At 40.9% G+C, this 144,179-nt stretch overlaps 3 protein-coding genes across 5 annotated transcripts; 1 reads left to right on the top strand and 2 right to left on the bottom strand.

Moving 5' to 3' along the window:
• Positions 1–2,770: 2,770 nt before the first annotated feature.
• LOC143290396 (peptide methionine sulfoxide reductase MsrB-like) lies at positions 2,771–19,338 on the bottom strand. Its single transcript, XM_076599794.1, has 5 exons — positions 19,081–19,338; positions 14,883–15,031; positions 14,498–14,574; positions 12,286–12,424; positions 2,771–6,595 (listed from the first exon to the last, which is right to left on the bottom strand). The coding sequence occupies exons 1-5, from the start codon at positions 19,199–19,201 to the stop codon at positions 6,482–6,484; spliced, it is 600 nt and encodes a 199-aa protein (XP_076455909.1). The 5' UTR covers positions 19,202–19,338; the 3' UTR covers positions 2,771–6,481.
• Positions 19,339–37,825: 18,487 nt separating this feature from the next.
• On the bottom strand, positions 37,826–69,227 carry LOC143290394 (fas apoptotic inhibitory molecule 1-like). 2 transcript variants are annotated; one of them, XM_076599792.1, is made up of 5 exons: positions 69,121–69,227; positions 55,885–56,035; positions 54,147–54,369; positions 44,396–44,445; positions 37,826–41,109 (listed from the first exon to the last, which is right to left on the bottom strand). In XM_076599792.1, exons 2-5 carry the CDS (start codon positions 55,993–55,995, stop codon positions 40,957–40,959), a joined length of 537 nt encoding a protein of 178 aa, XP_076455907.1. In that variant the 5' UTR covers positions 55,996–56,035; positions 69,121–69,227; the 3' UTR covers positions 37,826–40,956. The 2 variants fall into 2 exon arrangements, with proteins under 2 accessions (XP_076455907.1, XP_076455908.1); XM_076599793.1 differs by having other exon boundaries at positions 69,090–69,164.
• A 136-nt stretch (positions 69,228–69,363) lies between these two features.
• Positions 69,364–125,395, top strand: LOC143290152 (centrosomal protein of 70 kDa-like). 2 transcript variants are annotated; one of them, XM_076599454.1, is made up of 19 exons: positions 69,364–69,397; positions 77,631–77,687; positions 79,380–79,479; positions 80,118–80,244; positions 80,733–80,829; positions 82,188–82,361; positions 84,132–84,217; positions 87,218–87,286; positions 92,463–92,553; positions 93,088–93,176; positions 95,298–95,375; positions 106,181–106,292; positions 108,184–108,282; positions 109,496–109,669; positions 112,666–112,806; positions 113,931–114,102; positions 114,514–114,628; positions 116,057–116,136; positions 125,116–125,395. In XM_076599454.1, exons 1-19 carry the CDS (start codon positions 69,368–69,370, stop codon positions 125,175–125,177), a joined length of 1,953 nt encoding a protein of 650 aa, XP_076455569.1. In that variant the 5' UTR covers positions 69,364–69,367; the 3' UTR covers positions 125,178–125,395. The 2 variants fall into 2 exon arrangements, with proteins under 2 accessions (XP_076455569.1, XP_076455571.1); XM_076599456.1 differs by lacking the exon at positions 95,298–95,375.
• Positions 125,396–144,179: the final 18,784 nt, after the last annotated feature.

The raw sequence follows: 144,179 nt of genomic DNA, 5'->3' as shown, positions 1-144,179 counted from the left end.
TTTCTTTTTCACTGTGAATATGCGTATAAGCATGGATGGTTTGTATCACTATGAAGGTTTATAGTAGATATAGTTAGGTGGATTAAAAAAATATTATAGTGGGTCGTCAGTGTCACCTACACCATTCCTGCCCTGTCCCTTTCCCTCCCCATCCCTCCCCCCCCCCCCCCTTTCTTATCTCCCTCCTTGCTCCATCCAATATCCCCTTCTCTAACCCCTCTCTTTTCTTTCGAACCCTTTTTACAACTTGTGTCGCTGACAGGATAGGCAGGTAGAGTGTTCTACTGATACAATAGGCAGGTTTTTAGATTTTAAGCAGCACACCGCCAGGTAACACAGTCCTGATAATACAGCCCAGAGATGACAACCCCGACTACCAGTACAATGGCAGAGGAGTTTCCCATGGGGTGGTATGTAGCACCCACACTGCCAGTGTTCACAGGTAAGCCAGGCATAATGTCAGCTGAGAACTTCATCACTGAGGTGAGAAGGGTCCTGACTGCATACCCCATGGGAGACAAGATGGCTGCATACTTCATCTACAGCCATCCGCAGGGAACCGCACGCAGGGAGCTGATGCTGCGGGACCTGGAGGAAACCAACACCCCAGACAAGGTGATCAACATTCCGCTGGGGGTGTTCGGTGACCGACGGCGTGTCACCACACTGCTGTACACATTTTTCAGCAGGAAGCAGCAGTCGGAGGAATCCATCATGGACTTCTCCCATGCTCTGTGCAGCATGGAGAGGATCATTCAGATGAAAGCACTAGGGCCCTCACGGCTGAGATGCTGAGGGACCACTTCATCAGTGGCATCCAGAACCCCCTTGCTGAAAAGGGAGCTGCGCTGGGTAGTGAGGTGGGAGCCTCAGACCACCTTCATCCAGGCGAGGGATGAAGCCCTGATGCTGCAGCGAGAGCTGGAGGAGGACCAATTACAGCAACAGACCAGGGAAGAGACAGCACAGTTGGGAGACAAATTGTTGTTGTTGGAAGAAAATGTTAGGTCCTTGCAGGGGGTAATTCAGGGGTTAGTCAGTCAGAGAGATGAGATTGTAGATTGTAGAACAGGGCTTTAGGAAGGAAAAAGAAAGGGAGAAAAGTCAAGAAAGGAAAAGGTTAGCCAGTAGTGGGGAATGAGATCTCCCCATACAGGGTTGAGAAGGATTCCCACAAAAGGCACCAGGTATCCCGTAATGAGAAGAAAAGAGACGTCCACAATAGTCTCAGGAAGCAGGATTAGGGTCCGAATGAAAAGACTCCAGTCTGGACGATAGGTGATTGTGAGGTTGATCCTTGCCAGGGTGAATGGGTGCTGCTGCCCTTGCCACCTGATCCAGGTATTCTTGGTACTTGTGCCACAAGGAAGGGCACAGATGATGGAAACTGCCAGGATGCAGTCAAGTTTCCCAGATGGTCACACAAACCAGTGTTCACTGGTTTGTTTGAGACTGGCACCAGGTCTCATCCGAAGCCTGGGGTGCATGATTCATGTGCAGGCGCTAGGATGCTAGCTCAGACTGACATGAGTAGATGTGGGAAACTGTCAGAGTCAACCTATAGGGCTAAGATTAGCAGCAGGGTTGATGCAAACCATCCAGCATGGGCTAAGATTGTAGCTGTAGCCTGCTAGGGGATTATCTGGATGAGGAGAATTGTGTATGTCATGCCATGTTGTTTTTTCCCCCCTCCATTCCAAAGCTTGTGGTTGCTGATCCATGTCAACTGTAACTATTATATTGATTTTTGGGTTGTGTATCTGTTCCAGTTTTAATCTTTCATGCTTTGGGGGTTATGGTTATTCATGTATTGCATTTTGTTGATTGTATATCATTTATTTGAGTATTTCTTTTCCTGACATGTTGCAATTTTTGTAGTTGATTGTATTGTTAATGGTGACATATACTGGAGAATGTATGGTGACAGAATTTATATTCTGCTAATTTTGGGGTAAGTGAATCAATCTCCCCATTAGTGTTAACTGATGACGGGACTGGTCAGTATGTGGCCAGCAGCTATGAGGACATTGCGTTCAAAAGCCGCCGGGGGATGGGTGTTTTAGTGTGCCATCAGTGTCACCTACATCATCCCAACCCTGTCCCCTTCCCTGGCTGACTGACTGATGTGAGGTGCAGGGAAATCCTTGACGGGCTGTGTGCTGCTTTAGGTTTGGGTGAACTGCTTAGTGTGTGCTGCTTAAAGTAGGCAATGTGTGCTGCTTTGTGTAGGGTGTGCTTTGTGTAGGGTTGTGTGTTGCTTAAATCTGCTTAAGTGTACTTATACATGTTTATTTGGGGTAATAGTAAACACTATAAAAACCACACCATGTGACCCTGCTACTGGTATGAGGAGAGAGAGAGAGAGGATGTAAGTGAGTGCAAAATCAATTGGTCCAATATCCCATTCTCTAACCCCTCTCTCATTCCTTTCCAACCCTTTTTACAACAACAAAAAAAGTTTCCTCCAGCATTCTTTTGTGTTCATGGTAGTGCCTGATTTTCACTGCCAAAGAGGGTGTACATGCAATCTTATTCAAATTATATTATATATCATGCATGAGTCACACAAGAACAGAGCTGGAGCAAACAAACAATCCTAGCAGTGCTAAATTTGCTTTGCATTAAGAATTGTCCTAAGTCTATGGAATAATTATTGAAACTAAGAAAACTTTGCACTGCTGAGATCATTTCTGCAACCCAGCCCTGGTCTTCACATCAGCTTGCATTAAATGGTAATGTAATCTCATCTCATTTCAAAGTCTTCAATGAATTGTTTTTAAATGTTTTAATCAATCAATCATCATCAAGATTCATAATGAATATCATCACAACAGTTAGATATAGGAAAAGGAGAAAACAAATATGTCCCAAATTGTGTTACCAGCCAACAAATCACAAGGAAACTAATAAGGTGCACAGAATGAAAATGTTGTCCTTTTTTCCTGCTACATCTGCTTGCTCTGCCTTCAGTTTAGTGATCATTGACTGATTTTTGATTGATATGGATACTTATATAGCGCCTATCCTTGGTCAGAGACCAAGCAAGCTCTAAGCGCTTTTCAAACACAGAGTCATTTGCACAATAGGCTGTCTACCTGGGTAGAGCCGACTGACGGCTGCCACTGGGTGCTCATCATTCGTTTCCTGTGTCATTTAGTCAGATTTCAGGCATGCACACATACACATTCAGACAGACATGTAACATTTTATGACTGGGGTTTTTTTTTGGGGGGGCTAGGTTTTTTTTGTTTGTTTTTTACCCTGCCATGTAGGCAGCCATACTCCATTTTCGGGGGTGTGCATGTTGGGTATGTTCTTGTTTCCATAATCCACCAAACGCTGACATGGATTATGGGATCTTTGATGTGCATATTTGATCTTCTGCGTGCGTATACACACGATGGGGGTTCAGGCACTAGCAGGTCTACACATATGTTGACCTGGGAGATCATAAAAATCTCCACCCTTTACCCACTAGGCACCGTCACTGAGATTTGAATCCGGGACCCTCAGATTGAAAGTCCAACACTTTAACCATTCGGTTACTGCGCCCATCATGACAAACAGCGGGGAAGGCAAAAGCGCCACCAGTAATCACTTCCTCAAGTTTTTAAAGAAGTAAAAGCCTTAGAAATGCTCTGATATCAAACCAACTTTCTGCCAAACATAAACAACAGATGACTGCCTGTATTCTGTCGAATAAATCAAGACAAATACATGTATGAAAAAAACAAAAACACACACACACACAGAGCAGAAAAGGTCAACCAGAAAGTTGGGGTGTTTTTTTGGTATTTTTTGTTTTTTTGGTGTGTTTTTTTTTACTTGATCCTGATCAACAATTGTCCTCATACTTGCCATCGGCAAAACCCTTAATCCTAACTTAGATAATTCTTCCTTATTTCATTTGATCATAAACAATTGTCAAAAAAAACTTGTCTTCAGCGAAATCCATTATCTTTACATGGATGATTATAGTTATTTCACTTGATCCTGCACAACTGTCCCAAAACTTACCTTCAGCAAAATCCATCATTTTCATGGATGATTCTGTCCCAAAACTTACCTTCAGCAAAATCCATCATTTTCATGGATGATTCTGTCCCAAAACTTACCTTCAGCAAAATCCATCATTTTCATGGATGATTCTGGCATATTTTACTTGATTCTGAACGAGTGTCCAAAAACTTAACAAGTAAAATCATTTGTCTTTATATGGATAATTCTAGAATATTTCATTTGATCCTGAACATCTGTCCAAAACTTAACCAGCAAAATTTTTAATCTTTAATGGATAGCTGTAGCTTATTTCACTTGATCCTAAAAAAAAACTTTCCCAAAACTAACTTCAGTAGAGCACTTGATTTTCAAATTTGATCTGACAACATTGTGATATACTCACAGCTGAACCAAAATTCAAGCAGAGAGAAGCAGCAATTAAACTGTATGTATATTTTTTAAGAAAATGATGGTGATAAGAAAGGAGGACCTGAATCAGTTGGGGAAAAAAAAACCATGATCAGATGCAATACTTCTGAAAATAATACATAAAATAATACCCCATACCAATTTTTTCTTTCCTTAAACAGAACTGTCCTCATCCACTATAAAGTCAATGGCAAAAATCACAAATGTTGACAATGTTTGTTTTTTTCTACCACATTGCATCATTGCTATACCTGATGACAAGACAATCCCTGCAGGCTGAAGCACTGTCACAAGGGACAGTCTAGAGCTGAAGTTTGGTTTCAAGAAGATGTCACAGAGTGCAGACTGATCAAAACATGCTACACCACACCTGCTTTAAAATAAAAAAAGGAAGCAGATGCCTGACAGCATAAACCCAATATGCAGGCCAGGCCTTGAGAAAGTCCTGGAGATCATCAAAACCATCTACTTTTCTCTCAGCCCTACACTGGCAAAAATAAACACATGTTGAATAGATACTGGTAAGTTCAACTTCTTGGCCACAACAATTAACAAGGAAGAAACATTTCCTCTTTACAAAGCAGATGCTGTCTTGAGGCCTGTCCCTGCTGTCCTGCTGCCCCATGTCTGTGGGGGGTCAGTCCAGTCCTGTTTCTTCACAGTGTTCACAAGTGTGTAAGCTCATGTACAATCTCATCTCTTTTTTTCCCCCTTCCATTTCTCCTCCAAAGACTTTGTGAAGAAAGAAGCTGTAGAGTTCAACATCTCAGGTAAATTTTGAAGTATCTCAGGATTAATTTCAGTTATAAGAAGAGTGTCATAATTCTTCCAACAAAAATATTAATCTTTGATTTTTTTTTAAATTTCATGATAATCACTAATCTGCCTTTGGTGCAAACACATTAAGTGTGTGTATCTAAATGTGACATACACACCAAAATTTACACTTTTTTTGTCCGAGTATTCATGGCTTTCTGCAGGTGCAACTAAGCACCTCTTTTTATTGACTCACTTGTGTAAACAAAATGAGTCTAAGTTATAAGCTGGTGTTTGGTTGTGTGTGTGTGTGTGTGTGTGTGTGTGTGTGTGTGTGTGTGTGTCCATGGTAAACTTACTGCCATTTTCTCTGGAAATACTTTGTCTGCCAATACTAAATTTGGCATAAACATAGTGTGAAAAAAATCTTCAGTGTCATACCGATAACAGGTTGTAAATCTCCCGAATTTAGCTGTATTTCCGGATCATTAACGGTTTATTTCATAGAGATCATAGAGATTTGTTCCAAAATCTGAAAATTCTAAAAACCGCTTCCCACTGACTTGCTAGAAGGTGGGTTGTGTTTGGTTAAGAAGAAGACAAGACCTTGTTTTTCTTGTTCATAACTAAAAGGAAAGAAATACAAATTTTGGACAGAACATATATAGTGATACTAACTACACCATTGATGTGTTTACTGCATATAAATATTCTAAAGAGGACACTGATTTAACTGGAATGAACATAAAAGATAAACTGAATCGATCCTTTCTTTCAGCCTGTTGTGGACTGGTTCGTGCAGATCTAGAGATCTACCAAGTGTTGCGATGTGCTTGAAGCGATGGTAACATCTCCTTTACTGCCAAAATAAAAGTGTAATCAAGATATAATAAAACACACAAAAAACATGATTTAAACAGCATTATTACGTCCAATCCAATAACATCTATTCATCACACCAAGAAGAAAACAACGAGATTGATTTAAATATCAAATTTAGTCAAATGACGTCAGATGCGCTGCAGCATTGGGGATTAGTCTGCTTGCTTTGAAACTGAACATGCATAGTTCGATCCCACTTTTTTTTTCCTCCTTTTTTTCCTCCTTTTTTTCTGCCAAGCTTATTTCGTATATCATATTTCATACAGAACATATTTCAACAATTTTTTTCACCTTTACTGGATAAAGGGCAAAACACAAGTGAGTCTTGAAGGCTTTGCCTCTTGTTTATTTTTCTTCTGAGTTTACCTGGCTTTCTGCAATGGCCAAAATGCCTCCCTACCAAAGTACATGTGCATTACATCTTTCCTTCCTGTCCAGGTGTGAACGTGAGGGCCACGCTGTTGACACAGTACCTCATGCCTGTAGGGGCTGGTCCATCAGGAAACACATGGCCCAGGTGGGAATCACACTGAAACATATCAATGGAAGAACAATGCGAAGAGATTGAAACTTCACTTGCCAGTAACAATGCCAAAAAGGCATTCCAACTTGGCAAAGACCTCACCAAACAGAAACAGAGCTAAGTAAGTACAATCCAAGACAAAGACAGCAACTGTCTCACTGAAGAAGAGGAAATCAAAAACAGATGGACTGAGTACTACTCCGAACAATACAACTTCCTGAACCAAGGTGATCCAAGCATTGTAATTTGCCAGGAACCAACAAACATGGATGACTTTCAAATTCTCCGTGAGGAAGTAGAGTCTGTGATAAGATCACTGAAATGCGGAAAGGCTGCAGGAGTAACCAACATCCCAGCTGAGCTTTTGAAGAATGGAGGAGACTCAGTGATTGATGTGCTTACTGTCATCTGCAACCAAATCTGGAGGACTGGTGAATGGCCATCTTCATGGTCACAATTGCTGATTATAACTCTACCCGAAAAATGCAACCTCCAACAATGTTAAAATTACTGCACAAACAGTCTTATCAGACACTCCAGCAAAGTCATGCTTGAAGTAATACTGAACAGACTAAAGCTTCAAGCAGACAAGATCATTGCAGAGGAACAGGCATGATTTCACCAGGGCCAGCACCACAGAACAGATTTTCAACCTACAGTTTCTATGTGAAAAACATCTCCAACACCAGAGGAAATTCTATCACATGTGTGTCAACTTCAAAAAAGCATTTGACAGAGTCTGGCATAAGGCACTTTGGGCCACAATTAAAAAGTTCAATACTGACCAGAAGTTGATCAACATCATCCAATAGCTATATGCCAGGTCAACCAGCGCTGTACTAGTCCAGGGAACTATAGGGAAATGGTTTCACATTTTAGTCGGGGTCTGCCAGGGATGCTTACTCTCTCCAACCCTATTTTACACCTTCCATGGAGATCATACTCACACTATAAGTATTAGTGGAAGAATCATTGAGGAAGGATCATTACAAGCCTCAAGTTTGCAGACGATATTAATGGCTTGGCAGGTGGAGAATAAGAACTTGCCACCTTGGTAAAAAAAGCTTGATAAGGCCTCAGCAAAATATGAGATTGAGATAAGTGCTGAGAAAACCAATCTAATGTCCAATAACAGCAACACCATTACAATGGACATAAAGTTTCACAGACAGAAACTTGAGACTGTCCAGCATTTCAAATATCTGGGTGCCATAATTAATGATGAGGGCTCCAAACCAGAGATTCTTTCAAGAGCTGCTCAATAAGAGTTGCTCACACACCTGTAGCAATGGCAAACCTGAAGCCCATATGGAAAGACAGGAGAATCACTGAAGCCCATACGGAAAGACAGGAGAATCACTATCAGTCACAAAGTCAGACTCATGCATGCATTGGTACTTTCCACATTTTTGTATGCTTGCAAGACATGGACTTTCACATCAAAACTGAAACTGCAAAAGAAAATCCAAGCTGTGGAAATGAGATGCTATCAAAAGATCTTGGGCATCTCAAATCTCAAACACATCACCAACAAGCAAGTTTGCCCAGACCATCACCTAACATTTAGGACCACACAACGACGTACTGGCCATAGTGAAGAAATGGAAACTGAAATGGTATGGTCATACCACAAGATCAAACAGCCTTGCCAAAGCCATCCTCCAAGGAACAGTACACAGGAAGGGAAGAACAGGCAGCTGAAGGAAAAATGGTCTGACAATATTGGAGTGGACAGGGCTGACATTTGCTGAGACATAATCACTCACACGCAATTGTCCAGAATGGTGAAGGCTAGTGCACGAGTCAGCATTGTTGTGCCCCGATGGTTCCCCATGGAGCTAAGGGACCAAGGCAAGGCAAAGCCAAGGCAATTGCCTTTGACCTATTTTAAATGAAATTGAAAAACAGCACACTGTAAAACAGCACAAAATGAACGGGAGTGGGCATAACAAAATAAAGCAATAAAAAACAACAACAACAATGGAAGACAGAAGTCATCAAAGTGAAAATTGGAGCAGGTGTGACAGTGAATGTGGAGTCACAGTGAATGTGGTATCACAATCAATAATGTTTGATAATCAATGTAGTGTGACAGTGAATGTGGAATCACAGTGAATGTGGAATCACAGTGAATGTGGTGTGACAGTGAATGTGGTGTGACAGTGAGTCTGGAGTCACAGTGAATGTGGTGTGACAGTGAGTCTGGAGTCACAGTGAATATGGTGTGACAGTGAGTCTGGAGTCACAGTGAATGTGGTGTGACAGTGAGTCTGGAGTCACAGTGAATATGGTGAGACAGTGAGTCTGGAGTCACAGTGAATATGGTGTGACAGTGAGTCTGGAGTCACAGTGAATGTGGTGTGACAGTGAGTCTGGAGTCACAGTGAATGTGGTGTGACAGTGAGTCTGGAGTCACAGTGAATGTGGTGTGACAGTGAGTCTGGAGTCACAGTGAATATGGTGTGACAGTGAATGTAGTGTGACAGAGGGGGGTGATAGTGACAGTGAATGTGGTGTGACAGTGACTGAGATTGACTGTGGTGTGACAGTGAATGTGGTGTTACTGTGAATGTGGTGTGGCAGTAACATGATGTGGCAGTGAATCTGGAGTCATAGTGAATGTGGTGTCAGTGAATATGAATGTGGTGTCAGTGAATATGAATGTGGTGTCAGTGAATATGAATGTGGTGTCAGTGAATATGAATGTGGTGTCAGTGAATATGGAGTCACAGTGAGAGTGAATGTGGGCATTAAAATACCCTCATGTTCTGGTAACGCTAATCCAACTCACTTGAAAATCAAACAAATGGCTGATGATACTACTTTGTTCCTTAGAAACAGAGAAGACATGATGAAAGCTTTAGAAATATTTACGGCATTCGAAAGATTCTCTGGCTTGAAATTGAACATAGAAAAAACGAAGGCAATGAGGATTGGTCAGCATAACGGAAATGAAGTTCTTCCATTTACTTTAGTCAGTAAAATTAAAATCTTAGGTATTTATTTTCAAGCAGATAAGATGGCGCAGGAAATTGCAGATAATTGGACACAAAGAATAGACCATATTAATACATCGATAAAGGAATGGAGTAAACGTGATCTCAGTATTCAAGGTAAAGTAGTAGTTATAAAGACTTTTTTAATTAGTCAGTTAATTTACGTAATGAAGTCCATTGGTCTTCCACACTGTATTCTATGCAAAATGAACACCACTTTTTACAGGTTTCTATGGCAGAAAAAACAAAGCAATAGAAAGGCATTTGAAAAGGTAAAACGGAAAGTCATGGAAGCTGAATACAATGCTGGGGGCCTTAAAATGATAAATATGATTACTTTACAAAAATGCTTTAATTTACAGTGGGCAGGAAAACTTCATGAAGTAAATGAAGAGCAAAACTGGTGCTTAATACCAAAATGGCATGTTGCAAAACTTGCAAAATATAACAGGGTTTTCCATATCAACTGTAAAATAAGAGACGTCAAGGGTTTAGATAGAACTGATAATGTGTTCTGGCGGAGTATAGTAACTACCTTTTTAGAAAACAAATCTTTAGCAACACACAATATAATAAACAGCAGCAACTTCCAGAATCAGATGCTATTCAACAACTCTTTGATCACATACAAAAACAAAACGTTATCTTTTCAAATATGGCAAGCAAATGGGATAGAACTGATTAAAGATGTAATTCATGCAAGTGAAAACAGAATACTTACTTTAGAAGAAATACAAACACAAATTGGACAGAACAAAGCAAACCTGATGCTTGAATATAATCTTCTTATCCATTCTCTCCCCAAAACATGGATTCAGTGGATACAGAAAGGGGAAAAAATACAGAATCCAATGTATGTGAGGTTAGCAAGTATAACACAAAACCTAGAATTATTAAGAATATATTACTTGAAAATAAAGAAATAGTAACTCCAATTGCGGAAAAACTTTGGTTAAGAAAATTTGGCATACATTTTGATAAGTCAGTATGGTCAAGAGCCAATGATGTAACAAAAGAAGTACGATTAAAAGTTCTTCAATGGAAAATTCTACACAACATTTATCCAACAAATATTTTTCTTTGTAAAATGAAAGTAAAAGAAAATAATAAATGTTCTTATTGTCCAGACACAGTCGATTACATTGAACACTTTTTCTTTGAATGTCCACTTGTAAGCAGCTTTTGGTGTTATACAGAAAAATTGATCAATTTAAAAACAGATCTTAGATTGAAACTTTCAATAACTGATATACTTTTTGGTATTAACAAATCAGAACGCCTGCTTGGAAATTACAAATACATCAATTACATAATCATTGTAAGCAAAATGTGTATAAGCATTTTCAAAAAAAGAGTCCTCCCTCTCTATACAATGCATTTTTGAAAGAGAGCTAGGCCTCAGAAGTCAACTGAATCCATGTTATTAAATGTAAAAAAAAAAAAAAAAAAGATCACACACACACACACACACACACTGTACGCAAACACCTTTCACATATTCACTTTCGTATCTTTCATTTGTATCATTATTGCTAAATACTTGTATTTATTTCACGGACTGGCCGAATGAGTATATGTAAAATGTCGACAATGCGCATTGTATAATGTCAAGTATGTCATTTACTTTCATGTGTTATACGACGAGTTGTCCTGAGGATGATGTGGTGAGCGTCCTTGATGAATGCGTCCGGCAGAAGAACAATCACTGTGCGTCGTTTCGGTGGAGGGAGGAACCTGCCTCCTGTCCAAGCGTCAACTTTCCTTTTTGTTTCTTCTTCTTCTCCTTTTTTTTTTTCTTCCTCCAATAATTAATGTTGATCTAATTGCATGTTTTTCGACGTATATGTATTATACTAAGATGATTTCGATGATTATCTCACATACAGAATCCACACACTCACATCAGAGCAAACTAAATCACAGACAACTGAAAACACATGTATACTGTTAAAATATTCACTGAAATTGTCCATGAAAACTGAATATTCAGACAAAGAACTTAGTGTATTCTGAAAAATACTACTTTGAATACATTTAGATGTATTTACATGTATTAATCGAAAACTGACATGTTATATAGAAAGAAGAAAAAAAAAACGAAAGAAAACAGAAGGAAAAAAAAAAGGTTTATGGGTTTTTTTGGCCAATGAAGAAGGCGTGTGAAAGCACCAAAAGAAAAAGAAAAGAAAAAAAAAAACGAAAAAAAACCACCACGTTCTGGTGCTCCATGACCTGCATGCAACCGAGGCCACAAAAAAGAAAAAAGAAAAAAAAAGAAAAAAAAAAGAAAGTGAATGTGGTCTGGCAGTAATGTCATGTAATGTGAATGTGGTGTGACAGTGAATGTGGTGTGACAGTAAGCATGGAGTCAAAGTGAATGTGGAGGAGTCACAATAAATATGGAGTCACAATGAATATGGACTCAGTGCATTTTGAGTCACTTTGTATGTGTTGTGACAGTGAATGTCGAGTCATAGTGAATGTGCAGTCACATGGAACATGGAGTCACAGTGAATGTGCAGTCACATGGAACATGGAGTCACAGTGAATGTGCAGTCACATGGAACATGGAGTCACAGTGAATGTGCAGTCACAGTCATGGACAACTGGAGTGGGAGAATCAAAGCAAATATCAATACCACATCCAATGAAACCTACTGATGCCAGTCACTGAGCTGCAATGTCTGAGGTGTTTTTTACCTGTGCACACAGAACTTCTGTCCTGGACATGCCCAGGGTGTGGTCAGCCTTCGTGGTCACTGCCTGCCTGCTATCTTCTCGCTTGTACTGCTCATAAAATGAGGGCCACCCTGAGCCGGAGTCATACTTGGTTTTTGACCTGAAAAGAAGAAAAAGGTGAAAGCACAGGATAATGCTTGAACTTTCCAGGTAAACTGTCTCAGTTTTCGGAAGTAAAGCAATGTGAGCAAGAATGCGAGAATGCGTGTGCATGTGTGTGTGTGTGTGTGTGAGAGGGTGAATGAATGCGTGTGTGTGTGTGTGTGTGTGTGTGTATGTGCATGTATAAGTGTGCAAGTATGTGTGTGTATGTGTGTGAATAGAATAGAATGCAAAATAAATTTTAATGTAATGAAACCTTAAGATTTATAGGACACAAGTACATAGATAAATAAATAATGTGTGTGCGCACGCGCGTGCGTGTGTGTGTATGCGTGTGTGTGTGTGTCTGTGTATGCATGTGTGTGTGCATGGTGAGTATAGATGCATGCATGAGTGTGTGTGCATGCAAGTGTATGTGCTTGTGTATGAGTGTGCGTATGTAAGTGTGTGTTTGTGTGCACATGCGTGTGCGCACACACATGATTATGTTAGTGCGTGTGTGTTTGTGTGTGTGTGTACGTGTTTTTGTGTGTGTGTGTGTGAGGGGGGGAGGGTTATGTGTATGTACATGTATGTGCATGAACATGTATAAGTGTGTGTGAGTGTGTATGCATGTGTAAGCATGGTGTGTATGCATGCATATATGTGTACACCCATGAGTGTGTGTGTGTGTGTGTGTGTGTGTGTGTGCAAGTGTAAGAGTTCGTATGTGTGTGTGAGTGTCTGTCAGTTCAGTTATGCCCATCACTCCCCCTGGAGCATAGGCCGCTCACAACAGTCCGCCAGAGTCCTCTGTCCTGGGCTGCCCTTTCTGATTGTCTCCAGGTGTGCCCCATCTTCTTGGTGTCTGCCTCGAGGTCACGTCACCAGGTGTTTCTTGGCCTTCTGTTTGCCCTGGGGATTCCATTTCAGTGCCTGCCTGGTGATGTTACTGTCTGGCTTCCTCAGGGTGTGCCCGATCCATCTCCATCTTCTGTGCCGAATCTCATCTTCAGCTGGCAGCTGGTTGGTACGCTGCCACAGGTCTGCGTTGCTGACATTGTCGGGCCAGCGTATCTGGAGGATCATTCTCAGGCAGCTGTTGATGAAGGTCTGCACTTTCCTGGTGGTGGTCTTTGTTGTCCTCCATGTCTCTGCTCCATACAAAAGGACTGACTTGACGTTGGAGTTGAACAGCCTGATCTTCGTGCTAATCAACAACACCTTGGAGCTCCAGATGTTCTTCAGTTGCAAGTATGCTGCCCTCGCTTTGCCGATTCTTGCTCTGACATCTGCGTCTGTGCCACCCTGCTTGTCGATGATGCTGCCCAAGTACGTGAAGGTCTCTACCTCTTCCAGCTTGCTCCCGTGCACTGTGACTGGGTCCTCTCTTGCTGTGTTGATCTTAAGGATCTTGGTCTTGCCCTTGTGGATGTTGAGGCCGACTTGTGATGAGGTGGCTGCCAACTCTGTTGTCTTGTCCTGCATTTGCTGGTGACTGTGGGAAAGCAGGGCCAGGTCATCTACGAAGTCCAGGTCATCTAGTTGGTCAAGTAGTGTCCACTGGATTCCGTTTCTTCTGTCCGCTGTTGATGTTTTCATGGTCCAGTCGATTGCCAGGAGGAAGAGGAAAGGTGACAGGAGACAGCCTTGCCTGACTCCAGTCTTCACCTCAAAGCTGTCTGTGAGCTGTCCTCCATGGACCACCCGGCACCTCATTCCCTCATAAGAATTCTTGATCAAGTTGACCAGCTTGACTGGCACTCCATAGTGACGTAGCAGCTTCCAGAGGGTTTCGCGGTCTATGCTGTCGAAGGCCTTCTCGTAATCTGAGTGTCTGTAGATGCATACAAAATTAAATGCTTATGTGCATATGCATTCATATACCGGAATGTGTGTCTATGTCAGTTTTCAAAATATCACTTCCAAAAACTGTAGACTTTCTGGTGTACAACTGACTTAAAAGATCCAAAATCTCATTTAAAAGAAAGAAGAAGAAAGAAAAAAAAATAGTAATGGAAAATGTTAATCAACTAGCCAAACAAACAAAAAAACAAAACAGTAGGTGAACAGATTTACTTAAGAGACTCACTGAAATAGAGGCGCTCCACAAGCAACACAATTATACATCCCTTCTTGCTTGTTGTATACATACTCCCCTGTGAAGGCCTGGAAAAAAATGATTAGATTGTAGTGAGGGGATTTGTCTGCCACTGAAAAAGTCATTCAGCACACACACACACACACACACACACACACACACACACACACACACACTTCAGTGAAGAAGAAAAAGAGGGAGAGAGAGAGAGCCTCTGATTCATCAATAACAACAAAAACAATAGCAATTGATAGAGAGACAGAGACAGCTAGTGTCATATGCACCAATTTCATCAAACAGGTCAGAACTTTATGTGATATTATAGCATGATAAATCCCCAAGTCTGATTTACATATCTTATTCATGTTTTACCAACCGGTTCAGTTCCTTTCTGTCTGCAGACTGCGAACTGTTCTTTGGTAAGTTTTAGTCTCCACTCAGCATCCGACATTTTACGAAAATCATTATCTGGAGGTGGCTGATCAGCTGGTGTGTCACTTGTACTGGCACCACTGCCATAGTTTTCTGGAAAAATGGGATTGCAGATACAATGGTTGATCATACAACAGAGTCATTGAGGTCAGACTACACAGAAATCCAAGTAATTAAATAATGCGAGCAAAATTGAAATATTCATTTTTCATTCATGTTACAAATCTTAAGTTCATAACATGACTGTAGAGTAAATGTTCTTAATTGTTGTGAATTAACTAAATGCTGTTCAACACCAGGATAATGCTGATATAATGTGTGCCTAAACCCCCTATTTGTATTTGTATTTGTACTTCTTTTTATCACAACAGATTTCTCTGTGTGAAATTCGGGCTGCTCTCCCCAGTGAGAGCGTGTCGCTACACTACAGCGCCACCCATTTTTAAAAAATTTTTTCCTGTGTGCAGTTTTATTTGTTATTCCTATCGATGTGGATTTTTCTACAGAATTTTGCCAGGAACAACCCTTCTGTTGCCATGGGTTCTTTTACATGCACTAAGTTCATACTGCACACGGGACCTCAGTTTATTGTCTCATCCAAATGACTAGCGTCCAGACCACCACTCAAAGTCTAGTGGAGGAGGAGAAAATATCGGCGGCTGAGCCGTGATTCGAACCAGCGAGCTCAGATTCTCTCGCTTCCCAGGCGGACGCGTTACCTCCAGGCCATCACTCCACATCTGTGTAACATATGCATGCACAAGATCATGTATGAATATTATAGAGCCTGTAATCCTTGTCAGATGCCAGAATAAGTTGATATTGATTATGTAATGGAAAGAAAGAAATGAAAATGTGTGCATATTTCTACTGTGAGTTTTGTAAATCCTATTTTCTGATTATTATTTCTAAGTGAATTCTGCCTGTCCCAAAGAACTTGTAATCCTACATCAGCTAACTGATAAATCAACTTCACCAGAGCTGTCAACATCACCACTGATCTTTAAGACATGTATCTACATAAAGCCTTTAAAAAGAGTGCTAACACAGTTAAAGAACAATATAAATGTTTCTGAATGTTTTAATTGTGATCTGAAGAAGTTGCTAACTCATTATTGCTTACACTTCATTTTTTTGCTTGTTGTAAATGTTGGATAAAAGTTGTATTTCAATCCCCTTCAGAAGGGCTGTGGCTCATAGCAGCTATACTGAATGAAATTTTCCTTTAATTTCATTTATCTATCTCTCTATCTCTCTCTCCCACTCTCCTCTGGAATGCACTATTATCAGAAATGGTAAACATGGTTCTGTTTTTTCTGAATGCCGTGTGGAATTATTCATTCTGATTTTTGCAGACAATACTGTGTTGTTATCTAATACTGCCAATGGACTACAGACTCAGTTTGACAGTCAATAATGCGCAGCTCAGAAACTTCAACTGAAAGTAAATATGGGGAAAAGTAATATAATGTTTATTTTGTAAGTTTGTTTGTTTGTTTGTTTGTTTTTTTGTTTTGTTTTTTGTTGTTTTTTGAAGCTCATGAAAGATAGTACAATGGTGACTGAAAACTGTTGATTGTAAATGCATATAAATACCCCAGATTCTACAAAACAACAAAACTAAGCTTTAAATTTACATGTCACAATTTAGTTTCAAGGGCAAAGAAATCAACTTAGGGTATGTATGATTGTCAAGTCTTGTAAGACTATGACCATCAGAACAACAGAGGAAGTAACTTCTGTCCCAACTATCTGGGTTAGAATTTGATAACAGTGGAGAGTGTCTTGCCCAAGTAACATCCCCACTCTCTCAGCCATGAGGGTTTCAGGATAGTCTGAAGTGGGATGGTTCCCAAAGGCCAACTAGCCCCCAAGGCTGCAGCACCATGAGCCAGTGCAATCTTGCCTCCAAGTTTGAGTCATATTTCTTCACAAAAGATTAACTCATTAAGCTGTATACTGTGTATAAATAAATGACTTCCCATTGCAATGGAGAAACCATTGATCATACAAGTTGCAACTCTCACTCAGCTGTTGGCCCAACTGTAAGCTTATGTCAATCTGTGATAAAAACTGAGTGTTGGGCCCAAAGCATTTTGTAAAAATTTGAAAACAACTCTGTATAACTGTTCACAAAACTGATTCACGGGTGCTACCAGTTGTTGAATATGGTGCTGAAATATGGGGACTTAACATAGATTTACCAATAGTAAAAATACCTTTGTTCGCATTCATAAGATTTCTTGGTCAAGTTGGTGTAAACTATCTTACTCCAAATAATATGGTTTATGATGAGCTTGGGAGATCTACTTTGTTTGTGAATTCTTTTGTAAAATGTATATATTGTAAAACTGACTCAAATGAGAGATGACAGACTACCTTTTAAATTGTATTAAACATAGCATAGTCTTGATTGTAATGGTAAACATACATTACATGGACATGAAATGTTTCACTTGTCAGTATGGGTTTGCTTCTTCTGGGACAATCAAGGAGCTGAAAATACTGGTAGCTTTTTGAAAAGTTTTAAGTGGAGAGTTATTAATTGCAATGGCAAGAGTGGAATGTGGAATGAAAGGAAGAAAGATAAAAAATGAGTGGATCCTGTGAGAGGGGACTTCACTGAGTTATGACCAAATGGTGTGTCTTGGTGGCAGCAAGACTGACAATGTATGTGGAGGGATCTTGTGAGAGGAGACCCCAAAAGACTATGTGGGGTGTCTTGGTGGCAACAAGACTGGCAATGCAATTTTTTTTAAGCGCTGACTGGTAGGCCCCCCTTTCATAACAGCGACATAAGAATCAGAGTGTTGATTGTGGTCGCTCTACGGAAGAAGAAGAAGAAGAAGATGACCACATTCAAAACAGTGATAATTTTTTCTTCTATAATATATTCAAAACTTCAAAATAGTATTGAGACATATATTTCAATGGATATAGAAGGAATTTTTCCCCCTAAAATTACGTTTATCTAACATATTTACCGTGACCTGCTAGTGCTGATTCCAGCAGGGAGTCCGATTCCTATCCAGTGCAAACTAATACCCGCCAGTGCAGAGAAAACGAAAGTAGCAACGGCCGATAACCTCCTGGAAGTAGGTTACCTCCCCTCTATTATTTAGAGGATCTGTGAAGATTTTGATGTGGTATGTCCGACACTGCAGTACATTTAAGATGATATATCTATAGAACTGATGTAACTCAAAATTACTAATGTCATTTGTGTAACTCTGTGACCCAAGATGAAGCATACAGGGTTTTGGGATGCCCACCTCTTCATGACTTAAGAAAAAAACTGATTTCTTGATCAGCTGTGTTCTTGAACTTCCCCACAATAATGAATCTGACTTTGTTACTTTCATCCACGAATGACCTAACTGTTAAACGTTCAGCAAACTCTTTGAAAATATATCTTTCAACAGAACATGGGAAGGAACATAAATTTTGATTTGACAATATGTACTGCTGATTTTTGTAGACATATAGACAATTGTGAGGTCACATTGTTTTTGTTTCTTTGTTTGTTTGATAGTGTGTTTTTTTCCTTGTTCACTGAAGGGGGCAATGGCCTATCTGAATAAATCATCTAAGTCTGGAAGTCCATCTGTGTGTGTGTGTGTGTGTGTGTGTGTGTGTGTGTGTGTGTGTGTGTGTGTGTGTGTGTGTGTGTGTGTGTGTGTGTGTGTGTGTGTGTGTCAACAACCATTTTTCATTAAGATCAATCTGAAGTGCATTAACTTTTTCACAAAACAACAGAATGGGCTATTTCTTCTTTTATGGCTTAAATTCTTCTACTCTATCTATTTAAAAAAAATTAAATGAAATAACTTAATAAGAAATAAGATCGAATTACAAAACCGACACAAAAAGACAACAACCTTGAATTCTATCTCAGATATTTCTAGCCAAGTCATATCAAGGATTGAAGGAGAGGGAGTAAAATAAACAACTGGGTATGTATGAGAGACAGAGACTGAAGTGAGGATAGAATTTACTTTGTTAAATAGAAAAAAAAAACACAAAAAAAACGAATAACATGAACAGCAACAACGAAATAGGTCACAGGTTTTAAGAGTTGGGATGGAGTAAGCGTGAGTCAACAGATAACAAATATATTTTAAGACTCGTTTTGGTAAACTAACCTCTTCGTGCTGTGAAAAAGTTTCCCATTCTGGGCAGTGATTCAGCAGACGACAAAACTTGAACGCGATGATGTGCCAAATGGAGAAATACGTTAGACAGACGAACCAGAGACCGAGACATTTTTTTCGAAGTGCAGATAGTTGTTTTCAGGTAAAGTCTCACTTCATGTCTGTCTGTTAGCCTACATCTTTGTCGATTTGTGGTTTTGTTAGGAATGCAAGAAAGAGTTACGCAAACAAGTCCTCTGCACAGTTTGAAACAATTTCTGGATTTGACCAAACACGAACGTAAAGGGGGGTTACTCCCTACTCCTACAGGGGTCAGCCCGATACTACTCCCTGTCGATACTCACCCGGCTCGCTAATCCCTCTCAAAAATATCCAAAAACAAGCAAATACACATGTATGTATACAATTGTGACTGATAATGCTTTCTGTTTGATCAAAGATGTGTTGTGAAATGATCAATGTGTTATGTGTTCTCTTCTTACAACCGTCCGCCTTCAGAGTTGAGCAGCATGCGCCGGCGACGTCACAGTGTGTTGGGGCCCGCTATACTGTGTGGGCTCGCTACTGCCTTGTATTTTAATTGTAGTTACACGGACCGTATTACACGGACTTAGACGCTCGCATCACGACTCTCTCACACACACACACACACACACACACACACACACTGGCACACACACATACACACACACACACACACACAGGCCGCTGCCACTGATTGGCCGCAAGAGGGGTGGGAAAAGATCTCTGATGCCATGAACGTGGCGTCTAGCGTGCTGCTCAGTCTCAGTTGTATTTGGAAAAGTCCACAGAGACTCTGTTCCGATCTGCGCAATGTTGGTTTTGAAATGATGCCAATATTCCCCCGGGTTCGATTCAAGTGCCGCAAAGCATCAGTCGTGCTCACGGTCGGCTAGACTGACTTACGGCCACTCCCTCTCTCTACCTCTATTTCTTTGAGGCGATCGATGGTGTGATGGCCTTGTACCTGTTCTTTTTGGTATTCTTTGACTTTTCTGAGGATTTCCAACTTTCCTAGATGTAGAAAGCTCAGTCGTTGTTGTTGCATAAGTTACCACTGAGCAAGTCTGTCAGCTCGCCCCTTTCCGTCCCTTAATACCTGCATGTCCCTGGCAGTATGACCATGTAAGTTTTTTAATCTGAAAGTTGCGCATTGCCTCGAGTCATGCCACTCTGGGCTTCCCCGATTCCACTTTCAATTTTCTGTAAGAGGTTCATTGAGTCCGTTAGAATCATGGCATGTTGCGGGTTTCCAGGCAGATGGATAGATGATAGCCACCGGAGAGCATGTTTCACAGCTTCAATATCCATCGTTAGGCTGGAGGTTGTGACTTTGTAGGCAGCATTCTTTTCCATTTTGTTTCGCAGTGAATCCCCAACCGGATTGGTCTTTGGTGACTGAGCCATCTGTGTATTATGATGATGGTGTGTGTGTGTGTGTGTGTGTGTGTGTGTGTGTGTGTGTGTGTGTGTGTGTGTGTGTGTGTGCTGACGTGCGCGAGTGTGTAAGTGTACACATGTGGCAGGAGAGCTCTGTGCACGTGCGTGTATGTGTGTGTGGGGGGGTGGGTGGGGGGGTGGGGGGTGGGGGTGGAGGGAGGGAAGAGGATGAGGTATGTGTGTGTATGCATGTCTGTACTGTGGTAGGAACGGAATATTGGAACGTGCGGGTGTCCATATATATTTTGGTATATGTGTGTGTGTGTGTGAGGGGGGATATGGGTGTATGTGTGTGTGGTAATATAGATAAGTGTGTGTGTGTGGGCGCGCGCGTGTGTGTAGTGTGTGTCGTGGAAGCTGCGATACGTAGCATAGGAATGAGTGTGTGCAGAAGGTGGGTGGGGGCGAGGGGCTGAGGTGGGGGGCGGGGGAGAGGTGCAGAGTAATTCGGGAGATGGTGTGTGTGTGTGTGTGTGTGTGTGTGTGTGTGTGTGTGTGTGTTTTCTTCAGTTTAACGTCTATTCACTATAAGTGTTTTTAGACGGAAAGGTGTAAAGTAGTGTATAAAGGAAAGGGAATGCATGTGAATATTAGTGTAAAAAAAAAAGAAAGAAAGAAAAAAGAAAAAAAATCATGTTATGTATCAGAGGAAAAGTATATTATAAGAAAAAGTCTAAAGAGGTTGTGGTGTGCATTGAATGAGTTGTCATGGGAAGGAGAATATATGCATATCAACAAGTATTAACCTACAACAATGTAAATATAAATAACAGTATTAAATATGATACATCAAAGGAGGATACCAACTGGACTGGAGTTTAAAATTTCTGAAAACATTCTAAGCAATGAATAATCATTCAAAATCTTTTCAGTGGCTAATGAAATATTGGAAGAAAAGTCATCTTTTGGAAGTAACTGATTTATGCTCGGACAATGAATGAGTAGACATCTTACAGTTATTTGCTTACCGCATATACATTTTATATTTTTAGAAAATTTTGTACGAAAGGCATTCAAACGAAGTCTACATTAGACTTGTAATTTGTCTTGAATGTGCTGCTGGTGTCGAATTTAGAAAATGTTTGGGATTAGCTGCATTCTTTGTGTTTACACAACATTGGTAATATTGATTATTTGAATCTATAAGTAATTTCTTAAATCGATTTCTAGATACATTTTCTATACAGCTAATGCATTCATGTAGATCTAACTGGATGTCAAGTTGTATTGCGCCTTCGAAACTACGTGCTACTCTTCTAGCTGCTTGGTCTACCCACTCATTTGAAGATATTCCACAGTGCGAAGGTATCCAACAGAAAGTTATTTTAATGCCCTGTTTTGTCAGTTGGCGAATAATATGTTTTATTTCCATTGTCATCTCAATTCGCTTCTTTGACTTTGAAAATTCTATAACTTGTAATACTGACTTTGAGTCTACACATAATAAGATTTCACTTGCAGTTTTCGGAATGTCTGAAATATAATTTAAGGCAATAAGTATGGCTATAAGTTCAGCTGTGAAAATGGAATATTGTCTACCAATATAGTATAATTTTTCTATTCTAAATGAAGGAATTACAAAAGCCGCTCCTGAATTACCATCTTCTAGAACAGATCCGTCTGTGTATATTTTTAGATAATTTGAATATTGATTTTCTATGTGGGAGAGCACTTCAGGTTTTAACAAAAATTGTGACTGGTTCTTGGATAAATCTGTATAATCCATGTCAAAGGTAGTTTTACACTGCTCCCATTCAGGGACTGGTGAAAAAGTAGGTACTTTTGCAATTTGCTTGTCTTTTGATTCCGTAGCACTAATAATATCTGATGCAAATGTATTAATGGATGTCATAGACTGTATCGTCTTAGCTCTTTTAGCAAAATCGTTTTGTGAACTCAAATTAGCTTCTTCGTTTGAAAATGTTTCATATGCGAAAGATTTGATAACGAATTTCGCGGCTGAAGCTTTCCTTTGTTCATCAAGAGATAAAACACCTGTTTCTCTGTAAGTCCCTAAATTTGATGTAAGAATGGGCACACCTAGAGCGAGTTTATAAGCCTTACAATTGAAATGCTTTGCAGCTTCTTTAGCAAATGCAGTGGAGCACTTAAAAATACCTCTTGATCGTATGTCAAGCGTGAACGTTCGAGGGAGGTAGCGAGAGATATCAACGCTTTGGTATCTTGCCCCCAGTGCTGTTTACATTTTATTTTAAGGAAATTTAGACCTTTTCTTGCTTTGTTTAGTATATAGTCAATATGATAATTCCACGAAAGCTTTGAAGAAAGATAGACTCCCAAAAAATTAACGGACTGTGTATATCTGATGATAGTTCCATTTATTTTAAACACGGGGAGCTTTTCTGGGTCTGATCCTGTATTAAATAGCATCATATTTGTTTTTTTCGAAGGACAATGATAAGCCATTTTCTGTCATAAAGTTGCTGATTTTATCAAGTTCCCGCTGGTATATTTTCTTTATGTAATTCAATGTCCTAGTAGGCGTTTTATTTTTCATTGTCACCTTCATCCATAAACAAATGTCATCAGCAAATTGAACCAAGGCTTATCTTTAGCTAGCTTGTTAGGTAGTTAGGTAGATCTGCTAATAATATATTGAATAAAATCGGCGAAATTACTGATCCTTGTGGTAACCCCATGTGTAATTGTCTGGGGTTTGAGTAGGTATTTCCTATTCTTACTTGTATAGTTTCAGTTTCAGTTTCAGTAGCTCAAGGAGGCGTCACTGCGTTCGGACAAATCCATATACGCTACACCACATCTGCCAAGCAGATGCCTGACCAGCAGCGTAACCCAACGCGCTTAGTCAGGCCTTGAGGAAAAAAAAAGAAAAAAAGAAAAGATCTATCTGATAAAAAAAAAACACACACAAAAACTTCTAATATAATCATACATGTTGCCTGTGATACCGATATTTTTCAGTTTATATAAAAGTCGAGCATGCCACACTCGGTCGTATGCTTTTTTCACATAAAAAAGTCGCTAGTACGTTTTTTCGCCTTGCAAACTTGCTTTACCTGTGTAGTCAGTTTGACTGGATGTTCTGTGGAGGATCTACCTTTTCTAAAGCCAGCTTGGTTTATAGGAATTACACTATACTTCTCACAATAATGAACAAGTCTTTTTAGAACAATTTTTTCCATTAGTTTGTATACATGCGATGTTAAGGCAATTGGTCGATAGCTGGGTTTTTTTTTATCTGTTCTGTGTTTGCCCTGTTTGAGTATTGGGACAACGATTGATTGTTTCCATACAAGAGGAATGTCACCATCAGACCAACATTTCTTTAAAATTAAGTGTAAGAAATCAGTCAAATTTCCAGGCAAATGTCTCAACATTTCGTTTGAAATTCCGTCTAAACCAACTGATGTTTTTTTGCTGCCGAGATTTGAGAGACATTCCTTTATTTCATCTGGTGTTATTTCACTATTTATATCTAGGTGATTTACGCTCTCTGAATCTTGGTATGCTTCATTTTTCTCTTGGCTTTCTCTGCACTTTCTATTTTCTTTTGACAAACCAGTGTTTCTACTATGATTACCAAACATGTCAGCAAAAACCTCTGCCTTTTCAATATTTGAAGGTAGATCTGTATGGTCCAGTTTAATAGGGCATTGTGGTAAATATATTCCATTTTTCATTGTTTTTAGTTTTTCCCATACCTTTCGCATATCTTTGTGATTGAAAACTTCATTTGTGCAGAAAGACGACCAGTACTGCCTTTTGCTTGTGCGTTAACAATAAATTATTTGCTTTATTTTGAGCTTTTTTCATCTCTAAATGATTTGGAGGGGGTGTGGGGGGTGGGGGGTACTTTTAAGTATACTTTAAATTTTGACTTCTTTTCTTTCTTTTCTGCTTCACAAGCTTCATTCCACCAGATATTACCAGAGTGCTTATGATCTTTAACCGATTTGAACTTTGGAATAGATTCATTTGCAGCGGTGATGACTGCATTTGTAAATATCGAATATAAACTGTTGACATCTGTATCGTTTATGTTGTTAATTTGAAACGATGAAAGTAAACTTCTAAATTTATCCCAGTTCGCAAGTCTGTAATCAAATTTTGGAATTTTATCCTCGGTTGGATCTATCGACTGAGATATTTTTTGATTCAAGTCTTGTGATAATAGGCAAATGATCACTATTAAGAGTGTCATTCAGTGTATGCCAGTCACATATTGGTGCCAGATCTGATGAGATTAAAGTAAGATCTATGGCAGTTGCTCTATGACTTGGATTGTCTGGGACACGTGTTATTCTGCCATCGTTAAGTAGGTATAGAGAAGCATCTACAATGTTTTCAATAAAACGATTGCTGGTGATCGACTGGCAGCCTTTCTCCCAAAATGGCGAGTGTGCATTAAAGTCTCCCGCGATGAGAACTTTTTTGTCCTGATCTGTCCGTAAGGTTCGTCGAATCCACTCTGTATTAAAGTCATATGGACCCTGAGGTAGGTATACAGATATGACAGTTAAGAGTGAAGTATTAAACTGGACTTTTACAGCACGAGAATGAATATTTGGTGTATCTGGTGGAACGGGGCTGGGGCATGGAGTGTACTTGACCCCTTCTCGAATGTATATCGCTGTGCTGATTTTCTCATTGGTATCCACCTTTTGATGTAATGGTGGAAAGTAATAGTGACTAAATTTAGGAAGTTTGTCTCTCTTAACATTTAGAGATTGAAGTGCTAGCAAATGATAGTTATGATTCGCCAGATGCTGCACTAAGTGATCACAGTTTGTACCAATAGATCGACAGTTCCATTGAAACACATTTGGGTTGTTGTCTACCGTCATTGCTCGAGAAAGTTCAGTGATTGTCTCTAGTTGATCACAGTTCCAGAAAGTTAACTAATGTAACGGAACACAAAAAATATATTAAACTAAATAATAACACTAATAATAGATAATTAAAAAGAATTGGTAGGTTATTGATCAATAAACTAAACGAGTATGTATGAATGATTATTGTGTTGAAAACAGAGATTAAATAGTAGAACAGTTCACAGCAGAGCGTCCTGGTGTTCACGTGGGAATAAATCAAATCTAAACACAAGTAAACGTTTTGCCAGTGATCAATACGAAGACCAGTCTATCAGGTTGCTGAATGGGTTGTACCATGTGGGCTGGGGGAAGGCGGGGTAGGCATGGTGTTGGTAGCGATGCACTGATCGGGCAGGTCTCTTGGGAGTCTCCCACAGCAGGTCCCTGACAGCACGCCCCACGTTCCCTGCCAGTAGACTGGTCCCCTTCCTCGTGAGGTGCAAATTGTCCCGCAGGTGATGAAGTTTTATGTTGGTGTTATCTACAAAAGAAATGTTTTTCTCGTCATAAAGCTCGGAAGTTAGCATGGCGTTGAACAGCTGACGTTTCATTTCTGTGCGTTCATCTTTCACGACCGTAATTTTACTTACGACGATTTTCGTTGTTGGGTGTTTTTCGCCGTGTCTTTCAAGACGTGCACTGGAGATTTACATGATTTTTCAGGGTCAGCTGTTTTCAGGTCGTTAATGCCACAATGAATGACCACTGCTTCGGGTTGTTTTTCACCAGAGCCAAGTTCTTGTAGGCATTGTTGCGCAGCGCTCACTGTGGGGGTTCGTTTCTTTCAGGTTCAGGTTCAGGTTAGGGGCTGATGTTGATCATCGTAGCCTCACGGCTTTTTACGCCCCGTCTCATTTATGATTAGCACAAGGCCTCACGGCCTTCTTTGTGCTGTGTCGTTATCGGTCTTGTCTCAGTCTAAGTAGACCCAGTTACAATTATCTTGGACCATCAAAGTCAAACCAGATGTCTTTTAAAATTTTGCCAAGTCATGTTGAGTTCTTCTATAGCGTATCTACCGCTGTTGCAAGGATAGTTTAGCTCGGCCTTGTCATGCTTGTCAAGTTTGTTTACGCATCTCACCCGTTCCCTTCCCTCCCGCTGCGGCCGAGCGTGAGCCGCAGCTCACGGTGATTATCGATAAGGTTCTTGAAGTTGTTGGTATTGGAAGCATACTTGATGTTAGTGGTTAGTTTGTTCCAGTCGTTAGTAACCCTATAACTGAAAGCAAATTTCCTTGTGTTATTGTTATGTCTCTGTTTATAAATTTTATCAACACTGTTTCTTGTTTCCATATTAGTATCTGGCGGTGAATCAAAGAAGTGATCTTTTTTAATATCGTCTATACCATTACAGATCTTATAGGCTTGAATCAAATTTCCTCTTTTTCGTCTTGCTTTCATTGAGGGTAATTTTAGGAATTTCAGTCTTTCTTCGTAAGACAAATCCTTAATTTCACGCACGTCTTTGCACTCTTTCAATAGTAATTGATTGACGTATTAGTCATGATGCATGGAACCAATATGAGTGCCCTAGCCGATTTCTTTCTACACCATTCATGACTGAATCGTGAAGAATCAGGGTTGTCGGAAGTTCTTGTTTGTTTTCATTTTCTTTTTTGAGTTTAGAAGTTTATTTTGTTTGGGTTTACGTCATTTCTCGCGTATTGCGTGGTTGATAAAATGACGTCATTCTAGGGCTTGGCAACTTTTTTCTCTGTGTGTGTGTGTGTGTGTGTGTGTGTCCAGGGGTGGGGTGGGGGTGGAGGGGGGGGGGTGTGCAGTGTAATTTGGGAGATGGGGTGTGTGTGTGTGTCAAGGGGTGGTGGGGTGCAGTGTAATTTTGGAGATGGGGTGTGTGTGTGTGTGCATGCGTGTGTGTGTGTGCGTGTGTGTGTGTGTGTGTGTGTGTGTGTGTGTGTGTGTGTGTGTGTCCGAGAGGGGGGGAGGCGTGGGGGGGGGGGGGGGTGCAGTGTAATTTGGGAGATGGTGTGTGTGTGTGTGTCCGGGGGGGGGGGGGTGGGGGGTGCAGTGTAATTTGGGAGATGGTGTGTGTGTGTGTGTGTGTGTGTGTGCGTAGGCTCGTGTACATTTATGTGTGTTTGTGCTTCAATATTTGTGAAACTGCATGTTTGTTGCATATGTTGTGTGTGTGTGTGTGTGTGTGTGTGCATGTTTTACATTTATTTGCTTATTTTTCATTATTATTGTCTTTTTATTTTGCTTTTATTTATTGCTATTATTATTATTATTATTTGGAGTGGTGGCCTAGAGGTAACGCGTTCGCATAGAAAGCGAGAGAATCTGAGCGCGCTGGTTCGAATCACGGCACTACCTCCGATATTTTCTCCCCCTCCACTAGACCTTGAGTGGTGGTGGTCTGGACACTAGTCATTCGGATGAGACGATAAACAGACTGAGGTCCCGTGTGCAGCATGCACTTCTCTCATTTCTCTCTCTCTCTCGCCTCCCCCCACCCCCATCCCCCCGCCCCCTGTCAGTTTCTCTCTGTTTCTCTGCCTGTCTATTTCTCTCATTTTCTTTCTCTGTCTCTCTACCTCTCTGTCAGACTCTCTCTCTCTCTCTATCTATCTATCTATCTATCTACCTATCTATCTATCTATCTATCTCTCATTTTCTGTCTCTCTGTCTCTCTCCCCTCATCATCCGTATCCGTATCCCCTCCTCTGTCAGATTCTCTCTCTCAGTCTCTCTCGTTTTTTTGTTTGTTTGTTGTTGTTGTTGTTGTTGTTTTTGTTTGTTTGTTTGTTTTGTTTTGTTTTTTCCTCTATCCAATTTTGTTTCATTGTTTTCACCATTATTGTTCTGATTTGTACCCCCATGTCATCTAGTACAGCCAATGACATTAAATATTTCAGTATTCAGTGCTCTTCTCTCTCTCTCTCTCTCCCTCTCTCTCTCCCATGCATGTGCACAAGCACACAGACAGACAGATATGCACCCACTCACTCATTCACTAACTCTCTCTCTTTTTCTCTACATATCTGTTTATCTATCTATCTATCTATCTATCTATCTATCTCACACACGCACACACAAGCGTTCACCCACATACTCTCAACCACACACGAACATGAGTTCGGCCACACCCGCACACACACACACACACACACACACACACACACACACACACACACACCTGGTTTTAGCGACTCCAAACATTAGCAACATCTGTGATCGATCGTATCGCAGCACTACACAGGTGCCAGACTGTTGGGCGTAAGACCTGATGCACCAAATGGCCAGCTGTTTGGGATGGGAAGCACGTGCTGCCTGTCGTCAGTGCATCTCTCCAGTTCTGCTTTCTCTATGTCTCTCTCTCTCTCTCTCTCTATCTGTGTGTGTGTGTGTGTGTGTGTGTGTGAGCAGGAGAGCAGGAAAGGGGGGCGATGGGGAAAGGGAGACTAGGACAGGGAGAGATGGGGACTGGAGAGCAGGACAGGGGCAGGGGGGGAAGATGGGGGAGGGAGAGTAGGACAGGGGGAGATAGGGCGGGGGTGGGGGGGGGGGGCGGAGAGTAGGAAAGGGGTGGATACGAGGTGGGGGAGAGGGAGTGTGTGTGTGTGCGTGTGTGTGTGTGTGTGTACGGAGAGAGAGAGAGTGTGGGTGAGGGAAGAATGGAGAGAGATATCTATGTACGCATTCGGTTTTTTCTCTCTCTCTGTAGATATATATATATATATATATATGTGTGTGTGTGTGTGTGTGTGTGTGTGTGTGTGTGTGTGTGTGTGTGTTTAAGTCACTGATATATTCAATCCAGCTTCACTCCTGTTGTGCCAATATTGCCACTGAGTTATTCCCGTCCCTTCCCTGTCTCTCTGTCTAATTCTTTATCAAGATCAAAATATCTGTTCAGTCTTTAGGATATCGTCTTATCATACACGGAATATGATATATCTAATAAACAGTGGCTTAAAAAGACACGCACACTTGAGCTAATAAACATAAATCTATCTACATCACTCCCTCACCACTCTCTAGGTGTGTGTGTGTGTGTGTATGTGTGTGTGTGCATGCGTGCGTGCGTGCGCGTGTGTGTGTATCTGTGTCTGTGTGTGTGTCTGTGTGTGTGTTACTGTGTGTGTGTGTGTGTGTGTGTGTGTGTGTAAGTGCATGCGTGCGTGCGTGCGTGTGTGTTTGTGTGTGTGGGTCTGTGTGTGTGTCACTGTGTCTGTGTGTTCGTGTGTTCGTGTGTGTGTGTGTGTGTGTGTGTGTGTGTGTGTGTGTGTGCCGAGAGAGAGAGGGAGTGAGGAAGGAATGGAGAAACATACATAATTATGTATTTATTTGTTGTTGTTGTTTTTACTCTGTGTGTGTGTGTGTGTCCTACTTCCGCTTCCCTCATCTCCCCCCTGTCCTACTTTCTCTCTGGTACTACTGTCCCTCCTCCATCTCCCCCCTGTCCTACTTTCTCTCTGGTACTACTGTCCCTCCTCCATCTCCCCCCTGTCCTACTTTCTCTCTGGTACTACTGTCCCTCCTCCATCTCCCCCCTGTCCTACTTTCTCTCTGGTACTACTGTCCCTCCTCCATCTCCCCCCTGTCCTACTTTCTCTCTGGTACTACTGTCCCTCCTCCATCTCCCCCTTGTCCTACTTTCTCTCTGGTACTACTGTCCCTCCTCCATCTCCCCCCTGTCCTACTTTCTCTCTGGTACTACTGTCCCTCCTCCATCTTCGCCCTGTCCTACTTTCTCTCTGGTACTACTGTCCCTCCTCCATCTCCCCCTTGTCCTACTTTCTCTCTGGTACTACTGTCCCTCCTCCATCTTCGCCCCTGTCCTACTTTCTCCTCTCCCATCATTCCCCCATCCCTCTTCCACTCTCCCTTTCCCCATCTCCATCACTGTTTTACTCTCCTTTTCCCCCGGCCCCCATTTCCCCACTATTCCTACTCTCCCACCCCCCTTCTCCTACCCTCCAATCCCCACATCCCCCATGTCCTACTTGTCCCCCGACCCTTCGTCCTTCTTTCTCGTTCGCCTCCCATTAGATGAGCAGCCCGGTGCCCTCGATGAAGGCTACCGTCCGTCGCAGCTCCTCCAGGGTGCTGTACAGCTTGGCTTCCACTGTTGTCGGTGTTGGCCAGTACTTCCTCCTGGATGCTGCATGCGTCGTACAGTCTTGAAGGATGTGGTCGGTTGTCATTGGTCCCTCACCACAAGGGCATTCTCCACTCTGTCCAATGCCAAATTTTGTGTGCATGTGGTGGAGCAGGCGGTTGTTTCCAGTCCTCAGGCGGAAGATCTTGACCTGTTCCCGTCGTTCCAGCAAATGGTATCTGTCTTCTGGGTTATATTTGGGGTGCTGGAGGCGCCACTTTATTCCTTGCTGTGCCTTGATGATTGTCTTGATTTCATCGTATGACACCAGTTTGTTGGCCTGCTCCTTCTGTGCACTGTCTTTTCCCAGAATGCCCGCTTTTTCGTTGCCTCTGATGCCACAGTGTGCTGGTACCCCCCCCCCCCCCCCATCTCCTGCCTGTCCTACTCTCCCTGTCCTACTTCAGCTTCCCTCATCTCCCCCTGTCCTACTCACACTCCCACCATCTCCCCCATGTCCTACTCTCCCTCCCCCCATCTCCCGCCTGTCCTACTCTCCCTCCCACCATCTCCCCACTATCCTACTCTCCCATCCATCCATCTGTCCTCCTGTCCTATTCTCCATTTTCCCCATCTCCCACCTGCCCTACCTCCCCAGTCCTACTCTCCTTTTCCCTATCTTACCACCTGTCCTAGTCTCCCTTACCCCATATCCTCCCTGTCCTACTCTCCCTCTCACCATCTCCCCCTGTCCTAATCTCTCATCCTCCCCACCTACCCCCTGTCCTAAACTCCCACCTCCCCGATCCTACTCTCACTTCCACCCGCATCCACTCCTGTCCAACTCTCCCATCCCCCCATTTCCCAGCAGCTCAGTCCTAATCTCTTATCCCCCTACTCCCCCCTCCCGCTTCCTACTATCCGCCTCTTCCATGCCCCTACTCCCGTTACCCTCAGTCTGGCTACCACCTCCATTGCTCGACCTCCTACCCCCTGCAGTAACCCTGTATTTGATATAATCACCTGCAGACGCTTCGCAACAGAAAGAAAGATAAAAGAGCACATATTTCCTCTAAAGAACGGAGGAGTAGAGTTACTGGGTGTGATCCCCGCAGAGATCACCCTAACTCAGAGCTTAATTTTGCCAACATTTTTCTGATGCCGCTACCATTCTTAAAATAAATAAGTAAATAAATAAATAAAAATCTTGCATAATTACCTTACTAACATAAGACGTTACATGACAAAAAGATAAGGTGTGATACATCATTAAAGTTATTCAGCTGCTCTCAGCATGTATACTCATTAGCAAACACTGCTTTACCATCGTGTCAAACTGCATGTGAAGTGGAGAAATCAAATGATTATGTCGTTTTGGGTAAAAAAAAACAAACAAACAAAGGGTTTAGTTGGAAATTACTGCCCTTTGATTAATAGATGGAATACCCACCTTCACTACCCTTTGTGCCAATATTCAACAATCGACTGAGTCATATCCGTCCCTCACCACCCCACCTTCCTGTCTTTCTCTGTCTTATTCATCATCAAGATCAAAATGCAATCTGCTCAGTGTTTAGAATATTGTCTTACAATCCACGGAATTGAACATGTCTAATAATCAGTGGCTTAAAAAGACACACACACAAACAAGTAAATATAAATCTATCTCCATGTCTCCATCACCCCTCGCTCTCTCTCTCTCTCTGCGTGTATGTGTGTGTGTGTGTGTGTACCGAATATTAATGTATTTATTTGGTGTGTGTGTGTGTGTGTGTGTGTGTGTACTGAGAGACCTGTCCACCTGTCCTACTTTCCCATCCCCCTATCCCCGCTCGCTGTCCTACTCTCCCTTCCCCCTACCAACCTACCTGTCCTAGCCTCCCATTCCCCCACCCCATCTCTCACCTGTCCTTCTACACCTATTTCCCCTTCTCCTACTCTCCCTTCCCCCTACCATCCTATCTCTCCTACTCTCCCATCCCCCCATCTCTTCCCCCTGTACTATTCGCCATTTCCCCCTATCTCCCACCTGTTCTACATCCCCTGTCCTACTCTACCTTTTCCTATCTCACCACCTGTCCTACTCTCCCTTACCCATCTCCTCCCTTCCTACTATCCCCCTCTTATATGCTCCTACTCCCGTTACCCTCAGTCTGGCTACCCCCTCTACTCATGGGCCTCCTACCCCCTGCAGTAACTCTGTATTTGATATAATCACCTGCAGATGCTTCTTAACAGAAAGAAAGTAAAAAGAGCACATATTTTCTTCAAAGGATGTAGTAGAATTATTGGTTGTGATCCCCTCCTACCCATCAACCCCCCCCCCCCCCCCTGTCCTATCCTCCCTTTTCCCATCCGTCTCCATTCCACGCCAACCCAGTCGTACTCTCCCTCCTTCTGTCCCCCGCCTACTCTCCCTTCCCCCCAATTTACCTTCTGTTCTACCTCCCCCCCTACTCTCCCTTCTCCATCTACCAACCCCTGGTCTACTTTCCCTTCCCCTTCCCCTGTCTCCACCCTACCCTCACCCCCTATATTCCCCCCCGTCCTATTCTCCCCCCCCTCCCTCCCCCCCCATCCTACTCTCTCATCCTCATTCCCCCCCCCCCCCACCTCCACCTCATTCTACTACTCTCCCTCCACTGCCTAACCTCTTCCATCTGACCCAGCAGACACTTCACACCAAACTAAAATGCTCATAATACCCTGGTGTATACACTTTTAGCAAATTTTAACGTATTTCCTTATTTCAATTCTTTTCATTTCCCGAGCTTTTACTGCTTTATCAATGTTACTAAAGCCCTATGTTCATTTAATACAATGTTCTTGCATAATTTGATACGGCATGATTACGTCCCCGTATTACACCCCCCCCCCAAGATCACTATATTTTCCCCAGCAAATGCCCAAATTTTACTACCCTCTCCCCTCCTCCCGCACACACACACTTATACACAAACACATACGTTGTGTGCGTCCTGCACACACACACACACATGCACCTCCCCCCACTAGCCCCTCTCATCAATTGCAAGTACCTGGGCAGCATACTGGATAAAGAGATCACACCCAGAATCCTGAAGGCCAGCCAAGCACTCGGAAGACTGAGAGTTAAGTACATTCAGCAGAAAGACATCATATTGTCCACAAGATCTGTCTACAAAACTGTTGTCATTTCTTCACTGCTGTATGGATGTGAAATTTGGGACCCATATCACCTGCACATCAATCATCTGGAACAGTTCCATATGAGACTGCTGTGCATGATCATGAGCATCTGCTGGTAGGACAAAGGAATAAACCAATAAGCGCTGGACAGAGCTGGCTTAACGAGCTCAGCTTTGCTAGAACAGCCCTGTCATCAGAATGGATGACAGTCACATACTGAGACAACTGATGTATGGTCAGCTCATGGAAGGCTCAAGCAGACAAGTAAAGTCCAAACTGAGTATACGGACATTCTGAAGAGGTACTTCAAGTGGAACAGCATACAGCGTCACAAACTTGAAGTATCTGCAGCTAACAGAGCAGAATGGAGGTCACTCATTTCAGTTATAAATGCTGACTTTGAAGAGGACCAACAACATCTCACTGCTGCAAGAAACAGAAGTTGCATTGCAGCATCTGCCCCAGACTTCCTTTGTAACTCTTGCAGGTGCCTGTGTACCTCAACTGCGGAGCCACTTGTTGAGAACACAGACTGCATCATCTTTGGTCTATGATGGACTATCAAGAAGAATATCTATCTACCTATCTATATTATATATTATATATATACACCTCACCCATGCATGCCAAAACACACACACACTCACACACACAGACATGTGAAGAAAATGACACAAACTGAAAACTTGGTCAAAAGTTTGTCCAACTATTTATTGTTATGTTATTCTTTCTTGTCAAACACCTCTGGAGCAAACACAAGGAGCAAACACAATGATTGCCATAACATTTACAATAAAATGGTGTAGAATTCATTTTACAGCGAAGACCAGAAGAAATTCACACAAAAAGGGGTTGAAAACTGAAAACTGTTCAAATAAAATATCTTTAGAAAATGTCAAAAGAATATATATCCTGAAAACTCTCGTCTAACTTGTACCTTTTTTGTGCGTTCAGATCATTGGAATTTGAATGAAAGACAAGAATATCAAAAAAGAACAAAGAGCTCTATACCCCATGAGAAAACAAAACAAAAAGCAAGAAAAGATGTTTTAGATGCAGACATATAATGGCCTTCTGATTGCATGATTGTAATATATATGTGTGTGTTTATGACTGTGAGTGTGTGTCTATGTCTGTGCACATGAATGGATACACGCAAATTATGTCAGTTTTCCAATCTTTACAGGCCAAAGCCAGAACAGGAAGCAAGACTTGACAGAATATAACTGCATTTGAATCAAACATAAAAAAGAGCAACAACAAAAAAAGCAGAGACACAACGCACACAAAAACATCAGGTTTATTGTCAAATTTCTCACACTGCAGTCTAAATAAGTTTGGAATGTACTGATAACGAGCACACCAACTCTTAACTGCCTCCACCCTCTTCTCCCCTACCCATCCCATTCTCCACATCACAGCACCTCACCCACTTTACCTGTGCTCCTCTCCATCCTTTCTCACAAACCAATAAATCAGAAACACAGATTTGGATTCAAAGACCACATACTGATATGAAAGAAAACGGGTATACACAGCAAGCACAGCAAACACAGAGTTAATTATCTCTCTTCTCAGCATCTTGTGTAACAGGTACAGACGAAGAAAACAACCAGAACATCATTGTGGTCTACATGTCTTCTAAATCCATCTTATGACACAGTCATCATTTTGCAATGGAAGTCCAAGAGAGAGAGTATTTTTACCATTATCCATCACAACAGAAACTGCAGTTTGTGTGCAAAAATCATTCAGAGAAATAAATAATCCAGACATTGTCCAACCCAGAGCTGATTAAACAGTATAAGTGACTGTAAAAGTAATATTTGTCTTTGCATCAAAGATAAATAAAACACAAACAAAAGAATATATATTCAAATACATTAACAGTAATTTCTTTCTCTCTATATCACAGACACACACGCTCACACATACAATTACACACATGAATACAGTTACATTCAGACACAAATTGTGCACATACACACAATACGCATTCACATGTTCCTGTACTTGTTCATTTATTCAGTGTGCATACATAAAAAAAATTATGATTTCTCAAATTAAATCTTAACTTATTTTGTTAACTAAATGTTTTTACTTATGCATGTTACCTATTCAGACAAGGGTGCAGTACAACAGAACAAATCTTTAACTTCAAGATATGATGCGAGGGGTACCTACAACACCAGCAAGACCTTTACCATGTCTGTGGTTTTTAAGAAGGCCTTAAGGCTTTGACAGGGTATCACATGCAGCCTTGTGGGCAACTACGAAGCTGTACAACATCAAGACCAACCTGATGAAGGTGATACAACATCTGTATGAAAAGGCCAGCAGCACAGTCTACTTCAACGGCAGCACTGGAGACTGGGTCAGAATACTGTTAGAGTTAGACAAGGCTCTTTACTATCTTCCACTCTCTTCAACATCTTTCTGAAGAGGAACATGACTAACAAGCTTGAACACCATGAAGAAACAGGCAGCATAAGTTGCAGGACAATCACCAACCTGCATTTTGCAGATGACATTGAAGTGTGTGGAAGAGTTAAGCAAGCTATTGGGCCACATGATGATCTACTGACCACTGTAAAGAAAAGGAAATTGAAGTAATATGGCCACGTCTTGCATTCATCGTGACTGGCCAAGACCTTCCTGCAGGGAATAGCACAGGGAGCAAGAAGAGGCAGACAGAAGAAGAGATGGGAAGACAAAGACAGCTTAGAATGGACAGGTCTGACCCTGAGTGAGACAGTTAGAAGGACAGACAAGTGCGAGGAATGGAGGAGGCTGGTTGCCAAATGTGTGGTGCCCCCACAGTCTACGAGACTACCGGATAGAAAGATAGATAGCCTGTTATCTATTATCACGTTTTCATTAAACTGATAATGCACTTTCTAAAAATACATAGACTTTTACCAAAGTTCATAAACACAATCTTCAGTTCTTAAGACATGCATATTGCCAACATGTTGCCAAGACTTCAAGATTCCATGTCCTTCAAAGAAATGTACAATGTGAACCCCAGAAGAAGAGAGACAACATGGACATAATAAATTCAAATCCTCTGTACAGGAAAACATTAGAAAAGAAAGAATTTGACAATTTAATAAATAAAGACAACACATTACAATACGAAGGAAAAAGAAGAAAAGGGACAGAAGATGAGTCAGAACAGGCAAACACTGATTAATTCCATACTGTTTACTTCAGAAAGAAAAACAAAGTAAATAAGGACTCTGTATATATCCACAAATATCATGGATAGATTATAAACAAAAAATATTAGAAAATTTAGCTTGTGTATAGTGATGTGTGTATAAGATACACATCCTAATTTAACACACCCTGATTTAGTTACTTTGTGTGTGTGTGTGTGTGTGTGTGTGTGTGTGCATCTCTGAGTGTGTGTATAATCTAGAAGTGTGAGTGTGTGGAGGAGGGGGAAGAAAAAATCAAGTGGGATGAAACATACTGACATGATGTTTACAACCATCATCTGATTAACACAAGCACAAAAGTTAAAGGTTTACTTAGTATATGGATAAACATGGATAATGTGGTTCGTCTGTCGGGATCGACGAAGACCATCTAGTCATCCGGGGGGTGGGTGGGTTGGGCTCTGTGGGTGTGCAGATGACTGGTCAGGCCAATCCGCGCCCGGAAGGTTCTGACGCAGTGTGGACGGGATGGTGGCAGCTGTCGGGAACTTGCTGGCACTGCTTTTCCTGGCCTGTCTGCGTTGCTCTGCTGCAGCGATTCTGTTGGCCTCACAGGATTTGGCGCCTTTGTGGACAGCTGAATGCCACTTTGGTCTGTCCACTGCATTCAGCTCCCATGTGTCGTGGCTGATGCTGAAGGCCTTCAGAGAAGCTTTCAGAGTGTCTTTGAAGCACTTCTTTTGGCCTCCATGGGAGCGCTTGCCATGTTGGAGTTCGCCGTACTCCAAACATGGATAAACTCAGTGCATGGATAAACACATGATGCCGTTCAAAAATAAACACACAACAAACATTACAGTAATTATCACATATTTAATCAAGATCAGACCATACTGAACTTACACATGCAATTTCTGCCATTACACCAATACAGTAGATATATACTGACAAGTAAAATATGAAAATAAGTCTTCATGGGAATTAACTTAAGCCAGTAAATAAGTGAAAGCTAGCAATTAAGTATTACACACACACGCACACACACACACACACACACACACACACACACACACACACACACATATATATATATATATATATATATATATATACTTATCCATTTACATTACCATGTTCATCCTTTAAAAAAGGCATATAGACTGAATATTTCTTTTATTAAGTTATTGGAGCTTTTTTTTTTTTTTTTAATCTATGAATGGCAGGAGTGCCACTCACTGTAAATCATCACAGAAATAAGAAATTCATCTGAAAACATCAATAGTAAACAAGTTATACAGGTGTTTGATGGTACACTCTGTGCAGAAATGAATAATTTCTGGAAATGACTTTGGAGATTCAAAACACCATGACACTGCAGAGTTGAAAAAACTGTATGACTGGCTGAGATGGCACACAAACTCTTATTGGACTGACTGAAATAAGAACCAATAAAAATGTCTTTAAAAATAGACCAAGGAGGACATGAAGTGCTTTGCAAGAGGTTTCAAATGTTACCACTGTTCTCTTTTCACCACAACAGTCTGAAAGTTGTTCTGTATCCTTCAGTAAATAGGCAAACAAAATCGTGGCAGTATGCCACAGATTGACAAGATCCACCTGATTCTGAAAAAAACTTCAAATAATAAAACTAAAATGCAGTTGCAGAACCAAAACCACATAGGAAGGGATATTTGCATCGCCATCAATTCACAGAGGAGCTAACTGAACGACATGCTTTGGAATAAAACAAAGTCCAAGTGAAAAAAAAAATCACATTTCATCATAAATTCATTCTATCACTCCAAACACTCAATTGTTCTTAGGATGTGACATAAATTTTGGAATGATTGATGTACAAAACAAACACGTACCATTGTAAACATTACCCTGGAAAAAGTTAACACCTCATTCTCCCTCTCCCCTTCTCTCTCTCATACACAAGTACACACACCACACTCATCAAACATAATATATGCAAATGAACACCAGCTCTATTGCCAATGCCTATAGTCAGACATAATATGAACGCTTCCTTGAAAATTCTGAAAGTTGGAACTGACCATGCCCAACAGTGGCTCAAACATCATTTTGTTACAAAACTTTTGCAGAGTGTGTGCCAGTACTTTCAACAACTTTTGATTCCATAGCAGAGTGAAAGAGAAGTCTGGAGGGAAATTTCTGTCTGTAAATTTACGCATTCCAATGTCTCTAAAACAGGGTTAAAGTCTTTTTCGCAAGGTAACATAGTCACTGCAGGATATGATTTCCTTTTAACCACATTTTTCATTTCATTATTCCCATCAACAACAGATAGTCTTAAGCAGGAATGAGGTGGAGTGAGGGTTCAAAATGGTTAATGCAAGCTGAGATGAATAATATTTGCTTTTCTTTCAATACCTTTGTAAATTTGAGATTCTTTGGAAGAGGTAATCTTGAATTTCATTTTTCTTTTTCCTGCTATATGTTTTGATTTGTAGTAATAATGCAAATCATTAATGGGATAAGACAAATGTTAATACAACTTCTGTCTGCTTCTATTTTATTGACTTAACAAATTTATCACTCTGTAAATTTCAAAACATCTCTAATGCATGCTTTAGCATTTTTGAAAACTTGGTCAACACTCACTCCCCAGAGAAAATTACTCTTTTCATTAACAGTTTTATTTGACAAAATGAACTATTTGCTTGTCTGAATCAACTTTGAACTGGTCAAACACTTCAGCCATCTCAGGGCAATACAACTAATTAAAACCAACTTGAAACAAGGGAGGCAAGGCTTTCAAGACTCACTTGTGATATACTTTTAAAAAATCAAATGAATTTAATTGTTAAAATGTGTTCTGTGTTTAAAGCTTCAGTTTAAAAAAGAAAAAAAGCCCCAAGTGCAGATTCGAACACAGCATGTTCGGGCGCGAAAAAATATCTTTGTCACTGCACTATTGCGGATCTATCAATGACGCTCAAAAATTAACATTTAAGCATGCTTTTTTAAGCGTGATAAATTGATTGCAGTATTCGAAGTGATAAAGCTGTTAAATCATGTTATTTGGGTGTATCTCAGGCATTTCAGAATTCTTTCAAGTCTGCCATCAAGGAGACGTTGCCACCACCTAAATCACACTGGAAGATTTAGCCATTTTCTCTGGATCTAGAGAGACGTACGACAAATTTAGTTACACTCGCTGGAAAGTATGACACGGTCGATTCAATTTCTCTTTTATTTTCATTTCAGTTAATTGAGTATCCACTTTAAAATATTCATAATAATATAGTAAACACGTCGATGATATAGTCTGTGTCACTGTATGTTTTCTGTCCAGAATTTGTATTTATTTCCTTTTAATTGCGAACAAGAAAAACAAGGTCACATTGTTTTCTAAACAAGCATCGCCTACGCTACTGCAACTGAGATGTGGTAATATGGTGTGATGTTTCAGCCTTAAATGAACACACAACAATCACAGTCCATAATTATGATTTATGCCCACCAAGCGACTCTCACAACCTCTCGTAAGTCCTCAAGGGAAATAACCCAACATATGGTGTTTTCGGAATTCCAGAAATAGCCTCAATGAAATATACTGTTAATGATACAGGAAATACAGCTCAATTCAGGAGACTTAAAACCTATTATTGGTATGACAATGAAGATTTTGTTCCTACTATTCTTAAGCCAAAATTTGGTATTTTCAGAGAAAATGGCAATGTTAAAGTTTACTATGGACACACAGACATACAGACACACACAGACAACTGAACACCGGGTCAAAACACAGACTCACTTTGTTTAAACAAGTGAGTCAATAAAACCTTACCAGCCTTATTATGTGCGACTACATTCTTGAAAAAAAAGTGGGGTTTTTTACCTTCCATATGACATGAAGGTTTTCTGGAAATGAAAAATAATCCTACATTTCTGAGTATATCAGAACTGTGCATTTGGACAGTGTCTGTAGTATTCATTTGTGCAGAGTTACAAGATAACATAGACAGTGTCTGTAGTGGTATTCATTTGTGCAGAGTAATAAGGCAACACAACCAAATGCTCCAGTCTATCATTCTCCCACCTGAAAATTTTGTGTGTGTGTGTCTCCATACCATTTTATTTCTAAACAACAGGCACAACACAGTAAACAGTATCTCTGTCAGACTTAGTCATTACTCTGTTGCCACAGGAATTTCTGCATCATTGATATACAAAGTATGCACAATTCCGTCTTTCCGCTTTCCTGTAGATGTGGCTTTGATGTATGCAGAATGGCTGTTGTCCAGTTCAAAATGGGTCTCTGTTCCATCGTCCACAAATTCTCCCTGTGGGACAGACCATAACAAATCCTTTTAAAAGATGTTTTCCAACAACAGACCTTCAACAAATTCTCTTCAAGGTCTGACCAGCACTTTGGATTTATGTGTAGGTCAGGCATCTGCTCCCTGTTAAAAGGAACTATGTTGAAACAGATGTGGTGTAGCATATACGCACCACTCCGCAAGCTTCACGACCTCCTTGAAACTTGAATCTGAATCTATTTTCGATAACAGATGGTATCATTGCTTGAACTTGTAGATGCCACCTATGTATTCAGCTGGTATAATTGGTATAGTATTTTCTGAACAAATGGATAAAAAGTATACACACAAAACATTCTAAAGCAGCTACAATTTTTTTTTTAAAAGAGACACACACACACACATATATATATATATACATGATCCAGTGTAACTACTCCAAGTGATAACAGCATAGATATGTTTGTCCAATCCCTTCATTCAAATCAGTTTTCTTGAAAAAATTCATCATGCCCATCAGTGAAGTCAGACTCAAGAACTGTTTCATTTCAACCACATTTGTATCTGTCCATACTGATAGTCTGGAATATCTTTTTCTGCCAACCTGGATTTATCTGTACATGTTGGAGTATCTACTGACGGGCGCAATAGCCGAGTGGTTAAAGCGTTGGACTGTCAATCTGAGGGTCCCGGGTTCGAATCACGGTGACGGCGCCTGGTGAGTAAAAGGGTGGAGATTTTTACGATCTCCCAGGTCAACATATGTGCAGACCTGCTAGTGCCTGAACCCCCTTCGTGTGTATATGCAAACAGAAGATCAAATACGCACGTTAAAGATCCTGTAATCCATGTCAGCGATCGGTGGGTTATGGAAACAAGAACATACCCAGCATGCACACCCCCGAAAACGGAGTATGGCTGCCTACATGGCGGGGTAAAAAACGGTCATACACGTAAAAGCCCACTCGTGTGCATACGAGTGAACGCAGAAGAAGAAGAAGAAGAAGGAGTATCTACTGTGCATACAAATTGGTTTCCTCAACAAATTTCATATATTATCATATTTAACAAACTTAGTGGTAAGGGGGTTTAATTATGAATTAATTTTGATAATGGGATTAAAGAATTAAAACAATAAAGAGAACTGATTATAAATATTCTTGGATGAATACTGTTGTTGGATCAAGTTGTGGGATCAATATCTTGTCGGCTACGCCACTTTTGTAGACTGATCGCAAAACACAGAGCTCAACACCACCTTTCTACAGAGTATAAAGTGAAGTGTTGATTATTTAAGATGAATTTATAATCTTAATTGAAGTCACCTGGACTGATCAGGTTTTAACGAGTTTGTCACTGAAAGTTAGAAGCTGCATTAAATCAGTTTAATGTAGGCAAACACAACCGGATAGATTTAAAGATGGAATTGCGACAATTCTGCCAGTATATAATACTTGTAGTTTACTGATCTAACAAAAGAGATAACTGATTAAATATGGTGTGTTGGAAACAGTTTTCAACTCAGCCCAAGCCGTCAAGTGACACTGGTTGTGGAGTGATTGTTGTTAAGTGTCAACAATGAAAATCAGCTTTGTAATTTCTAAATGCCTGATCTTTTCTCATCTAAACTCTATAATAGTGTGGTTTTAGTTTCCAACAGCAGTCACAAATAGAACTGTAAACTGTATGTGTGATGAAAAGACAAAATGACGTAATCTTAGCGTCAGTTGAAATCCTGCACTGACGAATGATTAAACTGAAATCAACAATGTTTCTAACTGATTTAACTGCGTGTGTGTAAGCACAACAGGTATGATCTGGCAGTGACTGATACACGGATTTGATTTAATAAATGGTCTGAGCATTTGTTTAGACTGGGCTTTGCATTCAAATTTGGAATGGTGTCACACATTATGCACGAGTCACTGAAGATCGGCAGGTCAGTTGCAAAAAAGGCTTCTGCTATACAGCTCGTGTGTGAAGCAGTATTTGAAGCCAGCTGAGCACTTGGCTACACATATACAAAGAGAAAAAGCCCATGCAGTCTTTTGCTGTGTGGGTTTTTTTCTCAGTCCACTGTCGCCAGTAAAGTTGTGAATAACATGCTGCATGTTGTTTGTTGGCCCTACCTTGATCCACTCAAACACAGTAAAGCCATGACTCCTCCTCTGCCCCCTCTCTGACCCACTACACTTTGTCCAGTTCCCCTCACCCTATTTCTACCATGACACCTCCCCTGCATTAGCTCAGTGCCAAGAATGTTGCTCCTACTGCTCCTATTTCAGTCAGCAACACTGTCAGTCATGTGGGCCAAGTCTGCTATGCAAAGTGTCACTCACCAATCGTCAATCTTGTCAGTCACTCCCTTGATTTTCTATCGAATTGTCCAATAAAAGTTCATCACTGTCTTCCTCTTCTGCTTCATGCTGCAATTATTTCTGAGCATCAGCTGAAAAAAGCAATTCTGGTAGTTTTGTTTGAAACTGATCACAGAGCTTTAGCTGAATGTCGCCATTTTGCTGAGCATGTGACGAGCCAAGCAAAACACAGCCAGTAACCCTACCAAATCATTCAAATAAAGGACTCCCTCTTCGCATAGATGGGGTTTCTAGCTATCAATAGAATCTAGAAAGATTCCCAAAACTAAGCTACCTGTGTTTTTTCTCAACGAACTTAATACAGACCAGGGAAATGTCCAATATTTCAATTACCAGTTATCTTGTCACTATGGCAGCAAAACATATATGGCTGCGCTGATGAGTTATCCCGTCATGCAGGCATCCTTGGGTTAAACAGATATTCTTTAAATACAGCAACAAGATACCACCAATATTTGAAATTGATATTCATTCCTTAGAAAATGCTAGTGAACAATCTGGCAATATCAAAACATTTTTCAGTGGCACAAATGTCTTTAAAAATAGAATCTGTTCTGGGTTAAAGTCAGCCTGTTTCAAACATGAAACCCTGCATTGTTTGTCCTCAAGCAATATGAAATTGAAGTAATGTGCCCATAAATATAAGGAAATTAATTGAAAATCAAGTTTTAAAAAAAGAAGAAAAAGTAAATACTGTAAATATTACACTAATACTGCAGCCTATAAATACTACACGTTGTCTATGTCACTGAACAGATCTATATGTAAATACCAGGATAAGTTCTGCCAAAGTCTGTAATTACCATTCTGTAGCTTTGTATTTTTTCTTTTCTATTTCTGTAATAACAAATACAGAAACAAAACAAATGATAAACTTACAGTCAGCGATTCTAACACATGCCATACGTGCATGTGAAACGTAAAATACATACCGTTGTTTCCATCTTTTGTCCATTCACCCATACATCCAGTGTGTCTTTTTCTGCAAAAACAAGTGTCTTTTTCAATGATAACATTTACAAAACTTATAATTCTGTATCTGATCTAAATGGTCTTCCCTACTTTTAAAAATCTGTTCCTTATCAAGTCTAAATACATTAATTCCACCATCACATGCAAATTAAATGTAACCCCCCCCACACACACACACACATATATGGATATATATATACATATATATATAAAGATATATATATGTATACATATATTTATTTATATATTTATTATAATTGCTTAACACTACCAAATGCACATACTTGAGAGAGAGAGAGAGAGAGAGAGAGAGAGAGAGAGAGAGACAGAGAGAAACCTGTGTGTGTGTGTGTGTGTGTGTGTGTGTTTGTGTCCCGGACTTTCTTGGGTCGACCACCGTTTTATTGACTCACTTGTGTAAACAAAGTGAGTCTATGTTTTAACCCGGTGTTCGGTTGTCTCTGTGTGTGTGTGTGTGTGTGTGTGTGTGTGTGTGTGTGTGTCCGTGGTAAACTTTAACATTGCCATTTTCTCTGCAAATACTTTGTCAGTTGACACCAAATTTGGCATAAAAATAGGAAAAATTCAGTTCTTTCCAGTCATCTTGTTTAAAATAATATTGCACCTCTGGGATGGGCACAAAAAAAAAGAAAAAAGAAAAAAAAAAAAAAAGAAAAAGAAAAAGAAAAAAAAGAAACCAAATTATATGCAAACTGAATTTACTGTTATCTTTATATTTTTTTAATTCTCTAAACTTGGCACTTTGATCTGATATTCTGACACAACAAGAGCAGTCATTTTTATCATCTTTTGTTCAAACAGGAACTTCTTTTGCTAAGCATGGAAGTTATATTTCTGGTGCATGTCTTTGGTGCAGATAGTAAAAAATGGAAATTAATCTGTAATTAATGCTAGGGGGCTTAATTTGCTTTAAACTGATCTTTCTCATCTTAAACATTACATTTTGAAATTATACTCAATGCATAAAAAGCTTGTGTGTTTTACTCTCAGTGTACAGGGCTTTCACTATGTTCATTCGCCCAAGTGGTCTTTTTCGGAAAATACTAAAATTAATATCACGAGTGGACTTTATAGATCTATTGGCTGAGCCCTGAAGGTCATGGGCAAAAATCAGTTGCGTACACATATTTATATATTCAAAGCACGTGCTCATATTCTGTGTGAACGCGAACGACGCCATTTTGTTTCAAGTTGTTGACCTGCCCATTCAATCCTATATTCAATGGACAATACACGATAACATGTGATGGAAAGTTGGAGAAGGAGACCGTTAAATATTTATTCATAAATGAGAAATTGAACTGACCATGTCAACCGGGTGTAACTAAACTTGGACATCTATCCAGATCCAGAGAAAACGGGTAAATGTTGCAGTGTGATTGCAGCGATAGCCACGTCTCCTTTACCACTGACTTAAAAAGAATTTTTAATTGCCCTTAAAGATTTTTTGAATGCCCAAGATACACCAGAATAATATGATTTAAACGGCGTTCTCACTGCGAATACCACAATCGATTTAACGTCAGTTAAGGAGCCATGATAGTGTAAAGAGTAAGGCAGTTTCTTCTCACCCGAACACATGGGGTTCGAATCTGCCGTTAGGACTTTTTTTTCTTCTTTTTTCTTTTTCTTTTAACCAAAAGCTTTATAATAACAAATACAGAACACATTTTAATGATTAGATTTTTTTTTTTTTTAAGTGTATTACAAGTGAGTCTTGAATGCCTTGCCTCTCTTGTTTTGTATATAAATTCATTATGACAATTCAGAATAGATGGGGAAAAAAAGAAGAAAAAAAAGTTTCTCTCTCTCTCTCTCTCTCTCTCTCTCTCTCACACACAAAAGGGACAAAAACAAAAGACTCAAGACAATAATATGGAAGGAAATTGTACAATTTATACACTGTGTATAAAAGTTAAAATCAATCATAAAGACAGTCAGGTGGTCGACCAGGCAGACAGGCAGACATACAGACTGACCAACCCTATCTTGCTCCTCCAAAAGTCCAATGTAGGGTGGCTTTCTTCTTATTTTCTTTCTTTTTTTCTTCTTTTTTTTATATATAACAGATTGTGACAACATTTATCTTGACTTCTGTGGGTCGGCATATAAACAGAAATGGATAAGACAGAGCATAGAGAGTGTCCCCAACCTTGAATTACTTGTCATGCATAAAAGTATACAAATAATAATCCCCAGTAGGTCACCACCCTTTCGCCCACTGGTTCATGTTATTATCAATGAGAGAGAGAGAGAAACTTGAAGGTTTTTTTTTATTGTCATTGCCTGCAAAGGTCTGTTGACAAGGGGCAACAAAAATCTTTTCTTTTTTTCCATGTCAAGAGATTATAATTCTGTGATCTAACAGTTCTAGACATTGCAGTTAAAGAAAGACTGGTAACACTGTCACCATATATGTATGCAATGTATCTCTTCAACACTTTAAAGAAAAAAGAACAAGAGAGGCAAGGCCTTCAAGACTCACTTGTGATACACTTTAAAAAAACCCAACTAATCGTTAAAATGTGTTTTGTATTTGTTAGTATAAAGCTTCAGGTTAAAAAAAAAAAAGAAAAAAGAAAAAAAGAAAAAGCCCTGACGGCAGATTCGAACCCTGCGTGTTCGGGCGAGAAGAAACTGTCTTAACGAATACACTATTGTGGCTCCTTAACTGACGTTAAAAAATTTAACATTTAAACATGCTTTTTTAAAGGGCGATAAATCGATTGTGGTATTCACAGTGAGAACACTGTTTAAATCATATTATTCTGGTGTATCTTGGGCATTCAAAAAATCTTTAAGGGCAATTAAAAATTCTTTTTAAGTCCGCGGTAAAGGAGACGTGGCTATCTCGGCAATCACACTGCAACATTTAGCTGTTTTCTCTGGATCTAGATAGATGTACAACTTTAACGACACCCGCCAAGAATGTATGACACGGTTGATTTAATTTCTCTTTTATGTTCATTCTAGGTTTATAGTTTTAAAGTTGATATGAAAATTGAGTATTTTGTTAAACTAATAACATGTAGAGCCAAGTACAAGTACTTCTAAACATCGTATGAAGTGAAAAGGACTTCATTTTGAGAAAAGTCAATACTGGAAATTTTTACGTTTCATCAAGGGTATTAACTCTCATGGTTTATTATCTTTAACTGTGAATTCCGTCTGATTTTGTTGATATTTTTATGGCAGTTTGGGGCATAATCCAGTAAGTGATGAGGCGTTCACAAATCTTTCTCTGAATAAATATTGAACAGTCTCCTCCAACTTTCCATCACATGTTATCGTGTATTGTCGATTGAATATAGGATTGAACGGGCAGGTCAATGACTTGAAACAAAATGGCATCCTTCACGTTCCCGAAGAATATGAGCACGCGGTTTGAATATGTATAAATATGTGTACGCAACTGATTTTTGCCCATGACCTTCAGGGCTCAGCCAATAGATCTATAAAGTCCACTCGTAGTATTGATTTTAGTATTTTCTGAAAAAGACCACTTGGGTGAATGAACATAGTGAAAGCCCTGTACACTGAGAGTAAAACACACATGCTTTTAATGTATTGAGTATAATTTCAAAATGTAATATTTAAGATGAGAAAGATCAATTTAAAGCAAATTAACCCCCCTAGCATTAATTAGATTAATTTCCATTTTTTACTATCTGCACCAAAGACATGCACCAGAAATATAACTTCCATGCTTAGCAAAAGAAGTTCCTGTTTGAACAAAAGATGATAAAAATGACTGCTCTTGTTGTTGTGTCAGAATATCAGATCAAAGTGCCAAGTTTAGAGAATAAAAAAATATAAATATAACAGTAAATTCAGTTTGCATATACTTTGGCTTCTTTTTTTTTATAATTTTTTTGGTGCCCATTATTATTTTAAACAAGATGACAGGAAAGAACTGAATATTTCCTATTTTTATGCCAAATTTGGTGTCAACTGACAAAGTATTTGCAGAGGAAATGGCAATGTTAAAGTTTACCACGGACACACACACACACACACACACACACAGACACAGACAACCGAACACCAGGTTAAAACATAGACTCACTTTGTTTACACAAGTGAGTCAAAAAGGAAACTCAACCATCCTCTCACACATGTAATTTCATGTACTCCCTACTTTCATTCCAGAATGTATCAGCATTCAGCCAACTATAGTTAACTACCTTCTAATTCATTATTTTGCTTGTTGATAACAATCATTGTCTTATTTTTTGTGCTTCTACAATAAATTTTAAAATCAATCTGATGATAATTTCATCCTCCGATGATAAAACAGAAACAATATCGTGTATTTTGTCTACACATGATTAACACATGATTAAAAAGAAAAAAAACATTTTGTTTGCAACTCATCATAAGCTTTGCACTGAAACAAAAAGTGTTTCTCATCATCAGTTTGGGAACCACATGATGGGCATAGTAATCCAATGGTAGTCCCAGGTTCAAACCATTTCTTACTTGGATTGAAACCAAGTGTTCTAAACCTTTCCTGTGTACCGCCTAAAATTTTGTGTGCCATACGTTGTGGGTGGACAGACACCCATGCCGTACGTCATGGGTATGCAGCAACCCATGGTTTCTATATAGGAACTAATCCGTTACTGTATGTCGTGGGTGTACAGTAACCCATGTTTCTTTATAGGAAATGATCCCTTGCCATAAGTCATGGGTGTACAGTAACCTATGGTTTTCTTTGAAGAAACAAAACCTTGCTGTATGTCGTGGGTATACCATCGGAAACCCACACCTGTCAGTAAAGCAAATTTTATGTTTCCTTCAGCAAACTTGCATGTCCAGTTTCCAATAGCATGCACTTAAACAAGATAACATGAGCTGATGATGCAGTGATACATTTGGTGACTGCAGCTAGTAGATGTTATTTAGATCAGGGATGTATAAACGAAGTACAAAAGATTCATCTCCATTATCAACAGAAATGTTTTTTTGGTTTTGTATTTGATTTCAGGCTTTTAGGAAACACTGTTCTTTCTTTTGTGTGTCAATATGCATACACACAACCCCCATCCTCTACACACACACACACACACACACACACACACACACACAGAGACAAATGTCCATTCCATATGCCGTCAGAAAGGATCGTAAAAGTGCCAACACAAGTGCAAGTGATTCTTTCTAGCCCTTCCCCTTCTTTCCCCCCTCCCCTCCTCCCTTATCGCATGATGCAATAACAGACACCAGCACACGGAGTGTTTACTGTATGGTGTTCAACCAGTCCCCTTTCCTTGACCCAGAGGTCGGCATTCCTGGCTTTTTTCTTCTTTGTAGGTGTGTTTTCTTTGTTTCAAACTGACTGGGATCAACAGGATTTAGATCAATGGATTTCAGACATACAATAATATCTGGTTCTCAAAAATGGCATTTCCAACTCGATAAAAATCGCCAGTACCAATTATAGTCCTCCCGATGATTATCTTTTCTGCAATAAAAACAATTCATTCAACGCGCGCTGTACATAAATCAGTTCTTTTATCTAGTGCAGTAAATACTGATTTTTGAAGTGAGTTAAACTTCAGAGTAAAACCTCAGAGGCCTGGTTTTGGTGGCACCAACTCTGAACGGTGGGCAGGAATGATTTCCTAATTAACACCTCTTATCTCTCTCTCTCTAGCAGGAAGGGTGACGTTGAAGCCACAGCGTATGGCGCGCAAGGCTCGTTCTTTGTAAGTATGGGTGGCCCCACACCCACGACCTACTGGGATATTTATTGTACATATATTTCTTTGTTTATTGATGAAACTAAATAATTTTCATTTGATATGTAGTATGATACATTATAAACAAAGTCATGAAATTTAATGGAAGTGGCTTCAAAATTACTTAGTTACAGAGCAAAAACCATGTGTGTGGGTGCAAGCATGCCCACGATGTACAGGAAAGGTTAATCTAAGTCTTGAATAACTTATTCTGTACCATTTATCTGTAATGATACTTGAACTTTTTTCAGACTGAAATGCATTTTCAAATGAGAAAAATCAACTTAATTTTTCTTTGGTTTCCGTACCAGAATGCCAGTTTAAAAGAATGAATAAGTCTGTCTATAAATTCTGAAATAAATTGCTGCATTTCCCCACTACCTGAGGAGCCACACAGTTCCAAAACCATTTTCTGACAAAACTTTCTTTACTCTGCAAGCCCAATTCTCTTTCCCTAACTCAATTTGAAAATATATATACATAACATAGGCCTGTCTGCATAAGCGTGTTTGTGGAAGCTTCAACAGTTTCAACCAGTATTTAATGCACCATACAAAAGTATCTTCCCATTTCTCCATATTTGATGGAGTCTCACGTCGGTCCAACGTATGAGTAGGCAGGCAGACTTATCTGTCGGTGTGTGTCCTCATATGGGAGAAGAGGCCGATTCTGGATGTGCAGCACTGCCCACAGGTGTTGCATGGGAAAACGTCTCCAGAAGTTGAGCCCTGATTCCTTCACTCACACTTCTCCTTAATGGCCAGCATTCTCTTGTTTTCAATTGTCTTTATGCCACTACAGCACAGCATCCTCCAGCGAGAGCAGTCATGGGCATCAGTTTCCCAGGAAGTGATTTCTATGTCACAGGCTTTGAGGTTTGTCTTCAAGTTGTCCTTGAAGCGCTTGCAGGGTCTTCCAAGTTTGCGGTGGCCTTCCTTCAGCTGGCCATACAAAAGGATCTTCAGGATCCTGCTGTCTGTCATGCGGACAACCTGTCCTGTCCAGTGTAGCTGGCATGGGATCAGCAGGCTTTCGATGCTGGTCAGGCCGCTCCTCTCTAGGACCTGGAGGTTGGAGACCCTGTCTTGCCACTTTGTGCCTACATGCCATTGTTGAATGACACAATCAGCTGGATTAGGCTCTGTGGGCAGCCAAACTTTAGGAGGATCTTCGACAGACCACGGCGGTTCACCGTATCGAAGGCCTTAGTCAGGTCTACAAAGACCATGTGGAGCTCCTTGTTCTGCTCACGGCACTTCTCTTGCATCTGGCGTATGGCAAACACCATGCCACATGTTCCTCTGCCTGAGTGGAAGCCACACTGTGCTTCAGGGATGATTCTGTTGGAGACATGGTCAACCAGTCTGTTCAGTATGATGCGGGTGAAGATCTTGCTGGCGATGCAGAGGAGAGAGATTCCACGATGGTTATCACAGGATGTTTTGTCTCCCTTCCATTTGTAAATGTGGACAATTAAAGCATCCTTGAAATCCTGGGGGACCTCCCCTCTCTCCCAGATAGACTGGAGCAGGGCGGTCAGCTTGTCTGTCAGCACCTCGCCTCCATACTTGTAGATGTCAGCCTGGATTCCATCCACTCCTGGTGCTTTTCCTGATGTTGTCAGCTTCAGAGCCTTCCGGGTCTTGGCCTTGGTGGGAGGGGCAGCTAGCGTGTCACTGACTGGTAGCTGTGGGAGGGCTGCAATTGCCTCATCAGAGATGGACGAGTCCCTGTTGAGGAGGGTGTTGAAGTGCTCTGCCCAGCGGGCAAGGATGTCTTTCTTGTCTGTCAGGAGGGTGGTCTGGTCCATGGCTCAGTCAGGGGTTGATCCTGTGACTCTTGGCCCATTCACAGCTCGGAGACCATCATGGAAGGTCTTCATGTCATGAGCATCTGCAACGGACTGAAGCTCTTTGGACTTTCTCTCCCACCAGGTGTTCTTCATCTCGCGCAGCCTCTTCTGTACAAGTTGCTTGGTTTGCAAGAACTGGTTCTCCTTCCTCTGGCAGTCTTTATCAAAAATGTGATCCTGATGCTGAAAATGCAGTGTGTTCAGGAGCTTGGAGATTCCAGAGTCAAACCAGTCTTTGTGGCTCCTCTGTACAAAGCCGAGTGTGTCAGCTGCTGCTGTGTACACAGCATCTCTAAAGGTGCTCCATACCTCTTCTACATCAGTAGATGGAGGAATGTCTTGGAGAGCTGCTTGGATTTGCTGCTGCAGCACGTCCTTGGTGATAGGGAGGCAATGATGTTCAGCTTCCTAGGGGGTTTCTGCCTGGTTGGTTGGAGCTTGCGTGCAAGTCTGATGTTCATCTTGCTGCGTACCAGGCGATGGTCTGACCAACAGACTGCTCCTCTCATGCAGTGTGTAATGGAAACATCACCTCTGTCCCTCTGCCGGACAATCACATAGTCCAGCATGTGCCATTACTTGGAGTGGGGGTGCATCCATGTGTTCTTGTACTTGTCCGCTTGTTGGAAGAGGGTGTTGGTGATGGTCAATCCATGCTGCGTGCAGAGTGAGAGCAAAAGCAGTCCGTTGGAGTTGCACTTGCCAGTGCCATGCTGTCCTTGGACTTTTGGCCACGAGGAGAAGTCCATGCCGACGCGGGCATTGAAATCCCCATGGATGATCAGCATGTCCTTTCTGTCTACCGCTGAAATGGTGCGGCTGAGCTCCTCGTAGAAAGGTTCTTTGATGTCATCAGGGTTGGTCATTGTCGGGGCATAGCAGCTGATAACTGTGGAAAAGCGATCCTTGGACAGCTTCAGACACAGGGTCACCAGCCTATCATTTATCCCACGTGGAAGGCTGTCAAGCTGTCATTCAAGTTTGGTTCATATGGCAAAGCCCACACCTGAAGTTCTTGGGGTGCCATCTGGCTTCCCAATGCAGTAGAAGGTGTAGCCCCCTCCAACTTCCTCAGCTGGGTTTCACCGGCAAACCTGGTTTCGCTCAGGGCTGCTATGTCCACCTGGTAGCAATCAAGCATTCTAGCAATCAGCGCTGTGCGTCTTTCTGGTCTGTCACCTCTATGTGTTCTATGGTACTATAGTTAGCTTTAAAACCGGCTTGTTCTTTTTTTCATTTTTAGCCTCTTATCTAAGATATGAGTGTAAACTTTACTTACAATACTTGTGAATGATAGTGACTAATACTCCATGATAACTGTCGGGGTTGGTAACATCTGCTTTTCTGTGGATAGGAATAATAATGTATTTTGCCCACTCCAAAGGAAACATACCATTTTCAAAAAGCTGACTGAATAACTGAACAAGGAAACCAATCAGAGCAGAATTCGTCCACTTCAGCATTTCTCCAACAATTTTGTCAACACACTTTTTCTTGACTTTGTTTTAGATGTCTGATACTAGCAACAACTTCTTTGGACATAGGATCATTAAATAATGGCTCAAATTCATCTTCTGCCTCTAACAAATCTTCTTGAATTACAGTATTGTTGAAATCATTAAAAACCCTAAAGAAGAGATCATGCCATTGTTCCAAACAGATTTTGTCGTATGCAAAAGCTTTTCAATTTATGGATCTTATTACTTACCAGAGTTACTGATTTAGAGTTACTGACTGAATCTTTCATGTTTTTAAATCTGTTTTGAATCTCTCATTCTTCCATTTTATTCAATTTAACAAATTCCTTTCGTGCTGCAGCATACACTTGTCTTTTCTCTGGCTTATCCTTTTCTGTTTTACATCTCCGAAATATTTTCAACAGCCTTTTAACATCTTTTTTTTGTGTGCACATTCAACATCAAACCAGTCATTCACTTTTTTCCTTCCATGCTACACGTGTGTGTCTGTGTGTGTGCATGCAAGCACCCATACCTGTAGACACTTTAAAACCAAAGAAATAATTACAGCAATAATCTGCATATCATGTATTTAAACACACATACAATATTCAGAAAGAACTATTTGCATTTCACTGACCAAGAACAATTCTTGTTTCAACGCCTCCCACATATGCTGTCCAGGTCCTCATGATCTTGCTCTGATTTTCTTGAAACTTCCTCAGAGGTTTCCCATTGACTTCTAATGTGTACTCATAGGCAAAGCCACTGACAGCATCAATGGTGATGACACACTTGGTATTACTGACAGTGAAATGTTCTCTCCCCACCAGTTTGAACATCCAGTCTATGCGGTAGATTTCCTGTTGAAGAGAGGCCAGTGAATTATGGTTCCCATTCTAATATATTCATGACACACATTGTAGCCTGTATACACACATTAACCTACACTGTACCTTGTGTTTTAAACTCACATGGAGTACCATCTGCATGACCAAGTCACCCATGGTTTTAATACAGGCGTTAAGCTTACTATAGCTCGCCAGACTTGGTGGGTGACCAGTCACCCATGCTTTTTCTATGAAGTCACTTCACCTGATATCTCCTACCATATGTCACACACACACACATGCGCACAACACATGCACAGGACATACACACATGCGAGCGCTCACTCACATAAACACACACACCACACATACAACACACACCATACACAAACACACACATGCACCACACATACACAAAAAAAACACCAACAACAACACACATACACGCCACACACACACAACACACACACAGCACATGCACAGATGTGCACACACACACACACATATGCACAAGCACACACAGACACTTGTTGATATGCATATACATATTCTCCTTCCCATGACACCTCATTCAGTACACACCACAATATCTTTAGACCTTTTTCTTATAATATACTTTTCCTCTGATACATAACCTGAATACTTTTTTACACTAATATTCACATGCATTCCCTTTCCTTTATCTACTTCTTTACTCCTTTCTGTCTAAAAACACTTACAGTGAATAGACGTTAAACTGAAGATAAAACACACAGACACACACTCAAAACAACAACATGCACACTACACACACACATCACACAAATGCAACACACACATACACCCACGCACACACAAACACACACATGCACAACACATACACATGTGCACGCACACACAGACTCAACAGGCACACACCTACTCGCACTCATACATATGTCATATACACAACACACACAAACACCACAGATACACCACACACACACACACACACACACACACACACACAAAGAAATGACACTACTTGCTGGTACGGTGAGACTGAAATAAAAAGCATAAAAATGTTACTCATTGTAGTATAGAGCCTTAGAGGAAAACTGTGAATGTGACACATCTCTTTCTCTCTCTCTTTTGCCATCGCTTTCTCTTTCACATCCTGAATAATTACATTACTGATGAAAGATGTTGCTTTTGTGTATTTTAATGGTGTCAGCATAATGTACATATATGCTTATTTGCTATTTGAGCATGTATCATTTTTTTGCCATCAAGTATTTCTTGCATTTTGCTTGTAAATGTTGGTTTATTTGTTATTTCTTTTCTCCCTGTTTTTCTTTATCTGTTCTTTTTTTTCTGGAGGCTGGATGTAAAAAAGGCAATGAGCTTCCTCTTTTACCCTCATTTCCATTTGATACCTTATATCTGTATCTTTCCCTCTCTTCCTCACACACACACACACGCACACACTCTACACCACATACATCTTCACACCCCACATCTGTCATTCACCATAACCTTTCATATTTTGCAATCCCTCAAAATAAAACCATGACATGATATCTCACTGACCTTTCCATCAACCCGTATAACTCGTTTTCCTGTCGTGGTTCCATGTTCGAATTCCACCTTGTGAATCCCATCACTGAGTGACAAGTCCCATGAAGCAACCAGGTCTGACATGGTGCTAGCTTCGTGTCCTCTCGTCTTCTGCAATTCAAGTCTGTCGCAGGAATTTTTATTTCATTTTTATTTGATGAATTTAACAGTTATGCAAGAAGAAAGGTCAATAATAATAACAATAATGGATACTTCTAGCACACTGTCCAGAAATCTGCTCTAGGAACTTTTCAAAACACATTTGTTTGCATAACACATTACATCAATGTTACATACACACACAAAAATGTGACTAACAAACTAAACACACACACACACACACACACACACACACACACACACACACACCCATCATGTTTAATCACACACACACAATGCATACATACATTTTAACATACATATGTACATAGCAGCTGCCCTCCACACATAGGTACACACAAACACACACATACACAGATGCACACACACAAACACACACACACACATATGAACACATACAGATTCACATTCATACCAGACATGCATAACCTTATGCCGATTAAAAAATACAGAATGTGTCCATCAACAGAATATCACACAGATAAAGAACTGTGCGTGAATGATGAAGCGAAAAAACAAACAAAAAAACATAACAAAACAAACAAAAACAAAACAAAACACAATCATACACATGCAGATGAAGATCAACACAGAAAATCTTATGTAAATATATCAAACTACTGAACAACAAGGTTATGTTGAGACCTCAGGAAATAATAGTTTATAAGTACATTTCTATTTTGTGATGGATCTTGGTAATTTTGATAACAATATTGATATACTGTCCTTATATGGTGTAAACTCCACCTCACATGAGACAATACATACACAATAGCGCATTATTCCATACAACAGCACATGAGGACATAGAAGTGGAAAACAAAATCAATATACACGAATACAATAGTACAAATTGCAGAAATGAATAATTGCAGGAAAAAAGCAAAAATACACCCTACACACACACAGAGCAAACACCGACCCACAAGCACACACACCACAGGAATACTCCTATGGAGGAGGGAGGGACACAAGGGGAGTGTAGTGGGTGGGAGGAGACAGACAAAGGACTATGCTTCATCACACCCAAAGGCCATTTTGAACAGGTGGGTTTTAAGATTTCTTTTGAAAGAAAACAGAGTTGGTAAGTGCCGAAGTTCCAGAGCAAGAGAATTAAGGTGCTCTATACTGAAAAGCCCTTTGACCAAATGTCTTTGAAGAGACTTTAGGAACTCAAAAGAGCTTTTCACCAGAGGACCTGAGAGAACAGGATGGAGTGTAAATGTGAAGGACAGAAGATAAGTAAGATGGGAGAGATCCTTCAAAGCAGCAATAAGCTAATATGGCAATTTTGTACTGAATTCTGTACTGGATGGGCAACACAAGAGTTTGGTAACATGATGATGATCTTTATGGACTTTTTGAAAATGACTCTGGCAGCATTGTTGAAGACAGTTCTCATTTTCAAATTCGAAATAATAACAGACAATAGATATACAGACAGATAGATAGATGCACGTCTACAATACTGGAAACAGATCTGGGAAATAGGGACATAATTGGCGTATTTTAAAAAGTAATGTAAAACAAACACAAAACATATTTCTGAAGTGTTAAGATATATATCTTTTGCAAGAGGACAATAAATTGGCCTCTCATATGCAGCAGGAATGTGTTTTTCCACAGTAGAGACTGTCCTGAACTGAGTGGAAGGGCTAAATTATTTCCCTTTGACCACTTGTTTTGTACCTCCGAGCTATCAGGGACCCTAGTTGCATCATCTTCTGAATGTCTGGAATTAATTAGTGAGTCTTTGTAAGCATTCTTTGTTTATTTTCCAGCCTTTAGAAATGTAGGAATATCTTTCTTTATTCTTGTAAACCAATCTAACTAATTTTGTGAACAATATCGTAAACTTACGACTAAATCTGAGGGCACCAAAGTGTGTGGTGGAAGGATTAAATAGTACCTTGGGCATTTTCTAAGAGCTCTGTGTCATTTTGGCTCCAACCACAGAAGAGACAGCATCACAGAGCAAGCAGGTGCTTTGGAAGAGGAGAGACCTATGTGACTTAAGTGCAACAGCAGAATGTGTGCGTGAGGCTGACAGGCAGCGGACAAAAACGCCTGCTGGAACATCTTAGTCCTGAGTTTTTTGTTTGGCATTGAATAAAAAAAATGAACGGATAAATGGAAGTAAGCATGGTACGAGTCTACATACATGCATAACACAACAGTACTTCACACTTCGTCCTCCTACACTTAAATATAATTTTGTTTAACCAGTTCAGTGCCAGAGAATTTTGTTTAAATTTTTTTTTTTTAAGAAAAAAAAAGTGCTCTCCTCTTGCCAGGGAATTTTGAGGATTTGGGGATAATAAACCACAAAAAATTCTAGCACAAAAGCTATGGGTGATACAGAAGTAAATAATTCTGTGAAGGAAAATGAATGTAGATTCTGCTTCTGGCTCTTTTACCCAATTAGGTTGATTGTAGATAACTGTTCAGGCATGTTAAGTCAAGATAATAATTTTTGTGCAACAAAAAGTCTATTTCCACCTCTACATAATAACATCCATAAAGAAAAGAAACAAAATACAGCTAGAAATAGCATGCCTATTGTCACATTATACCTGTAGAAGAAATTAAAACTGGCATTAAGTTTATAAAAACAAATCACAGCTCATGCAGACATGTAAATAAATCACTGTCCCAACGATGACAAAGGTGGGTAAAGTCAACACAGAAGGTTAATCACCGTCTCAGAAACTGAGCTGGCAAGCTTTTTGACAGCTAAGAGCATTCAGGAGTGAGAGGGTGAAGTTCTTTGATGACATCACTACTTTCAAGTTGCACGTGGGCCGATTAAAGTGTCTGCTGTGCATCTGGCTTGCCACCTCTTCAAACAAGTCAACCATCTGATTCAGCAGAAAAAAAGCGTGAAAAACAAAACCACATGTTTCATGTCCAGTGCAGTGTTATACATTGTACGAAACTATGTCATACGAAACCATGCCAATGGTTGGGCGGCTTTGTCTGGGAAGATCTAGAGAATAAACAAGAAAGATCCACACGCTCTGGGTTGTGTCCATTCTGTCATAAATACTGTATCATACGAGTATTTCATGGTGGCAGCGGTGGGATACTGGCAGTTCAACGCTTCTAACCGCAAGTAAACATAAACTTTTGAAGAAGACGAAAAAGACGCTAAATCGCCATTGTTTAGGTCAATGCACAAAACAAGAACAGTTTGTATAGCTGCGATATCTCGACGCGACATAACGATGACGGAAAACAGCGCTGCTATGACGTCTTTTATCGCCAAAGAGTAACCCACACGACACGAGACAGACTGGTGACACATCAAACAGACGTAAATATCTCTCTTGCAGCCATACACATTACACAATCATGGCTGCTGCACGCATACCTCAAATGAATTGGGCTACTGACAATCACGAGGAAGCTTTACAATTGTTCAAAAGCAATATCTCCGTATACTGTGAAGACGAAGAGATCGAGAACGATAACAAAAAAGCGCTCAAGATCTTGCGCGGCATCGGTGACGAGGGCACCAGACGACTGCAAGTGTCCGGCCTGTCAGAGGAGGACAAACGCAAACCAGACAAGCTGTGGGAGTTCTTCGAATCCCAACTCAAGCCCAAGATCAACTTCAGAGTCCACCGCTTACATCTGATGGAGTGTCGGCAACGCGAGGATGAAACTCTGGATGATTTCATCCTGCGAGTGCGCACTCTGGCCATGAAGTGCGAGTTTGACCAAACAGAGATGGAAGAGAGACTGATAGAACTGATTATAGCATCCACTCCACTTGAGGACTTCCAACGCGACCTGCTGGGAAAGGCAAAAGGGTACAAGCTGGCCGACGCTCTTGCTGAAGGCAGACGATACCAAGCCATAGTTGCCGGATGCAGCAAGCTTCAGCAACTCAACCCTAGCACAGGGGAACACAAGCTTGACCTGCTTAGCGACAAGCACGTACGGAAAACCAGGTCATGTGGGAATTGTAATACTTCCCATGATCCACGGAAATGCCCAGCGTTCGACAGCACCTGTCACCATTGTGGAAAGAAAGGACATTGGCGACGAGCATGCAGACAGAGAAAGAGAGAAGACCTGGCCCGCATACAAAACAGTGATAGCAAAAAGAAAACCAAAGGCAGAAAGAAAATTCACGACATGGCGTCGGAGACTGAAGACACAAGTGATGACGACAACATTCAGCATGACACAATCAACATTTCCAGCGTCCGTAGTGAAGCTTTCACAACGATGGATGTCATAGCCCCAGGAAAGATGGGCAAGATACCAATTAAGCTGAAAATTGACACTGGGGCATCTGGTAACACTCTAACTCTACAGACATACAGGAAGCTGTATGGAAAACGTGATCCATCCAAAATTATCACACCTGTCAAGAACACAAGACTGACGGCGTACAACGGGCAGAAGATTCCTTGCCATGGTAGCCTCGAGCTTGAGCTCAGTCACAAGGGCAAGCTCACTAAAGCCAAGTTCTACGTGGTAGACGTAGAAGGCCCATGCATCATCGGTCTGCCTACCTGTGAGAAGTTGAGGTTGGTGACTATCAACTGCAGCGAAATCAGCACAACAGACGTTTCATCAATTGAAAGCCTAAAGCAGGCTTACCCAGGCCAGTTTGACACTCTTGGGGACTTCCAAAACCCAGCCCAGCTATACACCAAACCGGGAGCAGAACCCTCCATCGATCCCCCAAGAAAATGTTCAGTGCACCTTGAAGAACAGCTAAAAGCAGAGCTGGAGAAAATGGTTAAGCAGGGAGTCATCCGTAAGGTCAAAGAGCACACAGACTGGTGCTCCAGCCTAGCCTACTCAGTGAAAAAAGATGGCTCTCTCCGTATCTGTATTGATCCCCAGAAGCTCAACACAGCATTGAAGCGATGTCCCCACAAAATCCCTACGCTAGAAGAGATCAATCCCAAATTCACTGGATCGTCAGTATTCAGCAAGATGGACGCCAAGGCAGGATACTGGTCAGTCCACCTCGACGAACCAAGCCAACTGTTGACCACGTTCCGAACGCCCTTTGGTCGTTATTGTTGGAAACGACTCCCTTTTGGACTGCGTGTATCGCAAGACATTTTTCAAGCAAGAATGGACGAGATCCTGGAAGACCTTCCAGGCGTGACTGGCATCACAGACGATGTGTGCGTGCATGGCAAGAATGTGCAGGAGCATGACGACAACCTCAGGCGCTTGATGGAAAGAGGCAAACAGTGTGGGCTCGTTTTCAATTCAGAAAAGTGCGACATACGCAAGGAAGAGATCTCCTTCTTTGGGAATATATACTCCAAGGACGGGATTCGCCCAGATCCGGCCAAAATCCAGGGCATTCAGAGCATGCCAATCCCTGAAAACAAAGAAGACTTACAGAGATTCCTCGGCATGATGACGTATCTGTCGACGTTCATCCCAAATTTCAGCAAGGAGTCACAGCCGCTGAGGGAGCTGTTGAAAAAAGACGTGCCATTCATCATGTCAGAAGACCTCATCCACTGCTTCAACAACCTCAAGAAACTGGTGTCATCAACCACATGCCTCAAGTTCTATGACCCGAAGAAACAGACTGTGCTGGAGGTCGACAGTTCCATGAAGGGCCTGGGTGCAGCCATCATTCAGGATGGGTATCCGGTCGCCTTCGCATCCAAGTCACTTGACTCCACACAAAGCAACTACCCAAACATCGACCGTGAGATGCTCGCGGTGGTCTTTGGAATCACACGGTTCCATTCATACCTCTACAGGAGGCCTTTCAAGGTGATCTCGGATCACAAACCGCTCGAGATGATAGTACAGAAGCCACTGCTCAAAGCCCCACCACGTCTCCAGCGCATGCTACAAAAGATCCAGGGATACGACTATGAGGTGGAATACCGCAGCGGGAAATCCATGACCCTCGCAGACACGCTGTCAAGACTCCCATCCCAGGCGGACAAGGCATCCATTGATCTCGACCTCCGTGTGGACGGCCTAGACCTCTCCGAGGACGAGATTGGTTTCTGTCAGTACGACTTCATAAGCTTCACACCCAAGAAGCTATACCAGCTACGTGAAACCACCAAGACCGATCCTGTGCTGAACAGCCTGATGGAGACCATAGTTCACGGGTGGCCAGACAACATTAAAGCACTCCCCACAGATGTCAGACCATACTGGTCATTCAGAGACGAGCTAGCAATAGAAGATGGGATCATCTTCAAAGGACAGGAGGTAATCATACCCAAGGTTCTCCAGCAGGATGTACTGAAACAACTCCATCAATCTCACCAAGGCCTAGAGAAGACGCGACTCCTGGCCAAAGAATGTGCGTACTGGCCAAACATCTCCAGAGACATTGAGCAAGTAGTCAGATCATGCGCAACCTGCCAAGAATTCACGAGTGCAAACCAGCGTGAGCCCCTTCTTCCCCATGACATTCCCAACAGCCCTTGGAGAAAATTAGGAACAGACCTGTTTGAAATTGAAGGCCGCAACTTCCTCCTGATTGCAGACTATTTCTCAAAATACCCCATCGTGACCGAGATGAAAACCACGTCCAGCCAAGCCATAGCGGATGAAGTGGAGAAGGTCATCGCCATGTTCGGACGGCCCGACCAGATTGTCAGTGACAACGGGCCACAGTACCAAGGCCAGCCTTTCAGAGCACTCATGGACAAGTACGGCATCGAGCACATTACCTCATCCCCAAGATACCCCCAATCAAACGGCTTCATAGAGCGCCAGGTGCAGACGGTCAAGAAGTCCATCAAGAAATGTGACAGGAAAGGAAAAGGTTTCCAGCTCGCCATGCTCAACCTCCGAGCCACTCCTGTGGACTCCAAGCTCCCATCCCCTGCTGAAATGCTCTTCGGTCGTCCCCTAGCCACCCTCCTACCCTCGCGGGTAGCGCCGCTCGCTGAGTATCAACAGTACAAGCTACAACTGGACGAGAGGCGACAGACTATGAAAGCCAATTATGACAAATCTGCCTCCAGTGACCTCCCCCCACTCTACCCAGGACAGGGCATTCGTATCTGGAACCAGGAGACCAAAAGATGGGAGCCAGGGCAGGTGGTGAACAAAGCCTCCACTCCTAGGTCATACAACGTCAGAACGTACACGGGCAGCACACTCCGCCGGAACAGAATTGCCCTGCGCGAACGCGTCAGAGGAGAGGAAAGTACCGGCACGTCCGAGTCAAGAGATGCACCGACACAGCAGCAGACCATTGGACCAAAGGAGATACCGGCTACAGACAAGTCGATGTCGGCAGGCAGCCAGAGCTCCCCCGTTCCCCCGGACACTCAGATACTCACGGCAGAGAGCCCTCCCCCACGGAACACCACGCGCTCTGGCAGGGAAGTGAGAAAGCCCCTGAGATACAGGGAAGAGTGACACTAACAGACTGTTCACACACACACACACACACACACACACACACACACCACAGTGCTGAAACAAGGTAACTGTTTTACTTTTCGTTTTCGTTATTTCTTGCATGCACAAGTTATGTGCTAGTTTAATGACAGTTTCCGTGTTCAAGAACAGAGCAATTTAATTTTGAGTAGATTGTTTCAATGTTATTGAAATTGGATCTTCTGTTGAAAGAAGGGGGATGTTATACATTGTACGAAACTATGTCATACGAAACCATGCCAATGGTTGGGCGGCTTTGTCTGGGAAGATCTAGAGAATAAACAAGAAAGATCCACACGCTCTGGGTTGTGTCCATTCTGTCATAAATACTGTATCATACGAGTATTTCATGCAGGTTCCACCCTGCATTTCATGACAATCGTGGAGTATTGGCTGTTGTCAATCCTTCAGTCTGCATTGAAATGTGAGCACACACTCATTCCTAAAAGCCACGCCCCCTTCATGAACTCTGGCTGACATTTGACCTATCATCTTACATCACTCCTCTCCCTCTCCTCCCCTTCTTCCAACGCTCACTGCACATATTCTGTCAGTCACAGCCACTTGTTCAAAAACAGTCTGATTGGATAGATGGACTGAATTGCCATCAAATGGGCTGTCAGTTTTGTCACTGTCGTCAATCACCTTCGTTTTCAAACCAATCATCAAACAAGAGAGATCCTTCTTCATTGTGAAAGCTGTCCATAACAACAAGCAGAGCTTTCAGAATTATGTAAATCTGCTGACTGTGACCACCTCCTTTACTGGACACAGTCTCCAATGCCTTTTTTTGCACGATGCAACCCCCTTTTCCTTGTGCGTATCACATGGTCAGCAAATTATTCAGTAGAAAGGGGTCTTCTACCTGATGAATGTTCATTTAAATAGTATTTTTTATAATCCAGACACATCAAACTATAACTGTTCAGAGTCTGTTTATGTTAACTGAACCAAACTCCAATGAAGGAAAAATCAGAACATTTGCAGGACGTTAAGTGGACGTCATATAGGCACTATGGCAATACTTTTTGTAGGACGTCAGCTGACGTCTTATAGGCACTCTATGGTTAAAAAAGCAGGGATATGTAAACAGACATCAATAAAAATCAGCAAAATGCAGACAATGGTGACTGGCATGTTGTGTGTTACATGATTTCCACTTAGCACTGCTTTTTGAAAATATGACTTCTTCCAAAGGATGTTGTCGTCAACACAGAAACTTACGGTGATGTGTCCATATTAAACCTGAGAAGAAAAACTTATTCATGCTTTGAAAATAAGGTCATGTGAAGGTGGAGACTGTAACTCACATAACATTGTGATTGCAATGAAAATGCTACATACATCACAAGCATTTGTTCTGTTTGCTTTGAAAGAAACAAGAATTAATTTTTGCCTTTCTGTGTGACTCCACAAATATGTTTCGCTATTCACACAAAAAATAAGGAATATATGTCAAATTTTTTAAAATATCAGAGATTTACAGAAGATACATGTCACTTGTAATTCATCTGCTGAGGAAGCGACCCCATATCTAGAGAATCAACCATTACTTGTTATTTTACTGAATTTTTGTCCAGTAAAGCATAGCTATTGTAGCAAACAATAAACACAAAATTGCATTATTTCCTTGGTTTGATTGCTGCACATGTACACCAAGCACCAGAGGCAGAAACATGGAAAACTCAAGCAAACGTGATGTGATCTATGTTTCACAGTGTCAGATGGAGACAATCCAGTCAATGTGTGGCTTGTGTTTTAGCCTGCAAGGGCCATGTGTTTTTTTTGTCATGTTCATGTTGTCGGCATTCCCACACACTTTCAGTTTGGAGTGCAGAACCCAGCCATGCGGCTTTTTCACTGTGTGAGGAGGATATGTTGTGTGTGACACACATGGGAGCAGAACGTACCGTGCTTGAAACAACTTCAGCAAAACTTGCAATCGACTCAAAGTTTCCAAGAAGTGAATCACGTGCAGGAAGATCGATCCCCAAAGATGTATTCTGGGGAACTTGAAAACAGTTGACACAATTCTGTGTTGTATGGGCACAATGCAATGTAGGTGGCATACGCACGACCACTGTATTTTGGATGTGTCAATATTGGATGTGTCAATATGATCCTGCTGCAAAATGTTATGCTATAGACTGTTGTCAGTGGGATTAATGTTTCATTTACTAGCAGAGTACACTTAATTCATTATTGTATTGCTTGCTCTGTTTAAATTAGATTGTTGTACAACTTCAAGTTACAACTCAAGCCATGTCCCACTTTTTGGCATCATTTTTGCCACAACCACAGACAAAATAAATTGTTTTAAAAACTGGTGATGAACAATCATTATTTTGGTGAACAAATATGTCGTAAAAGACACTGAAATGAATAATGCCACCAACACATGCAAAGGAATTTACCTAAAGCTGCAGCTGAGGACCCTGTTACTTTACAAGGTTTTCCAGTATTGTACACATGCACACACACACACACGCACCTCTCTCTCTCTCTCTATATATATATATATATATATATATATAAGTGATTTCTCTGTAAAATAATTAATACAAGGCAAGTCCTGGGAGACCATCAGAACAGCTTCATGTTCCTGAACAAAAAAATATTCATTAAATTCATATCCAAGAAGCGGAACAATGAATTCAAATAAAAATCATTTGAATTCAATATTAGCCTGCCATGGAAGCATTTTTTAAATTTCATCCTTTACAGCCAAATATGTTGACACCAACTGAAAAAAAACAACAATGAAATTATTTGTGCTTATACTTCATTAGATATACACCTGCACAGTAATCTCACACACTGAAAGTGAAAGAATTATGACAATGCAAGCAGCAAATCATCCATGCAATTCACTGATCACATTGTAGAATATGGTAATATTGTGTGGCAGCCATAACTCTATAGCTATAGAAAGAGTACAAAGAAGAGCAACTAAGTTATTAAAAGAATGCAAATCTATGAGCTATCAACAGAGACCTACATACTAGAATCTGCATTCATTAAAGGGTAGAAGGCTAAGAGAAGACTTAATAGAAACTTACAAAATGTTAAACTGCAATAATGAAGTCAAAGTAAATTATATTTTTAGAATGTCAGATTATGAGAGTACAAGAAATTCAATAATAAAAATTTGTAAGGAGCACTGTAATATTAACCTAAGGAAAAATTTGTTAGCAAATGGAGTTAGAAAGCTGCTTCTCAGACTGAACCCCAACAAAGCCTGTGGACCTGGTGGCATCACAACCAGGCTCCTGAAGACAGTTGCTGAGGAGATTGTCCCAGCCTTCACTCTGCTCTTCCACAGTTCCTTCAACACCAGAACACTGCCACATGACTGGAAGCAGGCTTACATCCCACCTGTCTTCAAGAAGGGAGAACGATATAAGGCAGAAAATTATCGACAAATCCCCCTCACATGCGTAGCCTGCAAAATGATGAAGCACATAATCACCAGCCACATCATGATGTACCTGGAGTGCAAAGGTATCCTCTGTCCAGAACAGCATGGCTTCTGAAGAGGACGATCTTGTGAAACACAGCTGCTTGGCTACATCAACTAAACCACATCTGAGCTGGAAAAAGGAAACCAAGTGGATACCATTGACCTCGACTTCTCAAAGGCCTTTGAAAAGGTCAGCCATGCCCTGCTTGTTCGTAAATTACAGCGGTATGGAATTAGAGGTCAGCTCAACACTTGGATCAAAAGTTTTCTGGACAACAGGCAGCAAGCAGTTGTGGTGGAGGGAGATACCTCAGTATACATTCCAGTCAACTCAGGTGTTCCCCAGGGCTCGGTGCTCGGCCCTTGTCTCTTTCTTCTCTACATCAGTTGCCTCCCAAAGACCATCAAATCTTAGGCCAGATTATTTACAGATGACACCATGTGCAACAAAATAATCAAGAAGGAAGCTGACCAGCACGCACACCAAGAAGACCTAGTTTCCCTTTCCATCTGGGAGAAAGAGTGGGCCATGCAATTCCATCTGCTAAAGTCCTCCAACTTGAGTGTCAGCAGAAAGTGGAAAAAGATCGTACCAAACTACAAACTCCATAGCCATCCACTGGAAAATGTCAACACCACAAAATATCTTGGTGTGAACATCCAAGACAATGGGGATCCCACATTAATTCTACAACCAAAGCCAACAAGACCTTACGCTTTCTTCAGCGCAATTTGAAGATAGGAAACAATAAGACAAAGGAAACTGTGTACAAAACGCTTGTTCGACCTATCCTCTAGTATGCTGCTTCTGCGTGGGATCCCTGTACAGCCAGTGACATCCCAGCGCCAAGCAGCAAGATGGGTCACAAACCGACATTGACAGACGTCTTGTGTCAACTCCATCCTTAGCACCCTCAACTGGTATACTCTACAAGTCAGACAAAAAAATCTCACCTGGAGATGTCAATTCAGCTTACCAACCAACACCATCAGACAGCAGGCTGAGCTCCAGAAAAACAACACCTGCAACTACAACATCCCTGCCTGCAGATCGCAGTACAGGCAAATGTCTTTCTTTCCCTGTACCATCACGGAATGGAATACACTGCCCCAGGAGGTTGTCACAGCTGAGTCGCTGGACTGCTTTAGGTCCAGACTCACCTCCTGCCTGTGACACAACAGAGTAGACTTACCCCCCCTCCCCCCTCCTCTCCAACACTTCTGTTTGGTCTCCCCCCCCCCCACCAGCCAGCCAGTCCACCCAACCCCCCCACACTTCCCTCCCCCCCCCCTCGCCCCCCAACCCACCCCCCCTCCACCCCCCACTGGTAAGTTGTGTTGTACGTGGAAGGCTAGGGCTGTGCTGGTCAGGTGTATTCCCGGAGACCGCTACAGTAGCCGGATCGGCCTAGCTGGAGATGTGAACACACCAGTGGACTGTGCCCCATCTCCCCTATCAGTTAATAGCACATCCCTCAGTATCCCAGCTGAATTGCGCCAACAGCAACTTCCCACAACACAACAATTTTCATCAGCATACTGATGTTGGTCATGTCATGGAAGAAGAAGAAGAAATAGAATTGCACAAATATGGAATGCACTACCAACTGTAACTAAACTTGCACAAAATACTAATGTGTTCAAAAATCTCCTTGACATGAACATCAATTTAAAAGAAAAATTATTAAAAAAAAAAAAAATCACTGACTAACCGAATTGCACAAATATGGAATGCACTACCAATCGAAGTTAAACTTGCACAAAATGCTAACACTTACAAAAATCGCCTTGACACCAATACCATCTTAAAAGAAAAGATTTTTGATTATGATGAATGAAAACAAAGTTCTTGCAGAAGCGTACTTGCGTATCCCGCAAAACAAAAGTAAACAAAAGATGAAAATAAGTAAATAAAGTAAAATAAAGATGTGAAGATGAGAAAATTAGTAAATAAAATAATAGAAAGAAGTGATGATGAAGATTCGATGGAGACATAAAAAAAGGCCGAGAGGTCTAGGCAGATTACCTGCCTACTACTACGACTACTACTGCTACTACTATATGATCTGTTTTCCATCCCAGCACGGTGTTTTCTTCTTTTATGTATTAGAAATCATGTTAAAACCAGATCCAGTGCACTGGGAAAACATCTGTCTTTTTCCTTCTTTATCATTAGCTAGAACAATAATTCGATTCCCACCTGTTCACAAAGGACACACAATCAAACTTACTCCACAGATCATGCAGTGCAACGATTCGGCTTGACTGTGTTGGCAACAAGAAGCTTTTTACATCCGGGTTATGCAGGATGAATGTTTCTGCACAAATGAAAATGATATGTATGTCAATCACTGTTGTCAGAATGGCTATGATAATTATTTATGTTAATTTTTGTTGAGAAATCCATGTGTGTTTTTGAAAATTTGGGATAAAATACGTTGGCAAGCAAACATTTACTGCGATGCCAAATCAACAACAATGGCCGACATCACAAGCCGTCGGTTCAAGGTTCGATGTGTAAAACGCTCTTTATCTCTTTCTTTTCTTGATATTTTCTTCCTAACTTTGTTTAGCAACAGGCAGATTGGTCAAACTTACCATGCAATGTATTCTGCCGCTTAATAGAATTTATAAGCGTAATTATTTTAATTTCTAGCCCGCCAAATTTAAAATATAAAGCAGCTTCTGAGAAACTTGTCAAAACATGCATATATCTTGTTTGACAAAGGTTTTTAGTTGAAAAGCAAATTATATGCTATAATTGGATAACGCATGTTTCAGAATCAGAAATTGAAGACTGCACGGTAATATGTACCAAATGACATGACATAACTGTAAACTACTTTGAAGTTTTTTTGAGTGACGGATTTACACGAACACCACCAGGACATAGGTATAGGTATAGAATAGGGACGAAGTAGGCCTCGCGGCCTTTTTGATGTCCCTTCTTTTTCGTCAACATTGAGTAGTGTCTGCATTGCATGCGGTAATTTTCCTACGAGTAATTTAATCATCATATTCATACTTTTTTATCTTTACATTTATATCAGCGTCCAGAAGATTCTTGAATTGGTTAAGAGTTGGTGCTGTTTTGGTTAGTTCTGTTAGTGGGTTCCACCATTTTATAACGCGGTTAGTAAAAGTGTATGTTTTGGCATTTAATTGAGTATGTTTTGGGTATATATCTTTGCTAGAGCTTCGTGTTTTTTCAACAGTGTTAAATTCAAAGAAATCTTCCACTCTTAGATCATCTAAATTGTATACTTGGATCATATCTCCCCTATATCGTCTATATTTCAGTGATGGAAGGTCCAGTTGCCTCAGCCTTTCTCCATAATCCATGTCTTTTAGTTCACTTAATAATTTTGTAGCTCTTCTTTGCACCCTTTCTATTGATGCTAGCAATCCTTTCCGGTTTGGGTATCCCCATATAGTGTTACCATATTCCAAGTGTGGTCTTACCAAGGCTTTATATAGATAAAGGAAATTTTCTTTATCAAGGTAAGTAAAGGTCCTTTAAATAATTCCAAGCATACTATTTGCTTTATTGATTGCCGTATGAATATGTTTCTCAAAAGTAAATTTTGAGTCAAAGATAACTCCCATGTCTTTTTCTTCGGTACATTTAGTAATGATTATACTTTTTTGACTATCCATATAATACTCATGTTCAGGATTTCTGTTACCTATATGCATGATTTTACATTATGCGGCATTAAAATATAGGTTCCATTGTCTTGTCCAGTCTTGTAGTCTGTCAATGTCTCTTTCTAGTATATCCTTGTGGTTACTTATGTTATACAGTTTTGTATCGTCTGCAAATATCTTGCAATTGCTTTTCACCATGTCTGGAAGGTCATTAATAAAGATGGTGAATAGAACAGGTCCCAGTATGCTTCCTTGGGGTATTCCGCTCAAAACTTTCTCATTAGTTGAGAATTCTTTACCCACTCTAACTCTCTGAACTCTTTCAGATAAGAACTGCTCTATCCACTTATAAATATTTCCTGTTATTCCATATCCCTTCAGTTTAACAAGCAATCTTTGATGAGGGACACTGTCAAATGCTTTCTTAAAGTCAAGGTACAAAATGTCAATGTTAAAACCGTCATCAGTCATGTCTGTGAAGTCTTCCATTACCTCTAGGAGCTGGGTAATACAAGATCTGTGTTTTCTAAACCCATGCTGACACTTGGAGTATAGATTATTATTTGACATATGTGCCACAATTGTATCTCGTATTATGGATTCAAATACTTTGCATGTTACACACGTCAAACTCACTGGCCTGTAATTACCAGGGTCAGTTTTGGTTCCCTTTTTAAATATCGCGACAACATCTGCCTTCTTCCACACGTCTGGAATAATTCCACTTTCCAAGGTTTTATTGAATACGTAAACTATATATATTCTCTCTCTCTCTCTCTCTCTCTCTCTCTCTCTCTCTCTCTCTCTCTCTCTCTGTGTTTGTCTTTTGAAATGTGGCAAATTAAGTTAAGCAATGATAAATGAAAAATACTACATGTTGGCAAAGATAACCCAAACTGCACTTATCATATTAACTGAGGTGATCTAGAGGAAACTGAGTCAGAAAAGGATTTGATTGTTTGGTGGGTAAGAATGTAACTGTTGAACAGCACATTAATGCTGCAGTTATAAGTATTAAAAAAAAAAAAAAAAAAAAGAATAGCAGGCATGATCACTCATTTTATCCAGTGTTAAAGGGGTGAGGACTTTGGGTAGAAGAAAGGGTTGGGAACATGGTAGAATAGGTAAGATCATCGGCAGAGGACACGTCCACTCTCCACTCTCTCCTCATACCGCAAACAGGGTCATTTGGTAAGAGTATTGAGGTGTTTATTTACCCTAACTAAAGCAGCACTTAGCAAGCACCTGTCAGTATCAGCACAGCTAGACCACATGAAAACTAAACCCAGGTCAAGACAATACCAAATCATATGCTTGACATCACTGCCATTAACGTCAGTTGATATGTTGTTAGGATAAATTAAACACCACAGAAAACCTTTAACCATTTTCTTCACTCAACACCCAGCTGTACACTCTCTTCTCAAAAGAGATTTATGTAAAGAACAAAGAAGTTAAACAAGCTCCATTTAGCTTACCACTAAGTTCAACTCCTGTTAACTCTTTCACCGCCAAGTTTCTGTGTGAAAAACATTCCCCAGTGTCAAATATTTTAGAAAGGATGCTCTCAGTCTCAGGCTTTGGTTCATGTCAAAACAACACAATGGACTTGTTCACTTAAAAGGGGGCAAAGGTGAGTCATTGTTCTATTGGTGGGAAACTGGCTGCAGCTGTCAAACTTTGTTACAATGTGAAAAATGGTCTGATCAACATGACCCCTTGATGTCAACAAAAGTCGCCTGTGGAGGTGAACTGTCTAGTCGACAAAAGTCACCTTTGGTGGTGAAAGAGTTAACCACTATACAGTAATAACTTCTTCCATTCAGACTGAACAAACCTCCACTTTGTCTAGAGAGCTCTACAAAGTACTGGTACAAATATTACCTGGGAATCGTAGACTTTACTGAGTAAAATGTCTGTTAAACATTTAGCAACGTATGTGCACCAAACATAGAAATTAACTTTCAGTGGTCTTGAATTTTATCAACCACATTGCAATGTTATGTATGTGTTGTCCCATTGGCACATAACACATCTCCATTGCATGGGAACCACAACTACCAAGTTAAATATGTCTCCCATAACAATTTGTTGAAGCACCCATGTGCACTCACCCACACAAGGAATATCCTCAACACACAGTGATCCTTCACTTTGAGTGCCATTCTTTGTAACCAAACACATGAGAAAAACTCTAAATTAACTTTAGGTGTTGCTAAAAGTAGCTAGCTCTACACAGCTACTACACACATATCATTCCTGTAGTAATCTATGACTCAAATGTTTACATTGTTCCCACAGTGTGTCAGCAACTGACAAACCCACTAACATACCACTGAACAAAAAACAGTCCGGTGTCTTAACACTATGACCGTTTGAACTGAACATGATATCCCATTCATAACAAAAGAGCAAGACTAAAGTGATAGGAAGAAGGGAGTACTTACTCAAAAGATTCTTATCTAATACTTCACTGTTAGAGAAGTTTTGGATATGAATTGAACATGTTAACATCATTTCCTTAGTCATCAGCTTCAAACACAATAAAGCCATATTTAATTACACATACTTAACCGGGACCATATTAACACTGGCTATACTCTCCTATTTATGCAATACTACATCTTCTAAAGGGGCCTCTCAATTCTCTTGTGAAACATATCAGAATTTCACTGACACAAAACTACTTCCAAAGAACATAAACTAGATTACCAACAAATCATAACACAAGTATGAGCAATTACTCACAGCCCCCACAGTAGTCAAGGTTCACTTTGCTTCATTCTCAGTCTGTGTCAGGTTCCTGTCAAGTAGAGGGAAAGGAATGACCATGTGTGCAAGCCAGTTTTCATCTTTCCTCCACCACAGTCAGTGCATGTCATAAAACCAAGACCCTATAGACCTTGTTCGTTAGAAAAAAATTAGAGTAGTTTGCCCTTGATTACGCCGGAAAGAGAATTCGTGGGGAATCTCTAAAAGCGAAAGTTGTGAGTTTGTCGATTGTACTTGTGTAAATGCTTCACAATGGGTCTGGGGAAAATGGGAGGAAAGAAGTACTGTGTGTGCTGTTCAAACTTCAAAGAAAAAAAGGCGACATCGCAACGAATATCAGCCACGAACCGATTGCATAGAGCGTGGCGAGCACAGAATCACTTCGTGAACTGAAAAGGACCGCACCCTCAGTGGCAATATTCCTTCACTTTTCACGAAGAAGGTCTTCAAAACAAGCATGGTATGTGACATTTTGAATTGAATATTCATTTTTTATGTTTCAAAATATATTTGTTTCAATTCAACAGCCAAGCCAAAGAATGTTTTGGGTCTGATTTCTCAAAGAGGGATAATTATACTGTCTTCATTTCTCACACACTTATCTGTCTAATGTTTGAATCCAAAAGCACAATTTAACCTTTAAAACGGAGAATTACAGTACACCAGCTGGTTGGTCTTTTTCAACTTCCAGTCAGCAACGTTGTATCATTCAAATGGATTTTTTTTTTGTGTGTGTTTGTTTGTTTTTTGGTCACATTCTTAGCCATGATATTTATTCAGCACAGATATATGCATCTCTGACACATAGTACAAAACTGACTAGTGTACCCCTGAAACAAACACTACAAAGAATTTTCACATACAACATTTGTACCTGCACATTTTGCTACCTGCACAGGCAATGTGAATGTTTACACACACACACACACACACACACACAGATAGATAGATAGATAAAGCATAGTTATTGTTGCAGTTTTAAACAACTCACTGGCTTGAGATTCTGCACATGCATAATGCAGTGAATAGTTCTCACACATTTTGGGGGTTGTGTGGAGTTTGACTGAAAATGTGTAACTAAAACAAATGTCATAACATTCAAGCTATAATTATATATTCTTTTTTTTTTTTTTTTGTCACAGCTGTCAGATGTGCAAGTCCAAGAAGGCAACACTCAGCAGTGGAAACCAATGCTGCTGACAGTAAATTGAGTAATTTTACAAAATGTAACAAATTTGGAAATGAAAATATGTAATGATCTTACAGCTTTGCTTCCCCCTATACACCAATCTGACACTGATGACACAGTGAAAGATGACTTATTAGGGCCCTGAAGACTGTTTTGTCAAAATATTTAGACTGAAGGGGGGTTACAGTAGTGGGTGTCATTTTGTAGTGTGTGTGTGTGTGTGTGTGTGTTGTGAGCGGATTGATTCAGGTGGATCATTGGTATTGACCAGTTGTGTAAGACAGTCAGATTATCATCTGTGTATGAAGATTTTTTTTTAAGCTTTCATCTTGGGCATTGTGGAGTTTGAATGCTCCTGATATTTTTTTCATACTGATGTGAACAAATATTGCAACTGTTTGTATACTGTTTATATTTATCTGATATAATGTTGATTTATATGCAATATGTACATCACTTGTATACAAGAGATAATTTGATTTCAACAGCCAAAGCTTATACCCACTGCTTGCTAATGATATTGATCATATGGTGCATTTGAATAAGACTTCAGAAACTGTAGCTGTGATTTTTCTTCTTCTCATCGAGATAGAAAGGTGGGGGGATGGGGAGGAGTGCAGTGTGGTTCAAACCAGTTAAGATTCACTGCAGAGTTTTTTTGTTTTTTTTTCTTTCTGTTCATGGAAAAAAATCAAAACTTTGTGAATGTAGACATAACACTTCAATACAGATGTATATTACACACACACACACACACACACACACACACACACACACACACACACACACACATATGCACACATGCACAACATCCAAAACTAAATGGTGCTCACATCATAAATAACTCAAATTGTTTAGACAGTTGTTCATTGTTTAGCATTTAGGTATGAATGAATGATACAAAAAAAAAATAAAAGAAAATAAAAGAAAATATCAAATCAAAGTGATTTTCTTCAAGTCTGTTTGTGTTTGACTCAGACCTGTTTACACTGCATTCTATAAACAGTCCAAATTTGATTGTACAGATTTGACAACAAGCAATAAGCAAATGATATATATATATATATATATATATATATATATATATATATATGTGTGTGTGTGTGTGTGTGTGTGTGTGATAAAAAAACATTCAGGAAATAAAAGATGGGAGGTGGGGCATATGATAGTCAGTCGTGTCCGACTATGACCATCAGAAGAGCAGAGGAGGCAACTGCTGTTCCGACTATTTGGGCTAGAATTTGATTATAGTGGAGAGTGTCTTGCCCGAGTACATCCCCACTCTCTCAGCCAAGAGGGTTTTAGGTCATTCGGCATTGGGATGGTTCCCAAAGGCCAACTAGCCCACAAGGCTGCAGCACTAAGAGCCAGTGCAATTTTGCCTCCTAGTGTGAGAGTCATAGTCCTTCACAAAAGACTAAGCTGTAAATGGTTTCCCATTGACTGGAGAAACCATTGATAATACAGCTCTCACTTTGCTGTTGGCCCAAATGTAAACTTTTGTCAATCTGTGATATAAGCCGAGTGTTGGGCCAGTTGTAAATAAATGCAAATATTTATACAAAGAATTTACAGCACTACCAGTTTCTAAAAAATGGCATCATAGAGAAAACTGGTATGTATGTGTTAATCCTTTGGCCAGTTGCTAGATACAATGAACTTACAGGTTTCCATAAAAGTACATATTCTAACCTGGTGAAAGTACAGACATATCCATTTTGAGTAAACAGGCCAGCTGATTGTACCAGACTGGTGTGTCTGATTGTCTGGGAGTCTTGAGAAGACTTATCAATGCATGTCACTTGTAATGATGAATGAGTGAGTACTGTATGCACACATGCATGCATGCTACACCATAATATGAAATCATTCTTTACTTGCACTTAATCATCAATGCAACTGTGATGAAACACACATGAATCAGTCTGGATGATGATTATCTTTAATCAAATTCCATGCACAGCTCCACCACTCTTCTCCCCACAATTTCCATGCTAAACTGCACCACTCATTTCCCCACAGATTTCCATGCTGAACTCCAACACTCTCCTCCCCACAATATGTATTAAAAAGTCATTGATAGAAAAGCCAGAAAATCAAATTCATTGGAACCGAGAGCAATGGCCATTTTCTCAAGTCTGAAATCTGTTTTTAGAAGGCGCGCGCGCACACGCATACACACACACACACACACACACACACACACTGATACACATACACATACTCACTCACTCATACTGTGTAGCAACAATATGAAATGCTAGAATGTACACAGATTCTGAATGAATGGGTCACACACAGGAGTGATACTTTTTTCTTCAGTTGTTAAAAATTTGTGGGAGGTTTATGTCGCTGTGACAGCAGAAATGTCTCTGTGACAGCAGAAACTGACTTGACTTCGCCTTCTTGTTTCTGGTTCCGTGACAATTGAAAATCTTTGCACGACGAACAAGTTCAACTTTCGTGCTACTTATCAGTTGTCTGTTCTTTTTTTAAATACTCTTTCGGTTCTTTAACTTTCATGGATTCAAGCGCACTTTCAGTTTCAGCGGACAGAGTCGCCATGTTGCTTTACCCAGACGTCCCAATGTGAAGGGGCTGAACTTTTCACTGACTTCCAGTTTCCTGACAAACAAGGTCTGTTCTGGTTGGCTGAATTATCCAAAGTGACCAGTCCAGAATAGCACTGATAGTCCTACACACCGGGGAAGCAGGCAGGGTTTGATTACAGCATGCCTGATGAAGGAGTGTAATGTATACCAGGCTTTGTAAAGAAGAGGGGGAGGGGGAGAAGAGCGGGCAGATAGAAGGGAGGGGTCCAGATAAATCTGTAAAACACTCTGTCAACTTGCACATCTGTTGCAGTAACATTTGAATGGTTCAAAAATCCATTTTATAAACTTCAGAAATTTCATAGTATTTTCAAACCAACTTTATTTTGGCAGCTATACATTTTTATATCTATTCCAGATATATGCCAGAATATATCTATATGTGTTATATATATTGATCTCATTTAATCATAAGTATGATTCAGCTGTCAAGGAGTTGCTCAGTGTGTGTTTTTCAGCAATATTTAACATTGGAAACCAAAGACATTAATTGTACATATATTATTTTTTTCTGTTTCAGATATTTAATCATGATGATATGATGAATGAAGATGATGTGTACAGCACTGAGTCCAAGGTACATTCTTTTTTTTAAATGTAAAAATCTGATTATGTGTACTTTAAAAAAAAAATTATAGATGTACACAAATAGAGTCCAAGCTGCTTATAACAAATTGTGGGGGACATTCAAAATTGCTTCATTATATTTGGCTTTTGTTACATGGCTAAAAAAATTTATGTAAGGTTACTTCGTTATATCTGGCGTGTCATGTTTCTCTCTCTGTCTCTGTTTCTGTCTCTCTCTTGCACACACATACCCCCCCCCCCCACACACACACACATACATACACACAAGTGTGTGTGGGCCTGCATACATCAGAAGTAATTAAGCTCATTTAAAAAAATATATTTCCAAAATACAGCTGTAAATTAATGTAAAACAGATCACATAACTAAGTCTGTGTTGCGATTTGAAGGCTTAGAAATCGATAATGAGTAAAACAGGTGAACAAAATTCACTGTATTATTCTTCAGAAGAAAAGATTGTCAGAGGAAATCACACAGCACCATGATTTGAAGGCAGGAAGGAGGGGATTTCAGTCCTGTTTGTTTACTGTTTCACATTGTTAGGTCATTGGAGTATGCACTGGTATGGCGGAAATAAAAACTTAAACAATTGATTTTAAAATATGTGCAGTCTGCCATTCGGGAGAGCAGTTTTTTTGTGCTTGTGACAATAAATCACAATAACCAGAAATAGTGTCTGAATAAGGTCTTGAAAAGAAAATGAAATATATATATATATATATTTTTACTTTTCTCCATCATTGCAGTGAAAGTCACAGATGTGTTATTATGACATTGTCTTAGTGTATACAATCAAGAGTCCTTTGATATCATCAGTACACATTAGGTCACTCATATACAGTTACTGGAATGGCAGTCATGATGTCTGATATATAGGTGCTTATTGCTTGTTGTCAAATCTGTACAATCAAATTTGGACTGTTTATAGAATGCAGTGTAAACAGGTCTGAGTCAAGTATAAAAGTATAAAAATCACTGCCATTCTCATTGTCACCCCCACCTCCTTTTTCTTCTTTCACATTGACTGATGTTTTATTTCTCAGTATCTTTCTCTCTACCCTTAAAATCTTTGTCTTTGAGCAATAAAGTTTTGAGTCTTTGAGCCTTTCTCTCTGCCCCTCCCCCCACTCCCCCCCAAGATTGACATTGAACCCCGATATCCCAACACAGAATCTGAATTAATTAGCTGTTGTAAAAGTTATGCAAAATAGCTGTGTCTGTTGTTGAAGAAACAACATTAATTATCATTCAAAAAACAAAACAAAAAAAAGTTTCTTGACAATGCCAAACAAAAAACAACAACAAAAAAACAAACAAACCAAAACCAAACCAAAAAGAAACTTATTTCCTTCCAAGTCTGTTTTAGCTGTCAACTCAATATCAGTCTCCAGAAAGGGTTGACAGTGGGTAAGAATTTCATAAACAAACTCTGAAGAGATAAAGTTTTTTTTTCATTTATACGTTTTTTTCAAATTAGATATCAAATCATTATGATTATCATAATTATCATCATCAGACATCAGTAAGATCATGATAGTTTATACTGTTGTTGTTTTAGAGAAATAAAATTTACAAAATTGGTCTGGATGGTAAACAGTATAATCTGTTTGAAATTGTGCTTATGATATTCATGTGTATAAACAGTGCTCCACGTCACTTTTGCATCATGGTTTGTGACCAGGGAGAAGTGAGGGAGTGGACAGAAGTCAACAGACAATTACGCAAGCAAGGTTTCCAGTCAGTGCGAGTGCTGCCAGCCAAAGATGTGCCACACTTGACAGGTACATGCATTTTGTGTGGGAAGGTGGATAGGTGTGAGTATATTTGAACTTGGGTCAGAGATGGAAATTCTTTTTTGTGCACATGCATGTGTGTATGCACCATTGCATGTGTACATTATACTGAATGTATATGGACACAAGCATGCAAGCTTGTGAGTGAGAGAGAGAGAAAGTGTATGTGTGTGTTTGTGTGTATGCATGCAAACAAGTGTGTGTGTGTGTGTGTGTGTGTGTGTGTGTGTGTGTGTGTGTGTTTTGTTGCAAATCATGAATTATTACTTCACCACACTCAGCATCCAAAAGTGGCACAAAATGTATATGACTCATACACATATACACAAAACAAAACCCCACAGTGAATCAAGCAGATGTCATATACCATTGACTCATTATGTAGATCATTTATTTATTCACTTGTTCTTTTTTATTTCTTTTTTTGTCTTTTTTTACCTGTTTCCAGAATGATCATATTAAAACAGTACACATCACTTATACACACATTTCCAACAATATAACAACAGCAACAAGGTGTTAATAAAACATGTCATTTGCCTTTCTCTCAGTAAAGATGTATTTTTGTTTGTTTCTTTTGTTTATTGATTGATTGATTTGTTTGTTTCTTGTGATATGTTTTTCAGGTCGGTATATATGTCTGGACCCAGACAGCAATGAGTTGTTGCGACACAACATGCTTACACTGCTGGCAGAATGTGATCACCGACAGACACTGGTCCACGATCTGATGGAAGCCAATAAACAACTCAAGTCAGTTTTCTCTGTCTATTTTTCTTTTGTTTACTTACCGTTCTTTATTTTGTCTCTATCTGTCTTCCCTCCCCCCCTTCCCTCTTTCTTCCCTTGGGCTGAGTGAAAAAGAGCCTGTTTTGTTGTTTATCTCATTACTTTGGTTAAATAAAATTATATGGTTTTTTTCTCTCTGTGTCTTTCTTCCCTTTCTGTGTGTCTGTCTCTCTCTGTTTCTCTCTGTCTCTCTCTTTCTCTTTCTCTGTATCTCTCTGTCTGTCTGTCTGTCTGTCTCACTCTGTCAGTCTGTGTGTCTTTCATTGTGCCGTTAGAAGCATGTATGTACACCTGCATGCACATACATACACACATACACACACACACACAAACACACACACACACACACACACACACAAACACATATACACACATAGGTAAATTCATATGAAATAAAATGTATCTCATGTACCATCTTCTTGCCCAGTATCTTACTGAAGGGCTGTGTGCAGGGAGGATATGGTGGCTTTGACAGAAAAGGCCGACAAGGAACGCTCCAAAGCCAAAGACTTGAAAATCATGTTGGAGTGCTCCCGAAAAAGAGTGCAGGTAAAAAACAACAATTAATATTAACTAAACCAGAACATACACACGCACACACACACACACACACACACACACACACACACACACACACACAGAGTATTGAAACCACAGTTTAACTCACTTTGTACTGCCAGTTAGCTCCCCTGACTTTCCCCACAGATGACTCTTTTGTACAGGCAAGAAATAAAATTGCCAAAAAGCAAATGTTAGAATTCATGAACTGAAAACTTCCGGACTCATCAGTAAAATAACGAGTTAGTTGGGGACAAAATATAAAACTTCCTTCCTTCTTCTGCTATTATTCAGTGAGATGATGAAAGTATCCATATTTTTTGTTCAAAATTTTCACACACTGATGACTTGTAAACAAATCCAGGAAAGCACACAGAGTTTGAAACAGATTGAATTCAGAATGTTATATAGCCCCGAGAGGGCCCCTTCATCTAATTCTGTTTTCTGCCTTGTGACTGAGAAGAAACTGGATCAGACACCATTGTTGACGTGCACTGTGAGCTTAGCAACACACTCTGCATTTATTGGTTGCAGTTGAGAGTGGAAAGGTCAGTTAAGATATTCTTATCGTATAATGTCATTATGCAAGTTAGGTGCCCCTCCAAAAAGTCTGAACTTTCTAAAACCCAAATTGGGGTCCGTCTGAAACAGTTGTAAACAGTAGCACCTTGATTGGGGCCCATTGTCCGGAGTGAGTATAGAAATATCAAACAAAACATCATCATTGTCTTTCTGACCTAAGATACTAAGTTACACTAATCACAGTCACATGCAAAAGCAGAATTTGTTGCTGGTAAAAAAGAGTCAAATGTTAAAATTCCAGTTATGACAGTTTCAGTGTGGAATGTTGTGGGGGGGTTTGTTGGGTTTTTTTTTTTAATACTTTTTCATTTTAAAATGTTCCTTGGGTTTTGTCTTACTGGTTTGTTTTTTTTTTTTTTTTTTTTACTAGTTATATTTTTTAAGGAGAAATATATTTAGATTGGCATGTGATGTTGAGAGGGTGACTCTGTGTGTGTGAAAAAAATGTGTTGTCAGGGATTTGTGGCAGTAAGAAAAGATAGGATCACAAGACACACAAATTATGTACCGAGGGAAAGTTATGCACACATATTATTTGACATATACACCTACTGACACTATGATATATATTGTTTTGCTCTTTCTACCCTTTACCCCCATCCCTCCACAACTCTTCTTGATGTTTCTTCCTTTTTGTTCCTTACTGTCCCATCTGTCTTCTCTCTCTCTTTCTCTGTATATTCCTCTCTCCTTTTTAATCTCAAGTGCTTCACTGAAACAGACCAAGCAGGGCAGACATATGGCACTGATCAGCTATGATCTTTCAGGAGCTGGAAAGAGAGAGAGACACATCAGTAGTGACAGCTGTGGAGGAAGGGGAGAAAGGTCGCAATCTGCGGAACGCCATACACAAGCGATGCAAGCAGCTGGAAGAGGCATTTGCAGAAAAGGAAATTGAGTTGGATAAAACACTGAAAAAACTGAGGATCCTCAATGAAGAGGTGAGGAAGTGGCATACAGTGGAGGACACACTTTGTCATTGATGTTTTACTCATGTTTCCTCTCAAGTTTTTTGTTGTTTCCTCTTATTTCTATATGTAATTGAGACATTACATATTTCTCCACACACAAAATCAGCATTTGCATGGAAATTTGTTTTCTGGAAATATCCATATGAAAAATGAAGTAGAAACATACATTTGTAGTATTATTATTATAATCATTAGTATTGAAATGTACTACCATTCTATTTTTTGGCTTATGTGTGTGTTTTTGCACATGAATCTATTTAATAAGACAGTGTTTCAGTTGTGTGTGCGTGTGAGCGCTCAACTTGAGTAAACTCATTTTCTCTGGAAATACTTTGTCAACACCAAATTTGGCTTAGAAATAGGACAAAATTAGTTTTTTTCCACACATTCTAATTATGATTACAATGCACTTCACTGAAGAGCACAAAAAATTACAAAGAAACCAAATGTGATTTGAAAGTAAGGTTACTACTGTATCTTTATTTCTTATTCAAAAAAGCATTTTTATCAGACATACTGACACACTGATCAGAATTAGTCATTTTATCTTTTTATTTCAAATAGGTACTTCTGCTTAGTAGGGAAACTACATGTGTACATACATTTGCCAGCAGGAGCAACATTCTACCAAGTTAAAGGACATAAAATCTGAATATACTGTGGGAATTTTTTAAGATATTTTTTTTTTACATCCCGCTCATCTGAAACATTTAACTATAAGATATGACTCAAGGCATATAAAAATGTGTGTGTTTATACTTATAGTTCAGGTCTTTATTAGCTACATTTGCTGAAGTTGCCTTTTCAGGAAAAAGAAAAAGCGTAGACCTTTTCATTAACCCCGAGGCAGTCTGTATGATGAGATAACTTGTCAGCACAGCCTTGTATGCTTCGCTGCCACAGTGACAAGATAACGAGTGTGCTGTTTTACTGTTGTGTCTATAAACCTTTGTTTATGGTTTTCATGTCAAATAGATATGATTTGGATTCACACACACACACACACACACACACACACACACACACACACACACACACACACACACACACACACACACACTGTGTCAGTGATGAACAGAGAGTAGTCACTTCCTCTCCTATACATACACAGAGCATGCAAAGTCAGGATTGCCACAGCACATTGTGTCAGAGAAAGAGAGTAAGAGACAGGGCTGTTAATGCTAATAGAACATTGCATATTTTCATTGTGGTCTTTCCCTCTTTTATCAACCTTTTTTGACACTGTCCATTTACAAAAAAAAAAAGAAAGTCTTTCCAGTACAAAATTATTTTCAATCACTTTGATAAAGGCAGCAACATTAAAAGCTTGATGAAAAAAAAAGAAAAAAAGATTGGATGAAAAAATGGATTAAAAATATATTAAGATTTTATTGTAAACTTTCTGCCCTTTGTAATATGCACAAAAGAATTGTATTGTATAGCAGTTGTGTTTTGCATTGTATTGTATCACTTTCTTGTCACAAGATATTTCTCCATGTGAAATCCAGGCTTCAGTCCTTGGGGAGAGCACACATCCACAGTGCATCACCACCTTTTCCATGTGTAATATGATATGTGTAATTCATTATTTGTAAGTGATTTAAAAATCAGAACTTTGCTTGAAAGCCTGTTCATGATTCATGCACATACTTTTTGATCAAGGGAAGAGTTTTCAATGACAGAGAATTTCCAGAAGTTATTCCCTGCACTGGGTGTTGAATTTTTTTTTCTGTGGTACAGGAGGAAAGAAGAGTGAAGCGGCAGAATGAAGTGTTTCAAGAGTTCAAAAAAAGAACTGCAAGAGCACATTCCTTGACTGATGGCAAGTAAGTCTGTTAAAGTTCTAAGTTGAAATCTTATTTTTAGTTTGATATCTTTTCACTGTAACTGATATTAGACTACAGTCTGGTATAATGTGTAGATGTGTATGTGTTACTTTCAAAATTTAGGAACAAAATATTAAATTGTTTGGAGATTAAGCTCTGCATGTCTTTTATTATTTATTTGATGTTATATAGAATTGTCTTCAAACAAAACGTTGGCGTGTGCTGATGCCGCTATAAAAAATAAATGGCAGACACACTCACACAGACACACAGACACACACACACACACACACACACACACACACACACACACACACACACACACACACACACACACAGAGTTGTGTTTAACTCCTTTTGCTGCCATGGAAATTTGATTTTAAGTGAAATTTATTTTCCATTTCCCCCCCAAAAAAAAAACCCGGTTATTTATATTTTAAAAAAATTGTGTATGCTTTGTTATTGTTTTTCTGAAAAGTAAATGAATAAAGAATATAAAACACAAAACGCATGATGTTTTCCAATTTTATATATTTTCAGTGACATGCAGTTGTTTTGAAATCAGTGTTATGTTGTTGTTTTTTGTCACATTTCCAACTTGTTCATTACAAACATTAGTCAGGCAATCTGCACAATAATATATTTTCTGCACAGATGGATACCTGTATATAAAATTGCACTAAAATAACCAGAATAAAAAGAAAAGAGACAAACACTATTTATTGTGACTACTCCAAGTGATAACATATAGATGTGAGGCCATGCCCCCTCACTCTCCACCCTTTTCCTCTTCCACCCCTGTAACCCAATACTTTGTCCAATTCTTCTCAGTCCCCTTTGGTCCTGTGCCAAGAATGTCACTCACATTGTGAACTGCAAATAATTTGATTGTGCTATTTTTTTTGTCTGCTCTGTACAGTCTGTGTCATTCTGTACGTTGTGTCTTTGCTGGTCTCTTTATTGCTCCCTTTATTTTCTATTGAATCGTCCATTAAAAATTCATCACTGTCTTCTTCAAGGTTATGGTTCAATTCTTTCTGAGCATCAGCTAAAGAAAGCAGTTTTGGTTGTTTTAGTGCACATCGATCGCATAACTTGGCCACTGTGTCCGACATTTTGCTGAGTGAGGGAGGAGCCTGGCAAAACACTGCAGCAGTAACCCAACCAAATCATTCGAATAAAGGACTGCCTCATGACATAGATGGGGTTTCTGGCTATCAATAGAATCTAGAAAGATTCCCCATGCTAAAGGTACCAGTAGTTTTGTCAATGAACTCAATACAAACCAGGGAAAAGTCCGAATATTTCACTGACAAGTTCTCTCGCCACTGTGGCAGCAAAGTGTACACAGTTGTGTTGTCAAATTATCTTGTCATATAGGCAGTCTAGGGGTTAAAACAATACACACAAACACTCTCTCTCTGGATGAGTTATTTTACACTTGTGATGATATTCCCTTCCTTCAGGTTGAAACTGCTCTGACAAAGTGTCTGCTATGCATCCAGGCTGTCTCCTCCATAAATAAATTGGTCAACTGATCAGTGAAAAAATGTGTGAAAAAGTATTTAAAAAAGAAAAAAAAGTGATTCCCATCTATTGTCTGTCACAACGATGTTTCAATTTGATCAAAATGACATTTCACTCCCAGATCTAAGTAATTTAACCTAAGTATAGTAAGATCTGATATTTCAGTTTGAGATTATAACACAATTCATGGTGTTTGAAATTAGTAACAAAAATTATGATTATCAAGATCATGGTAACAAAACAATGAGAAGAAAAATACATGAGAATTCAAATAATATTTTATGCATTTCAGATGCCATTCTTAACAGCTGTTTGTAGGTTTTTCCTGTTGATCTCAATGCACAGAAGCACCACACTATGATAATAATAATAATGTACATTTATATAGCACCCTTTCTCTCAAAGAGCACAGGGTGCTTTACATGAAAGAAAAAGTTGCAAATTTCTTGAATCATTCATGACCACTTTTCTCAAAACCCCTCCCTCCACTCTCCTCCTCTCATTTGTCATGCATCCAAAGTTAGCTGACTTGGATGGTGTTGGAGAAGAAGGAAGCCGAGAGTGCTAAAAGATAGGTTTTAAAAAGGTGAGTTTTTAGTGAGGAGCAAAAGGCAGAGATAGAATCAGATGCAAGATTATGATGAGGAAGGTTGTTCCAGATATGAGGAGCAGCAGAGAGGAAAGAACGTTCACCAAAGGTTCTTGTATTGACAGGAATAAGTTTTAGAAGGTAACAGTCAGAGGAAGAGCGGAGAGTCCTTGAGTGTGTGTAAACACTGATAAGGTCAGAAAGATAGGTAGGTCCTGTTGAGTGGAAAGCAGAATAGCAGAGACACGCAACTTTGTATTTAATTCTTGCTTCAACGAGGAGCCATTGTAGAGTACAGAGGTGGGGAGAAATGTGATTTCTCAGAGAGTCAGACGGGCAGCATTGTTTTGAAGTTTTATAATTTGCTGAAGAAAATTTTGTGGACAGCCTGTGAGAAGAGAATTACAGTAGTAAATGCATGACAGCACAAAAGCAGAAATAAGAGTTTTGTAGTTTGAACAGAAAGGTGCTGAGGGATGGAGCTACCGGTAATCCCATGAAGTTCACAATTGACTGTGCGTATCAGATTGACTACCTGAGCATGCCTACTGAGGTTACGTAACATATATGATATGATGCAAAACTAGTAAGGTGAGTGCACTGCGTCAGACCAGAAAGTAGCACATTGTCAAAATCAAATTACATGATCACACAGAAACCTTCATCATTTGATTTTAGTAGACATATTAACCACTATTTATTCTGTCATACCTGTACAAATTTTGACCCCATTCTTTCAACTGTGTAGAATAGTTGTGGTGATCACCTGACCCTTTCATAGCCCCTTCTCTTTTTCTGTGTTTCTACTGCTGTGTGAAGCTTGCAGGGGTCCTGTCTGATTATGTTGATCTGCATGCAGAATGTACTGTTTGCTTCCATTTCAGGCTGTTGGACATCATAGATCTGTATGAAAGCCAGCTGTATGACCTTAAACAGGAGCTGGAGGCAGCAAAGTGAGTGGTGGTTCCTTTTATTGCATAATGATGATAAAAGATAATGTATTTATGTTGTGTTGAATCTCTTGTTGGGACATGTCAAAGCGCTTTCACTCATGACTTTCATGCATGCAAAACTCTGAGCCAAAGACAAAGCTGTAGATTGAAGGCCAGGGAAACTGGGGGCTGAAAGAGGGAGGTGGGGAGGGGGGGTGGGGGGGCTGTTTTGGAAACTGGTGTTTTAAGGCCAGACTTGACAGAGCTGAATGCAGGGATTTGACATAGCAAATGAGGGAGATCATTCAAATTGTAAGATCCAGAGACAGAAAAAAGAAGAGGGACTAAAACTTTGAATCTGGGAACACAAAACATACATTTTGTTTTTCATCAGTAGTGAACTCTTTGAATCCACCATATTTTGATAGACTGATGCTGACATTTTTTTGTTTGTTTTTGTTTGAACTTCCTTTGTTTTGTAGTGTGAACAGCCTTGTCTGTGGTTGAATAAATAATTTCGTTTTGCAGTGACACTTATATAAAAATGTGACATTTTCAATCATAGTTTATTGTAAGCTTTATTGTAAGCTTTACATGGAAAAAAGAAAAGAAAACAAGACCATAGATGCACTCATGAAACAAACACGTACATGCATGCTCACAAACATGCGTGCACATATACACACACATGCACAACACACATATGCACACACACGCATGCACACACAGAGACATGCACGCACACACACATGCACACACATGCACACTCACACTAACACACACACGCACACACAAACACACATGCGCATACACACACACTGTCTCTCTCTATTTCTCTCTCACTCACTCTCTTTCTCCCACTCTCCGGGTGGAGATAATAGTTAATGAAAAACATATGATTGTTTCGATTTGGGATTTGATGACTGTGATCAGACTTGTCCCTAGACAGTGAATAATTGACAAATATTGTTATTCTAAAAAAAATTTTTTTTCAATTGATAAATATTGTTATTCTATTAAAAACGAAAAGAAAAAGAAAGCCATGCAAATAGTCATCAAAAGCAATGCAAAACTAAAAGTATTTGAAATATCCATAATTATTTTTTTCTAATTCACAGACAGCACATTTGAACTTTTGCCTGTGTTGATATTGCATGGTAATCTTCATGCACTGTTATATTATTGTAGGTATTCAATGAATTTACAATTGTGGGTCTGTTGTTGATTCCGGCCATGTGTATGGTCAGGTGGAGCCACAAGTTCTATTCATTTCGTAAAAGGTCAACCATTGTTATATGATAGTACTTGACATTAATACTCAGACTGTTTCTTTAGAACTAGTTTTAACTTTTCTGTAAAACAGTAACCAGTGCATGTGTTTCTTGACTCATTTGTTGTGTCTGTACAGTCTATGTATCTGTATAAACAATAATGCCTCCTTCATATGTACGAACGTATATATATATATATCTTGTCTTTTCAGAAATTGTATTGTCAGTCTTCCCTTTCTGTGTACAAGTATATGAATGACACAGTTTGTATTATAGTGTATCCATGATATATGTTTTGTATTAGTCTTGTAATACAGTAACAAATTGTCTATATTGTATTTACTTATCTTGCTATTTTAGAATGGTTGTTTGAAAACTTTGTGGTTTGGTGTTTCTTCCTTTTGGGACACTGATATTGTTCTGTGTGGTAACTCGTAAGTTTGAAACTCAACTCCAGTAATGTTCTTTTTTCTTTTTGATGTCATCTGTTTTTCTTTTCTTTTTTCCTTGGTCTGTGTTGTACCCCAATCATCTTATACCTCGCCCCCTTTTTTTTTTTTATAGAATATTCACAGTATCTGTACTTGATATTGTACTTCCAAATCATTCTTTTTTTCACACCTGGGAATTGATTGTTTACTTGACGGGCGCAATAGCCGAGTGGTGAAAGCATTGGAATTTCAATCTGAGGGTCCCGGCTTTGAATCTCAGTAATGGCGCCTGGTGGGTAAAGGGTGGAGATTTTTCTGATCTCCCAGCCCAACATATGTGCAGACCCGCTAGTGCCTGAACCTCCTTCATGTGTATACGCAAGCGGAAGATCAAATACAGATGATTAAGATCCTGTAATCCATGTCAGCATTCGGTGGGTTATGGAAACAAGAACAAACCAAGCATGCACGCCCCCGAAAACGGGGGTTGGGGGTGGGTGGGGGGGGGGGAGTGCTATGGCACTGGGTGTGGTACGGGGGGTGGGGGGAGTGTTATAGCACTGAGTGTGGTACATGGGGGGGAGTGTTATGGCACTGAGTGTGGTACATGGGGGGAGTGTTATGGCACTGAGTGTGGTACATGGGGGGGAGTGTTATGGCACTGAGTGTGGTACATGGGGGGAGTGTTATGGCACTGAGTGTGGTACATGGGGGGAGTGTTATGGCACTGAGTGTGGTACATGGGGGGGGAGTGTTATGGCACTGAGTGTGGTACATGGGGGGGGAGTGTTATGGCACTGAGTGTGGTACATGGGGGGAGTGTTATGGCACTGAGTGTGGTACATGGGGGGGAGTGTTATGGCACTGAGTGTGGTACATGGGGGGGGAGTGTTATGGCACTGAGTGTGGTACATGGGGGGAGTGTTATGGCACTGAGTGTGGTACATGGGGGGAGTGTTATGGCACTGAGTGTGGTACATGGGGGGGAGTGTTATGGCACTGAGTGTGGTACATGGGGGGAGTGTTATGGCACTGAGTGTGGTACATGGGGGGAGTGTTATGGCACTGAGTGTGGTACATGGGGGGAGTGTTATGGCACTGAGTGTGGTACATGGGGGGGAGTGTTATGGCACTGAGTGTGGTACATGGGGGGGAGTGTTATGCCACTGAGTGTGGTACATGGGGGGAGTGTTATGGCACTGAGTGTGGTACATGGGGGGGAGTGTTATGGCACTGAGTGTGGTACATGGGGGGAGTGTTATGGCACTGAGTGTGGTACATGGGGGGAGTGTTATGGCACTGAGTGTGGTACATGGGGGGGAGTGTTATGGCACTGAGTGTGGTACATGGGGGGAGTGTTATGGCACTGAGTGTGGTACATGGGGGGGAGTGTTATGGCACTGGGTGTGGTACATGGGGGGAGTGTTATGGCACTGAGTGTGGTACATGGGGAGGGAGTGTTATGGCACTGAGTGTGGTACATGGGGGGGTGGTGTTATGGCACTGAGTGTGGTACATGGGGGGAGTGTTATAGCACTGAATGTGGTACATGGGGGGGGGGGGGGTGTTATGGCACTGAGTGTGGTACATGGGGGGAGTGTTATAGCACTGAGTGTGGTACATGGGGGGAGTGTTATGGCACTGGGTGTGGTACATGGGGGGAGTGTTATGGCACTGGGTGTGGTACATGGGGGGAGTGTTATGGCACTGGGTGTGGTACATGGGGGGAGTGTTATGGCACTGGGTGTGGTACATGGGGGGAGTGTTATGGCACTGGGTGTGGTACATGGGGGGAGTGTTATGGCACTGGGTGTGGTACATGGGGGGAGTGTTATGGCACTGGGTGTGGTACATGGGGTGAATGTTATGGCACTGGGTGTGGTACATGGGGAGGGAGTGTTATGGCACTGAGTGTGGTACATGGGGGGGGAGTGTTATGGCACTGGGTGTGGTACATGGGTGGGGGTTGAGTGTTATAGCACTGGGTGTGGTACATGGGTGGGGGTGAGTGTTATGGCACTGGGTGTGGTACATGGGTGGGGGTGAATGTTATGGCACTGGGTGTGGTACATGGGTGGGGGTGAATGTTATGGCACTGGGTGTGGTACATGGGGTGGGGGGTGAATGTTATGGCACTGGGTGTGGTACATGGGTGGGGGTGAATGTTATGGCACTGGGTGTGGTACATGGGGTGGGGGGTGAATGTTATGGCACTGGGTGTGGTACATGGGGTGGGGGGTGAGTGTTATAGCACTGGGTGTGGTACATGGGTGGGGGTGAATGTTATGGCACTGGGTGTGGTACATGGGGTGGGGGGTGAATGTTATGGCACTGGGTGTGGTACATGGGTGGGGGTGAATGTTATGGCACTGGGTGTGGTACATGGGTGGGGGTGAATGTTATGGCACTGGGTGTGGTACATGGGGTGGGGGGTGAATGTTATGGCACTGGGTGTGGTACATGGGTGGGGGTGAATGTTATGGCACTGGGTGGTGGTGGTGTTGTGGTACTGGATGATGGGGATGACTTCTTTTTTGCTGAGGGGGATGTTGTTCATCAGTAATACCATTTTTCACAAAGAATGATATTAGACGGAAAGAAAGAGAGAAGCAGGGGAGCAAGCTGGAAAGGAGAGGGGGTGTGATGTACGGAACAGGATGTGGGAAAAGTGTCCGTAGTGGCTGAACGGGATGCTGGGACGATGTTGTCAGTGTTGTTGCTGACAGCCTTCAGTGATCTTGTGTAGTGTGGCCTCCCTCTCTGCCTTCCTTCCAGTTATTTTTTTATCCATAAAAACTGTTTCTAGTCTTTTTGAATTGTTTGTATACACTTTTATCATTGTTTGTGTGTGTGTCAGACCAAGAGAGAGTTTTTATTCGCTTTTATCATTGTATGTGTGTGTGTCAGACCAAGAGAGAGTTTTTATTCGCTTTTATCATTGTTTGTGTGTGTGTCAGACGAAGAGAGAGTTTTTATTCACTTTTATGCTTGTTTGTGTGTGTGTCAGATGAATAGAGAGTTTTTATTCACTTTTATCCTTGTTTGTGTGTGTGTCAGGCAAGGAGAGTTTTTATTCACTTTTATGCTTGTTTGTGTGTGTGTCAGATGAATAGAGAGTTTTTATTCACTTTTATCCTTGTTTGTGTGTGTGTCAGGCAAGGAGAGTTTTTATTCACTTTTATCCTTGTTTGTGTGTGTGTCAGGCAAGGAGAGAGTTTTTATTCACTTTTATTCTTGTTTGTGTGTGTGTCAGACCAAGAGAAAGTTTTTATTCACTTTTATCCTTGTTTGTATGTCAGACCAAGAGAGAGTTTTTATTCACTTTTATCCTTGTTTGTGTGTGTGTCACACGAGGAGAGAGTTTTTATTCACTTTTATCCTTGTTTGTATGTCAGACCAAGATAGAGTTTTTATTCACTTTTATCCTTGTTTGTGTGTGTGTCAGACGAGGAGAGAGTTTTTATTCACTTTTATCCTTGTTTGTGTGTGTGTCAGACGAGGAGAGAGTCGTTTACAGGAACAAGACACCTCATTCACAGCAGGCAGAGGACTGGAACCCATGAAGAACGCCAAACACATAATCAAGGTAACAGTAAGTTACCCAAAAATAAAGCCGCATAATTCATCCCCTCACTGAGTGCACCACCCCTACTCCATCCCCAAATGGAGTGTAGTGGCTGCTTATATACCTGTTAAGTCCATTTGGTGTCATGAGTTGGAGCTGCAGCCCACAGACGCAGAAAGAAAGAATTCATCACAGCTTGGCAGTGGTCCATTTGATTTCAAACATATAAACAGTGTGTAAAAAGGCAGACTGCAAATCCAAGTGTAATGCACGTCATGTTGTATTGTCAGCAGAAAAGTGTGAGGTTTGTTATTATTTTCCTGTCCAAGACTGTTATTTTCCATAAAAGAAAATACATAAACACATGCAACAAATTAAACAAGTGCAAAGCAAGCAACATAAGAAACTTTATGATGTGTTTGTGTGTTGATTCCTTCTTCATTTCACACCATCACCATTCTTATTTCACTTGTTATCACTTCTTCCTTCACTCTGTTGGTGCCCTCTCTTTCTCTTGTTTGTTCAACCCCCCTCCACCTTCCTCCTCTATCTCAGGGTCTAGAGCGACAGCTGCAAGAAGCAGACAGGAGAGCCAAGGCCCTTGAAGATGAGAAAGAACTCTTGTCTCTGGAAATGGGATCCAGGTGAGTGATGTCACTTGCTATGGCTGTTGGAGCTTGTACTGTTTTAACCTTGGTTTGGGTGTGCTGTGATTTGTTCAGTCCTTGTGCTGAAGAGCCAGTCTGGTTGTATATGCAGCTGTTCAAGTCTGGGTTGTATGACGGTGTTGTCAAATCTTTGATTCTATAATTGTCAGAAGTCTTATTGGTGAATATGACATGTACTTTCAAATAACTAAAAGACAACTAGAAATGTTCTCATTATAAACAAAAAAGTAAAGCTGTGCATCTTGTTTGTTTACATTTTGATTTATTTGGTATATGTATTAATTTATATGTAAATCTGAAGTCATTTCTGACCCCAAAATGTTGCAGGTTTCATTTTCTAAGTATTTACTGTGATACCAGAAAAAAAAGTGATGAGCACTTTATTGATTGAAGTGAAAGGAAGATGGAGGGGACAAGTTTTGTGAAGAACAGAGAACATGGGAGGGGCGGAAGGGGACTTAAAAAATTCATTACCCAAGCTGGATGTCTATATTCTTGTTACTTATGTGGTTATTGTCTCAAAAGTCTAGAATGTGTAAATCATAACTTGGTTATACTTCATTAAAAATAATGATAACAAGAAATTGAAGAATACAGTTAAAAAGGAACCAATGTGAAATTTGATTATACGTAAATGATTTTAGGTCCAGAAGGTGATCTTTACAGAAAGCACACATCCTGAATCTGAAATGTAAAAAAAGAATTGTTAGAAAATGATTGTAAAGAGAATAAGTTGTTAAACATGCAAATTGTTCAAATACAGTAAATGAGTAATTTCTCTTTTTAGTAAAGATGGAACATTTTTTTTATTGAATTATTTCTTTTCTCATGTAAATTACAAAGATAACAGTGTCAGCAGTTTTACCATTCTCGGTTTTATCTAATGCGAAGCCATCAGAATACTCTTGGTGACAAGCCAGAGAGGTATTAACTGATCTATTCTGAAGCTTTCTCAGTCTGTAGTTCTTTAAAACAAGCCCAGAAATCAAAGCTCACTAAGTAGATGACAATGAAAGACATAGATTTAAATGAAATAGGCATTTCATATCTTCAAGTCATACTGTGCATAATATGAATTTCAGATTTCACAAAAGATAAACTGATATCACATTTCATAAACATGGCGCTGTAAGATCCACATATGAAGACAAATACGGATTTTATACTTCAGATTTTTAAGTTGGTATCTCATCATTCTATTAACAGAAGATACATCATGATTACAGAGAGTACATCATGATAAAATCAAGAGAGGATTTATGATTACATCAAGAGAGGATATATCATGATTACATGAACAGAGGGTACATCATGATTACATTAACAGAGGGTATATCATGATTACATTATTTTTATTAGCAGAGGATACATCACGGTTACATTAACTGAGGATACATCGTGATTACATAAACAGAGGATATATTATGATTACATTAACAGGATATCATGATTACATTAATAGAGGATACATAATGATTATATTGAGAGAGAATACAACATTTTTCCATTAACAGATGATATTATCATGACTGCATTGTGTGGGCCTGGCACCATGTGGTTTAGAAATGATGTTAGTGGTCCATGTCATATAGCAGATGTCATTGCTGGTATCCAGTATGCCTTTTACATCTTTTTGCTTGGCTGCTGATTCGAGGGTGCCAACAGTTCCCCAGAGAAACAAACAAACAAAAAAAATCCCAAGGTCAGCGCTCTTTTTCCAATCTTGGCCCAGTGGTGTAGAACAGAGTGTCCTCAGTCTGCCACGTGGATTCCCCAGTTTTGTATAGAAAGTCTCTCCAAACACACCTCATACATTCCATCTTATTGGCTAATGTGCTTCTTGGGCTTCTGCTGGTTTTGCGTGTGTGTATGTGTGTGTGTGTGTGTGTGTGTGTGTGTTTTGTTTGTGTGTGCACTGGATTGTTTGTATATTATGTATTATATATTTCATGCATGTATTTTATCATGTATGTGTAAATTTTAGTTGTAAATTTCATAAGCTTCCTGCCGGGGAGGGATGTGTGAGCATCAAACTGCATTATGATTATTGTTATTATTGATCATGGCGTGAGCTTGCTTGTCACCTTTTCCTTCCAGACCCCATGTGACGGACTATCGTCTGGCCAATCAACGTGTGAAGAAGCTAGAACGCTTACTTGCTCTGCATAACATTAGGTGGGCAGTGATGACCTTTTCAGTCATTCTAATGTGTGTTTGTCTGTGTGTGTGGGGGGGGGGGGGGGGGGGGGGGGGGGGGGGGGGGGGGGGTAGAGCAAGAGGGAAGTAGAGGAGAGATGTGTTTGGTTTCAGTCATTCATGTATGTGTTTGTTTGAGGGTAGGGAATGGGGTGAGGGAGGGGAAAATGGGTGTGAGTGTTCGTATTATCTTGATTTTTCTGTAGTAAGAGAATCTTGTAATAGCAAATAGCTGATATAGGTTTCTTTCTCGTATTGCTGTATTTGATAGAGAATTTTAGACAAAAGTCAGACTGTGGTTTACTTTTAATGGATATGGAAAGAGACACAGTGCCACAGTAAGTTTCAAAAGTGAATGTACATGTCTTGTTGCTTTCACTAGTTTCAGAAACACCTGTCCTTTTCCTGTCAGATCCCTGACCTCTGTTCTCTTTTTTTACTTCTGTCGTCGTTCCTGTAATATGATGTTGTGAGCTTCATTTTGCTCCAACTTTGTCATGAAATTTGGGATTTTTTGTGCTTGGTGTGTGTGTGTGTTTGTGTGTTTGTAAATGTATGTGTACAGTGCATGTGTGTATACAGTTGTATCTGTTACAGTAACTTACATATTATGTATCTACCTACATATGTCGGGGGGTATTCTCAGACAGTGAGACAGAGAAAGACATTTTGTGAATGTCGTGTTTGCATCATTCAGAGGCCAACTGCAGTTCACACTTTTTGTTTACATCTTACTGGTATCAGCAAATTATTTCCTTTCTTTTTCTGTAGTCTTTCTTTTCTGTAGTCTTTCTTGCTCTTTGCACCTCAGTTTCTGTTGTGTGATTGTTTTGAGGACATGTGCATGTTTGGGGGGTTTATTTTTGGTGTGTGTGTGTGTGTGTGTGTGTATGTGTGTGTGTGCACATGCTGGTGCATATGTGTGTGTGTGTGATTTTGAGCAGGTGTATTGTGGTGTGATTGGTCCCATGTGGTTGGGTGGGGGGGAGTTGTACATTTGTACTGTGTGTGCCTGTGTCACACTGCCACATTCACTCAGCTCAAGCTCACATGACATGTAGACTCGCACGCAACGCTTGGATTTTGACCTCAGTCCAGCCCAGGGATAAACAACAGGACTAGATAGAGACACTCCTTTCTTATCATTACACAACTTTAAGAAAAGTGAATAGATATGTCCATCTTTTCCCTCTATGGAAAAATAATATCAATGGTTAACTCCAAGGAGACACCATTCTCCCTTGCACTTTCAGGTTAGGCTTTGACAGCGTTCATAAATCTTCACACATAAAATTGAAATTGTTACTCAGTTGGCCTTCTTATTCACTTCATCTGAAGATTCTTTGTTGGGCGTCACATCGGCCAGATAACTGTCTCAAAACAGGTGCTGAGGATCCTGTAACATCCTCAGAACCCATGTACATGTGCTTGCTTCTTGTTGAATTTTCGTATTACCTTACCAGTGTTCTCAAAAGTAAATTATGAAGAAAAATCCAAAATTTGTAAAATCTAGAGAAACAATTGCAACAAATTTAATATTATCAAACTCGAGGAGAACACTGAACTTTCGACTACTTTAACATTAGCTTTCATACAGCTTAACAGTTCCAACATCAAAGACTTACATGCTAATCGTCTCATGAGACTTAACTCACTCTGGACGAAGGCCCCTGATCGAGGCCCAACTGTTTACAACCATTTCAGAGGAAGGAACCCATTCGGGGCTTTAGATAGTTTTGAGTTTTTGGAGTGGCACCTAATTTACATAATGACGTTATAAGCAAAGAATATCTTAAGTGATGATTCCACTGTCCACTGCAAACAATAAATGCAGGTTGTGTTGCTGTGCTTGCGAGTTATTTTTGCGGTGACTGGTTCATGTGAACAGTGTGTGTCAACAGTGGCATCTGACCCAGTTTCATCGCAGTCACAAAGCTGACAACAGAATAAGATGAAGGGGCCCTATCAGGGATATGTAATGTTCTGAATTTAATCTGTTTCAAACTCAGTGTGCTTTTCTGGATTCGTTTACAAGTCATCAGTGTGTGCAAATTTCGAACAAAAAATATGGATACTTTCATCGTCTCAGTGTATTATAGCATAAGAAGGGAGGAAGTCTTATATTTTGTCCCCAACTAACTCGTTATGTTACTGATCAGTTTTGAAGTTTTCAGTTCATGAATTCTGACATTTGATTTTTGGCAATTTTATTTCTGTACCCATACAAATGGGTGATCTGTGGGAAATGTCAGGGGAGCTAACTGACAATAAAAAGTGAGTTGAGACCCGAAGGTCTATCTAACAGGTCCTTCATGTGACCAACACATCCATGTGCCCAGAGTGGAATGACAATAATTTTGTTGCACTTTCCATCACATTGATTTGTGAACAAATATTCACCTCAGCGCCACAAATTGAGTATGATAATATAGCCATGCATACACACGGTCTTCCCTTCATAAATAGGCAACACTATCATTCATTGCTCAATTGTTTTTCGGTTTTATTTGTCAATGAGCATTTGTCTTTTTGACTCACTTGTGTAAACAAAGTGAGTCTATGTTTTAACCCGGTGTTCGGTTGTCTGTGTGTGTGTGTGTGTGTGTGTGTGTGTGTGTGTGTCCGTCCGTGGTAAACTTTAACATTGCCATTTTCTCTGCAAATACTTTGTCAGTTGACACCAAATTTGGCATAAAAATAGGAAAAATTCAGTTCTTTCCAGTCATCTTGTTTAAAACAATATTGCAGCTCTGGGATGGGCACAAAAAAATAAAAAATGAAGCCTAATTATATGCAAACTGCATTTACTGTTGTATTTATATTTTTTGTATTCTCTAAACTTGGCACTTTGATCTGATATTCTGACCCAACAACAAGAGCAGTCATTATTATCATTTTCTGTTCAAACAGGAACTTCTTTTGCTAAGCATGGAAGTTGTATTTATTTTGCAAACGTATTGGTGCAGATAGTAAAAAAGGGAAATTACTCTGAATTAATGCTAGGGGAGTTAATTTGCTTTAAACTGATCTTTCTCATCTTAAACATTACATTTTGAAATTATACTCAATACATAAAAAACTTGGATTTTTTTTTTTAAAGTGTATCACAAGTGAGTCTTGAAGGCCTTGCCTCTCTTGTTAAATGTTATAATTATCTTACTGAATATTCTCCTTTTTATAATGATTGTAACGTACACATACGTGCGCGCACACACTCTCACACACGCAGGTACACACACATAACAATGCATGCACACGCATGGACACACACATAACACACACAGTTGTTTCACTCTATATCATATACATATTGTAATAGTATCTTACCCACATGTTTTTCTTTTTACATAAAAATTGATGTGTGCATGGTGATCAGTGAAGAGTGTGTCAGTTGTTTGTTTTTTCTCTTTGATTTTTGCTGACAGGTATTTTATTTTAAGTGAGCCTAAAGAGAATTTTCTGTTTTGGTTGAAGCAGACAGTAAAGTATTTTGAATTGATTTGAATTGAATGACATCAACCAAAATCTAATGTCATGACAGCCTGTTTAGTGTGGTGTAGTGGGTGTGTGGTGTGCAGGTGGTTGTGTATGAGTGTAGCATAGCTTGATGTCACGTAGCAGTATGGTTTGTGTGATTATTCACTGCTGTCATACCCCATGGTGTGGTTTCTGATGTGCCTTTAACCAGCTGTATTTATATGAAATATGAATCAGCACAAACATGTGCAAAGTTGCTGGCATACATATGTTCATATGTTCATTTGAGATTGCAAAAGTGATCAGATGTAAAATAAGTGACCAAGCATATATGCATGTTAGTTATTGTTACACAGAACTTTGATACTCTGTGAAGAAATGGGTGGGTATGCACACAGTTATAAACACACACACACAAACACACACACACACACACACACTCACACTCATTTGAGGCAGAATTTAATGGTGCATTACATCTGAGATTACAATGTTGTACAAGTAATAAAGGCTTTTTTGTTTTGCTTTAGTTTTAGTTTACTTGTAGTTAAAAGAATTAAGGTGGAAAGTTTTTTGCACCATGAATTTTGGATACAGAAGGAGAATTTGAAGAAAAGCTGTCAAGGATGTCATTTTCTGACAGAAGTGGGAGAAGTCTAGCATCCATCAGACTGGTGGAGCTATGGATATGTACCTTTTGTCTTGTTTGCTTTTTGGTGGTGGGGGCATGGGGGGTGTCTTTTTTGTGTGTGTGGTTTGTTTTTTATGTTTTTTCGCTGCTCCATCTTCAGCGTAATTTCAGTGTCTGTTGACAAGAAAGTATTTTGTGTGAGTGTACAACAGTGTGTGAGCAGTAATGTATAGGACAGTGGAACATTTGAAAGCAGACACGTGTGTGTGCAGATACATACCACAGACATGCATATGTGCCTCTGGTACATTTGTGGAATGTTGTTTTTCAAAAACCTTATCTGCCCTTGATGGTTTCAAGCAGCAGCATTTCTCTCAGGACAGATGTGTGGGTGATGTCTGTGTGTACCCTTGTGCCTGTGGTGTTTGGAGACATGTCTGCCAGAGACAGTGTGTACACCATACACATGTATTGATGTATGTGTGCACTTCCCTTTAGGTCACTTCTCAAGTTATGATGAGACAAGCCATGTTTTATTTCAAAAAGCTCCATGGGAGGTTGGGGGAGTGTGGGGGGGGCACTTCAACGGTGTATTGATGATTTTAAGGCATGTATGAATTAAAACAAACTACAATTAAATGATTGTAAAACTGAACTTTTTATTATTTCTTCAAGCAGACTGTCTATAAGCAGCTCCTTGAATTCCTCTCTTAAAACACCCACTACATGATGACAGTAATAGCCAACAATCAGACAGAAGTGGCAGGTTCATAGTTCCACGCGCAAGAACATCTCGTTACATTAGCTCATTCATTCCTTCAGCTGTCTGCGCACACAATCAAAGCATGCAATACACTCACTCATAGGACTGTGGCACAAACCTCCCCTCCCTCTCCCAGCACCACCTGAACTCTACGGTAGGCGAGTGCATGGGCGCAGACATTTTGTGTGGGACTGTGTGGCTGAGCACAGGCAAGTGTTACTTTGTGTGTACGTGCTTGTGATTTAATGGATTTCATGTATCTTCATGTTAGTTTACTTATTTTATTGGCGTGATATATGTTGTGAGAGGGTGCAGGTGCACAAGCATTCATGCATGTGTGTGTGTGTGTGTATGTGCGTGTGTGTATGTGTGTGTGTGCATTTTACTTATAAACACAATTTATTTGATGGATGTTCTAATATGCTGGATGTTTTTATTTGTTTACATTGTTGTGCAATACGTTATTGTCCTAACGTGTGCGTGTGTGTGTGTGTGTGTGTGTATTTTACATTTATATACGATCTATTTGTGTGTGTGTATTTTACATTTATATACGATCTATTTGTTGGATTTTTTTTTTTTTAACATTGTTGTACACTACCTTGTCTTTACACGTATTTTATTTGCTGGATGTTTTCTGTTGGTATACATTGTTGTGCAATACTTTATTGTCTTAATGTGTGCGCATGTGTGGGGGTGTGTGGGTGTGGGGTTGTTTTAGTCAGCTACTGAGAGTTTATATTTGACTTGTTTTAGTGTATTGTATGGTACATATATTCATTTTTATGTTGGTGTCTACAACGAGCCTGTGATTGCACACGTTAATTTCCATATGGATTAATAAAGTGTTTTTGAATTTTGAATTTGAATTGAATTTGAATTTCTCTCTTAAAATTGGAGATTCATTTGTAGACTTTGTATCTTCAGTGAAAAATCAGGATGTGATGTTTGATTCAAATCTCTCAATGAAGAAACACGTAAACAATCTCTGCAAGGCTGCATACTTTCAAATTTGAAAAATCAGTTCCATCCAACATCTCCTTACTACTCAAGCAACACAAACTCTGGTGTGCTCTCTTGTCTTGTCCAGACTAGATTACTGTAACTCACTCCTCATTGGTTGTCCTAAATACTTAATACAAAAACTCCAGAGAGTTCAAAACGTAGCAGCAAGATTAATCTTTAGAACCAAAAAGACTGACAATATCACTCATCTTCTGCATTCTCTTCACTGGTTACCAGTTTCTGCCCGCATTCAGTACAAAGTTACAGTTCTCACCTTCAACTCCATTTTGGGTGCTGCTCCTCAGTATCTGAGAGAATTGATTAAAACTTACACACCCCACGAAACTCAGATCATCTTCTGATTCATGGTAGTTACTTGTTCCCTGTGTTAAAACTCAGGCCTTCAGTGATTCTTCCTTTTCTTATTCATCTCCATCAGTCTGGAACAGTTTACTTCATGATCTTTGCCACTCTCCCTCATTTCAATCTTTTAAAACTGGTCTGAAAACACATCTTTTTGAAAAAGCCTATCCACAGACCTTCCATACCTCTTCAGTTATAAGCCATGCAAACTCTGTCTCTCTTTCAGTGTGTGTGTGTGTGTGTGTGTGTGTGTGTAATGCAATTCACATAGTCTCTGAATCTGTTTTATATTATTGTGTGCTAAATCTTTATTTTTCTTCTTCCTTTTATGAGTTGTTGTGTGTGTGTATGTGTGTGTGTTTGATGTTTATTGTATAGTGCTTTGAGCTCTCTTTAAGGGAGAAAAGCGCTCAACAAATGTCCATTATTGATATTATTATTGTTGTTATTATTATTTTATGAAAATGTGACATACAAGTCATAATTATGATCCATAAATTCATATGATTTTGCATATATCTCTCAGCACAGCTGAGCTGTGAGCCATTTTCCCCAGGCTGAAATTCATGCTGCTTTTTCCAGGAGTATGGTACAGTTCACTGTTTCTTCTGTCTGCCATCATTTGTCTTTGTGGTGGCCTGTGTGCAGAGCTTGGATACCTGTATGTCAGATCTCCCATGAAGGTTCAGTTGCCTATCCAAAAACTTGGTTCATGATAGAAAAGATTTCAGAACATGACCTAAAGCACAGCCCTGTTCTGGTTGCTGGTCTGTCAATAAACACTGGTCCTGTGTGCAGCTTACTCTTAGTGCATATAAAAAAAAGCAAGGCAACAAAAGGGTTGTCCCTAGCAAAATTCTGTTGAAAAATCCACTTTGGCAGGTAAATGAATACACTAGCAGGCAGAATAAAAAGGTGGCACTGCACTGTAGTGACAATCTCTCCCTGGGAAAAGCAGCCCAAACTTCACACAGAGAGAAATCTGTTATAATAAAGAGTAATACAATATGATCCAATGCAACATAACACAGTACAGTACAGTACAGTGCAGTACAGTACAGTACAGTGCAATACAATGTTTTGGGACAGCAATTTTTCTGCATTAAAAAAAAAAAAAAAATATATATATATAATTTTATTTTCTTTGTAAGAGAAGTCTGTGATGCATACATTATTACAAGCAGAACAGTAAAATTTGGCATACAAGATATATAACAAAATCACACACAACAGTAATACCAAAGCAAAGCAAATTTGAAATGTACATTTAAAACATGCACTTGTGTCAGTGTTCAAAGAGATCACATAAAATTGCTTCAACACATTTGAGAATATTTAAAAAAAAAAAAAACGTATTTAAGAAAAGTCAATAACAATACAGCAGCAAAAAACAAAAACAAAAACCCACTCTGGTCTCGGAGTTAAAAACAGGTAAGCAGAGTGACAGTGTGTGGCTTGGCAAGACTTGGAACTGATGCACTGCTGATTCTGCCCCACAATGTGGTCCATTATGGCTCATTGTTATAGCATCAGGGAGAAGAGATTTTGTTTAATGTCCCATCACATATGCTTGAGATTGTAGACATTTCTTAAAGTATTTATGTTCACATTTGAATGTTATCATTTAGAAACAAATAACTAGGTAAGAAAGGCAGGAGGGGGTGGAGGGTGGGTTGAGAGTTGAGGGAAACAGGGTAGATGGAGGCTAGAATCAAAAACCAATAATTGAAATAGTTTCAGTTTCTCAAGGAGGCATCACTGTGTTCAGACAACTCGATATATGCTACTCCACATCAGCAGACAGCAGCATTACCCAATGCGTTAGGACTCGAGTGCATGCATATATATATATATATTTGTGTACCTATTAGAGTAGATTTCTTCTGCAGAATTTTGCCAGAGGACAACACTTTTGTTGCAATGTTTTATTTTTCAGTGTGCCAAGTACATGCTGCATATTGGACCTCAGTTTATCATCCATTTGGCTTGATACTCAATTTGATTTTCCAGTCAAACTTGGGAGAAAGGGCAAGAGCCTGAATAGAACCCAGGCTGTCACAGACACTGTACTGACAGATAAGCAACTTAATCATTCTGCTACCTCCCTTCCTTCCTTCTTATTTGAAATAATGGTACATAGAAGTGCAAAAACAGAAAATTACTTCATGGACTTCACAAAAGTGGAATCATTGATTGATAAGAGAAACAGCTGATATCGAATGTAAAACATTCATATTCCCAGTAACTTTTGATGATTCGCTTACATGTAGGTAAGGCTTCATTAACTCACAGTCAAAAATGAATACTTAACTGTAACTTCACAACAATAAATGCACTTGATATTGTTATTGATATCTTGTCTATAATGAGTTGGATAATGGTTGGAAAATTAAACAGCTCATCCCTTTCCAGTATGAACTAAAATGACTATTAGTGAATGAGTGAGTTTTGATAGTTTCAGATTTTGTTTGTTGTATTTTTGATTGTGTACTATTTATGATTGTGTGCTATGACATGTGCGTGTGTGTGTGCTTGTGTGTATAGTGGATGTGTGTGGGGGTGGGGGGGGAGGGTGGAGGGGGGCTTGAATAATTTTTGATAATGTTTGGTATCTTGTGTTCAATTTTTCCTTTTTGATATTTACGCATGTCTTCTATTTGTAAATGCCTAGGGCTTATTTTCAAGGTCAGGCATAAATGTTCATGATAATGATAATAATTGCCACCTTCATCACAGCATTCACACATATTTTCAAGATCATCCAGCCGTTGAATTTTGAACAGTAAGGCAAAATGTATGGCCAGAGTGACTGCACTTCTCAAGCTGATATTGAACTGAGCAGACATGATTTTTGTTTGATAATTCTGTTTTTTTGAAAAGCCGTGTCTCTGGAAGAATGCCTTTCGAGTTTTGTCTGTTGTGTTTAGGGAAACAGTCTCCTTCCATGTCCAGAGTTTTCAGGTGGTACAAAGATCTTCAGCTGACAGTTGAAGATGTAACAGTTACAGAGGTTACTGAGGACAGTATAACCATGGTAACAGTTACAGTGGTTACTGAGGACAATATAACCATGGTAACCGTTACAGTGGTTACTGAGAACAGTGTAACCATGGTAACAGTTACAGTGGTTACTGAGGACAATGTAACCATGGTAACAGTTACAGTGGTTACTGAGGACAGTGTAACCATGGTGAAGGCATTAATCAAGGACATTGCCAGAATGACACCCCAGGAGATAACTACAAGAACTGGACATTTCATTGGGAAGCCTGAGTACAGTTCTGCACAATCAGCTTGGCATCAGCAAACGTTGCATCTGTTGGGTCCCTTACAACTTAACTGAAAAAGTCAAGAGGGTAAAAGTAGAATGATGTACCAATATGCTGAGGAATTTCAGTGGAGGACATTTAAATTGTGTCTGGGAAATCCTGACTGGTGATGAAATGTAGGTCTTTTAATACGATCTGGAAACCAAGCAACAGTTGGCTGTGTGGGTCTTCCCAGATGAGGAGGACCTACATGTGAAGTTCAAGAGATCTAGGAGTGCTTTCAAACAAATGATGGCGAGTTTCTTCTCCAAATGTGGCCATGTTGCCATGGTATCTCTCAAAGGATGGAATTCAGTGACCCCCAACTACATCAACTATTGCTTACCCAAGGTCTTTGATGAATGGTGAAAGTGCTGTCCCGTACAAGGGTACCCACAGCCTACTGCTCCACGTTGACAATGCCAGCACTCATACTGCTGCAGCAGCTGTGGCCTTTCTGGCTGAAAACAACGTAAAGCTGGTCACTCATCCGCCTTAGACCTGGCTCTCTGTGACTGGTTTCTTTTCCCTTTCATAAAGAAGCAGTTGTAGAGAAAGAAGTTCCAGACCTCTGAAAATGTCCAAGCTCACTTTGAGGGTGTTATGTCCACTGTATCCCAGTCAGCATGGTTGGGTGTCTTTGACAAATAGTTTTAGAGGATGACCCAGTGCATCAGGGCTGAGGGGGGGGGGGGGGGGGTATCTGAGAAACTGGACTAGCCTGCTTTCCAGTAGACGTTCTCAGAAAGCCACATTTCTCCACTTATTGAACAGCCCTCTGTTATCAGTATATATTCTGTGTGATATTTCAATATGTGAAGGTGTGTGTAATGTGTGACATTCATGATATGTCAGATGCATTATATATATATATATATTCATAATGTATAGGAGTGTGAGATGTGTGATATTTTGTATTGTAGAGATCTGTGTGTTTTGTGATATATAAGTATTGTATAGGTGTGTGTGTGTTTTGCGATATATAAGTATTGTATAGGTGTGTGTGTTTTGTGATATATAAGTATTGTATAGGTGTGTGTGTTTTGTGATATATAAGTATTGTATAGGTGTGTGTGTTTTGTGATATATAAGTATTGTTTTGGTGTGTGAGATGTGTGATATTTTGTATTGTAGAGATCTGTGTGCTTTGTGATATGTAAGTATTGTATAGGGGTGTGTGATGTGTGTTAGATCATAATGTATGTGTGTGTGATGTGTTCGTTTGGTGATGTTGCAGTATACCTGGAGAGAAAAATGCCAGAGATCCTTTCCGTGCCAAACGCAAATACAGCACTAACCTAGAGAACCTGGAGTATCTTCCTGTTGACATCTGTCAGCGCTACTTGAGGGTAGGTTGAATGTGTGTGTGTGTGTGTGTGTGTGTGTGTGTGTGTGTGTGTGTGTGTGTGTGTGTGTGCATGCTTTTATTTGTGGTATCATGGTATACATGTCTGCTTGTTAGGATCAAGAGATATTGATTTGGAAAAATATGATGATGACGATTATGATGAAAATAATAAAGATAATAATAATAATGTGCATTTATACAGCACCGTTTCCTCTCTAAGAGTTCAGGGTGCTTTACGTGAAAGAAAAAGTTACAAATTATATGAATCATTCATAACCATTCTTTCGCAAAACCCCTCCCTCCCACACACCCCTTACCCCCCACGCCCTCTCTTTCATTTGTCATACATCCAAAGTGAGCTAACAAGGATGGTGTTGGAGAAGAAAGAAGCTGAGAGTGCTTAAAGATAGGTTTTGAAAAGATGATTTTTTAGTGAAGAGCAAAAGGCAGAGATAGAATCAGATGCACAGATATGATGACAAAGGTTGTTCCAGATATGAGGAGTTGCAAAGAGGAAAGAACATTCACCATAGGTTCTTGTGTTGACACGAAGTTTCAGAAGGTAACAGTCAGAGGAAGAGCGTAGAGTTCTTGCGGGAGTGTAAGCACTGATAAGGTTAGAAAGATAAATAGGTCCTGTGGAGTCGAAAGCAGAATAGCAGAGATATGCAACTTTGTATTTAATTCTTACTTCAGTGAGGAGCCTGTGGAGAGTACGGAGGTGGGGAGAAATGTGATCAGTATGTGGGACTCGGAGAGTCAGTCGGGCAGCATTGTTTTGAAGTTTTTGAATTTGCTGAAGAAGATTTCTTCTGTGGACAGCCTGTGAGAAGAGAATTACAGTAGTAAATGCATGACAGCACAAAAGCAGAAATAAGAGTTTTGTAGTTTGAACAGAAAGGTGCTGAGGGATGGAGCTACCGGTAATCCCATGAAGTTCACAATTGACTGTGCGTATCAGATTGACTACCTGAGCATGCCTACTGAGGTTACGTAACATATATATATATATATATATATATATATATATATATATATATATATATATATATATATATATATATATAAGTCTAGAATGACTCCAAGGTTCCTTGCTGATTTAGAGAACTGAACTGTGGCATCCCCAACCACAATAAAGGCAGGAAAAGAAACAGATGTTGACATTCTTATAGAGCAAATAATCATAGCTTATTGAAAGATGATAATGTTGACTTGATGATGCTGATGATAAATGACTGATGAAGAATATATTACCAATGTTGATGACTTTTGATGATGACTTACAATGTTAGTGATGGTATTGAAAAACAAACTTGAAAACCCATCCATTCAGAGCGGCCTTTGGGTTTGATGAAGCATAGCTAATTGTCTGCATTCTTCCTCCTCCTACCCACTGCACTTTGCCCTCTGCTGAAGTCATCATGTAGTGTGTATGTCTGTCTGTGGGTGGAGGGTTGTGTGTGTGCAGGTGTGTGAGTGTGTGCATGAGCATGTGTGTGCATGTGTAGGGTATTTTTGTTGTGTGTGTGTGTGTGTGTGTGTGAGATTGTGCACACCTGCAATTAGTAATATTGTTTTGTGTATAGATGCACATAGATGTGTTGTTTTTTCATGTGCAGAGGTATACACTATTGTATATGTGTTGTTTCATGTACGGCACTTAGAGCCCATTATATGGGGAGTTTGTGCCATGCAGGTATCATCTGTTATTATTATTATTGCTTATTGTGGCATATTATTTTAAGGACTTAAATCATATTGTGATGACGATGACAGTCATGTTGATAATAATGACAGTGATGACTAAAGTGATATGATGAAGATAATGTTGCCACTTATGGGTGATAATAATGAGCACTGATGATGATGATTGTAATGATGATGATGACCAGGAGCTGTGCTCAGAGCTAGGTGTGGATGACGTGGAGAATGTGTTGCCAGAGATCAGAGAACTCTCCCGACGACTGGAAATGGCCGGCCAGTACCAAGAGGTGGGTGGACACACATGGGGTGCTTGGTTGGTGCTCTGTGTGTGTGTGTGTGTGTGTGTGTGTGTGTGTGTGTGTGTGTGTGTGTGTGTGCACATACCTGCCAACTGATGTGTTTTCAGCAGAACTTGCTGCGGTTGAGTGCATTTTGCTATGCTGTTATGCTTGTGTAGAAATTGGTTTTGTGAGATGAAGAGAACTGTTCTTTCTTCTTCCCCCCCTTCTTTCTTCTTCCCCCCCCCCCCCCATCCCATCTCCCCCATATCAGTTCAAAGACCAACACTCACAGACAAGCAAAGCATGGTTGACCCAGAATTGTCTTGCTCAGTAAGTGTTTACATTTCAAAATTGTTCAGGACACATCGAACGGAAGTCTAAGTGCCATTGTGGAATTAGTAGTGATGCAATAGCAAGTGTTGCTAAATTTTCCAGTCGCCAAATATTTTTTAAGAGCTCTATGCAGTCCATGCTGAACCATGGTTTGCTTTGTTCCTGCTGGAGCTCAATACCACTCAGTGCAGCAGATCATTCTGGATGGTTTATCGGCAAAATTTTCTGATCAACACCGCCAGACAATACAGCTGTGCGAGAACAAAGACAAAGGCAACAGCAAAATGAGTCTATTGGATTAACAACAGAACATATGATAAATGGTCCTTTCATTATGGGCACATATTTGTGTCTTTTTCTTAAAATATGTTGGTGTGCTGCTGACAAATAGGATTGGCAGGTCTGGTATATGTATGTGTGTGTGTACATGTATGCATGTCTTTGCAACCATGTATATATTCAATATTGGTTGGATGTCCTCATTGAAATGTGTAAAAGATGAGATATATATAAACCAGTGTTTGTGTTAGTTTAATTTTCTTTCACAGGGAATCCATTAACAACATGAAGAAAAAAAAAAAAAGATCATCTTATAATCACTATGATGAAAACCACCTTGATAATGATAATTGAATACCTGGTAATTATTCATTTTATGGAGAACTCTTGAACAAGTGAAGTGATGACCTAAACAGCACTATAGAACAAGCTAAATGGTGTCCTAAGCAGCACTTTATAAATGATGTCCTAAGCAGCACTTTATAAATGATGTCCTAAGCAGCACTTTATAAATGATGTCCTAAGCAGCACTAAATAAATGTCCACAGCAGCACTTCAGAACAAGCCAAATGACATGCCTCACAGCAATGCTTCTCTCTGTCAACAGTTTTGCTACAACCTTCAGCAAATCGTGACACGCATGCAGAACCCATCACGGGCCACCCGTCACTGTCACCATGGCAGTGGGGGGAGAGGGGACAATGAAGCCCTGAGCGAAGGCAGCATTCGGCAGAGCCTGGAGATTGTGGAGAACTGGCGCTTGGACATGGTCCAACTGCAGGTGGGTTCTACTGTGCTGGTGGGTTGGTGGGGTTGTCTGCCAAACATATGATAGGGGTGTCAGCCAGCGTAAGGTGGGGGTGTCAGCCAGCGTATGATGGGGGTGTCAGCCAACGTATGATGGGGGTGTCAGCCAGCGTATGGTAGGGGTGTCAGCCAACGTATGATGGGGGTGTCAGCCAGCATATGGTAGGGGTGTCAGCCAGCGTATGGTAGGGGTGTCAGCCAGCGTATGATGGGGGTGTCAGCCAGCGTATGGTAGGGGTGTCAGCCAGCGTATGATGGGCGTGTCAGCCAACGTATGATGGGGGTGTCAGCCAGCGTATGGTCGGGGTGTCAGCCAGCGTATGGTAGGGGTGTCAGCCAACGTATGATGGGGGTGTCAGCCAGCGTATGATGGGGGTGTCAGCCAACGTATGATGGGGGTGTCAGCCAGCGTATGGTAGGGGTGTCAGCCAGCGTATGATGGGGGTGTCAGCCAACATATGATGGGGGTGTCAGCCAGCGTATGGTAGGGGTGTCAGCCAACGTATGATGGGGGTGTCAGCCAGCGTATGGTAGGGGTGTCAGCCAGCGTATGATGGGCGTGTCAGCCAACGTATGATGGGGGTGTCAGCCAGCGTATGGTCGGGGTGTCAGCCAGCGTATGGTAGGGGTGTCAGCCAGCGTATGGTAGGGGTGTCAGCCAGCGTATGATGGGGGTGTCAGCCAGCGTATGGTAGGGGTGTCAGCCAGCGTATGATGGGGGTGTCAGCCAGCGTATGGTAGGGGTGTCAGCCAACGTATGATGGGGGTGTCAGCCAGCGTATTATGGGGGTGTCAGCCAACGTATGGTAGGGGTGTCAGCCAACGTATGGTGGGGGTGTCAGCCAACGTATGTCAGTCAACGTATGGTAGGGGTGTCAGCCAACGTATGTCAGTCAACGTATGGTAGGGGTGTCAGCCAACGTATGTCAGTCAGCGTATGGTAGGGATGTCAGCCAGCGTATGTCAGTCAGCGTATGGTAGGGGTGTCATCCAATGTATGTCAGCCAACGTATGGTAGGGGTGTCAACCAACATATGTCAGCCAACGTATGGTAGGGGTGTCAGCCAACGTATGATGGGGGTGTCAGCCAACGTATGTCAGTCAGCGTATGGTAGGGGTGTCATCCAACGTATGTCAGCCAACGTATGGTAGGGGTGTCAGCCAACGTATGATCGGGGTGTCAGCCAACGTATGATCGGGGTGTCAGCTGGAATGGGGGGTGTCTGATGGAATGGGGGGTGTCTGATGGAATGGAAGTGTCTGATGGAATGGGGGGGGGGTGTCTGATGGAATGGAAGTGTCTGATGGAATGGGGGGGTGTCTGATGGAATGGAAGTGTCTGATGGAATGGGGGGGGGGTGTCTGATGGAATGGAAGTGTCTAATGGAATGGAAGTGTCTGATGGAATGGGGGGGTGTCTGATGGAATGGGGGGTGTCTGATGGAATGGAAGTGTCTGATGGAATGGGGGGTGTCTGATGGAATGGAGGGGTGTCTGATGGAATTGGGGGGGGGGGGTGTAGAATGGGGGTGTCTGATGGAATGGGCGGGGGGGTGTAGAATGCGGGGTGTCTGATGGAATGGGGGGGGGGGGTGTAGAATGGGGCGTGTCTGATTGAATGGAGGGTGTGTAGATTGGGGGGTGTCTGATGGAATGGGGGGGGGGGGGGGGTGTAGAATGCGGGGTGTCTGATGGAATGGAAGTGTCTGATGGAATGGAAGTGTCTGATGGAATGGTTGGAATGGAAGTGTCTGATGGAATGGAAGTGTCTGATGGAATGGTTGGAATGGAAGTGTCTGATGGAATGGGGGGGTGTCTGATGGAATGGAAGTGTCTGATGGAATGGGGCGGTGTCTGATGGAATGGGGGGTGTCTGATGGAATTGGGGGGGGGGGGGTGTGTAGAATGGGGGTGTCTGATGGAATGGGGGGTGTGTGTAGAATGCGGGGTGTCTGATGGAATGGAAGTGTCTGATGGAATGGAGGGTGTGTAGAATGGGGGTTGTCTGATGGAATGGGGGGGGGGGGGGTGTAGAATGCGGGGTGTCTGATGGAATGGAAGTGTCTGATGGAATGGAAGTTTCTGATGGAATGGGGGGGGGGGGGGGGTGTAGAATGCAGAGTGTCTGATGGAATGGGGGGTGTCTGTTGGAATTGGGGTTGTGTAGAATGCAGGGTGTCTGATGGATTGGGGGGGGGGGGAGTGTCTGTGTAGAATGCAGGGTGTCTGATGGAATGGGGGGTGTCTGTTGGAATTGGGGTTGTGTAGAATGCAGGGTGTCTGATGGAATGGGGGGTGTCTGTTGGAATTGGGGTTGTGTAGAATGCAGGGTGTCTGATGGAATGGTGGGGGGGGGGGGGGTCTGATGGAATGGGGGTTGTGTAGAATGCAGGGTGTCTGATGGAATGGGGGGGGGGGTCTGTTGGAATTGGGGTTGTGTAGAATGCAGGGTGTCTGATGGAATGGGGGGTGTCGATGGAATGGAGGTTGTGTAGAATGCAGGGTGTCTGATGGAATGGGGGGTGTCTGATGGAATGGAGGTTGTGTAGAATGCAGGGTGTCTGATGGAATGGGGGTTGTGTAGAATGCAGGGTGTCTGATGGAATGGGGGGTGTCTGATGGAATGGGGGTTGTGTAGAATGCAGGGTGTCTGATGGAATGGGGGGTGTCTGATGGAATGAGGTGAGATGTCTGGTGGAATGGTGTGTGTGTGTGGTGTGTATGTGTTCTACTTGTATCCTCCACACCCAAAAGGTGCAAAAGAATTAATTAAATATAGAAATAGATAAAATCTTGAGAAATGCATTTAGAAAGACATGTAGTACCAGTCAGCTCTTCTTTTGATGATATGTATGAGCATCAGCTGGTCCCAGAAGTTGAGGTCTGTAGATCAGAATTGAACCCACTACCAGTCAGACCCTGCCGTGGTGATTCCTTCAGACGACCTACCTATTCCCTGCTGACTTGCAGGAGCTGCAGGAGTCACTGAACCGTCTGTTGGAGCAGCTGACGCCGCGTGCACGCATCCACTTCACTCCCACCCACTCCATGGCTGACATGACGGAAATCATTGATAGTCTGGCTGATGAAGAAACCACTGCCGTCACTAAGGTGTGGAAAAAGAAAGTGTGTGTGTGTGTGTGTGTGTGTGTGTAATACTTTTTAGTGAACATGATTATATATTTTGAAATGAGCATATTATAGTTGGCATGTGTGCCTGTATGTGTCTGTAACAATTTATGATATAATATTTTAAGCAGGTGTATGCTTATATCTTTTGGGCTCTTTGCTTGAAATCATTTAACTCACTCAGTACGGCCAGTCCTCTCTTCTCCTCTACACAGACCCCTCGGATGTCCAGTGGGTGTCTCAATGACCCAACCTTTAGCTTCCGTCGTCAGATTTGTGGTATTCTTTGTCAACATTCACCTCTTTCAGTATAAGAGCCTTCCACTTGCAATATTTTGATGGTGGTAATTGGGGTGAGACGCTGTTAACGTCTTCTCTTTCGCCGTTCGTATGGAGAGAGTTAATTGACCTTGGAACTGGTGCACTACTACACTGGATAAGTTTTATGCGAAATGACACCCCCAGTTTGCTGTTGTACCAAGGAAACTAACTGAAAAAGTTACAGAATGCAAGCAGGTGAACTGACACTGTCTCTCTGTTTCTCTCTCCCTTTTCTCTCATTTGTTTGGTCACTCAGTATTTTGGGGGGTGGGGTGTTGAATTTGGATCTGTGGGGTATCATATGAAAAGGATTAAACACAGTAGAGAGATAGTGATACATCTGGCTTACTTATCTTAATCCCCTTCAAGCCCTGTGGCTTATGACCACCACCAGAGATGTCCACTGTTGCCTAACTTTGCTGTCTTTGGCAGCTTTCCCAGGTATAACCATGCTCCTGCACTTCTTTTTCAACTGTTTTCTGGCAAGTTTTGTTGTAAAATCCACTCTTTTACACATGTGTGTGTGTGTGTGTGTAGCCTGACTTAATGACACGGGAAATGAATGATGTGTGCCTAGAGGCAGCTTTCAGTGCTGTACCCAGGTAGGCAGCTTGTTCAAATGACTCCCATGTTTATCAGTGCTTAGAGCTTGGTCTTTGACTGAGGACAGGCGATGTATCCATATCAATCAGTCAGTATCTCTCTTGGACTTCTGGTTCTCTTTTTCCTATTGATGTCCTGTAAATTGACAATAAAATTGGTGCATGTTTGTGCACTGTTTACAGGAGGGCTATGAGCACATATCACGGTCCACATTAGAAAGCATGGTGCAACATTTCCAGACCTTATTTGATGTACCAGCAGTGTCAGGCATGCTGACAGCCATGACGGACATCTATCGACGATTTGGGGAAGCACAGAACGTTCTGAACACACTGAGAAATCTTCTGGGATTAGGTAAGCTTGTCTATATAGGTATGTTGTACGAATGAATGCCTGCAGAGCAACAGAAACACATTCTTCAGTTTTAGTCTTGTATGTTTGTGGTCTGTGTGTGTGTGTGTGTGTTTGTGTGTGTGTGTGTGTGAATCAGAATCAGAATCATATTTATTTGTCATGAAAACAGTTTGACTAGTTTATGTGTGTGTGTGTGTGTATGTGTGTGTGTGTGTGCAGATATGTGCCCTCGTGTTCAGATGAGTGCATGTGTGCTTTCAAGATACATATGTTACACACTCGGTTCTGTTTGTGAACCAGGCAGAAAACAGAACAGCAGCAGCATCATTATCATCATCATCATCATCATCATCATCATCACACTTAACCCCGCAGGCTTTGCTGACTGATTGGTTGACTGATTGGTGGCAGCTGATGACTGCAACTCCGCATCTGTTGTGGACGCTGTAGGACGGCTGTGTCAGGCCCACAACTCCACCACCTCACGACAACTGCAGCAGCTGTTTGAAACAGATGACTTGGCAAGGTGAATCCAGGTTTTGACTTGAGTGTGTTAACCTGGTGGATATGATTTTATGACTGGCTGTCATTAAATTTTATCTGTGATTTTGTTGAAAATGGCAAGTTTTGTCCCTTTGTTCACCAGTAAAATCGCTGTTAAATTCTGTAGAAAACTCCATTTTGATAAGGAAACAGATACACTTGCAGGCAGAAAAAAGACAGAGAACAAAGGGTGGTGCTGCACTGTAGTGATGTGCTGTCCCTGGGGAGAATGACCTGAATTTCACACGGAAATCAGTTATGACAAAGAGTAGATAATACAATACAATACAATACAGTGCAGTACAGTACAGTACAGTACAATACAGTGCAACTTGACACAATACAGTTAGATAAAACACAACACAACACAACAATCCAGTAATACAAGTTAGCACAGACTTGATGGGCTATGGCTCACAAGCATGATTGAATGATTAGACATTCAAGAAACAAGAGGAGGTATTTGTAGAGGTTGATTAAGAAACAAAAGGAGGTATTTGTAGAGGTTGATGTATCCAGCAGTTGAGTTTGTGACATGTAGCACAGAATTCTATCCTGTATCTTTTATCTTTCATACATCATGTCCTGCAAAGGAGTTGTAGAGAACAGATCTGAGACAGGCAGGCTTTTGGGGCTGGTTCAGCCATTGTCTGTGCTGAACTCCCCTCATCCAGTGTTTCTTCTTTATCAACATTGGCCTTATTGCTTTTTTCCCTCTTTTTTCATGTTTTATTAAATTTTATCTTATTTTTGGCATTTTCGGTTGTTGTTTTCTGCGGTGCTTATGTTGACTTGTATCTGTGAGAGGGCTTTTATGTATACAATTATTTTTACCCTACCATCTAGGCAGCCATGTTCTGTTGTTTTTGTGTTTATTGTTGTGTTTTTTTCTGGTGAGAGGGGGGTATTTATAGCCTTTATTTATTTGATTATTTGTCTGTTTTGTGTATAGTGTAATACCTTTTTCTGTCAAGTATAAGTGTATGTTTCAATGAAAGTGGAAAAAAAAGTGAACAGATTTGTTTGTTTTTTGGGTGGTGGGGTGTGTGGGGTGTGGTAGGGGAGTGGATGGTTACAGTGCAATAAGTATTTTTGTGTGGTTAAATTTTAAAGAATTTTTTTTTATGGTTACAGTGTAATGTATATTTTTGTGTGATGACAGTTTAATGAGTATTTTTGTATGGTTTCAGTTTAATGGGCGTTTTTGTATGGTTAAATCGTAATGAGTATTTTTGTGCGGTTAAAGGTTATTGAAAGTTTTTATGCAGTTACAGTTTAATCAGTGTTTTTGTTTGGTTACAATGTAATATTTTTTTGTGGTTATAGATTAATGAGTGTTTTTGAAGAGTTAAATTCTAACACGTGTTTTTATGTGGTTACATAATAAATCATTGATTTTATTTGGTTACAGTGTTATAAAGAGGCTGGATGAACACAACGAGTTCTTCCCTGCTTTCAAAGAGATCATGTGCAAGCTGATGGAGATTCTGGGTGAGTGTGTTCAGCTGGAGAAAAAGCACCACATCACATATTACAAATACTCTTGGAGAAAGAACACACTTGTCACATGTCACACGTACTGTTGGAGAAAGAACACACATGTCACACATCACACATACTGTTGGGGAAGGAACACACATGTTACACATCACATATACTGTTGGAGAAAGAACACACATGTCAATGTCACACATATAATGTTGGAGAAAGAACACACATGTCACACATCACACATGCTGTTGGAGAAAGAACACACATGTCACATGTCACACATACTGTTGGGGAAGGAACACACATGTTACACATCACATATACTGTTGGAGAAAGAACACACATGTTACACATCACACATACTGTTGGAGAAAGAACACACATGTTACACATCACACATACTGTTGGAGAAAGAACACACATGTCACACATCACACATGCTGTTGGAGAAAGAACACACATGTCACACATCACACATACTGTTGGAGAAAGAACACATGTTACACATCACATATACTGTTGGAGAAAACACACATGTCACATGTCACACATACTGTTGGAGAAAGAACACACACGTCACACATACTGTTGGAGAAAGAACACACATGTCACACATACTGTTGGAGAAAGAACACACCTCACACATCACACATACTGTTGGAGAAAGAACACACATGTCACACATCACACATACTGTTGGAGAAAGAACACACATGTTACACATCACATATACTGTTGGAGAAAGAACACACATGTTACACATCGCACATACTGTTGGAGAAAGAACACACATGTCAGTGTCACACATACTGTTGGAGAAAGAACACACATGTCACACATCACACATACTGTTGGAGAAAGAACACACATGTTACACATCACATATCTCATCTCATCTCATCTATCCCTTGACCCGTGGGTGGGTCGTTGGGGCACCATGGATGACTGCCTGGTCAGCTCGCGCCACCTGCCTCGGTCCTCAGCGGCCCTTTGAGTTGTGGCAAATGGCAGGCCCGTCCACTCTTTGATGTTGTCCTCCCACCGCTTTCTCTGTCTGCCTCTCTTCCTCCTTCCTTGTACGGTACCCTGCAGGATGGTCTTGGCTAGGCCGTCTGATTGTGTGACGTGTCCATACCAGCGGAGCTTGCGTTCCTTCACTGTGGTTAGCAGGTCTTTGAATGGGCCAATGGTGTTTTGGACTCTTCTTTTCACTTCCTCATTTGTGATGTGGTCTTTGTATGTAATGTTCAGGATCTTGCGGAAGCATCTCATTTCCAGGGCCTGGATTCTTCTCTGGAGTTCTGCAGTGAGGGTCCAGGATTCGCAAGCGTATAGAAATATTGAGAAGATGAGGGAGCGCATTAGTCTGATTTTGGACGAGAGGGAGATCTTTTTGTCCTTCCATATAGTCTTCAATCGACTCAGTGCGGCAGTAGTCTGCGTGATTCTGGACAGGACCTCTGGTTTCGAACCCTCGTCTGACACAATGGCACCCAAGTATTTGAAGGAGGAGACTTCTTCCAGTTTTTCACCGTTTACGTGCAAGTTGGACGTTACGCCTTGGCTGTTGTTGGTCATAACCTTGGTCTTCTCGGCACTGATCTCCATGCCGTAGGCTGATGATGTCTTGTCAAGTTTGTGCACGAGTTCTTTGAGTTCTTTCTCTTCTCCTGCCAGGCCATCAATGTCATCGGCAAAGCGCAGGTTGGTGATGACTCTGCCTCCAATGCTGACAGTTCCCACATGATCTTCCAGGGCGTCAGTCATGATCCTTTCAAGAAAGAGGTTGAAGAGAGTGGGAGAGAGTAGACAGCCCTGTCTGACTCCGACCGTGGTTCTAAACCAGTTACCCGTGCTACCATTGAAGAGGACTGCACTGGTTGCTCTTTCGTATAGGTTCTGTATGGCTTGGATGATGTCTTCACTGATGTTGAATTTGTGCATGGTGGCCCATAAGGCAGCGTGCCATACCCTGTCAAACGCCTTCTTGAAGTCAATGAAGACATGGTAGAGGTCTCTTTGGTGCTGGAGATATTTCTCGCACAGCAAGCGCAGGTTGAAGATTTGTTCTGTTGTGCTTCTCCCTGCTCTGAACCCGGCCTGCTCTTCGGCGATGATCATTTCTGCTCGCGGCTTCAGTCGGTTGAGAAGGACCTTTAGCATGACCTTGCTGGGGTGGCTGATTAGGCTGATAGTGCGGTAGTTTTTGCACTGTTGTAGATTGCCCTTCTTGGGGATTGTGATGACCAATGATTGTGTCCAGGTGGTTGGCCACTCTCCCGTCTGCAGGATCTTATTACAGATGGTGGTGAGGGCATCAATCACCGCTTCGCCTCCAGCTTGAATCAGTTCGGCAGGAATGTTGTCGACGCCAGCTGACTTCCCTGCTTTCAGTGTCTTCACTGCTGCCTCTACTTCTTCCCGAAGAATTGGCTGGCTGTCGTTGTTGGTTGATGGGGGACAGTTCAGAACTGAAGTGTCACCTTGGGTGTCATGGTTGTACAACTCGGAGCAATATTCAGTCCAGCGCTGTAGGATGTCTTTTTCTTCAATGAGGCATTTCCCTGATTTGTCCTGGATGGTGCTGACTCGTCCTTGCTTGGTTGTTGTCAAGTTTTTGACAGTTGCGTACGCTCTTTTTGAGTCACATATACTGTTGGAGAAAACACACATGTTACACATCACATATACTGTTGGAGAAAGAACACACATGTCACATGTCACACATACTGTTGGAGAAAGAACACACATGTCACACGTCACACATACTGTTGGAGAAAGAACACACATGTCACACATCACACATACTGTTGGAGAAAGAACACACATGTCACACATCACACATACTGTTGGAGAAAGAACACACATGTTACACATCACATATACTGTTGGAGAAAACACACATGTTACACATCACATATACTGTTGGAGAAAGAACACACATGTCACATGTCACACATACTGTTGGAGAAAGAACACACATGTCACACGTCACACTGTTGGAGAAAGAACACATATGTCACATGTCACACATACTGTTGGAGAAAGAACACGTCACACATCACACATACTGTGGGAGAAAGAACACACATGTTACACATCACACATACTGTTGGAGAAAGAACACATGTCACACATCACACATACTGTTGGAGAAAGAACACACATGTTACACATCACACATACTGTTGGAGAAAGAACACATGTCACACATCACACATACTGTTGGAGAAAGAACACACACCTCACACATCACACATACTGTTGGAGAAAGAACACACATGTCACACATCACACATACTGTGGGAGAAAGAACACACATGTCACACATCACATATACTGTTGGAGAAAGAACACACATGTCACATGTCACACATACTGTTGGAGAAAGAACACACATGTCACACATCACACATACTGTTGGAGAAAGAACACACATGTCACATGTCACACATACTGTTGGAGTAAGAACACACGTGTCACATATCACACATACTGTGGGAGAAAGAACACACATGTCACACATCACATAAAGAACACACATGTCACACATCACACATACTGTTGGAGAAAGAACACACGTCACATGTCACACATACTGTGGGAGAAAGAACACACATGTCACACATCACAGATACTGTTGGAGAAAGAACACACATGTTACACATCACAGATACTGTTGGAGAAAACACACGTCACATGTCACACATACTGTGGGAGAAAGAACACACATGTCACACATCACAGATACTGTTGGAGAAAGAACACACATGTTACACATCACAGATACTGTTGGAGAAAGAACACACATGTCACACGTCACACATACTGTTGGAGAAAGAACACACATGTTACACATCACATATACTGTGGGAGAAAGAACACACATGTCACAAATACTGTTGGAGAAAGAACACACATGTCACACGTCACACATACTGTTGGAGAAAGAACACACATGTCACACGTCACACATACTGTTGGAGAAAGAACACACGTCACACGTCACAGATACTGTTGGAGAAAGAACACACATGTCACACATACTGTTGGAGAAAGAACACACATGTCACACGTCACACATACTGTTGGAGAAAGAACACACTTGTCACATGTCACACATACTGTTGGAGAAAGAACACACATCACACATACTGTTGGAGAAAGAACACACTTGTCACATGTCACACATACTGTTGGAGAAAGAACACACATGTCACACATCACACATACTGTTGGAGAAAGAACACACATGTTACACATACTGTTGGAGAAAGAACACACTTGTCACACGTCACACATACTGTTGGAGAAAGAACACACTTGTCACACGTCACACATACTGTTGGAGAAAGAACACACATGTCACACGTCACACATACTGTTGGAGAAAGAACACACATGTCACACGTCACACATAATGTTGGAGAAAGAACACACATGTCACACGTCACAGATACTGAAGAGGAGAGCTGCACAAAGGTACATAATAACTGTCAAATACACACACTTATAACTGAAAATCTACAAATCAGAAGATTCAAAGGATGGTGTCACTGTCTAATCCGTAAAAATCACTGGGAACAGCATGCACCTGAATAGACGTAAGCAGATGCACAGACATAGCAAAATCATGGATGAGGTGAAACTGTGATACTGGAAGTGGCTGGGCCAGGTCTTGAGGATGAATAAAACCAGACATTCTTATACTGCCCTCAGATGGGCACCAGCAGGGAAAAGAGAGGCAGACCAGACTTTGTGCGTGGAGAAGAACTGTGGGAGAGGGGATGAAAACAGCTGGCAAGGCCTGAAGTGAAACCAGCTGGCTTGTTCAGACTATTTTGAAATAACTGAAGATTTTATTGGCACTTCCAGCACAGTGAAGAGGTTGAGTAATACACACTTGTGTAACTCGGATAAGCACACAAATTCATACTTAAATATGCAAATATCCATGCAGGTCAACACACATTTGTGCACAGACATGCATGCACATATTTGCATATTGGAACACACAAACACACACACACACACACATATAAACGCACACACATGTGCACATACATGTGCACACACACACACACAAATGCACACACGTGCGCACACACACACACACACACACACACACACACAAATGCACACGCATGTGCATACACACACAAATGCACACACATGTGCACGCACACACACACACACACACACACACACACACACACTTTTCTGTCACCCAAGAAGATCAGTGGTATGTTCTCAGCTGTTTGTGTGTGTGAAATCTGTGTGCACATAGCAAGTTTCTCAATGACTGGTGGGTATGAGTGCATCACGTGGGTGTGTGTTTTGTTGCTGTTGCATTGAAGGTTATCTTAACCCATTCAGTGCCCATAAGATTTAGCTTATGTCCTGCACAAACTGTTGCCATGGTGCCTATAAGATGTCCTCTAAAGTCCTGCATCTATTCTGATTTTTCTCTTATCAGAGTTTAGTTCAATGAATATAAACACTCTGAATGGTCAGCTTGACGTGTCTGCACTATAAAAATACTATTCAACCATTTGAGTGCATATAAGATGTCAGCTGACGTCCTTCAAAAAGTGTTGCCATAGTGCCTATAAGATGTCCACTGACATCCTGCATATGTTCCGATTTTTCCTTCATTGGAGTTTGATTCAGTGACTCTGAACGGTAGGTTTGATGTATCTAGATTATAAAAATACTATTTAAATTATCATGCAACAGGTAGAAGACCCCATTCTACTCAATAATGGTGTGCTAACTAGACCATGTGGAACACACATGGAAAGGGGGTAGCATCATATCCAAAAAAAAGTCGTTGAAAACTTTGGCTAGTAAAGGAAGTGGTCCCAGTCAGCAGATTTACACAATTTTGAAAGTTGTGCTTTTAATTATGGACAGCTACAGGCTAACAGCGATGGAGAAGTATTTCTCTTGTCTGATGATTGGTTTGAACATGAAGGTGATTGACAATGGCGGTGGTGAATCTGACAGTCCAGTTGATGGTAATTCAGTTGCCCATCCAATCATACAGCGTTTTTGAGCAAGTGGCTATGACTGACAGAATACGTGCAGTGAGCGTTGGAAGAGGGGGAGGAGAGGAGTATATAAGACAACTGGTGGAATGTCAGCCAGAGGGTGTGGAGTGGGCGTGGCTGTTGGACACCAGTGTACTCACATTTCAATGCATACTGCAGGAAATAGACAGCCACCAGTGCTCCTCAATTTTCACGAAAAGCGGGCTTGAATGTGTACTGGATGTGAAACACATGCTTTTGGTTTTTAATGCTTTTTGTCACTGAATTAAATGGTTAGCTTGTTTGAAGAGGAGACAAGCCAGATCCACAGCAGACACTTTAATCGGCCCACTTGCAACTTGGAGGAAGTGAATGTCATCAAAGAACTTCACCCTCGAACTGGGGAAAGCTCAAAGCTGTCAAAAAGCTTGCCTGCTCAGTGTCTGAGAACATGATTGGCATTTTATGTTGACTGTACACACATTGGTCATTATAGGACAGCGATTCACTCACATTTCCACATGAGGTGTGATTTGTTTTTATGAACTTGTAGCTGGTTTTGATTTACTCTGCAGGTATAATCTAACAGTATGTATGCTATTTCCAGTTATATTTTGTGTGCTTACTTTATGGGTGCCATTCTGTGGAGGTGAAGATAGACTTTTTTTTTTTTGCACAAAAATGATCATTTTCACTTTGAATGCCTGGACAGCCATCTACAATCAAACTGATCGGGGGGAAGACCAGGTTCCGAATCTACATTCGTTTTCCTTCACAAAAGCATTTAGTGTCTTTCTGTATCTCCCATAGTTTTTGTACTAAATTTAAAAAAAAATTATTACCCCAATCCTCAAAATTCCCTGGCAAGTGGAGAGCACTTTTTTTTACAAAATTATCTGGCACTCAATTGGTTAAATGAGCAGAGACAGTGGTCTCAGTCAGTGAACTTACATGACTTTGCAGGCTGTTCATATGATTTTGGGGTGTTTTTTTCTTTGCTGCCCCATTATTTGCACCATTTCAGTGGCATTATTTCCACGCCACTCATTTCGAGTCTCCAGTACACAGCCATACCCGGGTTCATCTGTCGCAGTCCCAGTGCCGGCAGCCTACAGGGAACCATCTATGTTTGATCGCCAGGAGGCCACACACCAGAGACCCTGCACTGCTGCTGAGTCACTTCGGTGGTGTTTGGTAGTGCCTGTTCTGATTTATCATACTTTGGACACCACCTAGTAAGCCCCCTATTGATGACAATAATGGCTTTGTCGTGGAGCCAGACTGAATGAGCATTTCCCCCAGAGTGGAGACTGCCACCACGTCCCTCCAACAGCACTACCCCATGAATCCGCTGACACTGAAGACCTAGACAAGACTCATCCCAAGTGCAGAAGTGAGGGGGTATCGAAACTGAGGTCACCATGGAAGCAGGGCATGAAAGGCCACATAATTTGGGGCTTTTTTATATTGATGATGAAGAAAGAGGAGGAGGATGATGATGATGATATTGCTGCTGCTATTATGGAGGTTCATTTAGGTTTGTTGCTATGTGACAAGGCTGTACTCTACGCTTCCTGCCATAATGATATCCTGGCTTCAGCCAGGCCCATGAGATACACACACTTACAGAGTTGGTCAGGAAATGGAGCAACACTTCCAAAGACACATCCGTGAAGTGGATGATACTCTACTGTGTGGTCCTAGTCTTCCCATTTAAGCCCATGGCACACTCAACACTGGGTAGGAAAACCCACCTCTGCTGAGATTCGAATCCATGTCCTCTCAGCCATTAGTTTGCGCTGCTAACCACTTCACCATGGCAGCTGGTGTTTAAATGATTCTATATAATGATGGAGATGGATAACTCTTGTCTGATGATTTGTTAGAACTTGAAGGTGATGACAAGAAACTGATGAAACTGACAACATTCAATGCTGTTCAATCATTGTATCAAAGCAGACAGCTGTTTTGACTGACTGGCAGTGAGGACAGTGTATGTGTGTGTATAGCAGGAAGGGAGTAGAGGAGATGGAGAGGAGTGATGTAAGACAAGAAGTCGTGTGGTAGTCAGAGGGCATGGAAGGGGGGGCATGGCTTTGGACTGGGCAACACCTTTGAGCTGTTGTTTTCACTGATACAGCTGCAGATTGGGCAACAGCTAATACACCATAATTTCCATGAAACCCAGCATTTAAAATGCAAAAGACTGGAAATGCATATTTTTTGTTTTCACACTTTTTCACTGACTAGAGGACAGTCCTATTCACAGAAGAAGCCCACATGCAGCATGGTCTGAGTGAGTGTCATCAAAGAGTTCCCATCTGTGGGAACGTTCTTTGTAGTCACAAAGCTTGACTGCACAATTTCTGAGTATCTGATGTACCATATTTATTGATTGAACCCGCATTTGTCAGTTTTGGGACAGTTATTTACTGTCTGCAAGGGTTGTGATTGTTATTGACTTATAACTTGTTGTATTTTTATATGTGGGTATAAACTAACAACAAGCATGTCATCTCCCCAGTTGTATGTTGTTTATTTTCATTTTGGGTGTCATTCTGTGGTGGTGGAAATAGACTTTTTTGTTGTACAAAAATTGTTATCTTCACTTTGAAATGCCTGAATAGTTATTTGCAAATGAATTATGAAATAAGCTCAGATTCACAATCAGATTCATTTTCCTTTACAAAAACATTTACTTTCTTTCTGTATCTCCCATTGTTTTGTGCTAGAATTTTTATTTATTACCCCCGATTCCTCAAAATTAAAAAAATATATATATCTACAAAATTCTCTGGCACTGAATGGGTTGAACATTATCACCACAACAGTTCCATTCTACACACTGTACATCACATCACTAGAGCTGAATGAAAACTTAGACACATTTATCACTACCAATATGTTAACAGTTTGGAAAGGTGTATGTCTGTTGTGTCTATGCTTTCAGTGGTGGAAAGAATGGACCAGGTGATTCCTGCTGTGAGGGCCCTGAAGATGCTGACCAGCTGATCCCCACACACAGCAGAGCAAAGGACAGGGCATGTTTAAAGGCAGGGCAGAAGACAGAATAAGGCAGGGCAAAAGACAGAGCAGGGCAAAAGACAGGGCAGGGAAGGGCAAAAGACAGAGCAGGGCAAAAGACAGGGCAGGGAAGGGCAAAAGACAGCATTGCAAAAGACAGGGCAGGGCAAAAGACAGAATAGGGTAGGGCAAAAGACAGAGCAGGGCAAAAGACAGAGCAGGGAAGGGCAAAAGACAGGGCAGGGCAAAAGACAGGGCAGGGAAGGGCAAAAGACAGGGCAGGGCAAAAGACAGGGCAGGGAAGGGCAAAAGACAGGGCAGGGCAAAAGACAGAGCAGGGAAGGGCAAAAGACAGGGCAGGGCAAAAGACAGAGCAGGGAAGGGCAAAAGACAGGGCACACGGGTGTTCAGTGCTGGCACTTTAGTTGGCCCTGCGAAAGTTCGTGAACCCAGGAAGTAGGGCATGGATATGAATAAACGCGGCTGACAAACAGGCCGCGCCAGTAGCACTCGCTGTACGCTTGTTCGGCGGTAAATCTGCTTTGTTTCTTTCCCGCATCATCTCCTCGGATGGATCGGAAATAATGACTAAAGAAGTGGTTTTCTAAAAAGAACACAAAATAAGCTTTCCATTGACTCCAAACACAATATGTTTTCTTACATAGCGGTTGTTGCGGCAACGGCTGAAACATAAATGAAGAAAGAGAGAAGGATAAGCAGAAACATGATCGCAAAAATCGTTAAGTTTAAATCCCTCTCTAAGAAAACAGGCGTTTAGCACAATAACATCGTAAATACACACAGAACATATAGCATGCCTGCATGCAGATTAGCTTACTTTTTTAGTTGTGCGATTTTTCTTGGCAGCACAACAAACGTTTAAATGAACACACTGTAGCACGGTGAGAGTGAGCAGCAGGGGGATGGAGAGCGGGGTGAGTGTCTGTCGGCTTATGGCACTGCCGTGCCCTTCATTCCACAAGAAAGACGAAGATTTTTAAAATTAAAAAAAAAGAAGATGAAACGATGATGTTGATAAAATAATGAAATTGTGTAAATCAAATCAAACTGCACTCCAATAATACAACCAGGAATAGCAATAATTCAACTTTCTGTAATCACTGCAGGAAATGTGTGGATGCTGTGAAAAGGTGGGAAAAGTGGGGTGGGGGCCGCGGGGCCGAGTGAAACAAAGAAGGCAGTGTCCCAGTTTGGCGCGCGGGGCCAGAAATACCGCGGCGAATGTGCCGGTCAGTACAGAGTGCGGTGGGAAAGTCTGGCATTAAAAAATTTTTGACCCAAGACGCTAGACGCTGCTCGGCCAACTAAAGAGCTGGATTTTGTGCTCGGCTGAGCAGCCGTGGGCAGGGAAGGGCAAAAGACAGGGCAGGGCACAGCAGGGCAAAAGAAAGGACAGGGCAAAAGACAGGGCAGGGAAGGGCAAAAGACAGGGCAGAGAAGGGCAAAAGACAGGGCAGGGAAGGGCAAAAGACAGGGCAGAGAAGGGCAAAAGACAGGGCAGGGAAGGGCAAAAGACAGGGCAGAGAAGGGCAAAAGACAGAGCAGGGAAGGGCAAAAGACAGCAGGGTTAAAGACAGGGCAGAGAAGGGCAAAAGACAGAGCAGAGAAGGGCAAAAGACAGCAGGGTTAAAGACAGGGCAGAGAAGGGCAAAAGACAGGGCAGGGAAGGGCAAAAGACAGGGCAGGGAAGGGCAAAAGACAGCAGGGTTAAAGACAGGGCAGAGAAGGGCAAAAGACAGCAGGGTTAAAGACAGGGCAGGGAAGGGCAAAAGACAGGGCAGGGAAGGGCAAAAGACAGGGCAGGGAAGGGCAAAAGACAGGGCAGGGAAGGGCAAAAGACAGCAGGGTTAAAGACAGGGCAGGGAAGGGCAAAAGACAGCAGGGCAAAGCAGATACACCACAGCATGTGGCAAGGTCAGAAGACTCAAGACTGGTTTATGATCAATACACAAGCAACTTCACTGTTCAACATTCGCAAACATAAAAAAAAAAAGATATTGCAGTCAAGAGGCACAGACTATGTCATACCCCAAGGAACTAACTCTCACAGTCAGTGTATCTGTATTTTCACAGTGAGGGAAAGCTGTCACAATGATTGTTTTCCTGCTTCAGGGTCTTTATTACTAGTGGGGTGCTTCCATTTACCAGTGAAAAGTGTTAGTGAGAATTGAAAGGATTCTCAAAATAATGAAAAGAAAAATAAGAAGGTGTGAGTGAAGTGTTGCAGAAGAGCCATGTTGTAGAAGGCATCAGAGCATGTAGCAGATGGGAAGAATGAATAACGCTGTTGTTCCTTACCAAGTTGTATGGGATGAATCCATGACTCTACTTAAAGGCATGTCTTCTTGCAGTTGTAAACTTACAACACAGGAAAATATATTTACATGACATCTGTGCAGTTATGTCAAAAGTCATAAACACACAACTGAAAAATCTGCTTGGCAAAGAATAAATTCATGTGCCAGCTGTGTTTTGTAAAATGTTACAAAGAAAATGTGTAACTGCAAGTATTGATTCTTGTGGCTTAATTCTTTCAAAAAAATTTTTTTTGATACATATATGAATGCAAAAACAACGAATTTGGTTTGGTCTCCTTTTAAACACATGCAGAAGTTTTCACATCAAATTTGGTGTTGAGTTTTACATTAAATGATTTGGTTTGAGACATTAGGTTAGTGGAGGAGAAAACCAGTGCTAGTGCCATTTTTTAAGTTTCCAACAGCGCTAAGAACAAGGCAGTGAATTTTAAGCAGTAACTTTCAACTGATTCTGTTGAGTGGAGTGTGCAGGTCAGTTGAAGACTGATGTTTGGTTATGTCCTATTTTTGTTTCCTGAAGTCTGGGGCTTTTTTTTCTTAATGAAAATTTGTGTACATTTTGCAATGCCAACATGGAAAATAATGTTGATGTAAATTGATTTCCTGATCAAGAGTTTGGCATGATACGAGTCGAAATGATCAATATCATGAACATGTATTGACACTTGTCCATCTCAAGCTGCCATGTTTTTTTGTTAACCTTTTCATAGTATGCAGGGTCCAAAAAAGAGCAGCTCTGTCATTGGCACAAACTGAATGAACATGTCATAGCAGGCAATTTTTTCAGATTCAGTCATGTGGCAGCATGTTAGTTTAGCGACTGTCTGTACCAAAACTGACAGCAATAATCCTCAAAATAGAGTAAAAAGAGAAGAAAACAAAAGAAAAGGAAATTGAAAATTGGTAATAACGTCTATTTATGTAATATGTCATTTGTGCACAAAAATTGCCATTAAAACAGGTCTCTGAATTTAGGATAGGAAAATAACACTTTACCCTGATGTTTGCTTCTCTCAGGCCATGTGTCAGCTGCATCATAGTCTGAGAATTGTTAAAGCTAAGATGATAGTACTCCGGTACTGTAAACATCTAGAACAATGAAACCTGTGCTCTCGTGAGCTAATTCTTACTGATGTTGTAATGCCGTAATGTCAAGTTTTCTAGTAATGCTGTAATGTGTAGTTTTCTCTGTCTTCAGTTCCTGGTTATGCTGTAATGTCTAGTTTTTTTGTCTTCAGTTCCTGGTAATGCTGTAATGTCTAGTTTTCTGTGTCTTAAATTCTTTGTAATACTGTAATGTCTAGTTTTCTCTCTGTCTTCAGTTCCTGGTAATGCTGTAATGTCTAGTTTTCACTCTGTCTTCAGTTCCTGGTTATGCTGTAATGTCTAGTTTTCACTCTGTCTTCAGTTCCTGGTTATGCTGTTATGTCTAGTTTTTTTTTGTCTTCAGTTCCTGGTAATGCTGTAATGTCTACTTTTCTCTGTCTTTAATTCTTTGTAATACTGTAATGTCTAGTTTTCTGTCTTCAGTCCTGGTAATGCCGTAATGTCTAGTTTTCTCTCTGTCTTTAATTTTTTGTAATACTGTAATGTCTAGTTTTCTGTCTTCAGTCCTGGTAATGCCGTAATGTCTAGTTTTCTCTCTGTCTTTAATTTTTTGTAATGCTGTAATGTCTAGTTTTCTGTCTTCAGTTCCTGGTAATGCCGTAATGTCTAGTTTTCTCTCTGTCTTAAATTCTTTGTAATGCTGTAATGTCTAGTTTTCTGTCTTCAGTTCCTGGTAATGCCGTAATGTCTAGTTTTCACTCTGTCTTCAGTTCCTGCCGTAATGTCTAGTTTTCTCTGTCTTCAGTTCCTGGTAATGCTGTAATGTCTAGTTTTCTCTTTGTCTTTAGTTCCTTGTAATGTTGTAATGTCTGGTTCTTTCTGTTTCTCTTCAGTTCCTTGTAGTGTTGTAATGTCTAGTCTCTCTCTCTTCATTTCCTCTCATATCTCATCTTTCTTTCCTTGCTCTTCCTCTGTCTTTCTCCTTTCTGTCTTTCTTGTGTGTTTCTCTTTTTGTCTTTCTTATATGTGTGTGTGCATGTCTGTATGTGTGTATGCATGTGTTTTTCAAATATACTAGATTTTGTGTGTGTGTGTGTGTGTTTACAAACCCAGATGTGAAAGCTTGTGCATTTCTACACATGTGAAAGCTTGTGCATTTCTACACATGTGTAACCTTCAGAGTCTGTTGTCTGACTCAGATTTTTTCACTAACATATTCTCATGATCCATGATTGCCTTTTAATGCAAAACAATACTTTGAAAACAGGAATGTCTAAGCATAATTAGCAATGGAGACAATAGAAACTTGGTAATGGCAAGCAACAACATATGAATATTGAGATGAGAGTTCATATCATTATTTCAGTATCAGCAATAAAAGAGTAATTCCAAAGTAGCCATCATTCTCTGCCGCTGCAGACATATAAACATAAAGATATTATATATATATATATATATATATCTTGGAAGGTAGATATATACATGTGTAACAATCTAGTGGTATATCAGGTGTCCCCAAAAAAGTGAACCGCTTTTTGACGAGTATTTTCTCAGTAATAGAGAAACCAAATTCATTGAAAATTTCCACACAGTAACCTTAGGGTATCATCAACAAGTCTGCAAAATATCTAACAGTTGGGACGCAATTTATGCGAGTATTGTCAAATTTAAAACAGCATGTCAAAAAATCCAATATCAGAGGAAGACTTATTTATTTCAGTTTATACTCAATGTGGCCTCCATCTTCCTCCACGACTAAACGAAGCGGTTTCTTCCAAACAGAAATGCTTTTATGTGTTTCTTCCACCGATATCTCCTCCCGTGACATAATTATCCGTTCTCTAATGCCTGCTTGGTCAATTTGTCTCTCACTCCTCGGTCCCACATGGCATAATCTATTGGGTTACAGTCAGGACTTTGTGGAGGCCATTCATCCTTCTTGATGAATTCTGGTGTAGCTTCCTCCAGATGGGCCTGGGTTACCCTGCTTGTGTGTGAAGGAGCCCCATCTTGCTGAAACACGTAATTGTTTCTAGGATAAAGACGCCTACAATCCGGGAGAACATTGTCATCCAATAACTGAATGTAGCTTTCACTATTAACCTTGGCTGTATCAGTGTCAATAAAACAAATGTATGTTTTTCCTTTCCAGGATACTCCAGCTGAAACCATTATCTTTTTTGAACATCTAGAAGTCTCATGATAGAGGCGAGATGGCTGAATTTCTCATTCCTGTTTCCCATAAATGCGATCGTTTTGGCGATCTTTAGCTATCTCTGACGTTAAGTCTTTCTCATCTATGAAAATGATCCTTTTCACATCAGTGGCCTGGTAGCAGTCAGTCAAGTTACGGCAGTGAGTTTTTCTTTTCCCTCTAACATTTTGGTCCCTCCTTGATACCTGTATCCTCTTGAAGGGCTTCAGCTCCTGTTCTTTCGCCATTCTTTGCACAGAAGACTTGCTCACTTGTAAGTCGCTTGCAACTTCTCTAAGAGATTTGTGGGTCCCTGGGTTCTCCTCCTGGGATTGAATCAGTTCCTCAACACGGTCCTTGTTCTCCTCCGAACATGCAGTCTTGGGTCTCCCACTGCCAGTTTTATGTGCTACTGACACTGTAGTGCGTATTTTAGCGATGTCTATTTACAGTGACATGACTCCACCCCTTGCCTGGAAATTCCTTTATGATCCTTCTTCCACCCCAGCCTTTCTCCTTGAAACAGTTTTTAATGGAAACCTTATCACTTTCACTCAAAGGCATGGTTGATCCTTCCAAACTGAAACTTTGGACAGAATTGATTTTGGATACAGACGACAATAAAAAAAATCACCCCAGACAGGCTATTTTTAGACTGACACTGATTGACAGATGCCAACACCTGGCAGCTGGTATGAACATGATGACGGTCACATTTCACAGCTCTGATATGGGATTTTTTGACATGCTGTTTTGAACTTGACAATACTCGCATAATATCGCGTCCAAACTTTTAGATATTTGTCATACTTGTTGATGATACCCTAAGGTTACTGTGTGAAAATTTTCAATGAATTTAGTTTCTCTATCACTGAGAAAATACTTGTCAAAAAGCGGTTCACTTTTTGGGGGACACCCGATATATTTTAATAGGTAGGAAGATGTATGTGTACCAATCTAGTGTTTTATAATCAGTTACACAGTACTTGGCTTCTGTTCCATATATAATTTTGTAATCATTGCTAAAATGTACATTGAAGCAAATGTGTTTTGTGCTACTTGACATGTGAAGAATGTGTTTTTCAAACTGACATTATGTAAGGAAGTTTGTATGTAGTATTTTATAGTATTTTGTTACACTACAATTATCAGCTAAACTTTGATGTTACATACAATGTTTCCAAGCTGTTGTTGGAGCATATGTTGAATGTTATCAGCAACAGTGTGTGTGTCTTTTCTGTTGAACAAATTTGCTCATACACTTGGCCATGGGATATCCGGTGTAATATATTAACCTTTGTTTGTTGTAATAGTTATATGTATCTATCATCAGCTCATCTATTTATCATTTCATGTATTCTTATATATAGACCAACTACTTTGAGGAATATGTAGGTGGTAAATTGCTGACATGGTTTTACGCTGTTTCTTCAGCACCCCCACTTGTCAAGCTGGTGTGTGCATGATGCATGCAGTTATACACATTTGCAGGCATGCAAACAGGCATACATAGAAGTGAGTGCTTGCATGTGCACAGACTGTGTATGCATATGCATGAGCACACTATTTTGAAAGACAGCCAAAGAGATTCAAATCTCATGAAAATCTGGTTCATCATTCACTGCATTTAGTTGCTAATTGTTATTGATTTTAGTGAAGTTCTTTCAGCAAAAATAAAGCTTTACATGAAAGAAAAATATTGCAAACTACATAAATCATTCATGACCACTCTTTCTCAACACCCCCCCTTCCCCCCCAGTCCTTCCCATTCTCCCTTTCCCACTCTTCATACAGCCAAAGTGAGCTGACATGGGTGGTGTTGGGGAACAAGGAAGCTGAGAGTGCTTATAGATAGGTTTTAAAAAGATGAGTTTTTAATAACAAGTGAAAAGCAGAGATAGAGTCAGATGCACAGATATGATGAAGATTTGTACATTATGCCCACTTCTGTGGATCAACCAATAGTTCTGATTCTGGATACCTGTCCATGCTTCATATTTAAAGCCTTGTTGGCCAGAACAAGTTGTGATTAATGTATGTTATTGGTAAGGAAGTTTTTGTTTGTTATTCTGTACAGTGTATCCCCATGTGACTTTATGTAAGCTGATGGGTAGTACTAAGCAGCTAGTTTGCAACTTATTTTCATTATATTTTGAATAAGGATCTCAGCAGATCACACAAATTCTCAAGAACCTTTGCTGTCACTGATTTCAGAAAGTTGTTCAGTGGGTCATGGACCCTAGCTTTAAGCACATTGTTCTGTGGTAATTGTCTCATTATTTTCATCTAATTGGACTGATTGTTCCATCTGACACAATGCTGTGTGAATGTTGATTTCATCAATATTTACTGTCCTTGACTCATAAATATGCCGTCCACTGTGTATGATACTCTTGTTGTTCTTATCAGCCATACTATGTTGATCTAAGATTGATGGTTATTAAACTTCCACAAAGCCAGTTATGTAGATCTGCTCTTTGAAGATAGTATTGTGTTGAGTCATACTAGGTTAAGTGTTGTGTTGGGTCATACAAAGTAAAGTCAAAGAAGAGCAAACCAACCAACCAACCAACCAGACAAAAGGAGTTTCAGTTTCTCCAGGAGGTGTGGCTATGTTTGGACAAATCCATGTACGCTACACCACATCTGCTGGCAGATGTTTGACCAGCAGTGTTAGTGATTAACCCAATGCACTTAGTCAGGCCATGAGTGCATGCATATATATTTGTCTACCTTTCTGAGTGGATTTCTTCCATAGAATTTTGCCAGACGACAACATTCTCGTTGCCATGGGTTCTTTTTCAGTGCATCAAGTGCCTGCTGCATAAAGGACCTCAGTTTATAGTCTCATCTGAACGACTAGATGCTCAGTTTAATTTTCCAGTTAAACTTGGGAGAAAGGGTGAGAGCGGGATTCGAACCCACACCCTCACGGACAGTATTGGTAGATGAGCATCTGAACCATTCTGACACTCCTCCAAGACAAAAGGAAACATACACAAATGCATGCACACACACACACACACACACGCACACACAAAATCTTTACAATGACCTGTGTCATATCACTGTCAACCATCGGGATTATGATCGTCATTACAGTCATCTCCCTCTTTCTCTCTTCTTTTTCTTGCACTCATTTTTCTCTCGAGATTTGTGTTAGAAAAGACAAGGAACCAACATTTATGACAAAGGAAATGTCTTTGATAAAAAATAAGGGGGGCTTCCCATGCTTCGTCAAACATTGCAAGAAAGGGTGGGGGTGCACCATGCCCCCAATGCTTTTTCACAGTTGAGAGAAAGCATGTCAGAGTAATGACCACGTTTTCTCGCAATCTCACACTTTCTTGTTAAGTTAGAGACAGTGTTTGGGGCATCAAGTCACTTTTTCAGTGTATGATGATGAAGGTGTCTATTTCACTTTCCTTAGAAGAATTTTACATGTGAAAAGTTATCTGTTATTTTGATCATTCAGTTGTTTGTGTTAATATTTCATTTTGATGCATTATATTGTTTGAATATAAAATTTGTTACTGAATTTAAACCTTTTTTCATTAATCTTCTATAGAGTCTACCATTCAAACTGAAGAAACTTTAAAACATACCTGTGAGTGTATAATGGTATTGTGAGTGTTAAAAACAATCACTTTTTTTTCTCAGCTGCATTAAATTCACACACATCAAACAAAAACTGTAACCCTACCTTTTATGCATTTGCATGTGACAACATAGAATAAAAAGGTAACTATTCAACAGTGGATTTTTTTTTTTTTTTTTTTAAGAATAATGCACTGTTTGTGACACTGGACAATACATAAACCCATTGTTGGTTTGACCAAAGTGGGTTAAAAAAAAAGAAAAAAAAGAAGAATCTTATTCTATAATAGTTAATGGACAAGCATCCCAGTGGTTTGAAGTTTTGAGAGGTTGTAGGCAGCGTGATCTTATTTCACCTTATATTTTTATTCTTTGCATTGAAATCTTAGGAATTATGGTTAGAGGAGAGGATCAGAAAGGTAAGATGGCGCAGTTTGCAGATGATACAGATGAATGGTAGCAGAAACAGTAAAAACATTCAATAAATTCAGGAAGATATCAGGGTTACAAGTGGTTGGGAAGCAAATATAAATCAGCTACAGTTCATATGCCACACCTTAGAATTAAATGGAATCCACCAGTTTTTAAGATATTAGGAATATGGTTTACAGGAGATCTACAAGGATGTGTGGGATTTAATTACTATGAAAAATTCAAGGAAATTAAAGATGTTATTTGAAATATGGATAAAACATAATCTTACACCTTTGGGAAGAATTGCTATTTTAGAATCTTTAATACTATCAAAACTGATATACCAGTGGATACTTTTACCAAACCCTTCTGATTCCATTAATAAAACCAGCTATGTTTCACTTTTGTATGGAAAGGAAAATGTGACAGAATAGCAAGGAAAACAGCAATGAAAAAAAAAGGACATGAGTTTACCTGAACTGCATAATTTGATTAAGGCTCTCAAACTGAGTTGGCTGAGAAAAATGAAAAACTTGAAGCATAAATGGAAAAATTACCTTTTTACATCCCGAAATTAAAAATATTGATAAATATGGACCAAATTATGTTGTTTGTAATGAGATAAAGGAAATTTTCTATCTAAAATTACGTTTAAATAACATACTTACCGTGACCCAACTAGTGCAGACTCCAGCAGGGGTCTGACATTCCTGTCCTGTGCAAACTACTATCCGCCTATGTGGAGAAAACGAAAGTAACTACGGCCGATAACCTCCTGGAAGTAGGTAACCTCCCCTTTGTCCCGCTGGCTAGCGCCCTCTTTTGACAGCAATATGCCATCACCAGCGCAGTGAGCAGGGAGAACAGGAAGCGGGGAGGACGGGAGGGTCTTAAATTTGGGTCACGTTAAGTATGTTATTTAAACGTAATTTTAGATAGAAAATTTCCTTTTAATTACACATATTTAACCGTGACCCAACTAGTGCAGAATAGCGCGACAAGGTGGAGGGCTTGCCTGTTCTACTGTCTGTGTGCTGCGATGGCCTGTTGTGCAACTACCACAGAAGTGATGCCTCTTGAGCCATCATCCTGCAGGTGTGCGACGTCTCTCAGGTAGAAGTCAATGAAAGTGGCAGGGTTTTTCCAGTAGGCAGCATCCATGATTTGCAGCCGTGTTGAATGTGCTAAGGCAAGAGAAGAGGACCATGCTCTGACTTCATGTGCTCTGGCTGAGGAGGTATCAAGTCTCAATACTACGTCTGCATATGCGCCTTTAATCGCATTGACTATCCATCGAGACAGAGACGTTTTGCTAATGTCACGCGGATGGTCCAGGTTCCAGCTAATGAAGAGGTGTCGCTTGGACGCTCGGAAGGGACGCGACCTTTTGAGGTATATGCGCAGGGCCCTGACCGGGCAGAGGAGTCTGTCCTCGTCATCATGGGCCAGTATAGAGGAGAGCGGTTTGATGAAAAGAATGGGAGAGGGTGTACTGGGAGTTTGATTTCTGGCAAGAAATTCAGGGAGGAACCTAAGTGAGATAGACCCGTCCGGCTCAAAGGCTTTATCTTGTGTGATGCCACTGAGGGCATGAACCACACTACACCGCCTGCCTGAGGCAAGTGAGATGAGAAAGAGTGTCTTCATGGAGAGTAGCTTGAAAGGAGCTATAGCAAGGGGTTGGAAGGGGGCCTTGCGGAGGTATTGTAGGACCAGAAAGGGGTCCGAAGGGATTTACGTGCGTGACTGAGGGAACCTCGGACCAGTGCCCTGAGCAGGGGGTCATCTGAGAAAGAGGGCCCGCCCAGTTGCCGAAGAGTGGAGCTGATTGCAGCGCGATGGACGCGTACTGCGGAGGCAGAGAGGCCTTTGGAGGAGCAGAGGAAGGCAAGAAAGTTGGCGAGATCCATATTGGATGGGTGTGTGGGATTGACTGAGTGGGTTGAGCACCAGGAGAGCCAGCGGTTCCAGTGTGCAGAGTAAACGCCTTGAGTGCCTTTGCGATGTGACCTGCACACAAGGTCAGCTGTGTCATCGGAGGCGCCTAGTGCTGACAGAGATTCCTGCACAGTAGCCAGGCGTGAAGGTTGAGAACCTCTGGGTTTTCGTGGGGAATGCCCGAGCGGGGCTGGACCAGAGTGTCTGCCGATGTGAAGGCGGAGTGGGGGAACGTGAGTGAGGTGGAGAAGGTCGGGGAACCACGGCTGTGCTGGCCAGTGGGGTGCGATGAGAATCAAGGTGGCACTCTCCAGCCTTGCCTTTCTGAGGACTTTTCCCATGATGGGAAGTGGGGGGAAGGCATACCCCGAAAGGTTGGACCAGCTGATCGATAGGGCGTCTATGGCCCAGGCCTGCGGGTCTGGGACTGGGGAGACGTATGTTGGAATGCGGAAGTTCAATCTTGTGGCGAAGAGATCCACATGTGGTTTGTGCCAATGGTCCCAGATCAGCTGAAGTGTTGAGTGTGACAGGGTCCACTCCGTTTGGAGCACGGTGTGGGATCTGCTGAGGTAATCTGCTAGAATGTTGAGCTTGCCTGGGACATGTCGTGTTGTCAGGTTGATGCTGTGCTCTTGACACCAGAGGAGGACTGTCTCCGCACGCAGGGACAGCTGGTGTGAGTGAGCTCCCCCCTGTTTGTTCAGATAACATGCTACCGTCGTGTTGTCCGTGCATAGCAAGATCGACCTGTGCGAAACGTGGGGGAGGAAGTGCTGGAGGGCAAGGAAGACTGCCTCCAGCTCCAGTTTGTTGATGTGCCATGACTGCTGTTGTGGGATCCAAGTCCCTGACGCTATGTGGTTCTCCATGTGTGCACCCCAGCCCATATTGGAGGCATCTGTGTACAGTTCTGCATCTGGTGTTGGGTTCGAGATCGGAACCCCGGCCTTGAGCCATTGCATGTCCATCCAGCGCTGGGTCGACTGTGAGAACCATGTGCCTAGAGGTATACGGGTGTCCCATGTCTGTGAAGACTGGGACCACCGGTCTTGGAAGTGATGCTGAAATGGACATTTGTGTAGTCTCCCTGGCGGAAATAGTGCAGCCAGGGACTCCATGAAGCTTAGCAGAGAGGCAAGTTCACTGGCAGACGCCAAGGTTGCCTGTGATAGTTGAGAGAGGAGGCTGTGTAGCCCGTGGAGGTGAGGCATGGCCAGACGTATGGTCATTGATACAGAATTGATCGCCATACCCAGGAATTCGAACTGTTGAGAGGGTTCCAGTTCCAATTTTTCAGAGTTCATAAGAAAGCCCAGTGATTGGCACTGGTTCCTGACAAGGTTCAGGTGATGCTGGCAGAGGGCCCTGCTCTCCGCAAGGATCAACCAGTCGTCTAGGTAGACCCTCAGGCGTATGCCTTGCTCCTGAGGGCTAAACATAGTTCCCTGACCACCTTGGTGAAGACCCACAGGGCTGGCGCAAGGCCAAATGGAAGGGCTCAGAACTGGAAGGACTTGCCGTCCCATGAGAAGCGGAGCCACTTGCGGTCCCTGGGGTGAATGAGGATATGGAAGCATGCATCCGTGAGGTCTATGGAGACTGCCCAGTCTCCTTGTCTGATGGATTCCCTGACTGACGCAGGTGATTCCATGCGGAATGGTTTGTACTGGAAGTACTTGTTTAGAGGAGACAGGGCTTTGGGGACGACGAAGATGCGGCCGAAGAAGCCTGGTGACAGAGGAGGAGCTTCCTCTATGGCCTCTTTTTGGAGAAGAGAGAGGATTTCGTCCCGCAGGACTGAGCGGGCTGCGTCGCCCTGTGGGTGGGTGAAGGGAGGAGGAGAGAGAGTGAGAGGTGCCTTGGAGAAGAGCCAAGGCAGGCGGAACCCCGACCCTATCACCTGGAGGACCCACTCGCATGCTGGGAGGGACAGCCACGCTGGCATGTGCCTGGATAGGCTGCCTGCCGGCTGCTGGTGCGCAAGTGGCAGGTGAAGGGCGGGGGTAAGTCATTGGGGGTGGGCCGGTCTGGAGGTGGCTGCTGGCCTGTGTGGAGGGCAAAATGTGTACGGCTGGCGCCTGTACGCCCTGGGCTGGCCCATGGGTTGCGCTCTGGTGTTTGAGGGTGAAGACTGACGCGGGTGCGGTCTGAAGGTGGTTACATTGTTACGCCTGAAGGTGTAGGGTTGATGCCGCAGAACGTGCTGCAAGTGTGCCGAAGCGCGGAGAGGGCCTGCGCCAAGTCCCTACCCAAGTCTGCGCGGCGTTTTATGGCCGCAGTGGGGAAGCCCTGACCAAATAGGGAACCGTTGGTGGGGGGAAGCGCTCTGAGGGAAGCGTGCTCTAGCGGAGAGCGCACGTATGGGGAGCGGTCGAGCACAGCATCCCTCCTGGCCAAAATAACATTCATGTAGGCCTGTGACTGTATATTCGCAGACCGCATGAGAAGCTGGCTGATCTGCTGTACAAAAGGAGAGAAGATGGTGATGTCAAGGCCGGCTGGTTGATCAGTGGGGGTTTCCATCAGGGCTGTGGCAAGGCCCGCAAGGATGTTGTCTATGGCGGCAGTCGATTCAAGAGATTCTGGTAGCTTCCTCCAGATCCATAAGGAATATGTCGGGCAATGCTACTATGCAATTGCCATGTGAGTTGTGCGGGAGGAGTAGTAGGTCTTCCTGAGAAAGAGGCAGGAGTCTTTGAGGAATCGGAGCAAAAGTGGGGGCTTTGAAGTGGGTCTGGGCAGGGTTTTCAAGAATTTCCCTTGAATCATTGCGGCTGGAAAATTTGGGACAGAGTCAGAGGGGACATCGCTGACGGGTTGGCCCCTGATGCGTGCCAGTAAAAAATAGTAGCCAATGGCAAGTCCACTTTGAGCAGCACAACTGTCTACTTCACTCTGCCAATCGAAGGTGCAACTCAACATGTCAGCTAGATCACATTTCATTATCAATATCATGAGCGTGACCAATACTTTCGAAAAAAACAACAAACTATTTGAAGTCTTAAAGAATATTGCTTGCCTGGTTGGGCAAGTACAGAACCTGACAACAATCTTCTACAATCTATATACCTCTTGCAGTCAGGCCACTGTTAATTGTTGAATTGTGTGTGTGTGTGTGTGTGCAGCCAGGCCACTGTTAATTGTTGAATCGTGTGTGTGTGTGTGTGTGTGTGTGTGCAGCCAGGCCACTGTTAATTGTTGAATCGTGTGTGTGTGTGTGCAGCCAGGCCACTGTTAATTGTTGAATCGTGTGTGTGTGTGTGTGTGTGTGTGCAGCCAGGCCACTGTTAATTGTTGAATCGTGTGTGTGTGTGTGTGTGTGTGCAGCCAGGCCACTGTTAATTGTTGAATCGTGTGTGTGTGTGTGTGTGCACCTTCACACTTGTGACTCCAGTATGAGGGTAAAGCAAAATGGTTGCCATGGGGTAAAGGTGTGTGGGGTCAGTGGTCAGAGCTGCATACATAGATGTGATGATGATAGCACAAACACAAAGAAAATAGGCTGACATTTTTTATTTTCCTTTTTCGAAATCCAAAGAACTTGCATGTATGTTACAATGACACAAGGTGAATGACCATGTCCACAAATCTCCAGTCTTCAACACACTTTTTCCACGCTGCAGAAAACCATCAGTTCTCTTTAATGCCTGTAACATCTGCCGTTCTCAATATGACGTAACTAGTCATTTTCATTTCTGTTCTCATTCAATTAACACAACCACCATCCCCCTCTCTCACTGCTGACACACACTCACATGTCCATGTACATAAATCTGCTGCCAAAGATCCATTACCCACAGACGGGGTATGACTATGAACACAAAATGGGAAATACAATCTTGCCAGACTTTCAGAAAGTGCTTCCAACATGTTATGCAAAGACAAAAAGAAACAAACAAAAAAAATGAGAAAAAGCTGGTTAGCATGAACTGCTTCTATAGGCCTGACGCAAAAAGGTTGAAATAACAAAGGAAAAGCTGTTGGGCAGTGACTGGTTCTGCAGGCCTCACTGGGCTCACTGGTGACACTGGACAGGACAGCCCACACCAAAGGAACCACTGCTGCACTGCCTCTACTACTCCAGTTGTCATCAGCTACACACTGCATGCTTTTCATCCAATTCAGAACAGCCACACCCCAAACATGTCATCCTGACCTATTACCAACAAAATTTAGAGAATTTTTTTTTCATCAACATTTTATGCAGGACCACATCAATGTTGAGTTACCATTAGACATGTTGGAGGAAAAAATGTCTTAGGTACAGATGAACATTTCACACAAAAGGTAAGGCCTTATAGCAATCTCAAGTCTGATTAGAACAGCTGCATGGTTTAAAAATGAATATAAAAGGGAATTAATAAATGAGAAAAGAAAGACATGAGAACTAAAAAATCTTTTTTTGTTATTTACAGAAATATTTGGGGGTCTGGGGGTGTACTTTCCAAGATATATTTCGCGTGTAAAAAAAAAAAAAGAGAAAAAGAACACTGCCATAACAATACATGAAACAGCAAACACGAACAAAAGAATAATGGGTAAAATAATGTCAAGATGAAATAGGTTAAAACCAAAAATGGTTCTCTAATGATCCAGCAGATAGTGGAACAGACAACACTCCACATGATAAAGCACAACAGGAATATACACAACTTCAATACAAGTACAAAATGAATTCCATACATGTTTCATTGTTTTCTCAATCCAAAAATGTCATCTACACAATAACACATTACTTTTCTCAACTATTATGGGCAACTTCAGTTCCTAAACAGCGTTAAGTGCAAATCTCAATTACCAACACTGCAATATTTTATTTTAAAAATAATAAATAATATAAAAAAAATAAATAAAAAAAAAAAAAAAATTGCAGTCAATGTAATGACGCTTACACAATGAGTGTGTATGCGGTATAGTTAAATAAAAAAGAAAGAAGTTATTCTGTGAATGACATCTAACAATATGAAAATATATTTTATTATATTTTGTCTGAACAGGAAGAGGGGGAAAGGGTTCAGGTATCTCTTATCTATTGATTTACGATTAAAGTCTTCAACCATGACAGATCACTCATGGGGTGGATAAACCGCTTCATACCTTACTACCTTTTAAATCTATGCAACACTCATTTCACTGAGTTTCTACAGTCAAGGGGTTAGCTGACTGAGAGTTAGAGCTGGCAGCTAAGACGACTCTGCTCTGGTTTTTGTAATCTGTTATTTCCATAATGTTAATTTACAATCATATCAATGTGAATTGAATATTTTTTTCTTTCTGTGAAAATATGTTACAATGTTAAGTGTCTGGTGAGGAACACAAGTTCTTTTCCTAAGTGAAAATATTTACAGACACATGAAGATTTCACCAGATCAGAGTGAAAAGGTACAGAAAAAATCCTATGTGGGTATCAAACATAAAAAATAAAATTCCTCTGGGCAAAACAATAAGATTCAAACAAACAGTCATATTGTCAACATATGACAGGTATGTCTGCTTTGTTTCCATGGTGATAAACAGAACCAGCACACACACATCAATAGAAACGCACAATACAAAAAGCTCACTTGGCAGTTTTTCATTTGGTTTTCCCAACACTCAGTTAACCCAAACATCATTTGGTGGTGAAACTCACAAACAGAAACAGCTCAAACTCTTAAGAATTTTTTTTTTTAAATAAAAATTATACACAATGCAAGTTTCTGGCAGTTATAGCACATAACCTGTAATATTTAACATGGAGAAGGAGGGAAGGAGTGTGAGTGATAAGGTGAGTGCAGTTGAAGAATGACAGGGGATTGATACACAGAATGTTCTGATTCCTTCTTTATCATGTATCTTAAGGATTTTCCTTCAACAACAGAATATTCTGATTCCTTCTTTATCATGTATCTTACAGGACTTTCCTTCAACAACAGAATATTCTGATTCCTTCTTTATCATGTATCTTACAGGACTTTCCTTCAACAACAGAATATTCTGATTCCTTCTTTATCATCTTACAGGACTTTCCTTCAACAACAGAATATTCTGATTCCTTCTTTATCATGTATCTTACAGGACTTTCCTTCAACAACTGTGCATGCACAGCCTCAAGGTACTTGCTTCTTTCAATTTACTGTCAACTCCATTGAAAGAAACCAGGTTCATGTGGAGTAGTGGCCCAGTGGTAACATGTCTGTGAGAGAATCTGAGTGCACAGGATCCAATCATGCACTGCACTGCAGTTATGCTCTCCCTAGGGAGGGTAGCAGAATTTCACAGACAAATCTGTTGTGACAAAATGTAATACTAAACAAAACAAAATGTGATATTCCACAAAGGCAAAGCATGGTCAACTATAGTGGCAGTGCAGATGGAAAAAAAAAAAAGATTTCTGACAAGTGTCCTTTAAGACCTGATCATTAACGTAAGAACAAAACTTGATCACAGACAAAAGATTAAACAAAATTTCAACAGTGCAAAATACAACATACTAATCACAATAGCAATCATTAGGAAAACAAACAACAAAAACACAACAGCAAATGAAATCATCTCATACAGATGTTGCATACACCTAAAACAAAAGTCTTTTGTTCATGCAAGGAAAATTTCTTCGAGAAACTCCTGTTACACAAGGAATAAAATGAAAACAAAACATCAATTTCTATTCCCAGACAAAAAAGCACAAATACATTGTATTAAAGCCCGACACATTAGATTTGAAAAGTTTGCAAGCAGTTTCTTGCATGTTCATCTGATTTAGTTCTCTGATTTTCTTTCTGAAATAGCAAATTATACAACAAATCAAAAATAAAAGGAAAAACAAAACAAACAAAATATAGCCATGACAAAAATTATAGATAGAAAAAAAATCATACCATTATTTATAAACAGTAATTGTTTTTCCCGTTTGTAACAGACTTGCACAACAAAAAGTTACACTGGACTTCGGCTGGTGACAATGTACCTTCCATTTGGCCAAATAACAAACATATTATTGATATGTTCTCACAAAGATTTGATTTACAAAACAGCAGAAAGAACACACACAAATACTAAAAACCAGCCCAATTTGCTTAGGCTGACTTAAATTCTTCACTGAAAAGCAGTCTCAAGAAGTGTGAAAGCATTAACTGTAATAATACTTTTGCTTACTCACTCCGGACTAATAGTCTTCTCCCTTGCTTTTCCCTACAGACGACCCATTTGTTAGGGTTAGGAAAAAAATCCCCCAAGATACAAAATATAAAGTAACTGAATGAAACTCACTGTATTTCACCCACTGACCTCTCTCCTCACATCATGTGTACACCAACCCCTCTCCCTCTTCACTGCCCTCAGATCCGGATTCACTGTCAGTACCTTCTTGCTGGTGGCTTTCTTCACTGCAGATACTTTATTCACTGCCTTCATCATCCTCGTCAATGTCAAAATCTTCAGTTTAAAGCATTTCAATCACTTCAGCAGCAGTAAAAA

The sequence above is a fragment of the Babylonia areolata genome, chromosome 15 (genome assembly GCF_041734735.1).
Source record: "Babylonia areolata isolate BAREFJ2019XMU chromosome 15, ASM4173473v1, whole genome shotgun sequence".
Classification (NCBI taxonomy): domain Eukaryota; kingdom Metazoa; phylum Mollusca; class Gastropoda; order Neogastropoda; family Buccinidae; genus Babylonia; species Babylonia areolata.
Note: the sequence above shows the minus strand (reverse complement) of the source record. Positions and strands in the feature narration are given on the sequence as shown.

Coding starts and splice junctions, on each gene's coding strand:
- LOC143290396 (XM_076599794.1), bottom strand. CDS start 19,201: ATGTCTCGGTCTCTGGTTCGTCTGTCTAACGTATTTCTCCATTTGGCA. Junction 15,032..19,080: donor CTTTTTCACAGCACGAAGAG/GTTAGTTTACCA, acceptor CCATTTTTCCAG/AAAACTATGGCAGTGGTGCC. Junction 14,575..14,882: donor GACAGAAAGGAACTGAACCG/GTTGGTAAAACA, acceptor ATTTTTTTCCAG/GCCTTCACAGGGGAGTATGT.
- LOC143290394 (XM_076599792.1), bottom strand. CDS start 55,995: ATGTCAGACCTGGTTGCTTCATGGGACTTGTCACTCAGTGATGGGATT. Junction 54,370..55,884: donor TTATACGGGTTGATGGAAAG/GTCAGTGAGATA, acceptor TCTCTTCAACAG/GAAATCTACCGCATAGACTG. Junction 41,110..44,395: donor GACAAAAGATGGAAACAACG/GTATGTATTTTA, acceptor TCTGTCCCACAG/GGAGAATTTGTGGACGATGG.
- LOC143290152 (XM_076599454.1), top strand. CDS start 69,368: ATGGCCGACATCACAAGCCGTCGGTTCAAG. Junction 69,398..77,630: donor TCACAAGCCGTCGGTTCAAG/GTTCGATGTGTA, acceptor TTTCTGTTTCAG/ATATTTAATCATGATGATAT. Junction 95,376..106,180: donor CTTGCTCTGCATAACATTAG/GTGGGCAGTGAT, acceptor GTGATGTTGCAG/TATACCTGGAGAGAAAAATG.